Source organism: Opisthocomus hoazin, chromosome 7 (genome assembly GCF_030867145.1).
Source record: "Opisthocomus hoazin isolate bOpiHoa1 chromosome 7, bOpiHoa1.hap1, whole genome shotgun sequence".
In the NCBI taxonomy this organism is placed as follows: Eukaryota; Metazoa; Chordata; class Aves; order Opisthocomiformes; family Opisthocomidae; genus Opisthocomus; species Opisthocomus hoazin.
Window position 1 is genome coordinate 43,731,432 of NC_134420.1, and position 144,179 is coordinate 43,875,610.

Here is a 144,179-nt window from a genome sequence, read left to right on the forward strand (position 1 = left end):
TGAGCCCAGTCCCTCCATGCCCAGTGAGCTGGGGTGGAAAAGAAAGCAAAGATAAATTCTCTGAATCGAGAGGAACTTGCTGAGCTTCGTGTAAAAGTTAATCCTCAAAGGTGCTCTCCGTTAGGCTGTATTTCCTTGGTCTAAGCTTCCTATAAAGGAGAAAATAGGCAAGTTATAAACATGCCTATCTTCGGGCTCTGTGCTAGGAACATCAGCTGGCTCGATTCTGCCTATCGCAGCCTGCTTTTTGTCATTAGAGGACGTTAGCATCATTAAAAATCTGAGACACTGTGTCTCTCTTCTTTTGGGGAGTAAATCACTAATAGTAACACTTCGGCATAGGAGATTAGAAATCAGGAACTCCAGATTATATTGCTGGATCTGCCTCTGGCTCAGTGTAAAACCCTGAATAAGAGCTACTTTCCTTTACAGTTGAGGATTAACCAGAGGATTGCATTCCAAGAATCAGCTGCTCTGGCTCCACAGTGCTGGAGTGCCTCATAGTTTTACATGATAGTGCTTCAAACAGGGTGCACGGACACAAGAAGTGTTCTTGGATCATACTTATTTTCAGCTGAGATGATTGGTCCTTGCACACTGAAATGCTCTGGAGCAGGTTGGTGCTGGTATAATTGTGTAAGTGGTCTATATACGTCCAGAGTTCATCAGTGCCCTTCTGAAATATATTCCACTGCTAGTGTACTGGGAATTATAAGTATTGAGTGGTCATGGAGCAAAACTGAACTGGTTGGGAACATGAACCAGATTTTCAAAATAATTACTAAACCCCAAGCCCACTAAAAGTTGATGTCATGTCTCAATCATCCTCATTGGTCAAGTAAGATTAATTTACTATACAGAACTCATTTAGGCTCAAGGGTCTGATGTTAACAAAAATGCCTCCTGTAAAGCATATAAGCTCATTACTGAGAAAAATGAAGAGCAGAATTAAAATGATTTCAGCAACTGAAACTGTAACTGAATGCCATTATGACTCAGCCCAGTGGTGTCAAATGATTTAGTAAAGCTTTTAGAACAGTGACCATCTTTTTTATTCTGTGTTTGTACAATGTCTAATACAATAGGGCTCTTTCTGCCCTGGGACTCTTATAATTGCAATTTAGCTCCATTAGTGGGGCGGGGGGGAGGGGAAGGAAGGACAGAAGAAAGAAAAAATGCCAGCCTTCCTTCAATGTTTGTAAAATATATGGCAAAGATTAGAAATACTTTAAGAAAAACAATCCTTTGTTTTTCTCTTCAAGTACAGAAATACTGTTAATTGGAGTTTATTCCATTCATGCAAGGAATATCTATATATCAGTTCCTAAGAAAAATTATGTGACTTTGTTACTGAAGGTCATATTCAACAAAATAAATCTCTTCATTTTCTGCACCACTTGCTTAAGGCTGGAAAAATTGCTGTAATATCCACTGCATCTTCACTGTGATGTGACTGTTACTATAGTAAGCAGTATTAACCTGAAGAACTTGATGACTGACTTCAGAAGAATCTAGCAATAATTTAAATAAGGTTTTCATTTCTTCTTGACTGTGAAGGACTGCAATGATTAAAATGTCCACATGAAAGTAATATACAGACTAAATTTGGCTCAATTCTGCCAGACCTTCTTACTCATTTAGCAAAACAGAACTAAAGGAGACAACTTAATTTCTTTCTCAGTTTAAGGTATGGCAAAGAATTCACACAGGATGAAGCTACTTTTGAAAATATTAATATGCATGATCAAGAAAAATGAATAAATTATTACTGCTTCTTACATGTTTTCATTGTGCTTGTTAAGATGTTGCAGTTTCAAGTATTGCCATATAAAATGAACCAAGTTTGCTTCTTAAACAAGGTAATATCCCATATGAAAACACAGGTAAACATCATTTGTTCTGTATGGGTATTTGAAATTGGAATCTGTTAAAATCCCTTCGGCAAAATTTACTTTGCAACAAGTAGGCGTAACTGCCTGGATATCAGTGATGTCGGCCTTGGTATCTAAGCCTAGCAGGAAAAAGACCTAAGAAGAGAAATTCTAATGGACAGAAAGGCAACAGGGTGAGACATAAGGGCTCTCCTCATACACCCCTGCAGTTGTTTTCTCCTCTCATCCCTGAAATTCCCTACTTAGATGTTTCTGAGGTGTGCCTTACTGGTACGGCTGGAGCCTGTTGCCACCGAGCCCACGTGCCAAACCGATGCTGGTCTGTGCAGGACCAGATTGCGTGTCTCAGTATTAACTAAAGTAACCTGGAAGTTGCTTTAACTCACATTAGGAGCAGAGCAAGATAAAGCAAAGAACTCACACCGGTAGGCATTGTGGCTTGGTTTATTTTGCAGCCTGGTCTAGTTTGTCAGCCCCACGGGAGAATGATAGTCCGCCAAGAGCCACAAAGGCAGCTCTAGCTTGGTCTCCGAGCTGCCCAAGGGAGGAGGCGGCAGCTATCCTGAGATGGTGCATGGGCTGAGCCAAGAGAGAACACAAACAAGCCCACGGCTCAGAAATGAGGGCAGAGCAGCACGGCTCCCTGCACCAGCAGTTGTGGGGCAAGAGCGTGAGAAGTCACAGAGGATTACCATTCTTTTTCAAATTAGGTTTAGCTTTAAAAGGCTTGGGAACAACTGCTCCAGTTTAAGCTAGCATGGAAAAAAGGGAATGTGATGACCCCAGATGTCCTCCTTGCTCTCCAGCAGTCTGAGGCTCAGACAGAAGCAGAGCCTCTAACTTTTAAAAGGGAATCATAGTGAAAGTTTTCCTGGCTTCTCCAGAAGTGCCACAACTTCCACAACTCTTTTTTAGGGCACTGTATCTTATTTTAGTACATAACAATATATGGCAGATTATCTCATAATTTAATGAGTATCTGTAGTTCTTAATCATACAACATCAGCCGCACTGTCCATCACATAAACTTTCATAACTGGCCTAAAACTTAACTTGACTTCCTTTCTTCATGAAACAAGTAATTATCACTATGTGGACAAAAAGGATAAAAAGCGATATTTTAACCTTCTTTATCTTAAATGTGCCAGGGCTGTCTGACCAGCCAGAGAAAGAAACAGAGCTGGCGATGCCCATGCCACAGGCACTCGCCCTGGTATGCTGCGGTATACCTCTGCGGCCAAAGATTACGGGCCCAGTTATGAAGCCCAAACGACCCCTTGGTTTTGAAGAACATTTCTTTAATATGATTTCTTAGTTTAAATTGTGACCAAAATGGAGGGCTTATATGAGTAAGAGTTTGCAGTGTGTCCTTAATTTACTATATTATTAATAGGGTGCTATGCAGACATCCAGAAATAAGAATGAAAACACAAGGGTCCATCAGCTTTGAAAGTTTACAGTCTTGATAAAACACTCTTTTTTTAGCTGCTTACTACTTCCTGTTGCACACAAAACAACCTGACTATCTACCAAGTAATTTTTCAAATGTTAATTCATTTTTAAAATTTGGAGTGATTTGGCAACAAATCTCTCCTAGCCATACCTGGATACCTTTAATTGATTATGGGTGGAGGAAGAACACATTTAAACACAAGACAAAAATCTAGTTTCAGACAAAATCAATTACACTTTTATCTTGTCAGTGTCCAGGCTGAATAGCAATTTAAAGTCTTTGAAATGGTTTGTTATACTTACAGAAATTGTTATTAATTTGCATTAAAATTAAGTATCGTGTTTTTCATTTTGTTGAATTACTGAAAAGTCCAGAGTGGAATTTTTTGAAAGATGCAGAGATTGCCCGTAGTTCCCATAAAGATTCAAGTCTGGCAGTAAAATCTTTGTTAATTTTTGGCTGCATTTTCCTAGACTCACATTTTAGGCCCGTATGTGGACTGAATGACACATTGGGAAAACAATTTAGACCAATACTTTCAAATGTTAAAATTTAAATACGAAGCCAAAAGCAATTATGAGAAGGGTATAATCCATAAAACTGTCTTCACAATTAGTAGAGATGGTGGAATACTACTCAGTCACACTGTAATCAATGTATTCTACTATTAACAATCAAGGTATCTTGAAAATGTACAGAAGTCCATGGGACCTGATGAGATGCATCCCAGAGTCCTGAGGGAACTGGCTGATGTAGTTGCCAAGCCACTCTCCATGATATTTGAAAAGTTGTGGCAGTCAGGGGAAGTCCCCAGTGACTGGAAAAAGGGAAACATTGTGCCCCTTTTCGAAAAGGGTAGAAAGGAAGACCCTGGGAACTACCGACCTGTCAGCCTCACCTCTGTGCCTGGGAAGATCATGGAACAGATCCTCCTAGAAGATATGCTAAGGCACATGGAGGCCAGGGAGGTGATTCGAGACAGCCAGCACGGCTTCACCAAGGGCAAGTCCTGCCTCACCAACCTAGTGGCTTTCTATAATGGTGTAACAACAAGGGTGGACAAGGGAAAACCAATGGATGTCATTTATCTGGATTTTTGTAAAGCCTTTGACACGGTCCCCCACAACATCCTTCTCTCCAAATTGGAGAGCCATGGATTTGATGGGTGGACCGTTCGGTGGATAAGGAATTGGTTGGATGGTCGCAGCCAAAGGGTAGTGGTCAACGCCTCAATGTCCAGATGGAGACCAGTGACGAGTGGAGTCCCTCAGGGGTCCGTACTGGGACCGGTGCTGTTCAATATATTTATCAATGACATGGACAGCGACATCAAGTGTACCCTCAGCAAGTTTGCAGATGACACCAAGCTGAGTGGTACGGTTGATACACCAGAAGGACAGGATGCCATCCAGAGGGACCTGGACAAGCTGGAGAGGTGGGCCTGTGTGAACCTCATGAGGTTCAACACGGCCAAGTGCAAGGTCCTACACCTGGGTTGGGGTAATCCCTGGTATCAGTACAGGCTGGGGGATGAAAGGATCGAGAGCAGCCCTGCTGAGAGGGACTTGGGGGTACTGATAGACAAAAGGCTGGACATGAGCCGGCAATGTGCGCTGGCAGCCCAGAGGGCCAACCGTGTCCTGGGCTGCATCAGGAGAAGCGTGGCCAGCAGGTCGAGAGACGTGATTCTGCCCCTCTACTCTGCTCTGGTGAGACCTCACCTGGAGTACTGCGTTCAGCTCTGGAGCCCTCAGCACAAGAAGGACATGGAACTGTTGGAGCGGGTCCAAAGGAGGGCTACAAAAATGATCCGAGGGCTGGAGCACCTCTCCTATGAGGACAGGCTGAGAGAGTTGGGCTTGTTCGGCCTGGAGAAGAGAAGGCTGCGGGGAGACCTGATTGCAGCCTTTCAGTACTTAAAGGGAGCCTATAGGAAAGATGGGGACAATCTTTTTAGTAGAGACAGCAGTGACAGGACGAGGGGTAATGGTTTTAAACTAAAACAGGGTAGGTTTAGGCTAGATATAAGGAAGAAATTCTTTACAATGAGGGTGGTGAAACACTGGCACAGGTTGCCCAGAGAGGTGGTGGAGGCCCCATCCCTGGAAACATTCAAGACCAGGTTGGACAGGGCTCTGAGCAACCTGATCTAGTTAGTGGTGTCCCTGCTTGCTGGGGGGGGGGTTGGACTAGATGACCTCTAGGGGTCCCTTCCAACCCAAAACTTTCTATGATTCTATGATTCTATGTCTGCTTTAGTGCTGAGCAAATTTAATCTCTTTCTAATGGCCAAATTCTTCTTTTCATATTCACATATAAACTTACTGCCATATTAGCTCCCCTACTATTACCAAACCAGAGCTAAAAGAAATTATTAAGACTAAAAATATTGATAAGTGTTCTTTCTTAGGTGACAGTTTGAAAAACTACTTCAGCTTACTTTTCTAAAAATGTATTTTATTTTGTGCTAGATCAGCTTTACAATAAAACAAAGGCACAAAAATATTTGCCAGTGTTGCTCCAGTCCGTGTTGGAGCTACTCTCAGAACCAGAAAAGTACATGATGGAACTTCTTTGCCATTTTCTTTTCTTAGCATAGACTTTAAAGTGATGGATAGCTAAACTGTATGCCTACCAGTGATCCTGCATTACCGATTTAATTTCTGTGAGATGCATAGTATTTTGCACTTTAACACTGTCTCCAGCTGCTCAAGGTAGGAAAACCAATTATGCAAACTTCTTGCAAAGCAAAAGGTAACATGGTTTCCTGAGGCAGTGAAGAAAAGGCCCTTGAGACAGATCTATATCATAGTTTCAAAATGAAGTGGCTCATTGGTTTTTGGTATATTTTTGCATTTTGGTTTTGCAGTAGGGTAAATTATTGGGAAACTACCTGACTTCTTCAGGTGTCTTTGCTAGCTACGCAAAATATGCTCCTGTGGGTACAACAAAAATGAGAGGTTGAGGGAGAATCACTTAAAGGATAGCAGAAAATTTTATTTTTATCATTGTAATTTTCGTGTCGTAGCTGAGCACTAGAAGAAGCCTTTGAAAATGGTGGGGTTTACCAAAATGCTTGATTAGCGCTCTGAATGATACTAGTAAAAAAAAAAAACCAAACATTTAAAATAGTGGTGAAAATTCTGCTTACTGTGAAAGACAGAAAATGTTTATTATAATAATGCTTTAAACCCATGTAAAATCCTCTGATCCATTACGTATTACAACAGATACCAACAAAGGACATTATCTGCATTGTATTTTATCTGTGAAAACTAACGGCCTGCAACTGCCAAGACCTGAATTACTTCTGTAGCACCACTTAGATGAACAAGGACTATTCATTGGATTGTCAAGAGCCAGTCATGTCAAACCGACCTAATTTTCTTCCACAACGTGGCTATGAGCCTTGTAGGAGGGAGAGAAGCAGCAGATGATGTGTACCTGAAAGCTTTGAACACATCTCACATGACATACAGCACAGAAATGTGGTTTTGATGAAACCTCTCTGTGGAGCAGGTGTAAACTGGTTGGAAAACCAAAACTATAACCAGAACAATTACCAGCACTTCAACATCATTTAAAAACAGTATCACGTGGCATCTGTCCTGGCTACAGGTCTCTTTGTTCTTTTAATTAACGATCCGAATGATGAAAGGGAATGCGTTTATTACGTTTGCAGAGGACAGAAACCAGGGAAGGGCCAAGCTCTTGGCCAACCATTTTGCGGGCCAAGACGAGAATTCAACGGGCACCGGCCAGCCGACGGAGCGCCGCAGAGGACACCGCAACGAGCGTCCACGGGGACAAGGACAACTCCATCGGGAACGACCCCGAACCGATTGGCAGGGCACGCGGCCACCCGGTATTCACCCCGTGGGCCCAGTGTTCTCACAGACAGAGGCAAGAAGCCGATTTTTTGTGCTGCTGCTGCTGCTGCTTCACGGTGCCACTGCTCGGCGCTTTACCCGGGAAGGCTGGTCTGTTCCAGCGGGGTCCGGAGCCGCAGCGGGGCTCTCAGCACGATGTCCCCCGTCGCCAGCGAGCTGGCCGCTCTCCCCCAGGCCTACTGGGCCCGCCCAGCCCCGACGCCGGCGCTCCGGCCCCCGGGCCTGTGCAGGGCTTGGCGCAGGGGCGGGTCGAGGCGCGGCGCGACGGCGCCATCTCAGCGCGCCCGGGGCGGGGGCGGCGGCGGGCATGGGGGCTCCCGCCTGGCGCTGGGCGCTGCGCGCCGCCCGCTTCCCGCTCGGCGGCGGCGGGAGGCGCGACCCGGGCTGCCGGCCCGCCGCTCCGTTTGCCGACTCCGCGGTGAGTGAAGCGTGAGCCGTCCGCCGCGTCCAGCCGCGGAGGGGCGGGCTCTCTGGGTGCTCGGGGGGTGGGCGGACCCCCCCCCGGACCGCAGCCAGCGCTGTGGCGGTGACACGGGGCCGGCGGGCGGCAGGCGGGAGGCTGCCAGTGGAGGTGCAGCCCGCTGCCTGGCAGCCCCTCCGTCCCGCTGCGGGGTGCGGGAGAGCCGCCGGGTGCCGCTCCCTCTGAGGTGGCGGCGGGGGGGACGCGCTCCGGCGAGGGGGCTCCCGCGCAGCGGCCCGGGGCACGGCCCTGCGAAGGTGCCTGTGCTCCACCGGCGCCTCGGCTCCGGGCGTGGGCCGGCTGCAGCGTGAAAGGCCGCTAGGCCTAGGGCCTGTTTTCTAACGCTTCCAGCTTCTGAAGCGGTGCTGCGGTTTATTTTAACACAAGCACCCTTTCTTTTTTTTTTTTTTTTTTTTTTTTCTGGAAAGCCGTAAGATCTGTCGCGTGTAACGGTGTGTCAACACAAGACGCCCGCGGGGGTTGTTGGTGAGTGGGCCCCGCTCCCGCCCGCCTGAGGAGCCGGCTGGGCTGCCTGTGCTAGCGCCGGCGTGCGCAGCGTCGTGTGGGACCGGTGCTGAGAACTTCCCGGGCGCGGGTGGGTGCTCTCGCAGGTGTCCCTGTGACAGCTGCAGGTTGGTGCATCGGCTGGCTCTCTGATTTCGTTAGCCCTCCGGCTCCCGGGATGAGGCCCTGCGGGACAGACGCGCCCGGATCATGTCGCGCGGGCTGCCGAAGCAGAAGCCCATAGAAGGAGTTGAGCAGGTGGTGGTCGTGGCTTCTGGAAAAGGGGGAGTTGGCAAATCGACAACAGCAGGTAAGGGTGTGGGTTTTTTTCCTGTTGTTTATTTTGCACGTTTTGTAGTATGTTGTAAGGAATATTTGGGCACTTGTTGCGTCGTTACTTTGTAGTTGAGCCCCACTAACACAGCCCTTCACCTCTGTCATGTCGCACTGCCTCCGTTGAGAATCTGCATGGGTACAGAGGTCTTGGCTTTAAATGAAGAGCAAATTGAGCGGACAGCTTCAACATGGTGTCTTGGTAGTAGTGCAGCACTGTCCTGGGACAGTCAGCTTTCTTAAGAAGTGGTGTAAGATGAGGTGGAGGGGATCATATGCTGGTGCCGTGATACTGTTCCCCCTTCCCTGGCAGCATAGGTGTGCTATACAGTGCTCCTCTGTGCTATGTCGGCATAATCATGTGCTCTGTAGAGAATACTGATATTTAAGAGGTTTCAAATTTGGGTCTCTGTCTACTTTTCTCAACTACTTGCATAGGCATTTCATAAACAAAAGGTGAAACAGTAGTTATAAACCACACAAATTGATCAGAGCCTTGTGAAGCAACTTGAACTCTTCTCTCAACCTCACCATTAGGTTTTGGATTAATTTTTCTCTAACTGTGCAGTTCCTAGGTGGTAGAACAAGATAGTGCATGGGTTACCAGTACTGCAGAAATTTGCTTGAACTTAAACAAAGATGTCACTGAAAGTAAACCTCTTCGAAAAGATCTCTGTAAAGTGTTAGAAATTTGTTTGAAGATCTCTTCCTTAGCATCTGGGTTGGAAAAGAGGCCTCCTTTAGTTGAATGTTGTCTGCTGTTCGTCTCCATTTGCTGTGAATAACACATTGATGTAGCTCTTAAAGGACTGACTGTCTGATAAATACTAGAATAGATAAACATGATGTCTGTAGTAAGGCTAACTGTACTTACTTTCAAATTATTTATTTCTGTACATAGGATACACATTCCTGTACAAAGACATGCAAAAGAACCAGCACTTGCATTTCTTAATCATGTGCCTTTTGGTTGATGGTTATAATTCATAAGTTGATTGTTTCAGGTTACTGAAAATACCAAATATCTGTTTGTAAATCAACACTTTACAAAATGAACGTAATTTGAACAGTAAATTCAGATTATCCTTCTCATGTCTACAAACAAATGTGCTAATTTAAGTTCAGCTAACTGGCATCTCTATGTAATTTGCACATAAAGTGTAAGCAATCTATAATGTATAAATAATGAGTAGTGTATAAATAATACTTAGAGCTGAGAGTTCATACCCATGCATTTAAAAATAAAAAATCAGAGTTCAACAAGCATTAAATAAGAGAATTGAAATGTAAATGAACCATTCAGATGTTGCTGTGTTGGACAGCCTTTTATTAATGAATGGATTGATTTAGAATACTGAGAAGAAAAAGTAACCTAGGTTCTTGTTTATTAAAAGGAGAATAAGTTTCATGGTTCAGAGGAACAACTGAAGATCAGATAACTTGTGTGAATAAAAGTATTGCATGGCATCATTGCTGAATTGTGTACTTAATATTATGTTCTTCATAATGGATTTTTATGGGGAACATGTTTGGTGACAACTCCTCTGACTCATTTTGAGAGCAGGAGTTGAAAAGGAAGGAGGGTGGTACACACCTCTAATTCCTAAAGCACCACAGAAAACATAGTCAGTCTTATTGTCCGCTTCTCTCTGAAGGACTGTCAGGGCTCTTCATATTCTTTCCCCCAGTGTGTTTGTGTTTCAGTTGCTCCAGATCTCCATTTCCGGACAAGCGGATATGCATTCTGGTCAAGTTTGTCAGAGCCATTCCATAACCTGTTGAATAACTCTTTCTGTTTGTTGCATATAGCTTTCGTATTGTGTTCTCTGTTGCTTCTAGCACTTTTTGGTCATCTTAAATCAATGTAGTTGATGACTAAAAGAAGAAATTGTTTTCCAGGAAAAATATTTCTCAGTGCATGTTTAAATACTTGGGTTGGTTGTTGTTGCTGTTTTTATTTGCCTAGTGTAAGTGTTGGTTGGTTTGTTACTTATCTCTTTCCTGTCAAGTTTCCGCCTTTTACCAGTGTTCTGCTGTATTTACTCCATCTAGCCAAAGTGGGGTTTTTTTTGGTCTCTTCTGTCTCCTCTTTTGCATTACTTTGAAGATGAGAGAGTACTGTAGAAAATTGATCCTGGCATGAGAAGAGTTCGAAGTGTGGTCTTGAAAGAAGAGAGATATTTCTAATTTGTTGAAACTCTTACTGTTTTCGGCTGTGGAAGTGCAATGAAAACAATGGCTGGTGTTCTTGCTAACATTTTGTTAATCCTGCAGTTTGAGGAAAGTAAAACTACTGATACTACCAACTGCCTTGGCCTTCAGACATTTTTAGCAAAGACTAACGGGCTGAGATTCTTCATTATTGTTCAGGAGAGCTGACAAAGTCAACACACAGTCAAGTGCATCCCAGTCATATTAACTGTATTATTTTTTTTTCCTCTTTGCATGCTTTTATTCTGCATGTAGGATGTACTATTATTTAAACTCGCCCTTTCAATGTAGCGGCCATAATCCATCTAGTCACCTGACCAACCCAGACACAGGTCTGAGCTTTGGCAAAAAGGTGGTAATAGTGTTTGTTCATGGTTCTTTTCCAGAATCAAGGTCCTGTTTTTTGATTCTGGTCCCTCTCTTCATGTGAACATATTCTGATAAACAGTCATAACCTGGATATTCTATTTCTAAATGTCACTTACATTGAGATGTAAGTATTGAAAGTTATTTTTCAGAGAGAGTTCATCTTAGTTATCTATAGTTATTTTATTGGTGATGTAGATTAACCATGTCACAGATATAGATACCCTCAGCTGGCTCTGTACATGTCTGATTTGGGGCTAAGAAGTTTTATTTGTGTTGTTAGCTCAATGTTCTGAGAATTCAGCTGTGCTATTGCTATGGCGAATTCGGATTTGGGCCTAAACTAAGAAACCTCCCTAGACTTGTACTGATTTCAAGACGACTAACTCCAGTCACCCTGTGCATCGTTCTTGATACTGGCTGGCTGGGTTAGCAAGGCCAGAGATACCATGGTGACTTTTCTTGGAGCCTGCTGTGAAGTTTTAAAAAATAATAATAATAAAAAAAAGTTGTATTGAACTTCTGGAATGCATCTGCCCTGCACTTCTGAGTATGGGAACTTACTAGTTAGGGCCAACATGAATGTTTAGGGTCAGGTTAGGTCCTGTGCTGCATCTCTACGCCCTCTGGGATCTGATGGTAATACGAAGATAATGGAATGCAAGAGTCAGCTGGGATTCAACAGAGAGCATCAGGTGTCTGGCTAAAAAACTCAGGCTTTCCCACTGTGTTATTCCCACTGTCTCCCTTTTTTCCCTGCAGTAATCGAATATCCTTTATTGAAGAAACATTGTGAATCATAATTTAATTTCCACACATGATTATTGTATAGGAGACAGTGTGTGGAGGAACTTGCTGCTTCCTTTATGCCTCTTCAGACATGAGCTACTGTTGATTTTTTTTTTCTTTTTTACTGATCATTGATTTGCTTGTGTTTTCTCCTTATCTGTGATTTGTAGATTGGTCTCCAAGTTTCAGAGGATGAATTTTCCTCTGGTTCAGGGGATGGTTAATCAAACATCTGTTTAAATAGCAAACTGAAGAATAAAATCTCTGTGCTTTATCATCTTAGGAGTAAACAGAGGCTGTGTACTCCCTAGGGAGAGCTGTACAACTTTGCTTGTTAGCCGTCTCACTGTTTTGTTTAAAGGAACATAACTTTCTCAATACTAAATTCTTTAAGCTGGGAATCTGGCTACCCAGCTTATTCTCAGTACCTTCATACTCTTCTAGTAGAAAAAGGCTGACCACAGCTTGTCTTTCTTTAAAGGGTCTATGGACTGACATACAGCAGTGTATAAAGAAAACAAAAGATGCTACGCAAGAAAGAGTTGTGTGGTGTTGGTTTTGTTTTTTTTGAAACACATGTTACTCTTTGAATTATAACAGTTAATATTTGGTTGTACTGAAGCTTCCAGGAGGTCTTCCAACATAATTCAACCTGGTGAGCCATTAAAAAATATTATTTCTTGCATGTGCTTTTTAGTTACGGGAGTTAAGTATTGATGAAAATGTAAAAGCTGTAAACAAACTCAGCGTCTTTTTAATTGCTTCGTCCTGGTTTTTTGTTGCTTAGTTGTTACAGATGCTTTCAGGGTAGATGAGACTTTGTTTTCTGACGTAAAAATCAAGTGGAAAGCATGCATTGCACTTCCAGAATATATCCACCTTTAATATATCACAAGAAATCAGAAAAGGAGTATATTATCTTTCTCATTGCTGTACTTTAATAGTTTAGGTCAATACTTACCTGAACTCTAGTTTTTAGAAAGTTCACTAGAGACTGTAGTGAAGGTTACCTGTGGTAGGATTATTTTAGTTTTATAGTACAGTGACCGCTTTTCAAAAGTGAAGTGGGTACCTCAGATTTTTTTTTTTAATGTTATCCTTTGGCAAAATACTTAGATTGTATTTTTATTTCGCAGTTTCCTCTAGAAATGTAGAGTTTGCAAGTTTTTGCAGATTAACTTGAGTTTGTTAGCCTGTTAGCAGACATGGGCTGAAATGTGGGTGCCACTGTCACTTAAACTAGTAATGTTGTAGAGGTGTGAGAAGCTAAGAACTAAGGTGACGAATGCAATTAAGTGTGATTTATTTACATTATATTTTATTAGAATATATAACATTGTCAATATTTAGGAATTAAGTTCTCTTGCACTTAATTTTTTTTTTCTTCCTCTTTCTTGCAGTAAATCTAGCCCTCGCCCTAGCAGCAAATGATTCGGTAGGTGAACATCTAATTATCGGCCTGAATGTGAAACAAGTGTGTGTCATAAATAAAATGGATACTGCTGGGGGCAGTCATATACATTAAAGCCAAGTATTTACTCTGACAGTTAATTTCTTTGTTTGTTTTTCATGGACTTCTGAGTTTATATTAATTTGTTTATATTTTGTCAGTACCATGAATGACTTAGCTCTCATCCTTCATCTGCGTTTGGCTGCGTTCTTTCCCTTCTGTGTTTCTGAGTTCACCTGCAATTCTGTGAGGATGTGTAAATGTAGTAGAGAATGTTTGTGCAGGTTGGAGACAAGTAATAAATAATTAAATTCTATCAATTCAGAGCACTGACTTGGAAAAAATATGAGTCAGTGATGGATAGTGTCCAAAACGTTTTTTACAGCTCTAAAGATTTACTTTTTCCAGAGAAATTAATGTGCAAAAAAATACTTTCTGTATAAACAGCTGAGGATAAAAAAGGAGCTATGTGTGTTCCTTAAAGCTTGGAAATGTATTTCTTGAGTCACCAAATATCATTGTCCAGTTTGATATTGCTCAAACTGTTACTTGGGCTGTAAATAGACAGTGGGAACCATTCAAGTGTAAAACCAACAGGTCTTCCTTTTGTCCACCTGCTGCTATAAGCCTGGGAGTAGTTCCATTGGGCACATTTGTTGCTGCAGAGGTAAGCTTAGAAGCAAGCTTCGTTTCCTATGTAAAGGTGTATAATGCAGGTTTTGTACTCATAAAGCATTAATTAAAAACAAAGTATTCTCAGGTACTTTAATTTGGTAAATGTAGCATCTTTTTCTTGTAAAAGGTGAGTAAAAGAAAACAACAGGTAGGAGTGAGGTTTACATGCGATCTGCACACTACCTGTAGGAATTTTGTAAAAGATTAAAACAGTTTCCATAAACTCCGTCATACTTGATAAGAAGAGAGTGTTTAAAGCTGTTTTCTGAAATATATACTGTTTGTAATGGCATCTCATCTTGATATTTCACAGTTTTTAATTCTGTGTTTTAAATAGGCTGCTGGAGTAATTTGATTTCAGAGAAAAATCTGTCATCTTGAAAAGCAAAACTGCTTGAACAGTTCCTTCTAATTAACTTTAAAACATGGCATTTGCTGTAATAATTTACAAAATGAATGTGATCCTGCAATGTGATCTGTGTTGTGGCATGGTCATTGAGCAGCTCCATGGAAACCAAGTCAACTAATTGCACATAACTTTCTCTACCAGCTTAAGTGATTTTAGGGTTGTGCCTGATACTTTTCAAACATGCAGTTTTGTGCATTGTTTAAATTTATATTTAGATAAAGCATCTCTTGGTAATTCTGACATACACAAGTTGTGGGATTATACCCTTTTGTCAGGAGTTAGACATCTGGCTTTAAACATAATAATAACATAATAATGTGATACACCACTTCAGTAGCCCATTAAACACTTCTAAAACACACAAATAAGAGACCATAGCCTAGAATGATTGAAGTTGTCGCTGGAGTTATTTGGAAAATCGGAGACTGAGAAAAAATTTTAAATGAAATTGAGCTAAGAAAGTTAAATAAACATAGAATATGCTAGTCATTTCTGATGTTACAGTTATGTGGTGGTGTGAAACACGAGGCCAGTGTCTCGCGGATGCTCGTCAACAAAGAGCAGCTCAAACTGATGAAATAGCTGTGACTTGCATGAGCTGATGGTCACAATTTAACAAGCCGCTGCCATCATGATATTGTACATTGATGTAGTTAGAGGTTAGAAAATATGAAATTAAGGTGGATTGAATAAACTCAACTATATCTTCACACGTAAATATGTATATTTGAAAGATAATGATGGTATACATCATATTTATGTTTAACCTTTGGGCTTGAATTTGCTGGTGTGTTCATTTGTGTTTTCCCGTTAATTTCAGTGCACAAGTTTTGTGAGTTGAAGTTATGAAATTAATATCTCTGGGACCTTGATCCAGGCTGGAATCGTCCAGTGCTCTGAATTGTAGGGATCATTGCAATGTTCAGTTTTGTTACAGTGAAATAAATAAGGAGGTTGTTTTCCAGAATCCACTGGTACCTCCTGGTGAACTTTATAGTGAATTTCTTTGAGCTCAGATATGCAGCAATGGACTTCTTAATTTTACTTCTAATAACTACTGATTGTGCATCACCTTCCCATGGTTTGCGTCCCCTTCATTGCTACCATAAGGTCACCTCTTTCTGATGAAGCAGTAATGATTCTGTTAGTAGCCCAGAGCTTCAGCGGCCTCCTACAATTTCATTATAGTACTTATGTCTCTTATAAGCAAAATACAGATTTATGGAAACTGGTACTTGAACTTGATGTACTGTTTAAAGGAGGAAAGAAAGGACTTGTGAAGAAGAATAGGTCACCGTAACAATAAAGGTCTGTGTTTCCTTCATTAGATACTGATTTTCAAAGCAAGTAGTATGCTGGTGCTGAACGACTTGAGAGATCAGAAGACAACATTCTTTTTGAAGTGTTCTTTTTCTAAGATTACACAGGTCACAGACTATTGAGAACAACTGTTCTCTGGTGATGGAGATCTGTGGAAGATGCTCTCAGAGGAGTTTGGTTTACAGGCGATCCTTGCTGCTTTCAATAGCCGCTGTGACATCTTATTGTTGTTTGATAGTGCCGTAAGCTGGAAGAAGATTAACAGTCAAAGCATAAAGAAATTTTTTGTCCTCTTGATAAAAGAAAGCTTCCTTCCATCTTCTCTTAAAAGTGTCCTTTCTACAGTTAAACAAAACCAAAACCTCACTCTTTCTATAGATAGATAATTTTTTTTTTTTGTATGGAAGCTTTTTCAGTTATAGTGATGGTCTGAAGTATTCAGGTATTGACAGAGCCTTGGACGTTGTCATTGGCGCACAGTGTTGTTGGCAGAACTGGGATTAGAATTCAGGAGTTCAAGTCTTACATGCTCGTGCTCAGTCTGTTTGGCATGTTTTTACCTCATGGTTACAGAGTACATAATTCAAGACAGGGTTTCATTTAGATGCCTAGATACCATGTCCAAGACAAAGTAGGTTTTTTTTGAAGTTTTGTTTTGTTTTGGGTTTTTTTTGATGCAAAGCCAGGGGAACAAGCAGGGCAGCCTCTTACCCGTTTCAGGAATATTAGGCTTTTGGTACCCTGGGTTACCTGTTGTAGATGGATTAGTTAAGAATTGCATAAGATCTTGTGCCTGTACCAAGACCTATAAATCTATACAGTGTTCTTTTTGTGTTAAGAAATAACTTAAAGTTTTACCCTTGTGTCCTATTTTTAATTGCTTGCTTAGTTTGACATCTGATTCTTTTCATTCTTTTGATGTACCAGCAGTCGGTTGTGCTCCCCTAGGAGCACTTGGGAGGAATTTTTGGGTTTTTTGCCAGGACGATTCATATTCAGACTAGAATGACTATTTATGAAAGCTGCCTGGCCAGAGACGATTTATTATAGTAGAAACAAGTTGAATTAATAGATGGCAGCAATAATAGGATAGAGATTGCTTGTTTATGAACAGAGTATTTTAGTGAGCAAACACCAGCTGTGCATGACTAAGGATGGCACAGATCCAGTTGGGAGGCTGTATGCTTGTGCTGTCACTATGAGGCAAGCTCCCCAGTCAGATTTCCTTCGACTCCCCTTTTCTTGCCAGGAAGGATTACATTTTTCACTATAGGATGAAATGTTTTTTGTGTTGTGAAGGACAGAGGAGCAAGAAGTAAAACCATATGGAACAAATTAACATGTAAGCGTAAGCAAGTGGTTTCTGTCTGCAGTAGTGGGGGCACATGATTAAAGGCATTGGTTTTAAATGTTGTAGCCTAACTGTGTCAGGGTCAAGCAGACCAGGACCAAAATTTGAAATACATCAAGAGTAATTTTATCTTAAGGAGTGGCCGTTGTTTTCCCAAGCAAACCCACTGGTTGCTGAGCAACATGATATTTTAAATATAAGACCATCCAGGTTTCTGTACCGGGGGAGACAGCCAGGCGGCAGAGGGAGCAGAGCGCTGCTCCCTCATCCTATTGCATTTGACTTCAGGCAGTAAAACGCCAGACTCATTGGCTTGTAATGTAAATAAAGCTGGGGAAAGTTGATGATTGGCTAAATAAAAAACACTTATTTAAACAATATCACAGTCAAAATGTCACAATGCAGATTTTTTTTTTTTTTAAGAAGACAGAAAACTTGTGGATATTTGCCTGTTATACGCATACATGAGTAAGAGGTTTCTCACAAATATATAGTGAGTTGTAGCATAGAAATTGCGTAGTTATGAGCAGAGTCTTCATCTGAATTCACTACTGTGATAATAAAATTAGTTTTAATTATTTCAAAATGTGTGTTTAATCAAACAACACTGATTTTTAAAACGACTCAAAATCCACCCAGACTGCTTTCTTTACATTACAGCTTTTTTTTCAGATATTTGGCTTCTGTAATTAAAATATTTGTCTACAGGATAATATTTGATTGCTGCATTGATTGATGACTTCCCAATATATATACATTTCCTTCTGGTAAGGAAAAAATTCCATGTGGGGGAAACAAACAAATAAATCTAGAAGAATTTAGACAGTAATGGGCTCCTTCACTGAATAATTACAGTGTGAAGGCAAGTTTTGACCTGTTTTGTCCTCCTCCTATCCAGCTTTCCTAATTACTAGGGTTTGACTTCTAGACAGCTTTACCCTTGTTGCTTAGAGAATCGGAAGATTTTAATTGCTATAGATAAGGTTTTTGTGCTTGTTTCTTAATGCTAAGAAGTGTCAATAAAGTTGGAGATGCCAGTTATTATTGATTGGGGTTATCTTGCAATGACAGCTCATCTTCTAGGTCAGCTGAGAAAATGAGAGAATAAAGCTTCAAAAATCTTACTGTTTTTTAAGTAAAAAATGAGTAGCAGTAAAAATATTTTCAAATGTAGGCCACTAAAATGTTTTGTTTTAATCAAATGACTATATGCTTAATTTGAGGGAAACAAAAATTTTTACTTTTTTTGTTGTTGTTGTTTTTACAGTCCTGCAAGCACAGTTGATTACCTGCATCCTTGGTCTTCAAGTCATAGATGTCAGAGAGACTGATGTGAAAGGTGGAGCAGGTTTATTGTAATTTGACTTGCTGTGAAAGCATTGAAGCATCTTGTAGAGGTGTAGTGATGTTTGGGATTCTATTTTGGATTTTGATTATTTATTTTTAAAATGGTGTTTTATTGAAATTTATTTTTCAGTAGGATACATAATCCTATAAGAAGGCCAAACAAGGTTGAATTACTGATGTCTGACTATTTAGAAATCTGACTAGGAGCTATGGCAGGAAACAAGTGCCAGAGAAGTTTAGTAGCTGACAGAAAATTAGAAGATCTTCATATGAAGCAAAAGGACTTTTAAACCAGTAGAAGAGTGGGTGTTTAAAACAAGTCTGCATTTCAAGGATAGAGAGTGAGAAAATTGCAGTGGTACTTTTATGTGTTTAATCCAATTTACAGCCAGGCACTTAAATAGTGTGCATCTGAAAGAGTTAGAGAATTAAGGATTAAAAGATGGCTATTCAGTGTGTCAGTATATCAAACGAGGAATCCAGAGCCTATCCTGATTTTAAGATCCCTTTTGTCCTATGTGTTGCTGCTTGCAGTTTGGGATTAGCTCTAAGTCTATAATAACATTAAAAGGGTAAATTGAGAGTCCTGGTGGTGGATTAAGAGCACCAGCTTTAAAAATAACTGGCACCTTCACTTAGCAAAGCTGGAATTTCTGGCTGTGAAATGGGCTGCAGCTGCTGAATATTAGGAGCACTTCTAATGTAGGAAATCCTTCACCGTGTAGAACAACGGCAGCTCATTAACCTGTGCCTCCATCCCTCCCAGGCTGAACACCAGGGAATTCTGGTGGTGTGCAGAGTTTACTTCAAAGTAAAAAATCACCTGCTAATGTTCAGTGGGGATACATATGCCCTACCAAGCATGGAAAAAAGTCTCAGAAAAGATGAGCAAAAATGAAATTAATGCTGTCAAAGAGTCTCTGGATGTTTAGCAGTAACGTGGGCTATGTTGATTAACAGCTATTTATAGCAGCTTTTTGAGAACTGTTTGTTTTTTTTTCTTCTTCTTTCTCTCTGGTGTGAAGTCTTTTATCAGGCTTGTTCCTCAACAAAGCATTTGACAACTTGGAAGAAATCAATGAACAACACCAGATTCTCCACTGAACACGGAAGTATGTGTGGAGGAGTCCTCTGTGACATATGAATGGAACCGGTTGCATTTGATTGAAAAAATCTGTAACTGGAAAATGTAATTCATTTCATAGCTGATATTACCTAAACCTACTTAAAGAAAGTGTCTCGGACAGATTAAAGAACTCCTAAGGGTTGTCTGCTAAAATAGTTAGCAGGAGGAAAGATACGGATCATTTTGTCATTAGCGTGGACCTGTGTCATGTGTACAAGGACCATGTGTAGTAAAACTCACCTGCCTAAGAGAGCAAACATAATAGCAATTGAATAATTTTGAATCTGCATAAGGAAAGGCGAAGGAGGCAAAATTTACTGTATTCTTACAAGTCCTCTCTCTGACAGTATATAGAGAGAGTGTGTTTAATATGACCTTCAACAACTTTATTTTTTTCCCCCGAAAGGATTTATTGCAACTAGGTTCAGAGCTTGAAAATCATTAATTCAGAATACAGCTATCTTGCAGATCCGTCGCTCACAAAGTGGTGGCCAAGTTCAGAGGCTAAACCAAACTTTAATTGCATTGAGAGTCTTGCCAGAGAAGTTAAAGGAAAGGATCTTTTAAGTGGGGTTATCTATGCCTGTAATTTGTGTGCTGCACAAAAGGAAGCTGTAGGATTCTCATCTTTCAGGGGTGTATTCAAGGATATCTTCTTTATCTATTGATGTAGCATTTGGTTTTCTTGTAAATACAGAATCTGTACCTGGTGATTGTGAAAACTTGTTTTCATTTCTTAGTGTAGATGAGAGAAGTTTCTAAATTGGTGTGAAAACTTAACTTATTGGTACTGGGGTAAGAGATGCAGTGATTATATAGATGTACCTCATCCTGGGTATTTGTCAGAAATATTTAGACCGGTCTAATTGGGCAAATTAATACCTTGTTGAGAAAAATAATGGTAGTGAAGTAAAAAGGATGATGTAGTCAGTGATGTAAGAGGAAAAGATGAAGAGGAGTTATAGTTCTTTACCACAGTCCTTTATCCTGTAATTTTTTTTTTTTTGGTGGTCTTGAACTCACCAGTGATAGGATGAGACTGTGACAGCTGGCACCAGTAGTGCAGAAAGAGCAAATCTAGCAAATCCTAGCAGTAGTTAGCCTATGCTAGAGAACATTTAGCTAGACAGGGGGGAACCTTAAGAGCGTTGATAAGAAGGTAAATACAAACATCTGTGAGTGTTTAAGTATACTTTTTGCTGCATAGACCAAAAGAGTACTTTTGTGTTTTGATGTGCAGACAAAATATTTGTTTTTAATTTTGTGTTTTCTGTGCCTGATGAAATATTGATAATGGTCTTACCGAAGAGCCTGATGATTCTTCATGTGTTACTTCAGTATATTTTTTTCAAAGTAGCTTGCCCTATGTCCAGTGACACGGAAGTACATGATTAAATCATGTGGAAATGCTTACATAGTTAGTTATATCTTCAGAGTTTAAGCTCTTCAGAACTTACAGTTAGGCAAAAAAACCCCACAGGTCTCTAGTAAGTATTTTTCAAATGTAGTAAACTTGAAGATTGATTTGGACTTTCTTCCACATCTGGGCGGGTGGAAGAAAAGGAAAACTGTTAACTTGAGAACAGCTGTTTTGAACTTGGATATTGCTATGCCAGCTGGAGAGCCGGAATACTGTTTGTTAATAGCACAGGATAGAAATATTTTCATAAGGAGAAAATGCGAAGTGAAGTTACATTACCTGAGTTCTTTTCCTGCAGAGTGCCGAGGGTGGCTGTGGCAGTGGTATGTGCTGTGCTCTGAAAAACACTTAGAAGCAGGGTGACTTTGACATGCTTGGGTGTGCTTTGGCTGCTGCATTTCTGTGTGCATAACCCTAATATTACTTCAGAAAAAAAATGATTCAGCATCAGTATGAAATGTATATGCACATGAAAATAATGTCAGAGGACATTAGAGGAATCCTAGAGCTTTTTCTTTTCTCGTTCTTTTTTTTTTGTGTGTGTTCTTGGCCCTGCTTGTGATCCCGTCATCTGTTCCTTGCATCCTGCCCAGACGTTCTTCTTTGCATTCTCTGATGTTATGCATGTTTTTTAGGAATTGTTTTAACAGAGCAGTACTTTGAAAGATGTGATGATTGATATGAGGTGTGGGTTACGTGGGTGAAAACACATTTTATTAAAATTTAATTTTTTTCATTATTGTAACTCGTGCATCTGGATTAAAGTTCACTCAGCATGAGAAGTATCTGGTCTTGGTAATTCTGATTAACAGTTTCATGTGGTAGTATCCAGGTGTATACAAATTATTTCATCTCTTGGGGATTTAAAACAATGTAAATGCTGGAAAAGATGATCTGGACTGTGCTGTCTGTGCCTGCCTTAAAAGATCGCTTGGTAGCTGCCGTAATGATTTTCAAAGATAATTAAACCTTGGGTGAAGGGTTATTACTAGTATTCTAGGGATGCTTAGATAATGCAAATGCAGGGATAGTTAGGAGAAACAAAACTCAACCCCTTAGCTTATTGAGCCAGTGCTTTCTGTGTAAGCTGCTACTTTTAGGCAGTGTGAAGTCTTTTTACCTAACATGATGAATTGCTTTATGAAGGAAAGAACTACCTTAGGCTGTCTTCAGTGAGGTTCTGCCAGTGATTTAAAGATTTTTCTGAAAGACCTTTCTCCTATAGTCCTGTAGAAAGCACGACGCCTACAGAAACACTTGGGCTGTCGTTAACAAGAGTTGTAGAAACTGGAGAACCTGTTAATTATTTTTCTGTTTGAAGATGACTGTTTTATTGAACACGAATGTATCCACAAGCTAAAATGGTGCATCTCGGAAACAGGTATGCTTGAGGAAGTGTGTAAATTTTTTTGAGAAGCTGTCAGGTTTATTGTATTAGCTTGAAACAAAGATCAGCTTTGTAATTTGGGGTAGTACCTGAATTTGCAAAGCCCTCCAAGATAGTTGGGGGATATTTTTCTCCAGTGGGCATGTATTTATTCTTCACTTCAGGAAACTTCATACATTTGTAGATACTTTCCTGCTGACTCCTGGGAATAAGTGGCCTGTGGTGGTGAAAATCTTGACTATGCCCAGGAGGTCATGAAGTCAATCTCATTAATTTAGATATCCAAAATCTTCAGTCCCTTTAGGCTGAAAACAAAACTGTAGTGAATTGTAAGATCATTGTACTTAGTTAGTACATATTCATGATCCTTATTGGGGGGAGAACCCTCAGAAAGTTGAGGGAAAGGATGTCAGTCAGGTATAGGTTTTTCTGCAAATACTTACTTTCATTTGAGAAGTAATTAGGTGGCACAGCCCGTAGGTGATGTTTTGATCAGTTCGATTAGCTGCTGACACAGATAAAGGGACTGAGTCATGAATCTTTCTAATCTATTAAAATATGCGTTTAGTACAAGAACAAAGAGGCTCTAATACTGTTGTTGATGTCTTTGAAATCTAACGTAAAAATGGGTCTTTTCAATCTTTTTGAAATTGCAGCTTTCATGCAGTAGGCAAGAAGTAGAATCATTTGTCAGTGTAACTCCTGAACTTTTTTCTAATAGCTTTCACAAGACGTTATAAAGAAAGAGACATTAAAATATCTAAATTAATTAATCCATGCAATTACATATGCTTTGCTCTGTTTAATAGAAAAGTACATTGAATAGCTGAACCCAGATTTGGTTGATTTTTGTAGTAAAAACTTACTTTTCAAAGTACATAGTAGATCACCTACAGTAATGCATTTTTCACTTCTTGGTTGTTAAATTTAAGATGCATTTGGCTTATATTAGGTAAATTTGACAGTTTAAATTGCTCAGCTGTGAAGGGTGCCTTCAGGGTTTACTGTCAACAGCTTAAAAAAAGAGAAGAAAAAAAGAAAGCAACCTCCACAGAAAAACAACCCCCTAATCCTGAATTATTGTATTTGTTATAGCAACAAGGATTAGTCTTATTTCTAAGGTGTCTAGGCTTCTATGATTTAGTTTCTTGATCTTAATCAAATTTCAGATTTATTTAGAATTAGTGGCCTGAACACCTAGGTTTTTAATCCAAGTGCAATTCTGTTTTTAAAAAAATCAAACAAACTTGATTGTGATGCCACAGAATACACTTCATGTTTAGAAATCCTGTTCAAGGGTAGAGATGCTGTGTACTTCCATTAAAAGCCTTGTTATACTCTTCTTCTAACCGGAAACTTGATAGTTGTCACTGAGGTTTTGTCTTTCCAACTTTCCCATCAAAACTGTGATAACAAAATGGCTTAAGATACGATACCAAACTGTGAAAGTTTCATCCAAAAGATAAAGCACACTTTTTGAAAAACTAACAGTGAAGGTCTGATTCGACGTCGTTGGAAAAGCTCCCATTGCTGCCTTAACCTTTCAAACAAGACCTTAAACATACTTGCTTGCAATTTTGCAAAATGTTGAAGAGTTTGCTTTTTATATTATGGAAACTTGATGTTCAGCAATTTAAAGGGCTCACTCTTCTTAATTTGCAGAACTTGGTAATTGGTAGTGTATCTCGCCATCTGTAGGAAAAATAGTTTAATTTCCACAAAATATGTATGTATATCTATAAAAAAACATATAGAATCTCGTAAGTCTAGACTACATAGTTGAAATAATTTTTATTTAAAGTTTATTGCCTAATGTACCATATGTAGTTGAATAAACCCATTTTTTAGCATTCTTTTGTGTAAATGCATTTGGTTAAAATGTTATGTCTGCTTAATTGGCTTCAGAGACTTGCATTTCACTATTTTGAAGATGTCTGAAAGTTTACTCTGGCCACTTAAATGGAAGATGAAAATATGTTTTTAATGCTTTTCACATTCCTTGTAGTCAATAGTATAATTCAAATTGCATTAATTCAATTATATTTATAAACATTGTGCTTTTTTTACAATAAATTTTGATACCTTTTAAATAAAGTTAAAATATTATTTCTGCATAAATGTACATGGATTAGAGAGAACATTGCTTGTAATATTTGTTAATACAAAGTCTGTAGTCTGCATTGTAAATAAGAAAACGTGCTAGTGAGAATTCTTTGTATTGAGAATCTAGACTTTTATGAAGATGTCTGGCTCAACTTGTAGAGACATTGTTATATTTCATGCTTCAATTGCAGTTTAGTGAGAAAGGAAACAGTGATAACCTATTATTTAAAATCAAGATCACATTCTTATTCTTACGGGCAGTTTTGAAATTTTGCTCAACTAATGATTCATAAAGACAGACATTTTGACAAATACTTTTTTTTTGTTCGTTACACAGGCAAAAGAAGTTGGTCTACTTGATGCTGACATATATGGGCCTTCAATTCCAAAGATGATGAACTTAAAAGGAAACCCAGAATTAACACCAAGTAAGTAGAAGTGGTTTTTTTCTTCCTGTCTTCTTTGTACAAGGGTGACCATGGACCATTCATTGGTGCTTTCTTGGTGTGGCACAGAAGGGATGCAAACAGAAGAAGACGACTTACTATATTTTTTTAATTTTCATTGTTAGTAATGAGGTTGCTTTCAAAGCTAGCTTGTACAACTAGGAACGTATTCAGCGTTGTCTTTTTTCTTTTATGTTGGCCCACAGGCTTTGGGATTTTCATGGATTATTAATAGAGACACTGGAAAGGGTAAATAGGAAAAGAAGGTTGTTGTCAGTATTTTTAAATTTGCAGTACAGGATCCCACTATAGAAGACCTCCAGATTAAAAATCAAAAAACACTAGTCTGGGAAAAAAACCCGACTAATCTAGGAAATAAGAGAAGAATCATTACAGCAGCTTGTATGAAATATCATTGAAATGGTGTTTGATCTCTCTCTTTTTTTCAGCCAGACATGCCAGGCCTCTTGATTCATTTTTTTTTAAGTTCTGTGTTTAGGAATGCAGTGGTTGTGACTTCACTACCAGAAGGTAAAGTCAGTAGACGAAACTCCTAATTTTCCTTCTGCTAGGAAGGATCCTGGTCTGGACAAAAGTAAATTCAGGTAGAATAGTCTGAAGAGAAATAAGGAAGACCTAAAGCAGGAAGGTTGCATCAAATCTGTTAACTTTTCAGAAATTTAGCTTTCACCCTGGCCAACCAAGGGTGAAACTGAAGAATGGCTTTATCCTGATACCCTGTTCATGTGATACTTGAATATTAGGAAGTGTGCTTTTTTGGGGGTGGTGGGGACACTGAGGTGATAGAATTCATTTAATGCTTTCTTTTGCCTGTCCTGTGATAAAGTGCACGTAATTATAAAAATTAAAAACATGCAACAAAGGCAGTCCCAGACTATAATACCTGGCCTGCACATTACAAAGTACTAGGATCCTGCTAAAGAAAGTACAGACTGGCAGTACTTGTTGGCGGGGAGGGATGAAGGACGTGTACCAGTTCACATAGGACGTAAAAGGGCTTCAGTGAAATAATCAATTATAAATGCCTATTAATGTTTGCGGGCAGTAATTGCTAAGTAAAAGGGAAGCAAAATATTCCTTCCACTTCCTTTCATGCCATGATCTTTATTTATTTGCTCTGCTGTTGTAAAATGTCCGTTTGTAACAGATCTTATTGTGTGTATGGGTGGTGTTGTGTTGGTTGCTCTGTGTGTTCTCACTTGGTATAAAGCATGCAGAATGAAATGGTGCTGATATCTTTAAAGGGTGGTTGCTGTGCTTGGAACATTAGCATCTGAAAAAAGTGGCAAACTTAGGATTTCTTATGTAATTAAAATTCTGTCTCCTTAGGCTTATACGCTGTACCCTGGATAAAGCTGTGTATTTCCATAGAGACTCGCTGCATGTGCTTATACAGCCAGCTATCAAATTGAGTACTTTCTGCATTCAAGTACCTGGTGTACAAATACAGACGTCATTTAGATTATTGTTTAAGAGAGGAGAGTACTTGGTTTTATTTGTTGGATTTCTGTTTTATTGTTTTATTTTTTTAAGTCAAAGGCTTATTCTCTTGTCTAATAAGTAGATAACTGAACCCTCTCATGTATCATCAGTGGAGTTTGATTTCCTGATACAACTTGAAGTATTCTTGCATTCTCTTTGGACTTTGGTGCTTTGGACCCTGTTGAGGGTATATATCGTATAGGTTGTGTTTACCTGTAACAGATTTATTTTTTGCTCTACATTCTGCATTGGAAATGCATTATGCAGTATGAACACAAAAGGGACTCTGTGGTGCTCTCCATATCTCTTCTCTTTTCCTTTTTCTGTGATGTAGGTCATATGTCATTCACAGATGCTAGTTGACTTTTTGCTTTCCAAAGGAGATCAGGTAAAAATTTGATTCTCCATTTTTTTTTCTCATTGCCTGAAAAATTGATTAGATAATTTTGCACTTCTTACATGTTTTGCTTTGTATTTTACTAATCCATACCAAATTTAAATCCATGTCATGAACCACAGGTAAGAAACAAGTTGCCCAGTCAATTTCATATGGTCATACAAATTAAAATTCTGGGAATGGAAGAATTTAAGAGCATATTCAGTCAGATTAATTTTGTTCATATATAGATTTCAGTGACTGTAGATATTTTGGGTGTACAGCTGAGAATTCACGATAAACTTTTGTCTTAACGTGTTTTGATTGTTGTTAAAAATATGGAATTCAGTGTAATAGAACGCAATTGGAGGATTTCCCTGAATTGCAATTGCTGCTGTTGACCTGTAAGCATTAATATTTTGGTTGCTAAAATGTATTCTTCCTGCTTCTGTGTGGAATGTACAAACAAGTATTATCAGGATTTAGGAACATGCTGTATTTTTTAACTGACAGAATATGAATTTACATATTTCAAAAGCTTTGCACATTACAAAAGTCTACTGAGAAACTCATGTAGTAATTCAGTATGAGTGATAAGAGGATAAAATTTTTATTTCAGGAATTCTGTTCACTCCTCTGTGCACTTTTAATTCATGACTTGATGAAACTGTAGAGTAACAACAATGAAAGTGGTGGCAAAGTAGCTGGCATAAAGATGATTTGGTTGTGAGAATAGGAATTTGGAGGAATAGGAAGCTTTAATTGCGAACTTCAAGGATTCCTATAATGAGTGACAGATAGGATAGGCTTGCAAGGAAGTGATCCATCATAGGTGTGTATATACATGTATAGATATAAAAATATGTATGACCCTTGTGTTTTGGTAAAATGAGGTTTAGTGTTATTTTTAGATTTCATACTATGTTTTCAAGAAGAACAAACATTGTTTTCTACAGTAATTGAGCAAACCCAGGCAGTTGTGTGTTAATGATGTGCATTAACAATGTATACATAACAATCAGTAAGCCAATTAAAAACATTTTTCTTAATAGCATAGCAATCAAAATTTATATTTAAAGTCTATTATTGTCTCCAATGTGAGGCCTGGATTTGAAAATGAGGAGTAATGTCATCCTTCATTAAATCTGTAGAGTAATCCTGGGAGGTTCTGAGCACTCTTGTACTCTGTGATTTCTATTGCTTTTCTCACATTTAGCAATTGAAAAGGGATTAGGGATGCCTGGTACCATACAGAATAAATCCGTGCAGCAATTATTACTTCTGAATAGAAATTATGATAGTTATGCTATAGTTTAAGTTTTCAAAAGGAGTTAAGAGCTCTTAGTGAGGACAGAGTCTGTGTAAATGGAAGATAACCCATTACTTTTATTTTGCAAACTGCAGTACATTGGGAAGTCTGTTAACATTTAATAGAATATCACTCAAAATACTTTAACTAAATAGTCAGGGAAATATTGGTTAATAAGTTCACAACTGAATTTAATTAGCTAATGGAGGATTGTTGAACTATGGAATAAGTATTAACATCGGCTACAGTACATACACAGGACAACGCTTGTAGCACAAGTACTGAAAGCATTACTTCTACTCTTTCTCTGAATAATTTATTTAAAAGCCACTTGCTGGCTTAGTATGCTACATCATTTAGTTTTTTTCCTTTTTTTTTTTAAGTGTATCATTTAAACTAGTTGGCAGAGAGTAAAAGCTATTATAATGCCAAAAAGATATTGCCATTTTGCCAGATAAATATAACATTTCTGCACTTAATTTAAATGATTATGAAGGTTTTAGTTGGCTTTTTTCTTTATGACAGTTGAGTGCTCTTTTAATATTTCAAAGCTTTGTCACTATTTTATGATTGTCTCAGTGTCTTTTTTATTTCCTAATAAAATCGTATGTTCAGATGATCAATAGCAGGCATCCGTTTTAAAAATTTGGAATAAAGAGTAATTTCTGAGGGAAAGCTAGCAGCAGTTGTGTCCAGCCCCATTGAGGCTAATATTGCAAGAGCTATAGAAATGAAATTATGAGAAAATTCTAAAGTCAGAAATGGACACAAACATTTTTACACTGGGCCACACTTACATGTCTACTACTGTTTAGACTGGTAGCAGAATCTCGTAACAGAAAGTGATAATTTAAAATATAATCTGTTCTGACTGGTTAAAAGACGTCTGCTTGGAAACAGCTGTATCAAGGGATTGTGGTACATCCATTTGTGGATTATAAAGAGAAAATTTGAAGTAGAGTAGTTAAATAGAGAAAATGTTACATGGATAAGGTAGCTATTGAGGTAATCATGAAGAATTTTCTTGATCATACAGAAGTGTTTAATTCTAAACTTACAGCTTGTATTCTCAAACACAGTTGTCTTTATCATGCTTTACCATTGGAACTGCATCACGATTAATTTAAATAAAACCTAAAATTTATTCTTTCAAAAAAGTCATAGTTTGCTACTGCCCATTACCTCTTGATTTGTGAACAAGTGATTTTTAGATTGCTTATAGTGTAGTGATGTGCTCTACTGATTCTATTTTGAAAGAAGTCTGAACTGAAACTCTGTGTTTTACTCTTGGTGATGTCTTACCCCGTTTTATCTGGATGGCTGAAGTAAAGTAGTCTGATGTGTCTTCCATATGACAGAATAATAATTCAGAATGTTACAATTAGTTGTGGTTTATATTTTGGAGGCTCTTTCATGTGTGATGAGGTAGTTGAAAATAAGAATTGTCAAGTATTAACTATTTTATTCTGAACATTGACTATTGCCCTCAAACCTATAACAGTTAGTCTCAAACTGGATTAATTCAGCTATTTTTGAGTTCACTTGTGGAAAAATTGGTGACATTTACTTGGAGGGGAAAGGAGGTGGAGGATACCCATCTCCTCAAGGAATGCAATTGTTAGCTGCTGTTTATAAAACAGAAAACCACTAGACAATTAATTAAGATTTTATTCTTCATTATACATAAATTCATACTTAGAATTACAAAAAAAATAAGGTAAAAAGTCTAAAATCAGAATGTAGTGTAGTAATTAAAGCTTCTTACTGAGAGCAGTCTTTTTTGGATAAGTGGCAAATCAAATTTTACTAAATGCTATTGCAATATAAATTACTGAAACTGTAACCTGAAAAAATACATTTCAAGTACTTGAAAGCGGAAATGTGTTACTCTTCATGTTGTTAATCCTGCAGTGCAGTAATTATAAATGTTTTTGTATGGATTATGGCTAGCAAATATTCATTACATTACAAAGTTTACTGTTAGAGATACAAATGGTTTGTCTGGTTCAACTTTTATACAGATTGCAACTAAATTGCACCATGGTTTTATTATAGTAACATGATAGATACACATTTCGTTGTACATACATAAACGAAAGAAATTATTTGGGTTTTTGTTTGTACACTCAACACATTTACCTTTTTCCTTATTTCAGAGGAATAAATGTTTCCATCCCTCTCTGCTAGAAGTAAAATTAAAGAACTGTAACTAATTCTGAATTTTCTCAATATTTTTACCTTGCAACTTCACTTTCATTTTTTTTTCTCTGTGAGTTTCTTGCTATATTTTCACTCTTTACTTGCCCTTCTCTACAGGACAATGGAGTGGCTTTTCAGAATAAAGTAATGAAGCTGAATACATCAAAAATAGAAAAAAAAAAATTTAATCCTTTCCCTATAGTGGCCAGAGGCTAAAAGTGACAATAAGAGTTTAAAAGGTAGCGTCTCTTTCCTTTGCTTTAGTTCATGGTCAGAATCTGTAAAGTACGTAGAACTTCAGTTTACAAGTGGTGAAATCAGAATAAAATCACAGAAGGATGTATGAAGGGATTTATATGAAATACAGAAGGGAATACTTAATATACACAGAAAGACTTTTTTTGAAAGTGGAGAATCAACAAGTTTACTGTAGTTTTCAGGAGTGGAGCTTTTTTTTTTTAATTACACATAATCCTTTCAATGTTTTTGTCTTCTGTGTCTTTTCAACTACGTTTCTTTTTTTGGGTCTTGATTGCAATATTTAACCAAAAGAGGCTGAACCGACTCAAATGTATTGAGTTCCATAGCTTTACTATGAAAGTCCCTAGTTAACTAGAATGTTTTTTGAAGTGAGGTCTTGAACTGAAGGTAACGTGTCGGCCCCTTGAGTTCCTGCTTCTCCCTGTTCTGACTTACCGTTACCTGTCGCGCTGTTATGGGACTGATTTGGGCAGTCCCCCTCGCACAGAAGCAAGTCAGTGCTTCAGAGACCATGAGCCTTGCCAGAGGTTTTGTGTGTCAGGACAGAAGCCTTCAGCTGAATGTTGCAATAGTCTATTTCATTCCTTGTGGGTATAATAAACTAGAAGAACCCACCCCAATTAGTCTAATAAAGCTTATGAGCCACTATAAATACACTTCTTTGGTTCCATGGGATCTGAGGGCTTTTCCAAATGTGGGTTATTTTAGTGATTGTGAGGATTTCAGGACAGGGTTTAGCAGAAACGGTAGTGTTGGGTTGACTGTGGGGCTTAATGATCTTAGAGGGCTTTTCCGACCTTAATGATTCTATTATTCTGTTCTGTGATTCCTTGAAGATGTTTGTGTTGGAAGGTAATGGCAAGATACTTAAAACTAGTCTTGTGATTTTATTCCAAACCTTAGAAGTCAGCAATGCTTTCAAGTGTAACAAAGATATGGCTAAATCACAGTGTTGCCTAGTTGTGCCAGACTAGCTTTTGAAGTATAGTCTTCCAGCAAGCAATTAGTTCTTTTGCTTTTAGGTGGGACTGATAATGTCATATCTGCAAAACAGTCCCGTTAATGAAAAAGCTTTTACTGCAGTCTATCAGGAGGAAAAAAAAAGGAGAAAATCTGCTCAAGTAATGGGATTAGTAGACTGACTACATATGAGAAGCAAATCTTTTGGAAAAAGCCAAGTTTCTTTATGCATTTGTTTCTTAAAGTTGATCTGTGAGCATTGAATAATGCTCTTCGAGTCTTGTTGCTAGTTTGTTTTGGCTTAAGTATTTGTGGTATCTTTGTGGTTAGACAACACCGTTAGTGCAGGGTGTAATTGGAAATGCAGCCTTCCTTGTGTGGAGCTCTTCAAGCTTAAAATACAAGTTGCAGTAGTTCTGGGGCAATCTTGCAGATAAACTTACAACACGGTGTGAAATCAGTCTTGAAGTCTCAATTAGTCTGTCACTTGCCGTAGAAGATTCTGGGATTCTGGCATAAGCACTTAAAACAACAATTACAGATAAAAGAGTGATTAAAAATTTGTGGCTCTGACTAACTTTCTTTTGGTGACAGCATCTTTCATACTCTGATACAGGTTGGTGTCTCCGTGTTTTATTGTGGGGCGTTCTGGGTCCCTGTTGCTATGTGTCCCCATCCCCTCTGCTGCCTTTCTTTTCCCTTTAGTGCACTGTGGGTGGAATTCACTAGCCTTTGCTTAGGAAACTAGTACTGCTTAAACATTCTGGAGTTTGGAATATATCTGCCTGTTCAGAAGGTACGGCTCTACCCTGTGCCTTCTGTCAAATCTGCTAGCCCTGTACAAATCTCAGCTCCCTCAGGCATCCAGAGTGGCAGAAGACGTCTATATTTACACAAGTAAAGCCCGACCTTTTTGTTACTCTTCCTGTCCTATGCCCCCTTTCTTCTTTTGCCCCCTTCCTTCTTTCCCCCTGATGTTGTTGGAAATCTTTATGTTCAACTGGGTACAATCTGAAGCCTTTGTGTCCTTGACTGGAACCTGGATCCTCCCATTACAGAACATTGATCTTGGGAGATGACTTTCAAAATAAACAGCTAATAAGTTCCTTATACTTCTACATAGCGGCAGCCATATGTGAATTACTGTTTTCTGTGATTAACAGAAAGTGCTGTGTAAGCTGGAGTCCTAACTTAGACTGTGATAAAGTATCCCGTGGTCACTGCAGCGTGAAATTGTGTGCAATTAGATATCAGATGATGCAAAAGTTTTTTGAGATTTTACAAGTGACCATGCTTAAAAATTTGTTTCAGCTTGTCTGTATGTATGGCATTTAATTGAGTTTGTCTCGGATAATATTGTTTAATGTACTAGAATCCACAGACTGTTTTGCAGTGTCTCTCTCTGGCTAGCGTGGTGGCTGTGTGTTTTGTTGTGCCATAGGTCTTCTGTGTTTCAGTCAGTGAGACATCACTGAGATGCGAGGAGATGGAGATAGCAATTTGTCATGAAAACTGCAGCTGATGAAGAGCTGTGCAAACAGCAGCAGAACCTTTAGCTTTTGTGTAAACTATGAGGAAGTATCAGCTTGCTCAAATTTTGATAAAGGTATGCAGGAGAGTTACGGTATGGGGTTTATTTAAATAACATACTATGAAAGGTGAAGGAATACTGAAACTTATGAGCTATTCAGAGATACACTTTTAAAGCTGCTTTTTTAATGCTTGAATGTAAGATGCTAAAATGTTATTTGGAGACTTAGACATTATACACAATATGTAGTGTAACTTTCTACAGCTTTTTTGGTTGTACACTTGCCGCGTTTCAGCATCCATGCAGGGACAGGAATGACTCTCGCACATTGATGCAATGCACAGTCGATTCGATTTATTGCTCCGCTTGCGTGGTTATATACATTTTTCATATCTGCACACGCGATCACGCTTATTCGCGTAGGCTACAGACATAAATCTCGCGCTGTTCATGCGCCCCACATTCCCTTATGACTGGTAACTATGCACTAACGCCAATAGCAACAGGCCGCCTCCACGTCCTTGAACACATCTTGTTTTTGCTAACCCACATCATGTGCACTATCAGAACTTTCTCAATGGCTGTTCTTAGCTGTCCTTTCCAGTGACCTGTCCAGTTATGCGAACTGTTTTGCCTAAGCGGCCTAGTCATGCTAACTCTCAAGCCACATCAACCCCAACATGTTCCCCTTTCTCTTTTCAAAAAAAGCTAAGCTATCTTATCATTGCCTTAAAAACATTTGCTCAATTGGTGTTAGTTGCATCACAAAATTTTTTTTTACAGTTGTCTCTAATGCCTTTTGTGTTATGCGTATTATAATCACTGCTTGCTCTACATCTCCCCCTTTTTTATTTAATGAATTTAAAGCAAGTGCAACATTGACACACCTAAGCATCACTATTGGCTTTATGGTCCAGTAACAGCCCCGCTACAGTGCAACACTCAAACACAAGAACATAAATGCTAATAAAAAGACATATAGATGTGAAGTGCATACCATAACCTGTATTCATATTAATCACCTAGGCTAAAATCAATGTATCTAAGGGTATAACTCATTAACTATATACAATACCTGCAGAACTCACCAAACCAAAGACGCAAAGGCAGTTACTTAGTCCAGACAAATCCGTTACATCACAGAAACCAAATAAATCCATCAGAACATAGAAATACAAACACTATGACAACAAACACACAAAATCACACATTTATAATCGTGACCGCACAAGCACACCAAGTTTTCAACATAAATCCAAATGTTGCAAAGACTTATGTGTTTTGTTTTTTTTTTTTTCAATGCAAAGACTCATAAACAGACAAGGATTTACAATAACATTCAACATTTAACAAATTCCCAAGCCTCAGTTTCAGGAAGAGTACTCTCTTTTCAATTCTGTTTTAGGAAGGGCACTTTCCCTTCCCCCCAGGGATATAGCCCAATGCTGTGAAGCTTTCACTACAACTAACAGGCAGGCAACAGGAAACAATACTGGAAGAATGCCTTTGTCTTATTAATGGGCTCTGCTCAGAACTTTTTGGTCCAGGGATCAGAGGTTCTCCCTGAGAATCCCTCGGTGCCGGCTGGAGGTCCTGCGATCCCTTGGACCATTGATGTTCAAGAGCAGCGTCCTACCTGGGTACCCAAAATCTATTACCAGAAAGCAGCAAAATAATTCACTCTCCAAAACTTAACTCCGGAGCCCCAGAAAGCAGGCACTCTTGAGAACTCATTAGCATACATTAATATCATAATCAGCTAGAACAGTTTGCAGTGATAAGGATACAAGGAATTCTACTGCAGTAATTGAATTACACACATTTTTTCCAACCAAGTCCTTGAATGTCAGAAAGATGGTTCTTCCCGCGCTGCTTCTGGGCTGGCCGGGACGGGCCGGCACGCTGGGATTTGGGGGGGGGGGCGGGTCCGGGCCGTGCTGCCGGTTGCCCGGGGGTGGGGCCGTGTGCCCCACCAGGTGTAAGGTTCGCTGACCTGACCTGTCTGGTGTGGTGATTGCTGGTGCTGCGGGCTGTGCTGTGTCTGAGGGGCTGTGCGGTTTTATGCTGCAATTCACCCTGCTTTCATCTCAGGTCGGGTACGCCAATTGCTGTAGAGGGACCCTGTTGTACACTTTCGGGGTGCTGGATTTTGCACCCCACTTCCCATTTCTCTGGATTTAAAGGATAGTCAGGTTCTGGCGGATTTACCTCCCGCATTTCTCGCGTTGGGTTAGGAATTTCATCGTATGTGGGGTTAAATATTTCAAAAGACCGCAGCTCTGTCCTTGCTTTTGAGATAACGGTGGAGGAGTAGTAGCCACTTTTAAGATAGTTTCTACGAGTTTTAGAGCATTTGAAGCTGTATGCACTGATTTCCAAGTAATGATTTCCTCAGGGATTTTAAACTGCAAGACTTTGTTCTTTCAGAATTCCCTGTAAAATCTTTCAGTTGAGCTTTTGTTCCTTTCAGCTGATCATGCTTTTGACAGCTCGAAAAACAGGGGCTAATTGTCACTCCTCTTTGTTGCTGACCTGCACAGAGTCCCCGATTCTCTGCCACACATCCAAGTCAAACAACCGATCTGTCGTTGCTATCAGCTTTCGTCTGCGGTACCACAATAATAGTCCCGATATCTCTCCTTCAGTTAAACTTCACGTTGGCTCGATCCGCCAATTCCGGCAGGCTTTTCTGCGCCACCTTTTCCAACGCTGATACAGTGGAACCCATACTGCTGATGTTCACGCCCCCCCGGCATGCCGCGGATCCGCTCCTGCCTTTCTCGGGCAGCCTGGCTTACCTCGCCGGCTGACAGTCCCCTGCCTTCTTCGGCTGCGGTATCACGTCGGGGTCATCACAATGCAGAGTTTCAGCATCCATGCAGGGACAGGAATGACTCTCACACATTGATGCAATGCACAGTCGATTCGATTTATTGCTCCGCTTGCGTGGTTATATACATTTTTCATATCTGCACACGCGATCACGCTTATTCGCGTAGGCTACAGACATAAATCTCGCGCTGTTCATGCGCCCCATATTCCCTTATGACTGGTAACTATGCACTAACGCTAATAGCAACAGGCCGCCTCCACGTCCTTGAACACATCTTGTTTTTGCTAACCCACACCATGTGCACTATCAGAACTTTCTCAATTGTTATTCTTAGCTGCCCTTTCCAGTGGCCTGTCCAGTTATGCGAACTGTTTTGCCTAAGCGACCTAGTCATGATAACTCTCAAGCTACATTAACCCCAACATATGCTGTTCGTGCCTCAGTTTGCTTTTTAAGTTTTAATAATTTCAAACGTATTTGAGAGTTTCAAGGGAAAATACGTATCTTCAGGAATGCACTTAAACTGTGTAGATCTCCTAGATGTTTATCAGTTGTGCATTACACGCTTTCCAATATTGGAGATGCTGTAAGTGGAGCCATGGCTCTGGTAGGGCATCTTAACTTGGGGGAACACAGCGTCGGTCTCCAAATCCACAGGATTCGTGAATAACCTAGAGCAAGTTTCACAGTCTGGGTCTTGATTCCCTCATTTGTAACATGGAATAATAATTCCCTACTTCAGAATCATGTTGTTAGGTAAAAATGTTCATTAGGGGTGTTACGGAAACGGGGCAAAAAAATGAAGAATCAGGAAAGAGATGCATTTAGAGCATAGTCTGGAGCTTGCAGTAGTGTCTGTGCTGGCAAACGCTTCTGCATTGGTAGTGTCTTTGGACACATTTGGAAATCTGTATGTAAAGGTCAGTTGGTTGTTTTTAACTGGAAAATAGTACAACTGTTTTACTTCTTGATAGCTACAGATGTCGCATCTTTAAACAACTTATAAGCACTACCTTCCTGCTCGATGACCAAAATCCAGTTAAGACAGACAGGTGACTTTCAATATTAAGATTTTTTGAAGGCAAACAGTAAAAACAGTTATCATTCTAAGAAGTCTCTGATCTGCCATTATAGTGGCAAGTTCTGAAAACAGCTCAGTACAATAGGAAGTCTTTAACAGGGAGGAAAAATCTGAGCTTCCCGAGTTTTCATCTCATGCTTGGATTTTTTTTTTGCCTTTGAGATGGTGGAAAAACCCCAACGCACCACTTGTTTCAGACACTTGAGAATTCTGACCAGCTCCTCTGCATTAGTGCTCACTCGGTCAGTGAGCTCAAAATAGATTTGCTAGGGTGTTGCGTGATCCACTGTACTCATACCTAATAATTATAAGCTGCATTTACTTTTCTTAAACAGCATGATACCTCCTGAGGAGGTGTAGTATAACATCACAATCTTCTGCAGTAAGGATCTTTACTTACCTGATGGGGTAAGACTGAACGTAAGCCTTTGCTTTCTCTAATGTGTCAGCAGACCTCTTCTGAAAACTAAGCCAAGAATTGAAATGTCTCCTTGTGCTTTAGCCCCAGCCGGCAAGCATAATGCAGCTGCTCACTCACACACACACACCCCCCCCCCCCCCCCCCCAGCAGAATGGGAAGAGAATTGGAAGAGTAAAGTGCAAAAACTTGTGGGTTGACATTAGGACAGTTTAATAGGGAAAGTAAAAGCTGTGCACGCAAGGAAAGCAAAGCAAGAAATTCATGCACTGCTTCCCGTCGGCAGGCAGGTGTTCAGCCATCTCCAGGAAAGCAGGGCTCCATCACACATAAGGTTACTTGGGAAGACGAACACCATCACTTCAAATGTCTCCCCTCTTCCTCCTCCTTCCCCCAGCTTTATGTGCTGAGCGTGATATCGTATGGTATGCAATATCCCTTGGGTCAGATGGGGTCAGCTGTCCTGGCTATGTCCCTCTCAACTTCTCGTGCACCCCCAGCCTCCTCACTGGTGGGGTGGGGTGAGAAGCAAAAGAGGCCTTGGGTCAGTGTAAGCACTGCTCAGCAGTAACTAAAATACCTCTGTGTTATCATCACTGTTTTCGTCACAAATCCAGAAAATAGCACCATGTGAGCTACTATGAAGAAATGTAACTCTGTCCCAGCCGAAACCAGATATATAGCTCTGCCCATACTTGCTGTGCCTGCTAACATAGGTTAGTACCTATGGCCACCATTGAGCAGCTACATCAGGCTTTCTAGAGAAAAAGAATGGAGTAACTCAGTTACCTTGTCAGGATAGTCTTCAAGGCTTGTTTTTCTGGGGAAAAAGTTAGGAAAAAAACCCACACTACAAAATGCAGAAGATCTATGCTAATGACTTCATCATCATTCTTCCCAATGTAAGTAACAGTCCAGCCTTCAGACCAGTCCTAGAACAAGAGTTCTAGGACCTGCTGTAATGCTGCATGTGTCTCCCTTTTTCAGTGCCCTACTTGCATCCTACCAGAAAAGGTGTTCTATTGACATTTCATTGGTGCTCTGTTGATCTTACTGATCTGATTGTGTATGTTCAGAAAAAGCACAGTACCCTTTTATTTAGGGTCATCAAGCTTACTGAAAAGTTTAAACAAGGATATTTTATTTCTCTTGGCATAGGTGGCATAGTATTATGTGTGGTGTGATTTTTAAAAAGCATATTTTGTTGTGTGTTGGATTTTTGGAGCTGTATGGTAGGCATCTGGTAACAGGGAAGGAAGTGTTTACTCTGAAAGCAATGGGAATAGAGATGTTACTGAGATCTCATTAAGCTAAATCTTCTTTACATGTTATGTTTTGGAAAATCTTCACAAGACCCAGGGCAAAGGAGGAGGAATGCCTGTTGCTTTTGATGAGACAAGGGTGATTGCCAGAGCCCACTGAAGCACTTTGGATTTGAGACAGTCTTAAGAATGCTCTTTAGCAACAGGCAAACAGTGGGGTGCTCTGCAATGTTTTGTATTACTTAGCGAATATACAGAACATTATAGCCAGAATATACAGCAGGTTGTGAATTGTTCTTGTGCATTGTATAAATTTGATTAAATCTTGCTGCTCAGAGCATTTTATAGTGCTTATTGTTAACCAAGGAAAATAAGATCTTGTTTTCATAAAATGAAACTCTACCATTGAGAAATAAACCGTACATGTGTTTTAACAACAGAGAGGTCCCTTTGGCTACTCTGTAGGTCAGTGTTTGTGCACTCACAGCAACTCTCCTGTTCTGCCTGCTGAGGTGAAGGAGAGGGAGATCTCTGAAGCTGTGTCTGTTCTGTGAGATTAGTATGTCTACCTGGGCTCTGTGTGGAAGAAACCGTCCACGCAGGTAGTGGATGCAGAGATGTTAGTGTCTGGATGTCTGACTGACGTGCTGTAGAGCACTTGGATTGAACTGAGAAGTGGCGTAGCGTTTTGGTGAAATTTCTCAGAATAAATGCATCTTTTCCATCTTTTTTACCCTCCAGTTCCTGGTTCTCATGTGCTGAGCAGTCAAGGATTGGCCTCTCCCCTTTTTGTTCTGTTGTGCTTTTTCTTAAAACTATTCCTTATTTAATGGTAAAAATGAAGTGGACCTTGAGTCTGCAATGCCATATGCTGTTGCAGAAACTTTTTTTCCTGTTTCTTTTTTTCAAAACCCTCTCATAGGTAAATATGTAGTTATTTTTCTCAAGAGTTCTAACAGTATTGTAAGTTGTGGCGGTATATATGTTGTTTACAAGGACACCAAAGCAATGCCTGGAGATAACTCTAGGCTGAAGTTCAGTTGTCCTCAGCCTCTTCATAACAAAACTATCTTACTGCAGGGGGGAGAAGTAAGACTGTGATTCCTAGAAATGTGGTTAGACAGTGTAATGCCACCAAAATAAGCCCTGTCTAAACACTGAGCAGAGCTGCGCGAGTAGAGAAGAGTTGTATTACACTGGTGCAGTGCATCAGTCCAAGCCCATCTCTTTTCCAATAGCAGTTCCATACTCATTCCTGAATGCAGTAGTCATGCAAGTAGTTTGTTTAGCTCCCTATTTTGTTCTTTTTGATTTGTAAACCAAAGCATCCAATTTATTTTCAGCCATATTTCTACAAAACTACATGGCTTATATGCTCACTTACTTGATTGCTTAAAAGCTTTCATGTGTAGAGTTTGGCGGTTTAATTTGCGTGTTCTTAGGTGTTACTTTGTCTGAGTTTGGAGTTCAGCTTTGCACTGCACTATATTTGCGTTGTTTTTATTTTACTAGCTGTATATATTTTACTTTGTGTGCATCAGAGGTTTCTGTCAAGATATGTATTATAATATATTTTTTATTGCTTAAAGTATTCTTACTGTTTTCTGCTGGTTCCTGCCTGTGTATGCCCTTAAAATAAACTAGCTAGACCAAATAAAATTCCTTTTATTCTTTTGTGTGTGAGTGTAGCATTTTGAGATGAGGCGTGGATTTAGATGGCAGAAACTATAAAGAGGAGTTTTTGGCTTTTGCAGGGATTTGTTTTGAATGCACTTGGTTTTTGTTTACTTCCTGCTTGCTTGCCACTTTGCCAGCAGAACAATTACAGTATTTCCTGCTCCTTTTTTTTTTTCTGGACACTGGAAAGTGTAGGAATATGGAGCACGACAAGAACGTTACATCTGCAATGTTCAAATAAGCATCTTCTATTCCTACAGATATTTTAGAAGTCCTGTAGACTTCTGCCAATCTGAAGAAATCCAGGACTTCTTACCCGGAGCGGCTGGCAGCATGTAGTTTAGGGGTGGCTTTATTTGGTACTTCTCCTCTAGGGTTCCAAGACAGCCTTAATACAAGGATAAGAATTCCCCAAAACGCTGATGTGTTAATGAGAATGATCATTTGAGTTATGAGATTAATGAACAGTATAGTTGAAAAAAAAAATTGAAATCCTGTTGTGTTGTAGGACTTTGATTTTTTGTTCTGATAAAAATGACTCGGTGTTTAGCGAAAAATTGCAGAAGTAGAAGGCTGCCTAGTAGGGGGTTTATGCCTCACGGTATGGAGATTTCATACAAATAGATGAAGTCTTGGCTTCACCACCACAAAGTGACATTATAGTATGGGCAAATGCATCATTATTCTGGCAGAAGATGAATGTTATCAGTAATGTAACAACCTAAGAAAAATTGGGGCCAGGTTCTTGGGCGGAATAGATAAAGATAGGAATATGATGAAGGAATGAGGGGGAAAAATAGACAAATACTTTCAACAGAGAGGGGAAACTGCCTTTAAAAGGAAAAAAACATTGTTTAAGCTTATTTCTTTAAACAAACCTGAAACCAAAACCCAAAACCAACTCCCCCCTGAAAAAAACCCTTGTTTGCTTCTTTTTTAGGAAATCTAATGAGGCCCCTTAAGAACTATGGAATCGCATGGTGAGCATATGTTTTAATTTAAGTAAAGCTTTTATACAGATGTACTTGATATTGTGCTGGAAAGCTTGAGTTTTTGCTTTGTTGTTTCAGCATGTCTATGGGTTTCTTGATAGAAGAGACTGCCCCAATTGTGTGGAGAGGGCTCATGGTCATGTCGGCTGTTGAGAAATTGTTGAGACAGGTAAGGACTTGGGTGCATATTTGCATTTCAGACTAATCGATTAATTTAAATTGTATTTAACTGATACATGAGTGTCCTTGACATTATTTCATATATTAGTGGTGAGCATTTTTGTATCTTGGTCTTCTTAAGTTCTTAAGAATTTAATCTTAACTTCAGGTAAGAGGCAAAGGTGACACTTTTTCCGTTTACCTATGCCCTTCAAATAGAGCTGCTGTTCCATGTGTTTGATGAATCACCCCAATTTGCATTCCTTCTTACTCCATTTTATGTTTCTTTATGCAACTGTTAAAAAACAAAAAGTCCTTCTGAAGTTGCCTAAGGATTTGACTGTATAGGTCTCTATGCATACCTACAGCTGTATTCCCTTATGTTCTTGTTAATTCACCAGCACTAAGGATTCTTGGATGGCATTTGGCATATGACAGGTACATGAAGATCATTAGATACCATCTCTGTGTAATGCAGATAGATTGTTAGTTAATAAATTTCCTGGCATATGGAAGTGGGGTGGCTTTTTTATTTTTTGACAGATTTTTTTTTCCTCTTATTGTGAATAGATCTGTGAAGTGCTAATGAGACAAACAGCTCAAAAAATGCATGAAGATTGCATGTTTAGACTTTGAAATGACCCAGATTGTTTATGGCTGACATCCGTTCCAGGGATTTAATATATACAGCTCAGAGATCACTAGGTTTCTGTATGTCTTCTGTAAATGCCTTTGAATCTTATGCTCCCTTAATGACTGAAGATTTCTCCCCCCCCCTTTTCCCATTTTTACTGAATTCTCCTCTAACACAGACTTTAGAATAGTGGCAATCAGTGCCCTAGTCAGAAAAGCCATGTGTCTGCCAAAATTACAGGAAGAGTATCTTTGCCTAGATTTGGCCTTTAAAAATAAGGGGCATCCATGCCAGTAGCTGTAGAAGGCTGTTCTGACCTCTTTGTGTGGTGCATTGTGTTGGCCGGGCTCACAAAGACTAGATCCTGAAACCTCGACGGTGGAGCTGAAGTTAGCACCTGCTGTACTGGCATACTCCACCCTGGGAGACTGAAGGCTGGCAGGCACTCCAGTGCCGTTACTTCAGTCGGTGGCATCCCCAAATGGGAAGCATGTGCCAGCATCCTTGTGGAGGGTGCGAATGGTGCCGTGTAATGAGCTTGTTGCTCCCTAGCAACTGGCGAAGCAGTTACATGCTGGCCGATTATGCTGTAGGAACGAGACAAGAGTCCGTTAATGCTCGGGGCATCAGTGATTTCCCTGACAGTGGAACCTGAATTCTGAATGCGGCAGGCTTTACAGCTAAATTTCTTCTCCCCGTAAGCATTTTGCTTCTGCGTGATGACCAGGGTACTCTTAAATCTGTGCTGTAAAAGTTGTTCGCATGTCTTCCTTTGAAGAAAGCTTACAGATCACAGGGAGAACCAGTAGGTTCTATCTGATGCACAGGTGGTTTTTAGGAAATAACTAAAAATTTTCCAGACTAACACATGCTATTTTGGTGTTAAAAACTGTAATCTCCCTTCTGACGTAGTTACTAGTCAGTCTCAAGAAGGGGTTAGCTATAGAACCAATAGCGTTATAGTCTTGGACACGTAAACAAGAGAGGACCACAGTGTGCAAAGATGTTTTCCAAAGATACTATAATTCCATTTTATATCAGAAATAGTTTTGAGATCTGTTGAGGGCTTTGAAATTTTTCCTTGTTTTCTCTTTGTATGTTCTGGTTGGTCTTAGCTGTTACCTGTTGTTTGACAGGATAAAGTTGCTCGCAAGAGTAAAATATTTCTGCTTGTATTTGAGTTTCTAAAACCATGTTCTTAAGAAATAGCTGCTTTACCTCTATAGCTATATATAAAGCATTTAAATTAGCTCCCTAATCTAGATTTATAGTATAATATAAATGTAAGGAGCTTCTGTGCATTCAGGCAAGCTGATGAAATACTACATTCTTAAAATAATAAAATCAGCTAGGGAGAAAACACAGAGGTTCACAGACTTTTGCATTAAAAACACTGGTGGCATTTTGTAATGGAGTTTATTGTTACATGGCGGACGGGGTTTTGTTTGTTTTAAGAGCATCAAGACTATATGTTCACTCTGTCCAAATAACTTTGGAGGCTTGTTTGTTTTTTCCATATGAACAAATCTGTTTTCCAGAGTTTTACATGCTTCAGATACTCCAATAAAGCATTGAAGGGCCTAGTTTCCAAATTCATTAGTGGGGACTTGCTAACTCGTTAACTCATAATTGGTCTGTGCCTGTAATGAGTCTTTAAATACTTCTCTTGCAACTTGTTTAAATTTCTGGAATTCCTCCTTCGGCAAATACATTTGTTAAATGTATGTGTTATGTGCTTTCTTAGATACTTACTGCGTGTGACCTCACTCTTTGTAATGCATGAGTATTTGTCCTTCGCTGGTGTTACTTTCTTGGCTTTTCAACACAATCCAGAGTCCAGCCACACTTCTGTCTCTTTTCACTTCTACTTGCATATGGGCAGGCTATCCATCACTTTTCAGAGAAAACACCGTTTAAATCCGGACTCTTCTTTTGCCACATGTCTGGTCTGAGAAGCTACTTTTGTTTTTGTGTGTTGTGTGGTGTCAGACTGGTACATAACAGGCAGTAATACTGAAAACCAAAATCAGTGCTTGGTGTTTCTCTAGTAATCCATATCTCACAAGCATGGATGGTTTTCTGGAACACATCATATCATTTTCCTTAATCAGAGTTCGAAGGAAGTGTGCCTGATAATACAAACTAGAGTTAACAGTTTAGTATACTATATTATATACATTACATATATATGGATATATGTGTATCAAATCAGTATATAAATGAAATTATATAGCATATTGATTTTATAATATGTCCTACTTGTAATACAAGTATTGCTTAATAGAAAAGAAGGAAAGGGATGATAGGGTATTGAACGAACAGGAAACACAGAAGGAAGTGATTTTTCACCTGTACTGAAAGTGAATTGCAAAGAATAATGGAATGTATGGTTCTATATAAATGTATTAATAATTCTTTCAGTTAAATATATCTCTAGTTTACATGCGTTGAAATTACCCAGAGTTTTGTTGTGGCTGAGAAGTGACTTCTTCAGTCACATAATTAGATGTACTGTAGGTCCGTTTACACTGCAGGGTGAGCTTTTTCTTTATCTGGGTTTTAACTCTTCCCGTTTCCCTGCCACAGTAATCTTCATGTAAAAATTCTTTCACCTCTGTTAACAATTCTTTTGAATCTTGGTTGCCTGGAGGTGAGATAAAAGAGAATATTTATTTTGTTTACGTGAGTTTTTTTAAAAGGTAGTTATTTTCTCTGAAGAATGTGTTAAAGCCCAGGTAAGGAAGTTTTACTGCTCCGGTGTGGTGTGTAGCACTAGGCTTTTTCCATTCAGTTTTCACTTAACGTACACTTCAGAAGCTGCCTACTATTTTGCATAGTCCTATTCAGCACTTGTTCCTTTATTCTGTGTGTGTCTAGACTCAGTGCTATGGTATTTGGTTCAGATTAAACAAGCTACCTCAAAATGCATCATCTTGGTGTATTTGTTGTGGGGAGTGACTTCAGATTAACCTTTAGGCTGAGGACAGTAAAGATACAGATTTTTTTGAGAGTTACCTAAAGCCTATACCTGAACAGTAATGTGTCTGAAAAGCTCTGTTGAAAAAAGTATTCATTAGACAGCTAAGAACCTTAGAAATAAAAAGATTATTTAAAAAAAAAAAGGGCAAGCAAAACTTGTTTGCTGGTTTAAACTGCTTTTGCAGAAGGATTTTAATGGTCATCACCACTGTCCCATATAGCCTGTATGGTAAGTTTTCTGGCACCATTCTTATTTCTGTCTGAGGACATCTCAACAGTTCAGTGGCAAAGGAGCAATTAGAAGGGTGCAGACACAATCCTAAACTGATCCAGGAGCAGCATGACTGGCTGCTGTATGTCCTGGAGTATTTTGTGGCAATTGTTCTGCCAGAAGGTTGAAGGTGAGGAAGTGACACTGTGTCATCTGCCAATTTAATAGCTGCTATAGTCATAGCAGCAATATAAATGAGGGGGTTTCTTGTTTCGGCAGTAAGCAGTAAAACTTTTAATACGATGGATAGTAAGTGTTGGTTTCTCTGATCTTGAACTCTCTATCTTATTCTACATGTGTTATTAAGTTGAAATACCAGCAAAGAAGGAAAAAAATTCAATGTGCAGCAGACAAGTCAGCTTTCCTATTAAAAAAAAATAAATGGGACTACAGGTGAAATAGAAGTGCATACTTCAGCATGCAGTGTTGTCCTTGTTTCTTTGTCATATCCATAGATAAAGTTGTATCACTATTAGAAGCAAGTGTTACCTACACATCGTGGATTATAGATGTCAGCAATCCTGTTAAGTGCAAACAGTGCCCTTGGAACTGGTCCAAAAGTCTGCTGTCTTTTCAAGGCAGGGATCTCTGGTTGATTAACATTCTTAACAGGGTTTCGTATCCTGACATGACATTTTAACCTATGTTTTTGCAGGCTAGTCAGATCTTGCACGGCAAGACTCCTGTATTTCTTCCTTGTCATGCTCCTGTAGAGTTTCAAGAACATTTTATGCATTTGCACCATATAGCCTTCATATAGTATGGCTATGAAGAGAGCCTCAGCGCTGTTAAGTGTATTGTGAGCTCTAAAGGTTTCTTAGATGTACCTGATAAAGATGAACACGTTTTCCCGGAAAGAACATGAAACTTCTTCTGGAGTGGCTCAATTCTAGTGAGTCCCTAAAATACCCTTATTATTATCTAATTGTAATTTCTCCGTCTCTCTTGCTGCTTCTTTCAGCACCAGTTTAGTGCCTCTGTTTTATAAAAGCTATGTAGTGAAAAAAAATTAAAGTTTCACCAGGAGGGATATAATTGGAAAGGAAACAATACAGGGAAGGTAGCAGAAAGCAAATAATACAAAACTTCCAATGCAGAGCATTTGCATGTGAGCAAAAGGAAATGGGGCCTTGCACTTGGAAGCACAGACAGGCTTTATCCCCTGTAGATTCATGACGAAAACCGTAAGTTCAGCAGAAGAATGATCCAAATTATTTTATTAGCTCAACCCGAAGCTGATAAGGGTTGTAGTCTGAAGATCCAGTCTTGTCCTTTAAAAAAACTTTAACTCAGCTTATGCGATTATTGCAATTGTATGTAATTTTGAAAGTTTGGCTAAAGATGGAGATTTTCTGTGCTACTTTCATTCTAAAGCTATACTCTACTAAGACAAGAACTGCTTTGAAACCGGCACTTGCCAGAAGTAATGGTGGTAGTATTTATACCGTAGAGTGTGTATGTGTGAATATACATAGACATACTCAAACCTTTTTTGTAGCATGACACTGATGCCCAGTTATCATACATACATAGTTGTAGAATGTCACATGTTATTGGGAATAGGGAGAATGCAGACAGATGGATAAATGGTCTTTGAAATACTGAGCAGACTGTGAGTTGTGAGGTCTGGGATATTTCAAGGGCCTCTGTGAAAAAGCTGCCATAAAAGTAACAGTGGAGTGAATGGAACAGTAAAAATTTATGTTTAAAGATTTAGGATTAGATTAACTTGGAAACAGTAGTAGTGTTTGATTCTTGGAGAGCAAAGACTATGGAGGCGATATTGTTGTGGGTTTTTGATCACTGCCTGAAGTGGCGCATTTCTGTAGAGGAGATTATAGATGTTGAATACTACTTTTGTTTGACAGACATTAGTTAGTGATTTATTATGTGCAGTTGCTACTGTTTGAGAACGGTATGTGTAGTTATTGGTATTCTCTTTTCCACCATTTAAATTGGAGAGGTTGCATATGTGGGTTTGGGGGCAATTTTTCTGTAAGTGTGGTTTATTTTATGTATATGTTAATGTTGCACTTGGAAAGATAAGAAAACTAGATAAGGTGTTGAGACCAAATGTATTTATACCAAGTAAAATAGTTACCAAGCTACCAAGCTGCCATTGACTGCTTTACTGTGCATGTTCTCTGCAGCACAATGTAGTGTATATGGTGTCTGTAGACAGCAGTCTGATCTCATTTATCATGTGTGTTTATAACATGCTGTATTAAATCTCATAAATTCTTCAGCATATAAATTTTCACAGTTTTGTACCATCTTGTTTGCCTGTGTATACAAATAGGTTTCTTACAAAGAGCAGTGGAGAAACTAGGGAAAACCGTTCCAAATAAGAAGGAATGATGAGTATTTGATTTGGAAGCAATACACTACAAGAACATTGTCAGCAATGTAGTTAGGTACTACATGCTGAGCCATCTGCTGGATTGATTAGTGTGGTTTACGAAGAGTTGTCCTCCAGCTTCTGTTTGTGTCCGTGTTCTGCCTTTTTACGTTTTTTTGGGATCATGGAAATTTCATTCTGTGTTTATACAGTGTTCAGCACTGTAGTGAGTTGCCACTTCTTGAGAGGTGCACAGAAATACAAAGACTAGTATTTACAACTTCCAAGAAAATCTAAACTTCTTCCTTTGATGCTTTTTCATGTTTATGAAATAAATCTATTATACGTGTATTTTGTGTTTTGGGTTCCCAGAGTATGCGTGTGTGTCAATGATAGAAAATCTGTTAAGAATGCCTAAGATCAATGTAAAAGTATAGCTAGCATTTACAACTGATATTCATCAGAACTTAAATGTCTTTTGCAGATATATGCGCAGTTGCTTAACTTTTGATGGTACATACTACCTTGAATATATATTCTCCAGCGAAGAGTCATCAAGGTGATAAAGGAGATGAAGCGTGTAGTATGTGAAGAGACACCAATAGAACTGCGGGGTTTTTTTGTTTGATAAGGTTAAAGGGACATATGAATTACTGTCTTCAACTGTCTGACGGATCATAGAATCATTAAGGTTGGAAAAGACCTCTAGGATCATTAAGTCCAACTGTCAACCCATCACCACCATGCCTACTAAGTGCTGTATCTACGTGTTTTTTGAACACCTCCAGGGATGGTCACTCCACCACTTCCCTGGGCAGCCTGTTCCAGAGCTTCACAACTCTTTTAGTGAAGAAAGTCTTCCTAATATCCAATGTAAACCTCTCCTGACGCAACTTGGGGCCTTTAGAGGTACAGGGAAGATGAAAGTAGATGCTTCCTGGATGTGCACAGTGATACCACAAGGGGTAGTAATGCACATTGCACTATATAATAAGAAATGTGAGGGGGTGGGGGGTTGGTCGGTTTGTTTGACTTTTTGCAGTGAAAGCAATCACACATCAGAACAGATTGCCTGGAGAGATTCTAGAATCTCTCTTTTGGAAGATATTTAGAACTCAACTGAGCAAGACTGTGAGTAACCTGCTGTAAGTTGGTCCTGCTTTGAGCAGCAAGATGGACCAGACAAACAACTTCCTGAGGTCCCTTCAAACCGAAGTTGTTCTGCGAATCTGGCATTAGTTCTAAAACTGGCATTCCACTGGCTATTGGACTATCTGTATATGACTCCATTAAAGCCTATAGCTCAAAGAGGAGAAAATGGTTCTGCCTTTCACAGAGATCACTGGTTGGAGCACTCGGTCAAAACCTAAACTGAAATGCAGGTGTCTCTCTAATACAAGTGCCCTAATCGCAAAGCTAGACAATCATGCTAGCTCATCTCTCTTGTTCAAATGAATATACAATGAAGTCTTGTAATCAAATGAGCAAGTTTCAACAATGACTGAGAGCATCCCTTCCTCAGTAGCATTTCCAATCATTTGGCCAGTCTCTTTAGACTGTAGAGGAGCTGATCAGATCCCTGTAGGCAGAGACATAAAAGTCAAACCCAAATACGCCTTATCTCTTGAATCAGCATCCTTAATGTGAACTATGAAATTAAAAAAAATAGAGAAATATGTAATTTTTTCCCTGTTGCACCTCTTGTTTTGATGGAATTACCTAGGAGAGGTTTAAAAATGGGGATTCTAGGCTTGTGTGCATTGATGTGCTCTCAGGCATCTTAGACTTGAGTAGCAATACCATAAAGGAGGTTGTGCTGGAGTTTTATGGCAATTTTTGCTTTGGCTTTAGTACTTTACTGCCTAGGGTGCAGACCTTTATGAAACTCAATCTAAGGCGTCTTACCCACCACTGTAGTGCATGGAGAACCGTAGGTTGATTTCCTCCCCTCCCCCCCCTTTTAAATCTTCCAAGAACTGCTGGCCTTGAGTGTTTCACAGTCTAAATTGAAGAAAAAAATTCAAAGATGGCAACAAAAGACGTCTTAAAATAAGAAGCTACAATATGTATGGAATAACTCTTCTGTGTCTAAATTTTTTAGAAGAAAGGTTGAAGAAAAACAAGCAGGAATGAGTTCAGGAATGGACTCTGGAGACATGGATTTGAAGGCTAGCTTGTTTTTAAGTCTTTGTTAAACTGGAACACTGGTGATACTTATTTACATGAAAAATTTTAAAATATGGGCTACTAATGCCAGTTGTCTTTTATTTTCCACTGACAAAAGAGTGTTCTTTCGTTCTGGCTGCTGTAGGTTAGGTGTAAAGAGGGACATTGGTATTGCTGTGCTGATCATTGCAGTGCCTAAAATGTAGGTGCTGTGCCTGCAGGAATGGAAAATCCAACTAAAGTGTAGGCTGGAGCCACTGCATACCCAGGATGGTGGGAATACATCGCTTGTCATTGCCAGTGGTACTATCTGATGGGTTACTTTCCCTTCCTCATACTCTTTGGCAATGTCTTAGGAGAGTAGGTGCAAGCGTTGGATTTTAAGGGTAGCAAAAACTAATTATCCTTCAGATCCATGGCTTGAGCAAATTGGCGTAAAGTTGCAGTTTTGCTGTGTTTCATCACTTACATGGTAAATGTCATTGGGAGCTTGCTCAAAGATAAAATTACTGTTAGTGTGCAGCAAAAAACTGTCTCTCATCAGTATAAAATTAGTGAGAGAGTGTATTAGTGGATGAGAGGGAGCAGTGAAATCGGATTTAGCTGAGAATCATAGAATGATTAAGGTTGGAAAAGACCTCTAAGATCATCAAGTCCAACCATCAACCCATCACCACCATGCCTGTTAAACCATATCCTGAAGTGCCACATCTACACGTTTTTTTGAACACCTCCAGGGATGCTGACTCCCACTTCCCTGAGCAGCCTGTGCCAATGTCTGACCACTCTTTCAGTAAAGAAATTGTTCCTAACATCCAATCTAAACCTTCTCTGACGCAACTTGAGGCCATTGCCTGTCGTCGTATCGCTAGTTACCTGGGAGAAGAGACCAACACCTGCCTCACTACAACCTCCTTGCAGGGAGTTGTAGAGAGCAAGAAGGTCTCCCCTCAGCCTCTTCTTCTCCAGACTAAACGGTCCCTGTTCCCTCAGTCACTCCTCATTAGGCTTGTTCTCTAGACCCTTCACTGGCCTCATTGCTCTTCTTTGGACACCCTTCAGCAACTCAATGCCCTTCTTGTAAGGAAGGGCCCAAAACTAACACAGTACTCGAGGTGCAGCCTTACCAGTGCCGAGTACAGGGGCATGATCACCTCCCTGCTCCTGCTGGCCACACTATTGCTGACACAAGCCAGGATGCCGTTGGCCCACTTGGCCACCTGGGCACACTGCTGGCTCATGTTCAGCTGGCTGTCAGCCACCACTCCCAGGTCCTTTTCCTCCATGCAGCTTTCCAGCCACTCTTCCCCAAGCCTGTAGCATTGCATGGGGTTGTTGTGACCCAAGTGCAGGACCCGGCATTTGGCCTTGTTGAACCTCATACAGTTGGTCTTGGCCCGTTGATCCAGTTTGTCCAAATTGCTCTGCAGAGCCTTCCTACCCTCGAGCAGATCGGCACTCCCGCCCAGCTTGGTGTCATCTGCAAACTTACTGAGGGAGCACTCAGTCCTCTCATCCAGAATGACACGTATTGGGCAGAAGGAAGATGACAATAACAAGTTGATGGCTCTGATTTTTTTGCAGCTATATTTTGAATGAACTGAAAGGATCCCCAGAATAGTAATAGTGAGTCAATGATGAAAATTATTCTTATTGTAAATTGTAAAGAGCAAGTGAAGAAAAAGCACTGCAGTGAAGCCAGAAGATTTTATTTTTAACACGTTTTGGTTTAGGAAGGACACTCTATCAAGAGATTTCTGTTGAAGGCATTTAACTTGCATTATGGCATTAAAGTTTCAAGACGGGATAAGAGTGTGATGCTGCAATGGAAAATTGTAGCAAAGGTGGTCAGAAACATGAATAGCTGTTAGTATTTTTTTTTTTCTTCAAACTTACCATCTTTTTGCCTTTTAATACGCATGTAAGAGTCTATGCACACTCATCTGTTCATCAGCAGAGTACATGTACCTAAAGTGCATATGCTAAATGCGGATTAGTATTGTTTTCTTTTTTCTGTATTTCGTGTTTTGGCAACATCTTCCATTTGAGAATTCTTACTAATTTCAAAATTGACTTGTGTTTCACATTATTCATGTATTTATCCGGTCTGCAAGTAATTGAGGAATTGAGGCAGGTAGTCTGTAGCAGGATATTTATAGTTTACATTTCACAGAGCTAAACAAAGCTGTGCTTATATTATAAACTACAGATACATGTTTATGCTTTGCAGCGCACAATTCTAAAATACAGTAGTCTCACCAGGTGTCACTACAGTGAAAAATTTACCAGCATTTCAGCAATTAAAAAAAAAATATCTTCTGTTTTATTTTTCTATTTTGAGTTATCTTAGTCTGAGGTGTGCATAGAGATTGCTAGTTCAGGCTAAAGTCTGCTACTTTACAGTTTGGGGAAAAGAAAAAGTGGAGACATCACTGTTCTTCAGAAAAGTTGCATCTTTAGGGAGTTGGGATGCTTTTCTTTTTTTATGTTTGTGATCCGAAGTACAAAAATGAAAAGATCCAGACATTTCATCCCTGCACATAAGATCATTGATATTATGTATTTGTTCTATTTAGAAAGGCCGAGATCTGCTGTTGAGATCGTTTAAAAAGGGGAGCAACACTCTAAGAAATAGTGGCCAAATTTGCACTTTGCAAAGACTGCACTTTGGTATGCTACTAAGACTGCATCTACAGCTGGCAGACAGTAAACAGTAACTCCGAATGCTTGTGAGATTTTTTCATAAATCTTTAGTAAGCTTTCATGTAAAGCGAGGAAGGTCAATTGGCATCCCTCATTTTATCGCTGAAACTAAGGAAACTGTTTCAAGGGCAAGATAAGCAGATGACCCACTCATACCTTATAAAAGAATTTGTTTTAAAAAATGCTTGTACTGATTTTTGGTTACATTTATTTTGCTAAGACTAAAGGATGAATGGACTAATGTGCTCTCATCCAGAGCCCACGGAAATCAGTTGAAATCTTGACATTGGTTTCTACACCATGCTTCAGTTTGTGGTGGTGATATCTAGAAAAGCCTGTTATAGGTACTTGTATATCATCAGTAATTTGCTCAAATGCTAATGATCACCTTAAAGGTCCTATCTGTTCAGAGAGAGCTGCCTTTACCAGTCCCAGTCAGTATGTCCATATTTAAGGGAAAAGATTGTGCTTCCTGGACATTAGAAGCTAGATTCAGGGACATGCTGCAGCCGAAAGCACAGAAGACTCCTCCTTTCCACCCCTCTCTCTGCCCCCCAGGTTAGCTCCCTGCGGAGTGAGAGTATTCTGACCGTCACCCAAGTGCAGTATATCCTTTTGACTCGAGTGCTCCTGTAGGTTTTGGGATGGGTATGACTGAACGCATATGGGCTTGATTCTGTCTTTTTGTTTCCAGCTGAAGCTACAAAACCTGTTCTGTTGCCTTTCTTCTCTTAATGAAGGAAGCAGGATCTATATGGATCCCTGTAGCTTTATTGGCTTGCGTTAGCAGCTGATATGAAAAGGGATTATAGTGTCTGAAAGGAATTGACAATCATAGAAAGAAGTGTTAGGAAAGCCAGAAGAAAACAAAAGCAGTAGCCAACAACTTACTGCTGAACTGGAAGCATTTGCAGTAAATGTATTTTAACTTTCTTTGAGGATTTAAAAAAAAAAAAGAAGAAAAAAGCCTAACAACACAGTGAGAATGTATTTACAGCAAACATTTCTTGGCGTGGTTCCTCAGCTGTCATGGTTATGACTGTGCAGCTACTGCTGCGGAGGGAACAGGCTGTGAGAGTATTTTCTTTGCTCTGCTTCCAGTAGTCTCATCTCTCGCACAGATTACACAGGTATGCGTGTGTCTGCCCTCCTTTGCATAAAACAAACTAAATGCAAAACATGCAACTGTTTTGCTGGGTTTGTTGACTAGACAGGAAGAAATGGTAGGGATCTCGTGATGTCTCAAAATGGCTGTGCTGGAGCTGGAATGGATTTTTTTTTTTCTTTTTCTTTCTTTTTTCCCCTTGAACTTTTAAAGGAAACTGTTTTGAGGTTTAAGGTTTCTCTGCAACAAATTTCAGAACTTTGTGCCTGTATGACAGCTTCATTAGTGGAAAGAGGTGGTGATTTAAGCATGTTCTTAAGTGTTTGCTAAACAGGAATACTGGTGGTAGAGGAACTAGGAAAAGAGAAGGCACTGTTTGTTTTCTTTTCTAAATTAAGCTTCCAATATTTACGTAAGACTTTTCAAAAAATAGCAGAAACCTGATGTTACTCTTCTACTCTCTCTATTCTTCTGCACTAATAAAGCAGTCTGTTCTTTTTTTCTGGCTGCTATAGGTTAGGTGAAAAAAGGGACGTGACTATTGCAGTGCCTAAGACATAGATGCCCTGCCTGCAGGAACAGAAGTTTAAACCAAAGGCTAGACTGGAGCCACTGCATACCTGGGATGGTGGGAATACATCGTTTGTCATTCCTGGTGGTACTGAGAGGTTGCTTTGCCCGCCTGGAGGTACCTTCAGCCTCTTTGGCAGTGACTTAGCAGAAGAGGTGCAGTATCTTAGAGTGCTGAAGTTTAGAGCCAAAACCAGGACAGTGTGGAATAAGTGGAAATCAATGGTTGAAGTCAAAGTTGGTAGATTCACCAGCTGGAAATGAACAATACTGAAGATGTTGAGCAAGAGGGCTGCTAGGAGAAGCCCATGGGATGTGTCTCACTTTCTGTCTCTGTCCTGGATTTCAGCACCTTGCTGTAGCCTGTATCAGACAGCTCTGTGGAGCTCAGATTTAGAGCCAAAATCTGGTATCGTCTGTTAGGTGCCAAGACTTTTCTTTTGGTTTGACAGGCTTATTGTCTGTTCGTAGTAACAGGCTGGGAAGTTTCCATAACCATTCAGCCGGGACATGGGACCTGTTACTTTCTCAGTTTAGCATTTAAGCCTGTATTTCCCACTGCCCAGGAGAGTGCCCTGAAATCGAGTACAGCAGTCAAAACCTGCTCCCCTACAGGCAGGGATGGAAGATTGCCGGGGCCAGGATGAGATGTGTGAAGGGGAACCGTGACCAGTGCTGTGCAGGAAATTCAGTTAATCTGAAGTTTCAGCTTTCCAGGTTAATACCTCACCTGCTGGCCTCAGGTGGTGGTCTGGGTACTTCTGTGGCTTCTCATTCCTGATTATACAGTGGCCCAGCTAAATGCCACCTGCCTGAGAAATTGAAACTCATGTCTTCCTGCCTGAGAAATTGAAACTCATGTCTTCCTGTTCATGGATAGTTTCTCTCCTATGTCTAATTATGATACAAAACAGCTGCAATTATAACAGCAGAACCACAGGCTTTGTTTGGTTTTGATTTGCTTTTAGTGGCCAGGAGGGCTCAGCCTTGTGTTGGTTTTGGTGTTAACACTGGCAGGTGCATTTAGAGCCTGCCTGCTAGATTGCGCCTGTAAGGCATGCTCCTTTCTCACAAATGCGTGGGTAATTACTGGATCCCAGATGGGCTTCTGGTTGAAACTTGGTGCTCAATGGAGATTTTGGTATTTCCCTTCCTGAGTAGTCAAGCTCTTTAGGAGAATTTTTAGGGTTGCTTCTGAATGTGTAGGTGGAGCTCATCAAAGATGCTTTTTTAGGCGTTTTTTCCCCCCTGCGTTTTTCAGCATTTCTTTTTTGTCTTTTGGATCACAACAAAAGTGGAACCTCCCCACTCCTAAACATTGATACATTGTTTAGCATTACACACTAATTTTACTTAGTAAATAAACTATGACTACAACTATATAAACAGCTTATTAAAATTAATACTGAATTAATATGTTAAACTGATTGCACAGAGGGGTTTTTTTTTGAACTTGGATTCTGACTGTTGGAAGTTGGCAGACTGATCCTTCACTCACACCATCCTCCCATATCTCTTTTGCTCCCAGAAAATAACTGCAGATATCCAAGAATAGCAGCAGTTTTTGTACCACTGTTCTTTGTAGAAAGTGATTATTTCTCACATACCAAGTGATTGACACAAATGTAAAGTAATTATGCTTAAGGTACCAGAGATTAGTGTCTGGGGGTTTTTTCCCCCTCTGACAAAGAAAACCCCCCACTTCTATTGCAGCTTCATAAATCGTACAGAGATGTTTCTCCTCTTACAGTGTTTTGCACTATCAACAGTATCTTTTAAAAGAAGGAATATGTTCTCCCAGCAGAATGATGCCTTGGGAATACAGCTCTTTTATTAAGCAACTAAAGTGGGTGTCCATTTTAAGTACTTTTTGTGCTAGATGTAAACGATTTTTTCTGTATAAAAAACGTGAAGCAGGAGTTGAAGTTGAATAAAAATCTAGGAAGCAAGTGAAAATATGAAGACTATCACTTGCTTGGCAGTGATCACTGAATGTCTCTGTAATTCATGGTATCAGCACCTTCAGCAAATTATTTTAATAATTAGGTTTAGAATACAAGTAGCAGTTTTAACTTATTGTTGCAGATTTATAACTGAGGGCACTGGTGAATGCAAAAGCACGGTTCTGTGGACACAGGAATTATTCTGGCAGTCTATATGTGATGCTTTCACAGATTATCTATTGTCTAAGTTATAGTAAATGGTCTTACTGCTTTATGAATAAGCATGTATTTGAATTATGGGAATGTTATGTGTGCAACTGTAAAATGTGTACTTCTTGTTTTTGTGTTTTTATTTTTACATCTTGTCTGTGTCTGTTATGCACTTTCTGTGTTCCACTCTTTGTAAGGACAACCTATATGCAGTTGTTGTTGCTCCTTTCTGACCTGAAGGCAGTTCTGTTAACAGAGAACATACACTGACTTTACCAGTCACATGGTCAAGAATCCCAGCAAGTCAGAGATCTGCTCTGCTTGCTCTCACACGTGTTCTTACTTACACTGTTTTTTTCATGCTCTCTAATCATCTTGCATCTTCATGTATGATTGAAAGGTTCTATATTTTGTGCAACCTTTTTGTGACTTCTTGTTTCTTGCTGGGCGTACTGATTGTTGTGCTCCGAGGTAATTCAAGCAGACTCCAATGCTGGTTTCATTAGTAAAGGTAGACTGTTTTGAATTCAGTGACTGGGGAGGATATGCTTCGAATTTTAAGCACAGAAAGTTTGGAGGATGGAGTTCTGTCCATATTTGTGAAAAATAGGTTATTTAAAAAAAAAACAAACCACCCAGCATTTCATTATTGAAAATTAATCTTTCACCTCAAGGCTACTTACTCTGAGATCTGCCAACATCTCACCAGACAAAAGCCCAAGTCCTATACTGAGATTTACTGTCATTTGGCCTCAGTTCAGCTGTGTACATCTAATTGATTCTATTCCAGATTTTGTGTTGCACAGCTTATGTTAATATTGGAGGGTTTTCTTCAGCAACATCTGAAGTGACTTGAGTAACATCTGTCATGCTATTTTATTCTGTAATCCTTTTTTTCTGAAGGCCTTTGACTGTCCTTTTGTAGGAGTTCCATCTTCTGTACAAAAAAGCATTATATATTGTACTTAAGAAACAGTTTTCTGACCTTTTTAATATAATGATTAAGTACTAATTTAAAATCAGTGTCTCAGTGATAGGCATGAAGTGATGCCTATATTAGTCTGTTGGTACCTCAATGAGGAATTTATTGATTTTCTCATGGTACCAGAACATGAACTGATGTTTAAGGAAGTTAAATGACTTGTGAAGAGAATTAGGGTCAGTGCTTTCTATTGCATGGTTAAGCATTCGGTCTTAAGCTATATGTCAGCTTTTAACATCATTACAGAAATACTGGCTAAAATATGTATGGGGAGTGAGCTTAATAAGCTTCTCCCTTTTGGTATTTGCTGCCAACACTTGTAATATTTCCTTCTGTTGTTATTGTAGGGAAAATCTGAATCGGACAGCGTATAAAAATTGTATGAGCTTAAATTGGGTCCTAATAGTACTGCCTTAAGAATGTGTTGTTGACTTTGGATTTGATAGCTAAACAATGGTGAGAATTTATAATTTAGATGATGTGCTTATCGTGGCTGCATCAACCCAGCGATTAGTTTAATTAAATGATGTGATGCCAGCCCACTTTCTTCTGATATGTTTACATTTATATTACTTTACTTCTGTGCTGAATTTAATTGCTAAAAGACATAAGAGTAGTAACTTGCCTAGTTCCATATTTCTTTTCCAGTCATCATTATTCAGCAACTGAACCACAGACAGTTCTAGAACAGGAAAAAAAAAGATGGTGTATTTTTGAAGAAAAGTTTCTGCAAATTATGTAGTGCAGGCTGTTTGTGGGTCAAGGTTAGAGAGCAGCAGATCAACGATCAATCTCAAGACTGACTACGTAATAAATGTTTACTTCTCAAAAGGTTGTCTTTTAGAGAACAAGTACTTTGAGTCCCTGAGAAGTGGGAATCTCAGCTCACAAAGGCTGTTTGTAGGAGCAACTCAAACCTAGTGGAAGAGTCTTTTATATGCAGTAGCACTGACACAGTCTCCATCAGACGTGCTGGGCATGCACAGACGTTTTCCTTTTCAGTTATCCCCACAGACTGTGCCCGGGCTCTTGCGGACAGGCCCAGCTGCCCCGCAGCTCTGTGCCATCTTCCCTTTGGCTGACATGGTGTCCACTGGCCTCTCTGAAGTCGGGCAGGAACCCGGTGTTGAGTGCCTTCCTTTGGTCTCCTGGAACGCCACATAGGAAATAACCTGCATTGTCATCTTCTGGGAGCTGTTTAGTTTTGTAGGTTATATAGATGAAGGTGACAGAAACTTCAGGCTACTGCATTTGCCTTCTGTTCTTAACATTATTAAAAGCCATCAGGGAGGAAGAGGAGGAGGTCAGTTTGTCTTTTGGTGGTTGAATTGAACAGGGCTCTGGCTTCCTTTCTAGGCACTTATTTCTGAAAGTTACTCTATACCGAGAAAGAATAGGAGAATTTTCTTCTCTTTATGGAAGTCTTTGGAGCAAACTGTTCTTAGGCTTCACCTCAGTTTCTCTCTGAACTTGGCAGAACGGACTCATCAGAAATACTTTAGAGGGAATCTGAACCTTTGCAGCACGTCTGTTTTTCGTGGTGTTAGATTGCACAGCTTCAAGATTGGTTAAGCATCAGAGGACATCAAAGGGAGAGTTGTCTTTGTGCAGGAAGTATTGAGTTGTATTAAGCACTATGGAATATCCTGCGGTGGTATAAGTAGTTGTTTCACTAGCAGAAAGTTTCTGTAGGGACTAAAAATCTTCTGCTTTGTGTCTGGGGAATACCTCCGTTCTTTATCAAATATTTGTGACAATAAATAAAAATTACTTTTTATTAAAATGCAAAGTTTCATTATACTATTCCTAAATTGTCTGTTTTCTTACATCATGAAACTATGTTGGAGAAGGGCAACAAGGCTGATGAGGGGTCTAGAGAACAAGTCTGATGAGGAGCAGCTGAGGGAGCTGGGGCTGTTTAGTCTGGAGAAGAGGAGGCTGAGGGGAGACCTCCTTGCTCTCTACAACTCCCTGCAAGGAGTTTGTAGTGAGGCAGGTGTTGGTCTCTTCTCCCAAGTAACTAGCGATAGGATGAGAGGTAATGGCCTCAAGTTGCATCAGGGAAGGTTTAGATTAGACATTAGGAACAATTTCTTTACTGAAAGAGTGGTCAAACATTGGAAGAGGCTGTCCAGGGAAGTGGTGGAGTCCCCGTCCCTGGAGGTGTTCAAAAAACGTGCGGAAGTGGCACTTTAGGACATGGTTTGGTAGGCATGGTGGTGATGGGTTGACGGTTGGACTTGATGATCTTAGAGGTCTTTTCCAACCTTAATCATTCTATGATACGTTTAAGCAGAATCTTTAAGTAATTTTTCAGGAAATCTTTTTAAATATTTGTTTTATCTTGCACTAACAGATGTAAATGTATGTGAACAGTTATGTACATATTCAGTTAACAACAGAATTTCTTACCTTTATTTTCTTCAGCTGTTTGCCTGTATTAAATCATTTGTATATACAACAAAGTAGTTAGGAGGAGGGGGGATCAGGCAGGAATAGACCTTAAGCTGCCTGCAGTGTAGCTCTTGGTACTTCCCTGATACTGGTGTTCTGAGCTTGGCTGGCTGCTGCCAAGTCTGCACCTGCAGTGCTGCTTGATTGAAACTCTGCGTGTATTCCTCTTATTAAGAACAAATAAATAATATCTTCTGTTATTTACCAAACACCAGGATTACTTCAAAACCACAAGTAGCAATCCCTGTTCTATGCTAACATTCTGTCATTTCTGCTTCATGCACAGAGAGGATGCTCAGGCTTCATTCCTCAGCAGAAATGCCATCTATATCTCTATGCTCTACATCGGGTTTAAATCACTATTTGGAACCCTTATTCAAAATGCCTATCTGGTATTTTGAATACAAATTGTCACATGAAGAGAGTGATTGATTAAAGTGATTTACATAGAAGCATTCATGGCGTTTCTGAGCAAGGGAAAATACACAGAAGCACATGGCACTTAATTACATTGCTTAACAATAAATGTCAAGTTAAACCTTTTTAAAAAAAGACAAATTCTATACTTAAGGAAAGTGCAATTACATTTGCTATGGTTTGAAATGTTTTACACACTGTGTGTATTAGAGGGGCGAAGATATTAACACTTCTGTACATGCAAAGGTGCTGATAGGTTTCAGAGGTTACAGGGAAGGCTTTTGTAACCACTGTCCGTTTATTGCTTGCAAAGGGAACTCGTTTACTGTAATGTGCTGTTAATCTGAGCTCATTTACTTGTATGCAACTGTATTTGCATACAGACACACTTCTCAGAACTGATTGAGAACATGAGGACTGCTGGTCCTCATTTGGTAAATTGTTGCATATAAGTAAGATTTGCATTTGGATTAGTGTTTTATATCACAGCCTGATTATATGTGCCATTTTAATAATGTTGAATGAATAGCAATAGTAGATTGCAGAAAGCCACTCCTCTGATTATATCTTCCAATTCTAAATTTAATTTAAAATGTCTCCTCCTTTTTTTTCTCCTTTGCTGAAATTTAGTAACAGACTGGAATTTCTTCTCCTGTGAAGTAGCATGTGCATTTCTATAACAAATCGTTATACCTTCCAAATTACATTCAATAATTTGTTTAATAAAAGACTGTCATACTGCTTGTGTGTTCCTGTGGAAGGGTAATGGAGGAGCAACTGAACTCCACAGTGTTCATCATCTACTTCTTGCAGAATAGAAGAGAAAAAGAGAAAGTCTGCAGAGAGAAATGGGGTGAGGTGCAGAGTTCCCTAACGTAAGTCTGAGCAAATCTGTATGTCTAGAGGACACTGTTCACTACTAGGCAAAAACACTAGCTCAGTTCTTTTCAGCAATTACAGCTATGTCGTTGTGACACAGCTTCCCGTTCTCACCCTGAATTAAAAATGAAAAAGAAGATAATAAAATTGTGAGAATAACTATCTGACTACATTCAAAATCCAAAATAAAAACCAAGGTTAGTTTTAGTGAGGAGTGGTTTTCCAGTCTAGTTTGCCTTGTTACTTCCACTGGTTCATTGCCACAGCAGTGGCATAGCTCAGAGAGGTGTGTGGAGTGTAGTTCTCACATACATTCAACTCTTGCGCACCTAGACTTCTTCACTGTTGCCTTTTCTGAACTGATGTGACAAAAGCCTGTCTTCTGTCCTGCTCTGCACAGTAGCGATGCATCCTCTCCACTGCTGCTGCGATGGTGCAGCTTCGCCATTCTTCAGTGCTCAGATTTAAAAGTATTGTAATGGAGCACAATTAATTTGGTAACGTTATCTCATTTCTGTTTTCCAATCCATGAATTTGAAGAAAATATATGAAATAAGATAGTTTCAGTGCCATAAATTAAGTAAAGCATTATAATCTAATTGCACTATGTGTTAACAGAGTATTTTCCCTGTTGCCTAGCAATGAGATTTACCATGAGATTCACCGTGTGCTTAAGATTCCATTATTAACTTCTGTTTTCAGAAGTTTATAACTTTGGTAAAAATTATTACTCAGAAGACAATCCAGAAAGTGCACGTTGAAAGGTCTTTTTGTTGTTGTGGGGTCACTTGCTAAGGAAGCTTGAGGCAGAAAGCTCTGGTGCCCTCTTGATTTCTGTACCCCTTCTCCCATTCTACTAGACGTGATAAATTTTGAAAGTAACTTCTTGAGCAACAATTGTTTTGTGTGTTTTCTGAAGCAGTAAGCTATTTAGAAAAGTGTTTTTTTTACTGTAAAGGTTCCACATGGAGATGTTTTTACCAAAGCAGCTTCCTCTACTTAGAAAAGCAGTGACTGGTTTGTGCTTCCCCGCAAAACTGAATGCCGAGGAAAGGGTTTGAGCATTGGCCTTTGAGGTCTTCTCCGTTAGTGTTCCACGTAGTAGTAGAGTAGGTCTAGATATTTTTTGGGGGGAACTGTATGCTTGCCAAGTAGGAGTGCTCTGAAATCTTCCATCTTCATCAGTCTGCCTTGAAAAAAATCCATTTCTCATTGGAGTGCTGCATTGGGTTAGGGGTCTGGATTCCACATCACTTGTGCTTCCCCAGAAGATTGTCATCTGTAGAAGAACTGAAAGAAAATGCAGGAGTGTTCCTCTGACAGGGTCTAACGCTCCAGGATAATAACTGAGGGACTGGTAAAATGTCAGTTGTTTTTGCTGTTAAAATGACTCTGAGGGAATGTGTAAAATAAAAGAGAAAGTAAAATCCTGCTCTTGTTTGGCATTTTCCTGTATTAAAGCAGCTCGTAGACTGTTGTAACTTATATGTGTTGTATGAATCAGAAACATACCATATAATTATATTATGTCAGTGTGGAGAGAAAAATGAGGGAGAGACATTTGTGGGTCTTCATTTTTAACGTGGTTATGATTTCTAAAACTTCTGTACTGCAGGGACAGAAGACCTTATATCATTGCTATGGGCTAGTAAGAGTGCTGTGGTACTAACATGCACCATGTCAGAGTTGAATCAAGGACCTGCCTAAGCTTAGTTAAACCATTAGGAAATGTTTAGGCGAAGTATAGCTTGGCTTTACGTAATATAAAGTAGCCCTAGGATCATTTCTGTTCTCATGAAGAGAACGTGCGTTGCAGTATGCAGCGCTCTGGAGAGAGTTACTTGACTCTCTTGGAAATCTGTCCTGGTAAGGAACGTGAATAATCACAGTGTTCTCACACTTCAGCCTAATAGATATTAATGGTCACTCTCATTTGATGCCTAGCAACCAGTAAATTTTTTTTTTTTGTATGTGATGCGTTATGTGTGTTGTAAGTTTGTATAACTATAGCTGGTGATGTTCATTTAACAACTCTTGTTTTGTTTTTTTTTTTTCCCCTCCCAACAGCACTTATTCCTAGAAAAAATTCGGTACCAGTAGCTCTCCATGTATCACAGAATCACACAGAATCACAGAATGGTAGGGGTTGGAAGGGACCTCTGTGGGTCATCTAGTCCAACCCTCCTGCTGAAGCAGAGTCGCCTACTGCAGGCTGCACAGGACCTTGTCCAGGCGGGTCTTGAATATCTCCAGAGAAGGAGACTCCACAACCTCCCTGGGCAGCCTGTTCCAGTGCTCCGTCACCCTCAGAGGGAAGAAGTTCTTCCTCATGTTCAGACAGAGCTTCCTGTGCTTCAGTTTGTGCCCATTGCCCCTTGTCCTGTCGCTGGGCACTACTGAAAAGAGTCTGGCCCCATCCTCCTGACACCCACCCTGAAGATATTTATAAACATTTATAAGGTCCCCTCTCAGCCTTCTCTTCTTCAGGCTGAACAAGCCCAGCTCCCTCAGCCTCTCCTCATAGGAGAGATTCTCCAGTCCCCTCACCATCCTCGTAGCCCTCTGCTGAACTCTCTCCAGTAGCTCTTCATCTTTCTTGAACTGGTGAGCCCAGAACTGGACACAGTACTCCAGATGGGGCTTCACTAGGGCTGAGTAGAGGGGAAGGAGAACCTCCCCCGACCTGCTGGCCACACTCTTCCTAATGCACCCCAGGATCCCATTGGCTTTCTTGGCAGCCAGGGCACACTGCTGGCTCATGGTTAAGCTGTCGTCCACCAGGACACCCAGGTCCCTCTCCACAGAGCTGCTCTCCAGCAGGTCCGCCCCAAGCCTGTACTGGTGCATGGGGTTGTTCCTCCCCAGGTGCAGGACTCTGCACTTGCCCTTGTTGAACCTCATCAGGTTCCTCTCTGCCCAATTTTCCAGCCTGTCGAGGTCACGCTGAATGGCAGCACAGCCTTCTGGTGTATCCGCCACTCCTCCCAGTTTGGTGTCATCAGCAAACTGGCTGAGGGTACATTCATCCAGGTCGTTGATGAAGTTAAACAAGACTGGGCCCAGTACTGACCCCTGGGGGACACCACTAGTTACCAACCTCCAACTAGACTCAGAGCCACTGATGACAACCCTCTGAGTTCGGCCATTCAGCCAGTTCTCAATCCACCTCACCGACCACTCATCCAGCCCACACTTCCTGAGCTTCCCCAGGAGGATATCATGGGAGACTGTGTCAAAAGCCTTGCTGAAGTCGAGGTAGACAACATCCACGGCTCTCCCCTCATCTACCCAGCTGGTCATGCCATCGTAGAAAGCTATCAGATTGGTCAGGCATGATTTCCCCTTGATGAGTCCATGCTGACTACTCCTGATAACCTTCTTTTCCTTCACTTGCTTGATGATGGCCTCCAGGATAAGCTGCTCCATCACCTTTCCCGGGATGGAGGTGAGGCTGACCGGCCTGTAGTTCCCTGGGTCCTCCTTCTTGCCCTTTTTGAAGATTGGAGTGACATTGGCCTTTCTCCATTCCTCGGGCACCTCTCCTGTCCTCCAGGACCTCTCAAAGATGATGGAGAGTGGCTCAGCAATGACATCCGCCAGCTCCCTCAGCACTCGTGGGTGCATTCCATCGGGGCCCATGGATTTGTGGGCATAACATTCCATTGGGGCCCATGGATTTGTATGAATAACTTTGCAGTAACAAACCAGAAAAAAATTACTAAAGATTTGTATGTAGTTTTGAGAAGTGATAAGAAGCACACAGTATTGATTTTAAATTAATGGAAACAATTCCTAAGCCGTATTTCTTGCGCAAACCCCAGAATTTTACCCAACATTTGCTTCTAAGCTGTGATTAAGCAGATACAAAGTAAAAGTTTTAAATTAAGTTGTTGCTGCTTTTTTTGGGGGGAAAGAATTCAATAGTGATTGTGCTCGTGAAGTTATGCTCATAGATTTGTGTGATCAGCAAAGACTGTATGTCTCTCAGAAATAATGTCTTGCTCCTATACTGAAAGTGTTACTAAAAGGGCATCTCAGTATAATTCTTTTGGGGTGTCCTTGGTTCACTTGTTTTACATTGTGTTTTATTGCAGGCCTGGTTTTCTATAAAGTGCCTTAGATAAAAACACTTCAAACCTCCAACATATATTTTTATTGTCGTCTTCTAGGTTGACTGGGGTCAACTGGACTATTTAGTGATTGACATGCCACCTGGGACTGGAGATGTACAGCTGTCAGTCTCACAGAATATTCCAATTGCAGGTATGTGTATTGCTTGACTGTTTCAGAGGTTTGAAATTGGTTAAGTGTGGTAACTTCAGCAGCATTTTAAAATGGTGGTCAAAAATTCTTTTGAACACAGTAAGAAAATGTTGTCAGTAGTGTGGTGATGAAAAATACCATCCATGATTTTTAACATGTTAGCATTATGATTGTGTTACTTTCTTTTAAGCTAAGTTTTGATAAGATTGGTAAGTCCAGTGTGGCAGTACTCTGGAAGGAAAGGCAGTTATGCCAAAAAATGGTGTGGTTAGCAGTAGAAAATATTTTCTTTGTCTGTACCTACTGCATAGTAAAGCTATACTCTAAGATAGTTTGTCTTTGTGACGCTTTTTAATTAGAAGCTGACAATACTGTTAATACACAACACTTACTGAGATAAACTATGCAGTACTGTAATACACTAATGCATTTTTTTTCCTCTCGTCTTGTGAATTTCACTTTCTGTGGGGGATTTAAGCTTTGACAAATCGATCTTGAGATATGCAGGCTGCCCTCTAATCTTGTTGATTTCAGGAGGAGTTACAAATGCTGCTTCTGAAAGGATGCTGAGCATCTCACGAGATCTGATAGACTGTCATGTTTTTGTACCTGTCTGACATACAGCAGAAGCAGTTGTCAATAGCCAACATGATGACTGTTAGGAGCTCAGTGGTAAAAGAGACAAAACAGTCCTTATGGCTCCAAGAATAGTTTAATAATTGCTGCAGCTCTTCACTGGGAGGGCCCTGCAGTGCTGGAACTTGTTACCCAGAGTCTGTGGGATCTCCATCCTTGGCAGATGTCCATATTGTACTAGGAAAAGCCCTAGCTGGCCGTGCCTAGTGTTGCCAGTAGATCACCTCCAGAGACCTTTTCCAACCAGAAGTTCTGTGATTCTGAGTTATGAAGTGATCAGTGGGACTGCTTGCTCCACTTTGTGATACCAGATAAATATGTTGATATGAGAACAAAATGGTGCCATCTTTTACTGCTCTCATTCTTCTCTGAGTGTGGGCTGTGTGCACGTGCACAGGCAGGCCCTGGTTCCCTTCAGCACTCCTTTCTTTCTGCGCTTTGGTGGCCGTTATGCACTGAAGTGAAGCCAGTAAATAGTAAATTTGCAGAACTGTTTCACTTGCATATAGAACTCTTACCAGGCTGCCTGATAAGTTTAACAAATAAAGAATTTTAAATCTCTAAAAGTTCAGAGGATAGGACAGGATAAAAGAGTTAGCTACAGGTATAGCTAGAAAGACTGGTGTGTGTTATAGACATGCCCACATAGAAAACCACTAGAGCTAGTGGGTTTTGGGGCGTGCACCCTGGTTTCACAGCAAAACCATCACCACTGCCACAGCACAGTGAAGTCAACAGCAATTAGAGGAGCACTTCAACCATCAAGCAGCACCTTGTATCATTTCCTTTAACACAGTCATGTCTTAGCTGCAATAGTACATGATAGCCACGGTTACCTATATATCTACAAGCCAAAATTTTTGACAGATAGTTAAATTTAGTGTGAAGGCTGCATGGTGGTATCTCATCATCTTCCATGCTGTCCACTTTAGAAAATCTTTTGGCGTATAAAACTCAAATGTTAGAGAATGTGCTAACTCAGCCATAATGCTAGCGCCGCAAAATCGTTAATAACCGTTCTCTCTGCTGTCTGTGGTTGTGTTGAGTGGTGGAAGGGAGCAAATCAGCAGAGTTGTGAAGAAGGATTTAATGGATTTTTCTCATAAGAAGTACAAGAGGGGGCTTCTAGTGCCTTAGTTTATGTGTGACCTGGAACATACGATGAAAAACAAACCATGATTCATACTAATTTTCTTAAATACAGTGCTTAGTAGGTTGCATGCGTGAGTAGCAAAGCAGGAGGGCTTTTTACTCCCAGGGTTTTAAGCAGTGAAGTATGGCAGTGCTACGGAAGTTTTTGGTAAGATAGAATTTCATATTAAATCTTGTGCATAAGGGTTGTAAAATTATGAAATTAAAGAGGTATGGCTTCATGGATTATGTTTTTTTTTTTTAAGTATGGTAGGTATAAATAATTGCTATTCATTACATTGCACCTATATATCCAAATTTAACACAGAAAAGGTCATTGGACTTTTGATCTTCAAGAGATTTTTGTGCCCTTTTTCCACAGAATTCTGCACTGTCTTCAGAAGTGTGAGTGGTTGTGGTGGTGGTGCACTGGGTCTTCTGGGACAGAGAGGTTATGGAAGAAAGTACTTTAATCCTGTATTTCTTCTAAGTTTTGCTGAGGTTTGTTTGTGGAAGGTCATAGGATCTTTCTAACTGATATAGCACATCAGTAAATGGAAACCTTAATTTAGTTTTTTTCATAATACTTACATCTTCTTAGAATGTAATAGATGTTAATAAAAGCAAAACAAGTTCAAAAAAAAGCTGAATTTTCTTGCTAAGGACAGCAATGTCCTCATTCTTGTGTGGGTGTAACAAAGTGAAGAATTAAGAGTAAATAATTTTTATTCAGTGTTTTAATTAGTTTTCCATATGACTGTCAGAAACCTGTGGTTCGCATTCCTGTTGAATCAGGTTTTGAGGCAAGTCAAAGTAGACAAGTCGCTGATTTAAAAAAAAGCAAAGGAAAACAGGTTTAAAACAAAACAAGCAATGCAGATTTTCTTGATATGCCATAAACGGGCATAAATTGTTACCCATGTCTCTCTTTAAACTCTTCACTAGGGCTTTCTGGTGCCTTTTTTTTTTTTTTTTTGTACAAGTGTGGGCTTTCACAAATTCGTAACTGAAGACAGCATTTTTGATTTGAATTCTGAAACGGCTTCACAGTGTTCCCGCAGTTGCTCAGTTCTGCTTATTATTCTTCAGTCCTAACTTCATACAATTAGGAGTGATATCATCACTCTACATTTGTCTTTCCCATTAGTTGGCTTTGTTGAGCAAGTTCAGGTCAACTCTTGCAGTTTAAAAAAATAAGTGTATTGTGCTTTTGATGAAGACAAGTGCAGCAGACAAGGAGTGATAATATTTGTAATTCCCTGTATTCTTACTGGGTCAATGAATTTTAGTGTTTTACAAAGAATTTCCTCTGTTGTGTGTTGCGAGTATTTTTCATCGTCATTGGAATGGCTTCTTTTTGCATATAACAGCTTGAACTGCACTTTGTTCTTTTCCTCCTCTTCCTTGGTGTCTGTCTGTTTGACAGTTCATAGCCTTGTTTAGCATGCTTTTATTTCCTTTAGCCTTTTTCCTTTCAAGGATACAGAAGATAATGTTACAAATCTCGATGATGTGGTCTTTGGAGCAGTCTACAGAACTCTGCTGGTTTTGTGGGATCCATCTTCATTTGCAATTCAGGTTTCTAAGCTGTGTGTTGTCTTTTATTTTTTTACAGAAAGTATTTGGTGTTATGCCGTCCTGTTCCCTCTCCAGTTTTCTTGTTCTTTCTTTATCCTTTGAGGATGGCTTGGACAGTCATGGTATTAGTGGCATAATTTCTCTCTTTTTCCTCCAAGACAGCATATATATATGTATCTTAGTTAAGTACATTTAGAAGTGCATTATCTAGTTTGCATGAAAGTTGTGCTTTGATTTGCATGCATGCATATATGAGATACAGTATTTGCATTACGGTTTCTTCATTATTTATCTGTGGCTTCCTGGGGTAGACAGTGAAGATAATTTTTATTCTGTCTGTAAATGATTTTACAGAATCTGCATACGTATTTTTACCAGCTAATTACAGATTTTTCTATGACTGGGACATGAAAAACTGTGGCATTGCAACATCTGACAATAAGAGAGGGACTGAGGATGTGTGAAACGGTATCGGGGTTTAGTTTTAGAAGACTTTTTTTTTTTAATGCTGCATCACAGGACGTAATTTTCTTCAGTTAAAAACTGATTAGAGCAATACCTAATGGGTAAATGCAAAACAACAAAATATGTCTTACAGTTCTGGTTGTGATTAAAAAAAGTATCAGCCTCACGCAACTTCAGCTGGAGTGACAGTTTAGTGTGGGTACTTCTCCTTCTTTAAAAGAGGATGAAAAAGGAAACTACCACAACTTTCGTTTTTTATTTTATTGTTCTTACTCGCCTTACAAGATATGTCTTAACCAATAATAGTTCTTTAGTCATCTGTAACTTTTCTCGTGTTGCAGTCATTCCTCACAAACTACTAGATGAGAAATTATATGGTAGCTTGAAAATGTGATATATATTTGTGTTCAGCCACCACTTCTTTCTTCAGATGCAAGTCTGCTTTCCAAATAGAAATCCTGGGTCAGTCTGGAGAAAAATGTCGTTATTTTATCATGTATTGAACATGCATGCTTGGGAAAGTTCAGTGTCCTTGCATGTTTTCCAGCTTTTAAAACATAGGAGGTTTTAGATGACATTGTGATGTTTGATGTCAAGATATAGTGTAAAAAATGGTATTATGAAGAATAAGGCTTGTGATTCCTTTGCATTACCTAGTTGTTAAATTGAGAAATCTAAGTGTTTATCTTTAGATAAAGGAGCCATTAATCAAATTAATAAATAGTATCGGAGATGGAGGATTAGCTTCTCTGAAGACTGCGAGAGAAGTTTATCATTCTCTGCCCATAGGGTGTGAAGGCTGCACGGGCAGCAGCAAGGGCCTCTCTGTTCGAGAGGCAGCCCCAGAGCCCTGCACAAGTGCTTCTTCCTCGCAGAGAAGCTGCATGGTGGCGGCTGACCGTTAAATAAGCTAGGGTGTCTACTGCCCTTTCTATATTAAGGTTAAAGTGAAGTCTGCATTACTGAAGTGTGACAGCTTGACAGCTCTATGGACTGACATTCTGCCTCAACTGACAGAAGCGACTCCAGGTTAAATACGGGAATTGTTTCATTTGCTAAACTTCGTCATATCACTCTTTTCTTTGGATATCGAGATGCCATGGAAGTGAAAACCATTAGAAATTTACACCCGTCCAGTGGGAAGCAGACTAAGGCAACCAAATAATTTCACATCTTGCTGAACACTCTTTTAATAATTACAGTAGTGAGCATTAGACTGAACTGTATTTATACAGGAGACCTAAAGGTGAAAGGCTTCATGTTCTGTTTCAGTGCTCTTAATTTTCCCACCTTGTGGAAGTAACATATTTTTGTTTTCACACAAAGCATATATTATTATATATTATTATAATCTTACAGTTTCTTACTTCTTCTTACAACTTCAGAACGGCTGTTAATAAGAATCAGAAAAGACAGTCAAGATAAGCAAAGTGAAAGCAATGTGAAAGCTATTTTATGTTTTTTACAAGTTCTGTAAAAGCAGAAGCATTGCCATTGCTAGTCATACAGGGAATGACTGACTTTCGTCACCTTTTAGATTCAAAATTGCCATAGTACAGAGTTCCTGCTATCTTCTTATTGTACAAATGGTGTAATTTTTCCTAACAATTACGTCTTTCAGCACTATGTAGATCTTTGAATGCCTTTGGCAGATAAAGCTGAAATATTTACCAAAGGAGTTTTTCTTACTTAAAATATGAATATTCAAAGAATTATAATTGATAGGGTTTCTTTTGCAGACAGTATTTTGATACATTCATTTAAATAAAAATAAAAAGCATATTTCTGTCATTACTGATTAAGCGTTAAAAGTCTTATTTCTATTCAAATATGTACATTGAAGAGGAAAGAGTAGAGGGATGTCACAACTTGAAGACACTTGCATTTTTAAATTCTCAATGAAATGTGACATACCAAGCTGATGAACCAAACTATTTACTCATATTTATGCCAGTGTCACACAGACCAGGGTGTAGCCTTGTACACAACTGTTTTATGGCAGTGTGTGGGACTTAAGAGAACCAAATCCTGCCTCAGTGTACAATAATGTACAAGAACAGGAAGTTCCAGGGGATGAGTAGGCTGGCTGTTCAGAAATGAGCATTAAAAACGGCGAAAAGAGAATTTCAAATCAGATTTTGAATAAGAAAATACTGTTGAAGTTTCATCAAACTATACATGAGTTAGAAAAAGAGTTGTGACTTGTGAGACAAAGGTGTCTTTTTAAATTCATGAAAATTGCAAGCTGAGTAGGTATGGTGCTGTTCTCGTGTCTTTTCTGAGCAGAAATGATCAAAAAAACCCCAATGCTGCAGTACAAGTTGCATGTAGCATACAGTTTAAGATTAGAGGTGTATCTGTATTCTATCGTTGCTCTTTGTGTAAGTGTCTGTTTGCCCCTTGTTGAATATCTCTTACTTTGATGCAAATCACAGTTGCAAGGCATCTGATCTTCTTTCCTTTTAGTTTAACAATAACATACAATGTTTTTCTCCATTTCTGAGCTTGCTTTCTTCTTTTATGGAGGAGGTAGATCATTAGCTTCTACAGTAAATTTTTGAAGATACTTTATGGAAGCCATCTGGGTAATAGTAAATTTTACTTGATCTATTTTTGAATGGCAAATATTTTTAATATCAGATTTTTATGTAGATGTAATCTTTCTTTCATGCTGTATTTTGATATTTTAAAGAACTGCGGGAAAGGAAAGGCACATAGGTTTAGGATAGATTGAAAACAAAAAAAAACCTTAGGCACACCAATGGGAATTTTAAAACAGTTCTTTGTGTTCATCCAAATATAATTGGTATGCTGAAATAGTTTGCTTCTGTTGTCAGAAAAAATGTAGTTGACAAATGCAAATTATCATCAGGGTTATCTTAGCTTTGGACACTCCTGGTACTTTATTATGAAGTGTCAGACTCAGTAGACTCTGTAAACCTAATGTAGAGACCAAAATACAGTAAAAGTTTACACATTAATGCCTCACACTCTTTCAATATAAATTTAAATTTAACTCTTGGCTCATGGAGATTGATTTAACACACATTGCCTGTCCAACCTGAAGTGATAGTACATTCAGTGCAAGTTCTTTAAATGTTATCATTCCTGAAAAATGGTTTCCAGGTATTGGGGAAAAAAAGCTGTGAAGTATAGAGGCTTTGAAAACTGAGGTTCTCTGAGGTCTGGCAACAGTGGCTAAATGTATGTTAAGTACTAGATTAGCTGCAATTGCCTCATTTTTTTTAGACCAGTTATTCTGAATAGAAAGAATAAACGAGCATGGTGTTCAGCTGACAATTGCTAAAGATGAGAGAAATCCATATGAATAATGGTACTGCATTCTTTCCTCTAGCTATTTCTTATGAAAAAATAAATGTTTAAATCTGCCCCTTACCACCCCCACCTCTGGGGGAAAAAAAATGAAAAACGGAATGGTTTTTCACAGAATCACAGAATCACAGAATAGTAGGGGTTGGAAGGGACCTCTGTGGGTCATCTAGTCCAACCCCCCTGCCGAAGCAGGGTCACCTACAGTAGGCTGCACAGGATCTTGTCCAGGCGGGTCTTGAATATCTCCAGAGAAGGAGACTCCACAACCTCCCTGGGCAGCCTGTTCCAGTGCTCCGTCACCCTCAGAGGGAAGAAGTTCCTCCTCACGTTCAGACGGAACTTCCTGTGCCTCAGTTTGTGCCCATTGCCCCTTGTCTTGTCACTGGGCACCACTGAAAAGAGCTTGGCCCCATCCTCCTGACACTCACCCTTCAGATATTTGTAGGCATTTATAAGGTCCCCTCGCAGCCTTCTCTTCTTCAGGCTGAACAAGCCCAGTTCCCTCAACCTCTCCTCGTAGGAGAGATGCTCCAGTCCCCTCACCATCCTTGTAGCCCTCCGCTGGACTCTCTCCAGTAGCTCTTCATCCTTCTTGAACTGGGGAGCCCAGAACTGGACACAGTACTCCAGATGAGGCCTCACCAGGGCAGTGTAGAGGTGAAGGAGAACCTCCCTCGACCTGCTGGCCACACTCTTCTTGATGCACCCCAGGATCCCATTGGCTTTCTTGGCAGCCAGGGCACACTGCTGGCTCATGGTTAACCTGTCGTCCACCAGGACACCCAGGTCCCTCTCCGCAGAGCTGCTCTCCAGCAGGTCCACCCCAAGCCTGTACTGGTGCATGAGGTTGTTCCTCCCCAGGTGCAGGACCCTGCACTTGCCCTTGTTGAACCTCATCAGGTTCCTCTCTGCCCGGCTTTCCAGCCTATCCAGGTCACGCTGAATGGCAGCACAGCCTTCTGGTGTATCTACCACACCTCCCAGCTTGGTGTCATCAGCAAACTTGCTGAGGGTACATTCTAACTCTTCATCCAGGTCGTTGATGAAGAAGTTAAACAAGACTGGGCCCAGTACTGACCCCTGAGGGACACCACTTGTCACCAGCCTCCAACTAGACTCAGCGCCGCTGATGACAACCCTCTGAGTTCTGCCATTCAGCCAGTTCTCTATCCACTTCACCGACCACTCATCCAGCCCACACTTCCTCAGCTTCCCCAGGAGGATATCATGGGAGACTGTGTCGAAAGCCTTGCTGAAGTCAAGGTAGATAACATCCACGGCTCTCCCTTCGTCTACCCAGCCAGTCATGTCATCGTAGAAAGCTATCAGATTGGTCAGGCATGATTTCCCCTTGGTGAATCCATGCTGACTACTCCTGATAACCTTCTTTTCTTCCACTTGCTTGATGATGGCCTCCAGGATAAGCTGCTCCATCACCTTTCCCGGGATGGAGGTGAGGCTGACCGGCCTGTAGTTCCCTGGGTCCTCCTTCTTGCCCTTTTTGAAGATTGGAGTGACATTGGCCTTTCTCCAGTCCTCGGGCACCTCTCCTGTCCTCCAGGACCTCTCAAAGATGATGGAGAGTGGCTCAGCAATGACATCCGCCAGCTCCCTCAGCACTCGTGGGTGCATTCCATCGGGGCCCATGGATTTGTGGACGTCCAGATCGCTTAAGCGATCCCTCACACAGTCCTCCTCGACCAAGGGAAAGTCGTTCTCTTTGTAGGCTTCATCTCTTACCTCCGGGGCCTGGGATTCCTGAGGGCCAGTCTTAGCACTGAAGACTGAAGCAAAGAAGGCATTCATTAGCTCTGCCTTCTCCGCATCCTCCGTCACCAGGACACCCTCCTCATTCAGCAGCGGCCCCACGTTGTCCCTAGCCTTCCTTTTGCTGCTGATGTAGTTGAAGAAGCCCTTCTTGTTGTTTTTTTGGAGGTGATTGAAGTAGTCTCAGTGCTGTATTTTTTCTATAGTAGAATCAGTCCTTTACCCAGTCCTCCTCTTTGGATTAGGACCTCTCATTTAAAAAAAAAATCATAGTAATTTGTCAAAAGAGACTATTTGGACTTTGATCTTGCCTAGTACAATGCTCATTATAATCTGGACATGATTGGCAAATGCACTGGACAGCAGGAGGTGGGATGGAGTAGAGCAGAAAAATGCTAATTCAGATAGCTAAGGAAAAGTGAAAGTGGCAGAGTGTCTGTGAGGGAGTGGCTTTTTATTTTATGCCTATACTTTGCAAATAATGCTTGTTCACGGATGCTATTACAGATGTTTTCAGTGTTTTCACTTTGTTAAATAAATAATGGATTGTAAATTGCATTGGTGTGACATATGTATTCAGTTTGCCACAACCAAACCCAAATGTTTTAACACAGCAAGAGTTATCTTTCCACATCTTTCTCCATGGTATCTGGAGTGAAATGGATGTTATACTACTTGCTGATCAGTTAGATGAGGGCAGTTTAACTTCAGGGTGACAGCTTTATCCGCCTTGTGATACTCTTCTGCTCAGTGGTTTCACTGACAGTTGCTCTTGCCAGGAGGAAGAAGCTTGCTCTAAGATTTATTTCCTCTTTTCATGTGGACAAGGTGGTAGTGTCCCAGTCTTTAATTACCCACTAGTTGGTGGGCAGAAGATGATGTTTGGCTGTTGGAAACATACACTGTCTGAGGAGTTGTTCAGACTCCTCTAAGAAGAAGGTAACGAGCAGGCTAGAGGTGTGTCACAGCCAGGATCCAGCCTTTGGGTCAGTGCTGAGCTGTATTACGAGTCTCAAGTGAGGATTCCTCAAGGGAAAATCACACTAGTGATATTCAACAAATAAGCTTTTAAGTTGCTAGTTGTAGTGAGAGGTCACACACAGAAGGAACTTCTTTACGAGGTGTATCCAAGTTGGAGTCTTTTTGATGTTATACTTAATGTTAATGTCTATCCAAGGCAACTTTTTAATGTTAATGTATCTGTAATCATCACCAGCTGAAATTCTGGGAAAGACAGAAGCCTTTGTTCTTGCAAGATCTTGTTCTTCATCTTCAAGTTGAAACTGTATCTGTAATTGCAGGCACTTCTTACTTGTGAAGTAACAAGTAATTTAACAGAAGGTGAGAGGGACTCTGAAGAGATCCACAGTAGACAAGATTCAGATTCACCAGGCTTAGAAGTTTGAAATTGGTGCAGTGGAAAAGGTAGCAAAAGCTACAAAAAGTGCATGAGTGGTGTGGTCAGATCAGGCCATCCACTGTTGCACTGAGGCCTGAATGTGGTTCCTTGCAAGAGTGTTGAAGGCCTGTCGGTCAGCAGATACAGCTGTCAGAAAAATGTGTCTGTGTCTTCATGCTCCAGGACTGTGTTTGTCAGTCTTTCTGGTTAGTTACACTTCACAGGTTTTGGAGTGGCATTATTTGCTAAGTTAATAAGAATCAGGGTGATACAAGACACAGTCTAATACTTCTGTGTGGTAGGGGTCCTTAATCAGCTGTCTGAATGAGATGCACGTAGCCTGGGTGTGAAGTCTGCCTCTGAAGACCCTGGAGGGAAAAAGGAATATGTTAGAGAGATCCTTTTCATCCGAAGGTAGACCTTCTAAACTGCTGCTTGTCAGCTGCTTTTTAGTCTTCCCTGTTCGCTTTGGTACAAACTGACTGTCACTAAAGCTGGGAGAGATTCCACCCTATGCCTTGTAACCCGGAGCAGCTAATACAAACCTTAAGGATGTAGTGCATATAGGCAATACTTTCTGTACACAGGAATTATAGGCTGTTTCAGTGCTTGTAATTTCCTGAACACCAGTCCACCAGAAGGGTGAGTACCAATGTGCTGTGTAGGCACACCTTTCTTTTACTGAGGATGAGTACCTGAGGTTAAAAAAGAAAGGCAAACATCAGCATTACAGGTGACTCTTAATTCTGTCTCTATATATTATGCATGCTAAGGATTAAAAATTAGTTAGTATAGCTTTTAGTAATGCAACGTGCATCAGCTTTTTGTCAACTGAAATACGGTGAAGTTACAAAAATTAATGGAATGCATGAATAAGTAGATATGTCAGTTAAACCTAAATGTGCTCAACTTGGATATCCTTAGTATGCTCAAGGCACAGAAATTATGCTCCTGCATACAACTGCGAACGCAGAATTTGTAGTGTGTTTTAATGTGCAGTGTGATAGCATTATAGTGTCTGCAACTTCTCTGTTCAATTTGTCAGCCTTAGTTTGCATCATTCAGACAGAGGCTTGTGTAAACATTGCTTCAAGAGCCATGCTGTGTGAATGAATTCAGTCATATTTCATTACTTTATTGATCAAAATAACTCTTTACTGTTTGATATTCCTGTTAACTATGTAGAGCCAAGATAGAAAAGAAAGTGTGGGCTGTGTTTGTTCGTGTTCTTTATTTGAATCACTTTCTGAATTAAACATATGCAAACTTACTTGGGGAGGGGAGCACTACTGAAAGTCTCATTTGCCATAATTGGTTGCTAGTGAAGGAAATAATGCTGCTAATAATTTGAATTCTTGAACTTCAGGTTGGGTTTGCTGGACTAGCAGTTGTACCAAAGAAAGAGAAAAGATACTTATTTTAAATTGTGTTGATAGAAGTCAGCACAAGCTGGCTGTGAATAAATTTTGTCTGTAATCCAGCTCAGAGTGAAAAGGAAAATAGGAGAGACACATCTGTGACACCCTCAGCAGCAGCTTCTTGAGCATGTTGGTTTTCATTCTGTGGAAGAAGCCATGCAGATTTTCCATAAGCATAATTTTAACTCATGTATTTCAGAAGCCAGAGTTTCTTGTACAGAGAGTTGGTGTTTGTGGCAGGCTAAACTCTGCGATGCGTCATTGGGTCTTTTTGGTATTTTGGCTTTTTCCTTTTGGATGAGGTTCTCTAGCAACAAGATTTGTTAGTCAAAAATATCTCTTGGATAAGCTGCTTGTGGTTCTGCTGGGTGTGTTTTCATTGTGCACAGCCTCTGTCCTTCATGCCATGCCAATTATTGGATTCTTAAAAAAAATTAATAATAGACAAGAAAATGTATACTTCAGTTTTGTTGACTGCATATTAGCGTCTACCTGAAGATCCAGGGAATGCTTAGCCGACATCTTTAGAGAAGAGTGTGAGCAAAAGTGTGAAACAACTAACAGGAGTGTATATATGTAACACACATATTTCCCATTTTGTTGTAAAAGAAAGCAGTAATAAGCATTTTATCCAAGTATTGGAAGATGTTTGTTTTACAAATATGCAGAAAACTCGAGGACATTGAGTCTAAATGACTTTTTGTGGACAGTGCTTTTAGGGAATGGTGCATTCATTTTGTGAAATTAGCCCTGCATTTCAATGTCAGCTGTGAAGCGTAACCCTGCGCTTGGTGAAATGGGGAGCCGAGGTGACTTGGATGTAACTGAAAGGCTTCCTCGATACTCTTTGCAATGCCGTTGGAAGCAGGTTGGCTCAGAAACAACAGCAAATTAGGTGCCAGATTTCTAGCAAACAATGGGGAAATTGCGTTTGCTTAGTACGTTACATACGCTGTTCAGTTTTTGGACTTGTGTCTAATATTATGTAAGGCAGAGATTGGCAGCTTTTCAGGAGCGAGGTGCCAGATTGTATTTTTCTTCCACAAATTAGGGGTTAAGAACGCTGGTTGAAAACATGCAAGCGTGCTGTCAGGCAGTGTTTGGAAACGGCTGGCTGTCAGTCAGACAAGATGCCACCCGGCAGCCAGCCTCGACGTGGGGCCGGTGTGGGGGCGAGAGCTCCCCATCCCAGCGCTGCCAGAGCCGGGAGGGCTCTTGGCACCCCAGGCTCCCGGTGCTCCGGCTCGTGCCAGTGGTGCTGGTGTGGTGTGCCTCTGGAAATCCACTCACCTCTGCCTTTGCCATATACGCGAGGAGTTGGGAACTGCAGGCCCAGGAGGAGACTCTGTCCCATGCGTCTAAAATTGTCTGCTGTAATTGCTGCCAGCGGGAAGTTTGGCAAAAATGTCTTGTGCGAGGTTGGCTTAACGTGGCTCTGCAGAGATGTTTTTGTAGCGGGTACTTTGGAGACTGGATGGTCCGTGTGAAACCAGATGTAATCAATTGACCAGTAGTGTCCTCTTTTACATTGCATTTTTCTAAAACAGGAATGAGCACGAGCAGATTCTTGATGCAAGTTTTGAAGAAATAGTATTTGAAACCCCTGAGCATATGCAAAAAGATGCTCTTTGTGATGTGGCATATTATAATGCCTATATTGGTTTTGCAGGCTGTGTTAATCAAGAAGTAATATAGGATAATAACTTGTCAGCCTGCTTTAGAATCTAACCTTTGACAAAGAGCTCTAGCTGTTTTATATGTTTAATAACTCTTGGGAGTACTAATTATCAGATAACCTGGAGTCATGTCTGAACAGTGAGCTGTTGAAGTGAACTACACTTTTTTCAAACCTAGCGGAAGTGTGCGTGAGTTGGTCTCTTATTTTGCAGTATCATTCGTACAGACGCACTGGTGTTACGTCTGGTGTAACAGGTTTCAAGATTGTGCCTGTCAACGCTTGTATCAAAGTGTAGCAGGTTCAAGAAGCAACAGTCGGATTATAGGCAGCTGCCTCTTGATTTTAGGACAAGGCTTATTGTTAAATCAAAAGCTTTCAGATGTAATTATGGCATGGGACAGTGACTCTGTAGATATTCCCAGAGTACCACTTCTGCAACCTTTCAGCATGGAGACCATGTTGTCTTCTGTCCATGGTCATATGACAGCTAGATCAGTTTTCTCACGTAGAGAATAGAAATGGTTTCTACGTAGAAAAAACTTATGGTGAAAATATCTAAATTATTTGTATCAATCCATATCATATCTCAGTGATTTTGGTCATTCCTTACTAAAAAAACTAGCATAATTTTCTTCCTTAAATTAAAACAAAAAGCAAGCGTATAAATGTATGACTAGTTTTGAATTTAGTAGCATGTACTAAGTACTCGCAATATTTAACATATAATTGCTAGTATACATTTTAATGGTATTTCATGTTTTCTTTTCCCAGGAGCTGTGATCATCTCTACCCCACAAGACATGGCTTTATTGGATGCACGCAAAGGAGCTGAAATGTTTAGAAAAGTCCATGTACCTGTAAGCCTCTACATTAAAAATACCAATAGACTGTTTTCCCAGAATGTAAATAAAATCTCCATAGACTACAATATGTGAACAAACCATTCGGGAATCACTTGAATTTCATAAATTCTTCTTCAAAAAAAAGGATTAGAATCCGTCTTACATCAGTATCAGGAGCTTGCTTTAACAGAAAGGAGAGAATTTTCTCAGGCCGAGGTCAAAATAGTGCTTGATTTCTTTTAAATCGATTTGTTTAATCTCCTGGAATGGATCAGACTGCTAACCGGGCTGTCTTACAAAGTAACGTGCGCTTTCCAATTATACTGTCTTACTGTATCCTCATTATGTGTCCTCTTCAGCACTGTGTTGGAGCTTAAAATCAAAAATTTCTTGAAATGTGGAAAAATCATGTATTAGTACATTTTAGGAAGGAAATCTGCGTTTTTGGGGAGATACGCATGTACCTAATTGCCACTTTGCCATTTCAAGGGCTCCATGACTGTCATGCTAAGTAGAAGACTGGGTGTATCACTTTGTTTTTCATGAGGTTTATACCTTATATGGTAGCTTGCTTGTTTGGGAAATGCAAAATTTAAAAATATCCACAATATTCATATGGAATGGGAGAAAATATTAAACAGGGTGACATTCTTGACTCGGTATTTTCTGTGTGTGCTACAAGTTGCTAAGTAACTGCATGTTATACTCTAGAGTTTGCGCAGAGATTCATTTTTCATTTGAAATGTGCGGTTTATGAGAAAATATAAACTGAAATGCTTCCCTATCTTAAACAGTAAAGAGAAAAAGCCATTTGCTATGCTTTAGAAAAGGTGTTTTCTTGCTTACCTGTGTGAAGGTCATTTCAACACTTTATTAAGGAAGGAAATTTCTTTCACAGCTAGTGCTTTGTTAATTTTAAAAATGCAACAGAAACCTTGAAGTGACTACTTTCCCTTTTTGTTTTGATTTACAGAATAGCTTAACAAAAGAAATTCGTTGATAAATTCCTTATTGTTAACTATTCCTTAAGCAGATTTGCACCAAAATGAAAGTATAGTAGCATTTATCACTTGCTACTAGAAGGAGAAAAAAATATATGTAACAGAAGAACATATGGAATGTTTTGTTTGATTTTATGTTTGGGTTTGCTAAAATTGCGCAACATTATTTTCTTCAAATAAAATTGTGTTCAGGTTAGTACTGTGCTGAATTTTCCTTTTGATTTGATGAGAAATTACCAAGATTTCTTTCTAAATCTGTTTTGCTCAGTGTTCTTTGAAGAGAGTGGCCTCTAAGAAAATCGTACTTTCTAGAATAGGCTTGGCTGCTATTAATGTGACTAGTAGTAAGATATTAAATATGATCTATTTTGATTCGTTGGTATTTTCAGATCATGAAAAGTCACAGCGAAGCTGTTGCACCAGGTGTTGAGTTTTAATGCACTTGAACCAGTCATCAGGTCTTACCTTTTTCATGATTCTGCTTTATTTTATTCTAACCATGTGTGCGCCTCAGTACAGATGTGTCATTTACTTCAGTGTTAAATCAGCTCCTGCCTCTGTGTTACATTTCTAAGTGTCAACTAAATTTGAGGATCCAAATAAAGTCTAGTTATGTAATTTTTGATGGACAGCTTCAAACCTGAGGCTTACATCAAAGAGGTGGAGTCTGTGGAACTGTACTAAAATTGTGTGTCCGGATTATATAATGGACTGATCTTTAAAAATCTAATCTTTAATCTAATCCTTAAAAAAGCACTTGCAATGAGTCTATTTTCAAAGAAGCAGGGAATCTGTAGGTTGCTGAGCTCTGAGTTCTTTGAGTGTGCTTGCTGATATTTAATGGACTGGAGTTGCTCCCTTGTACACATAGGCATATGTACACACCACGTTCCCCTCACCTCACCAGTCATCAGTTACCAAAGCCTCAAATGACATATGTAGTATTAGCACAGTGAAATAAGAACTGTTAACATTGTTTGTTTGTCCATTACTGCATTGAGATTACAGTAGAATGACTGAAGGAACTGAAGAAAAGCTGGCAATGAGAGTCAGCGTTAGAACCAGGATTACAATGCGAAAGTCTTATTTTCAGTCTTAGGACGTAGTCATTAGAAGAGGAGTGCCATCTCTTCTGCAGTGGAGCTCACCTGGTAAGGAGGGAATTTGCAAAGTGATGCTGACTCGTATCACAAGAGATTTAAAGATTCTCACCCATTATGTGAGTTTGGTTTGGCCATCATTTCCATACATCCCAGAGGCTTGCTCTGAGCAGGTAACAACAAAAAAAAAGTTATTAACTGTAAGTATTTAGGAAAAAATTGTCTATTTTCACCTGCTGAAATTGAGTTCAGTTCAGTATGGTTTATCTTATCAATCATACCCCTGAAAGAGACAGGGTTTTACTTAAATCTGCAACTTCTCTGGTAGCTTCCTTACCTGTGGATTTCATAGGTTTCAGAAAACTGCTATTTAAACTCAGCGATGTATTTCCTTCTAAGATGTACTGAAATTGTTTATTTGGCTATGTACTTACTGGTATTTCTATAGTGTCCAGAGTAGCCAGCCAAGATTATGGCTTCATAATGGGAGTGGAAGTTACAGCTCGTTATAAGACAGAAATATTACTGTGCGTGTTTACGTGAAGCACTAAAATGTCAGGTGACTGACTGATGATTACGTAGGAAGTCAATGGCAGACTGCAGAACTGTAACAGATTACAGAATGTTGGAAGGGACTTCTGTGGGTCATCTAGTCCGACCCCCCTGCCAAAGCAGGGTCACCTACAGCAGGCTGCACAGGACCTTGTCCAGGCAGATCTTGAATATCTCCAGAGCAGGAGACTCCACAACCTCCCTGGGCAGCCTGTTCCAGTGCTCCGTCACCCTCAGAGGGAAGAAGTTCTTCCTCATGTTCAGACGGAACTTCCTGTGCTTCAGTTTGTGCCCATTGCCCCTTGTCCTGTCGCTGGGCACCACTGAAAAGAGTCTGGCCCCATCCTTCTGACACCCACCCTTCAGATTTTTATAAACATTTATTAGGTCCCCTCGCAGCCTTCTCTTCTTCAGGCTGAACAAGCCCAGCTCCCTCAGCCTTTCCTCATAGGAGAGATGTTCCAGTCCCCTCATCATCCTTGTAGCCCTCCGCTGGACTCTCTCCAGTAGCTCCTCATCTTTCTTGAACTGGGGAGCCCAGAACTGGACAGAGTACTCCAGATGAGGCCTCACTAGGGCAGAGTAGAGGAGGAGGAGAACCTCCCTCAACCTGCTGGTCACACTCTTCTTGATCACTTGATCTCCACCAGACTGGAGTTGGACCTCAGCGCCATCCATGAGTGCAGTGAACAACTTAAGTGGGTTTCTCAGGAATTGTCTCCTTTTATAAAGACAGAGGGCTTTCATTCTCTCAGTGTATTTTCTTTAGCTTAGAAGGTAGTATATTTGGATTATTTGGATATATTTGGTATGATTTGCTGTATAACCAGAAGATTAATTGGGCATAAGAAATAAGTAAACATTCAGCAACAGGGTGTGTGCAGATAATTCATAATGAAAGGTTTCTGCATTTCCGGTTATTTCTTGATAGATTTCTCTTTACCCTTTAAAATAACAATTTGACTAAATGAAATTCGATTCTGTGCATTATGACTGTCCTCTCCTCCACTGCCGTGGGTTATCTCCTGTATTGCGGTGCGTCTCATCATACAAGTTTTCATGTCATTCCTGAGCTGAGTTTGCTGAGAACTGTACAGGGAAAGGAGCTTTAGTGAGCTTGAGTGACTAGAGTAGGATCCATGCATACATACAGGAGTTTGTGTAGACAATAACAGCTGCTTTGAAGCTTTTCCAGATCTAGTATTCGAACAGGGAAATGAGAGTTACTGCTGACTTCATTAGCAAGACCTATTACTTTGTCTGTAGATTTAGAAGCTCTGAAGGTCATAGTGAACTCTCTTCCTTTTGTAAATGTATCTGCAGAAATACACGTTAAAAATACACTTCAGCACTAAAGTTGCGTATTTCTGCACAGATTCTGTGTTAAACTGGGTGTTTATAATTGGCAACTCACTATTCCAAAATATCTCTTCATATTCCAGAAGAATAATTTGTATATGAATAAATATGCACTACTCATTGACTGATAGGAGCAATGCTGAAAAAATAAAAATAATTGTGGAATGCTGAAATGTCATTTGCTTTTAGTAAGATTTGGTGAAATGAAAACAAAAAAGGACAGTGAATAACACCTGTAAAACTGATTTAGTATTGGGGATACAGCTGTATCTCGGCATCTGCATCAACTGTGGCAGAAGAATTAGGTATTAGGTTATCAAAGAATTAACAGAACAGCTGTAATAATCCTTAACTATTCACAAAACAATGGTAGACTACATAACTTTTTCTTTGATTGTGATTTTGCTGAATCGTAAATGTTGTATGACTACTTTGAGGAGAATAGAAGGTTCAAACCCCAAGGCACCTGAAGATGAATTAATTAATTTAAAGTATAAATGTCAAGTTCTCTTTTTTCCCTGCGCTGCAGAAAATGGCTTCCCTGTATCCTAGTAAAAATACTAGTTTACTCCTCCTAGCGTTCTCCAGTTTACCATTACAGTGAAAATTCCATTACTTTAAGGAGAGCGGGATGAATGCCTGCTCAGACGTCATCAGTAGAAGACTGTGGCTGCAGAGGGCCCTTTTTACCATTCCTGCACCTTGTACCCTTGGACACGTAGTGTTTCATGTTTCTCCTAGATTAAGAACTGGATGAGAAAATTACCTGTAATAATATGCCAGTAAATAGAAACTTGTTGCTCTTGCTTCTCTGGCAGTCCCCAGGAGAGAGCAGAAAATGGGGAAAGTTTGTGGTGTTCAGTTGAAAGTAGGTAATCTTTATTTTTTCTTTTTGTTTTCGTTGTTAGTGTTTCTTAAAATGTTCCTTACTTTAAACCTTCTGAAAGTTTTACAGAAGTAAAGGAAGACTTCTTAGAAAATAGTGTGGAACACATTACGGTGGTATAGAAAAAACAAGTGATCATCTTTTGATAATTTTTAGCTTAAATGTAAGGAAATTTTTATTATGATATTATAAATAACATGCTTTTTTATTTTCAGTTTTGGTGCCAAAACTTGTACGTTCACTCTTATTTAAAGAACTTAATACTTGTCGGTTGCATTGAGCACTAGTATGTCTGTTTAGATATGCTTTGTTAGCATAGTGGATACATTACTCCTCTAATAACTAGGACAGCTTGTTTAAGCACTGAACTAGAATGCTCTGGGAAGCTGAAAAAACACAAAATGCTACAAAGTAAATAACAGCTTTGTGTACTTGAAAATATATATTCGTATTTTCAAAACTTGGCTGTAGCGTGTGTCATACCCAGATAACGTGTGAATCTTAAAGTGAAATGTTGTAATGTGGAACCTCTTTAAGCAGGTCTACTGTTGGTTAGCAGATGCATAGAAGCTTTTGCCCTGTGGTGTTTGAAGGCTGTTTTCACCACTTTTGAGAAATTCTTCTCTGCCTTGATGAACAGTTTTGTTCACTAGGTGAATAAAATGAGGTCAATGTTATCATTAGCATTATTGTCCATTGTGAAAGAAGATTTTTTTTTGCATGATTTGGCAAATTTTCAGGACATAGTTTGCAGGCATGATGTTGGAACATCTGGCATCAGCAGAAAGGTACCTAATATGTCTGTATTAGATTTTTATGCTGTGGTTTTTGCCACTTAGTTTCACATAATTATTTTTGTTGTTTGATCTTTAGAATGTGTTTCTGCTCTTCAGAAGAATAACTAATCAAATTCTTTTAGAAAACATTTCCCTACAAGATAACTTACAAAAATATCTTAAAAGCATGTCTGATTGTGTCGCTTCTTGTAATGATATGTTTTTATTTTGTGTTTCCTGAAACTGCAAATTACCAAGCTATAAAACACAACATGGAAATTCTACCAGTATTCAGAGTCCAAAAATGAAATACTGGCAGAGGGAGTTCTTGGAAAGATAGGCATGAACAAAAGGTACTTTCTGTAACAAAGAAATTTGCTAATCTTTGAGAGGTATAAGTGTGAAAAACTTGAAATAATGCACAAATGATAGTGCAACTGAGACGACTAATAAAAGTTGATAATGATGTTAATGAGTCTGATAATACTGCTACTTCTCATTATAACTGAGTACTCTTTGTCCATTCTTTGTTGATAATCTCTTCTTTATTGAATTGACATGAATAATGGAAATACTGATGCTTGAATCCCACGTTTGAATGTGCCTTTCTTTTAATTTAACAGGTTTTAGGACTGATTCAAAATATGAGTGTTTTCCAGTGTCCCAAGTGTAAGCATGAGACACACATTTTTGGAGCTGATGGTGTAAGAGATCTAGCAAAAACACTTGGATTGGATATTCTAGGTAAGGATATAGAAATGGTTTGAAGAAAAATTTAATGATGTGCGTGAGGGAAGCATTAACTGAAGTATGGAGCTGCATAATCCTAGATTACTCTATATTCAGACAGTGTTCAGATATAATAGAACTAATAGCTTGAGTAGTTGAATGTCACAATTTTTGTATGCTCTGTTTGTTATCAGGATCATTCTTGTAAATGGGATGTGGACTGGATGTGAAAATTCTTGAATTGCATCTTAAGTCTCTCTTGATTTAGAAACAATCCAGAACATGAATTGTTTTGATATTAATGTGCTGTATTATCTGAAATTCATTATGTTATTGATCATACAACAGTTTTTACAAATAACTGAGAATTCTCTTTGGTCTTGTGAAACAGACCTAAACTCTGTCCGTTAATGTCAGTAGAAGTTTTCTTATTTATTCCATTCATGATATGAGTTGTTCCATATTGAAATAAATATGGTAATTTGAAATGGAATCCCTTAAAGCTGTTGTTTTTATGACCATATGAAGATGCCTTGACTCTTGTATGGAAGCAAGCAGACTGTAATGATTGTATTTAAGTGTTGAGATTAAAAGAATATGCTGAATTGCAAAATGTTGTTTCAAAAGAAAATTTATCTTTATTGAAAACAAAAATTAGCCATGATTAAATGATCTGGCATGCCTATAAGCTAAAATATACATTGATCTTTAAAATATACATTGCTATTTTTAAAAGGCATATTTCAACCTGTGCTGTCAGTAAAAAAAATTACAGAATATAACAGCATAATTAAATTGGTAAATGGGATAATTGCATGTGCTAATGATGTGTTTCGATGTATTACTATAATTACCTCAATGATTTTCCATAGCTAATTCATTAAAAGGAACCAGGAAGCTCACTTAGAAAGATCAACACAGAAACATCAAGGTCTGACATAAACTTAAGACAGGAAGGCAACACATAATTAAAGACATGCTTTTGGGCTGTCTTTCAGTTTTCTGAATATATAATGAGTTGTATCGGAGCCCAGGGGGACTCCTACAGCCCTGGGTTATGTGGATAGATGCAAATCCTCTGCAAGCAGTTGAATCAAACAGACATTTAGATACACAAGCACAAATGATGTGCCATGCCGTTGGTCCCATAGATGGTTTTTGTTATTCCTTAAGAGAGCAGAACTGATTGTGATTGTATTTAATTAGGAGCGATGCGAGAGATTTACAGGTTTAGCAAGGGATGGATGACATGTATGAAGAAAAACAGAGTGAAGTTTACCTTCAAACTGTTGGTGAAAGACCAGACTAAGGTTAAGAATAATGCCCCAAGTGTTAAATTTGGAATTACAGTACTTGATCTGATTAGTATGCTCCTCCTTGCAGAGATGACCATTACATAATAATACCATATGGTATTATAAGAAATACTGCTTACAGATTTTACATTAATCTATTCCAGATGGAAGTTTTATCCCAATGTTACTTGAATTCTGCCCAGAAGCCTTGAGAACTTTTTTTTTAATATGTATATAAAAATAAAACATATATATTTAAAACTAGTATTTCTAAATTTATTTTGCCTATATTTTGCAACACCTGTGGCAGTTCTGTTTGTTCAGCTAAGGACTAGTCCTCCCATAAAACCTGACAAGGTTTTAGTTTCCATGATAACATCTGACAAATTCTGCGAGCTAGCAGTGTGCAGGATAGAAAAGTATTTTCCTTTTATTTGCTCAGAATCATATGCCTTTAATATTACTGAATACTTCCTTTATTCTTCTTTATGACAGAAGACAATTAGCAGTTGTCAGTATACACCTTTGAGTGTAGTTCATTATTTCATATACTTTTGTCTCATCTTTTTATTGTTCGCTAAAGGAGTGTTGCAAAGTTTGTGAGGACTTTGTGCTGCTGATCGTGTCTCTCCCTGTCTATGAAATTCCCCTATTCTGCTTTCTTTTTTTTTGTTTGGTGCCCATAACTTTGACCAGAAAGCTATACCGTTGGTATACATGATACTAAGATAATAATTTCTGTACACTGCTTCCTCACCTTTACACTTCCTAATGTTTTGAACCATATCTGCTGATAGAACCAGCAACAATGACTCTCAGATTTTTAAAATGCTTTTTTGGTTTTACTTCCTAAAATAAATGAAAATTACTCTCAGCACTTATGCTTTCAAGGACCCCCTAAATTTTTTTTTAATGAATCAGTGAACAGACACAGCTAAAGAAATTTTTTCATGACTGAAACAAATAAGAAACAATTAAATTTGAAGGAAATGGAGTGTGGTCATCATAAATAACAAACTGAAGTTCTTCAAAGATTCAGTTTGCTAATCACGGAGCCACAGCCTCTGTGCTTGGGATTTGTTTGATTTTTTTATTTGTATTCCTACTTGCTTTCAGTTCTGGGTTTTTATCTCTTAGATGCGTCAATTTTCATACATTTTTTAAATGTTTCTTTTTATGACTACATTGAACTTCAGTAGTTTACACTGGCCTTGGTTTGGGTTAAATAAATGTTGCTAAAGTGTATGAATTAAACTGATACAGTTTCTGAGACCAGTCAAGATTGAACTAAGGTAGACTGTTCTGTCTACATCCATCCAAGATGTAAAACCTAGCTGTACCTTCCATTTAAAAGAAAGTCAGGCTTCAATTCACTTCATAATTATCTGTGTAGCAATGAACTAAACATGGGAACTTCAAGTTTTCGTTAGTGCTGAAAAACAGTATTTCAGAAAGCACGTTTCAGAATGGAATAGGGCTGCTAATTGATTCTCCCTTAGAGAGTTCCTTTCCTCTCTGACAGTTCCCTGTTTGTTATAAAAGCAGACTATAAAGAAGTTTTCTATTGGAAAGAAGAATGAACGTAGTTGTCTACCTTTTAATTGGATCCAAGGCCCAATAAGGACAATAACAAATGCTATTATTTGGAAATTAAGTATTCAAAGAAGTCTTTGAACAGTGATTAAAATCTTGAAACAGCACTGAAAGGAAAATGCAATGAGATAGGCTGAACAGTAAGTTGCATGATGAGCGTTTGCCTAATACTCAAGCATTTTTTTTTATGTACACAAAATAATTTGTATCTCAGCCTGTGTTTTTTCTGTGTATTCAGGAGGCAAAAAAGCAAACTGCCTTCTGTAATAAATGACTGCAAAGCATAGTCCTTCCTATTCAGAGAATGAAAAATCCAGAATAAGTTTGGCATTAATCATTATGGATGTACAGAAACTGTACTGCAGCCAATTTTTGTTTTAAACGCTAATTTTTTGAGATTAAGTAATTCAAAGAATATACTGAAATGGCATTTGATTGCAAGTCGCTTTAGGGCTGTTAATGAAACATTCAAGAAACATTCGGTCTTCACATATATGTATCTTGGTATTGTTGATACAGGAGACATTCCGCTGCATGTTAATATACGGGAGACGTGTGATTCAGGACAACCTGTTGTGATCTCGCAGCCTCAAAGTGATGCCGTAAGTTTGGTGCACTGCGCTTTAAACAGTAAAAAGCTTTCCCTAAGAAGTGACTGGATAGTGCTTCTCGTTATTGCTGTTTGAAAAGAAATGAGTATCTGCATGTAACTTAGGGAAATAAAGTAAAAGAGGGTAGTATCATCAAGTAACTCAGACCCTTCATTTTGGAATGCTGGTCATCCGTTCTGTGGGTTTGGTTTTATTTAATTAGTCTGAATCATTCAGAACAGCGAAGATTTGATCCAGGCTCTGGCATGCCAAGAAGAGGAAGGTCAATGTCAAGGCTCATGAGACCTTGCAGCTGAAGTAGATCCTCTAAAACTGTCAGTTGAGCCTTTGGTAGTGAAGCCTGGAAACCGTCAAAGGGTCCTATCGAAAGATGTTTGGAACAAAACCCGTGTATTGTCAGCACCTGGGTTGTTTTCAGCAGGAAGTAGAGCAATTTACACACAAGAGGAAACGGATTTTTCTGTGCCTTTACCATAACATTTTATTGCCAAAGGAAAATATGAGTTGTTGAGGTGATGGGAGTCAAATATGCAAGTCTGTAAAGAAAAGCAGTTGCACGTATAAAACTTTGTCAACACTGATGTAGTAAGATTTTCCTGGCTAGTGTTTTCTCGTGCGTCTTTGCTGGAGTTTGTCTGCCAGGCTCTGTAGGGCAGGGTGTTGTCTGCCACGTTGTCTGTGCGCAGTACATGGCGTGATACAGCCTCACTCTTGACTGCTGCTTAGATGTTACCATAAAGAAAGTGCTTAATGCTGATAATAGATGGTAGAATTAATTAGAGATAAGGTAGAATGTACAAATAAGGTAACCTTTCTAACATTGTGATTGCTAGGCATTTACTGAAAAATTTTTTCCTTCCCACTCTTTTAAAAGGAAAAAAAAAAGGATAATCCAGTATTACTAATGTACTGATTGGGATTCCGGAGGAACGGGGACAGTCTTAAAAATTGTCATATATCATTTTGTTTTGAGAGAGAAGCAGCAGCACGATGGCATGTTGATTTCCCATTGAATGCAGTATTTTTGCTAGGTTTGGGGAAGGCCCGTGCTGACCTTCTGTGGAATAATGTAGTGATCTTGAGTCTAGATCCTTGTGAAAAGGAATCTTTATAATCAATACTGAAGTTTCCATCTGGGAAGTTTGATCAGCAGCGCAAAGGTTTGAATAGATGTGTGGCTTAGGTCAAAGTTGAAGCAAAACAGCTGAGGAAACCAAGATGGAAGGCTCACAGTTCCCTGTATCTGAAATCTATAATAACCAAGAGTCTGTAGCCTGCAGGATTATCAATCTAAAAATTCAGACATGTAGGATAGCATTCTGAAAATTCAAAAAGACAAGAAAGGCTGTTGTGTTGCCATCTGTTGCTCCTTCGACTGTGTTCTTGGTAATGAAAGGAGGGGTTATAAGCACCATTTCTGGCAATTAAGTTAAATATGAAGAGGAATAAAGATTGACAAATATGTGTGACTCTGGGGAAAACTTTTAATATTCTTCTCTGCCGTTGTGTCTGTGAGATAATCATTCTCTTCAGACAATGAGGTTTTTTTAGATGTCACTAATCTCTACAGAATGAAAAAGAATTTACATTTATCCCTGGATAGCTTCTCATTTTAAAGACAGATAAAATGATTGTTGTTCTCTTATATTTTAAAACAAAAATTAAAATCTTAGCACATAACTGATGGTGGGAGAGGTCATATAAGGTCAGATTCTAATCTTGAATAAATGACACCCATCGCCATGTTTCTTAAACTACAATTGTGGCTATTCATGCATGAACAATCACAATTTTTCAGATAGAGAACAATGTGTGCAGAGCTGCTGAAATGGTCTATGCTCTTGTCCTTTAAATTTACAGGTGTTTCTTGTAATGCAAAATTCTGTGCTGTTTTTGTTAGAACACACTTACAAATCAAATACAGAATCACAAAACGGAAGCAATACTTAGCCGATTCAAACAGTGGGGAGTAAGGATGGTGATAGACTTCTTAGAAACCTAGCATGCTGCCACACTTCCTAAGCTCTGTCAAGACTAGAATAAAGGGTGTTTCTAAGATATGTTGGCTAATACTTCTTTTGGTTACACACTTGCTGCGGAGTTCAACTTGCCTTGCTGATACATAAAAGTATAGCTCTCACTGTACATTAGAATTTTAAAATGTGTAAGCAAACTTGTCTAAATTTGTTATTTTAAAGCTTAGATGTAGTTGGTGGAAAAGGGAAGCTTACTTTTCACAACTAGCAGGGAAATTATAAACAACGAAAACAACCCTTCCAGAAAAAAAAAAGATTACTTGTAGAATTGTGCATGTGTGAACTTAGAAAGTTCTTCCTTAGGGAATGCACAGAATACATAAGACTCATGTACTTATGGAAAGGGCTGACTATATAGCTAAAGGATGTGAAGGTTTAAAGGCCAGAGTTCTTCTGGTGAAGCCTAAGACAGTCCCCAAGGAGAAATAAACAGTGCTGGTAAAGTGATTTTGCTCTTGGTATAGTGTTGTCTACATTAATGTTTCTGTCAGCTTAGGTATTTAAATTGTGGCACTTTTTTAACACTCTTTGTTGACAAAACTTTGTAATGTGCTGTACAAATGGAGTATTGCTGTACTCGCATGTTGGTGTCAAGTGACAGGGGCTTGTCTAACAGAAAGAGAGCAGGCAGACCACAGCAACTGGGAGTAATCTAACATCCTCTACAAGAAGCTAGTAATTTCTTAGTTTAATCAACAGTGAAAACTTACCAGACCCTTCTGGAGATAAGTGAGAGTCTTGGGAGCATTTTTGTCTGCGATCAACCTGTGGAGGTAGATTGGCTGACTGGAGCTTCGTTTTTTTGCTCACCCAAATTTATGAGACAGCAAAGGCTAGTAAAGGAGAATAAGGACCAGGGAAAACAGTAGGGGAAAAGGTTGAATAGGGGAAACAAATGAGGAATCACTGAAACCAGGTGGAATTGATCATGCTCAGATGTAGAGGATGTAGAGATGTAGAGGTTTAAATGCCCAGTGAACTCTCCATCAACACTGAGGGAAAAGGTAAGTAGAGGTTCCTAAGAGCTCTTCCATCTGTGAGCACAGAACCCGGAGATGTATGGGACAATTGGTGGTTATCTTGTGAGGACTTCCTGCTAGAAACTTACGGGTGTATCACAGCCTTGATGGCACTGGATCTGCTAATACCTTGCAAGAAGAGACAGGCTAACTAACGGTGACCACTGAGCACCAAAATCCCATCTATCTCACAGTCTAAATGTGACCGCTGAGCACCAAGCTCCCATCTATCTCAAGGTCAAAGAAGCAGCTTAAGCAAGTACAAAACACATTTGCTGTACCAGTGTGTCCATTTACTCACTAAAAGCTAGGGAGTCTTGTTGGGATAGACATTTCAGGGAGGAGACATGCTGGAGGTGGAGGCAAGCAGTAGACATTGTCTCTCATCTTGTCTTGGGAATAAGGTGATTTAAAAAAAAAGAGAGTTGTGGAGGAGAGATGAAGGTTCAGCAGGGATAATGTGTTCAAGACGCTAGAGAAGTTGTGAAAGAATGAGGTTTAGATTTCACCTTCTTCCCCTTCTCCATTATTAAAGAGATAGTGAGCTCTTATGACAGAAAGTATAAAAAAACTCCAAATTCCAGGAAACACATAATGGTCAGATAGTTCCTTAGTGTTTTCTTGCCCCGTATTGTTATGGAAAACATTTGGAATCTATTAACGAAAAATACTTGGGAGTTCACCCTCTTGTTAGGTGAAAATCAAGTGGAGTATATTGGAACTTAAGGGAAGATGAAAAAGAGCAAACCCAGTGAATTATCTATAGCTTAGTGTTGGATCCTCAGATTGCACAGCCTTGTGCAGGTATGCACAAACTTAGATGCAGTGCAGCGAGAAATTTATGATTGGATAGGAGGAGAACCAAACTTTTCCTGGAGCAAGGAAGCCAGGACCTGTGGCTGGAAAACACGCTTAATGTCATCCTATCCAGCTTGCGACAAAGACCAGTGTATGATACAAACCCCACATACTTCTTGGGGGAGGTTCTGGTACTGTCTAGTTCACATTCAACAATGTGAAATGTATTCAGCCATCTTGCAGATTTCATATATGAATATATATCAGTGAAGGAATTTGCAGCCAGTAAATTGCATGTAGATCTGTAAGGGGAGAGAAAAAAGCCCAGTCAGATGGAAAGCAGGCACACAAGGCATCAGCAATCTGACATAACAGGGGAAAGTAAGTCTGGTTAAAAATCCCTTTTCAGTTAAATTAGAAATGTTACAGACTTTACTGTGGTATTATCCAAAGAGACAGGTGGAATTTGTATTCAGAAAGACTTTTTTTGTAGCCTTCTACGAATGAGTTATGTATGAGTAGGGTAAAAATGTACAACCTTTTAAAGCTTGCAAGAAATAGTTGGAGAAAAATTGAAGCAGTGGTAGCAAATAATGTTTGCTGTTGTTTAGCTGTCATCAATAATTCCATTTAAAGAGTGGTCTCTCCAGGGTGTGGTATCTTTAAAAGAAAAGCAAACCCTGAAGAAGGCTGCATGATGTTATTTATGATATGCCTTATCATCAAGGCTTGCTTTTGAATGATCACAGTAACATTTGGTATGTGTAGGTTCGCATCTTCATGCAGGGTGTAGATAGTACAATGCATCATCAGACCCGTATTTATGCTTTGCTCTGCTGAAGAAAACGCTGAGTGGTAGGATAGTCTTTTTGAAGGATGTTACTATATTGCATTTGAATTGCACTGTTCTGCTTAACCATGTTTTCTGGGCTGGATGTTTTTTTGATGTACATCATGGCACCTGAGTGATGTATGTGCATAATGGCACCTTGGGGCTAGCGGTATTTCCCAGCTGAGGCTGTCTCAGGAGGCGGCTTGGCTCTTGCAACTGCTGGTAATAGGACTAACAGGAAATTTCCCATGAGCTCTGAGGAATTTTTTTGAGGTATTAGATTCAGGAAATGTCCAGTTTACTTACCATTCTCCTCCATTTCATCTTGTAATGGATTGACTGTCCCCTTTCTGGGCTGAGACTTTATTGCAGCTTGACAGGAGCTGCCAATATATGCAAAGAAGAATTTTACGGTAGAACTGCCCAGAGGAAGACAAAGTGGGAAAGGCTCTGGTCCTCTTGCAGCAATCTAGAATTTCTCTGGGTGACATGAAACTTTTATCTGAAGTGGAAGCTCATTTAAACCTGTGTTTATCATCATGCTTTTAGTGCCTTCTGAGTTGACCACAGCAAAGTACAGACATTAGAGGGCAGCTCCAGGCATGCACTGAAGGTTGGAGCTGTGTCAAAGTAACAAGCAATTTCCATAAAAATTAAAGCTATTTAAAAATCTGATTGAACTGGAAAATGGACTGTGGTTGAGCAAAGAGAATTCTGATAAGAACAAAAGCTATCACCTATCATTATTTCCTTGCAGATGGTAGCCAAGTCCAGTATTTATCCTTGTGATTGTCACTATTGGATTAGTTGCTCATTGCACGTAGTTGCTGGTTTCCTTTAGCAATGAATAAAGTATAAGCCCCTAACAGGTCAGTTGAGCAGATTTAAATACTTTATCCTTCTTTACAGGTATAGTAGCGTCCTCAGCATTCGATGTTCCAGACAGTCAGGACTTGTGTAGATTCTCCCTTGGATTGCTGGGCTGGATAAAGCATCTTAATAGTCTTGGAGTCTTTTAACAGTTTTGACTTTGTTGATGGGTAAACTGTATCGTGTATTTGTGTGGCTATTGCACTAGGCACTGGAAGGCACCCTAGTGAGCTGTTTGCAGGCTAAGATTGGCACTTCAGTGAAAGGCAAATGAGCAGGTCAAGCCAATCCAGTCCATGAGAACAGAGCTCAATCGGCTATGGCCTGTACGGTCAGTTTGCAGTGATCTTAGCAGTGATGCGTACTTCCCTCATGGAGAAGATTTTTGAGGAGAGTGAAATGCCATAAGGAAAGGCTCACAGTTTTCTAGGATTACAGTAGGGCTTTAATTAGATAAGCTAATAAAAAGACTTGCAGCTTAAATCTACCCCACGTCTGTTGTCCCATGCTAGGGTAATGAATCAGGATGTTCTGATTATTTAGGCTAAGTAGGACTTTTCAGTCCTTTTCCTGATGAACTTCATTACAAGTTCTCAGTTTCCTACTCCAAGATCTATGCTGACATTAGTCACTTCATCATTTACCATGCCCTCTCAGTCCTAAGGAGGTTTGTGGTTTGAAGAATGCTGCATTCATTTCCAGCAGTGTTTGTACTGGTGTTTGAGAGGTGAACCGTCTCCCACGTGGCCATTATCTAGCTCTTTCGACTCTCTGAACGTCACCTTCCGCCTCTATCTCTGCCCTCCCCAGTGCTGCTCTCAGAGCCCGTCTAGGCAGTGTTCATAATGAACAAGTCTGGTGTGGTTTTAGGGCATTCTGTCTTCCTGTGTGCTTCTCCTTCATCCTCTCAAAGCAGGGGGAGTGATTGGCTTCCAGCTAATTGATATGTTACTGTTAAATATGGAATTGTCCATCTGCAAAAAAATGCTTTCAGAAAGACAGTCTATAAACCACTCCTTTAGAGCTTCCAAACCATAAAGGGAAAAACTGATCTGTAAAGTTCACTTTTATCCTATTAAAATGAAAATGGTTGTGAGTGATGAATAAGAACTCATCCTTTAAAATTTCTCCTCTGACTTTCCACCTAAAAAGGAAACAAAAAACCCTCTCCTTTTTCAGTTGCAATCTATCTTCTTTTACTTACTAATGGAGGAGTAAGCAGCTGAACTGAGCTGTGCTTATTGTCTACAGATGCTACATTGAAAAGATCATGAGTGGGGGAAAACATTCAATACAAGTAAGGGTTTTTTTATGTAATGAAAGGTGTATTGACAGTTGCTGAGATTCCATTTAGACTTTTCACATATGTTGATGTATGTTACTGCTGATAGACAGGTCCTCACTCATAACTGAATGCTTTGTTCAGAGATGGGAAACTAAGGGTTAAAATAGTTGATTTTGTCAAGGACAGGTTACTGGTAGAGTTCTCGTATGAGATACTGTTCTGTTCAACATAGAAAGTAGTGGTCTAGGAAAACAGAAAAAGAATGCTTAGCAGGCAAGACTGCTGATAACTCAAGGGCTAGATAATACTAGCATGCTGGCTACAAAGAGTTGCACCAGGAACCTCCCATTATGAAGCTATTTGGCACATGAGAGTCAGTGTACATTGCGAAATTGTTGTCCATATACTCATTAACAGTGTTTTGGGGGAAAACAGTTCATTGGGATCTTGACATAGGATAACACACAAGCAGTGAAGTCTCCCAAGCAGGGTATCTGGTTGCTATCTGGATAGTTACGGAAGTATGTGTTCCAAGGACCCTTGCCAATGATGTCCCTGGCTGGATCAAATGAGACTCCTTGAACTGTTGTTTAGGTCAGTTTTAACAAGGTAGTCTGTAGTCCTGTATAACTACTGCAACATATGTACAATCTGTTACTGCTGATTATCTTGATTTATGTACAGAACATGTCCTGTCTTAACTATGTACAATACCACTGTCCTATTTTACTATTTCTGCATCTACAGGAACAATTTCTGCAGTGTATTTATAATTCTGTGTACAATTTGTTTAACTCTGGAGCAGGAACAGCCTGGGCGGTCTGTAGAAGGGGACAGATTTTCCATGCAGGTTGTTAATTGACTCATTAAAACACATGAATTGATCTGTGCCGAGTGGGAGTTGCCTGTGATACTCTTCAGGATAGTCCAAAATTTGCACCTGGAGCACTCCTACACCGATTAGTCAAATACTTCGCTGCAAAGGCAGCTCGACTTCAGTCAAGGTGGTCCCTTATCTCGTCTGTGCAGGGGGCTAGCTGGGGAGTAGCTGGACCACCCTGGGAATTAACAGCTAGGTGTACTGCGTATCGCACACAGGCACAGCCGTGCTGCCCAGCTGCACTGCAGCTACACCTGTAGCAGAAGTTTGAATTTCGTGCTTGTGACTTATGTTCTGTAGTTCTTGCCACAAAGTCAGCCATATGGAAGAAAACAATTCTAGTTTGGTGTCTGCATTCCTTACAAACTCAGAGAATTATGTGGCTTTAGGTTTAAGGTGATGTGAGCACTGAGACTGTGAGGCACTAAGCCTGGGAGTGCCAGAAAAGAAAATCCTACAAACCAGGAGCAAACGTAGAAGAGAGGAGACGAGTTAGGGGTGTCTGGCCCTGCAAAAGGCTGCCACCTGGTTCAGACCAGCAGCACTTGGTCCTAGTCGCCCTGTTGAGAGACTGGCCACCTCTTCCTGCCCCTCAAGCTCTGGCCTCAGGCATTTGTCAACTTGTTTACTGTTTTAAAGGCTCATCAGGGATACACGGTCTAACTCGAAGTTAGAGCCATCTGAGAGTGCTACAGGAGGCAGGAGGGATTGGTGTGATAGGGAATGTGCTGGTGATTTCTAGTAAAACAGGGAAGATTGTTAATGTGGGCTCCATATGCAGACTTAAATGAGACAGTGAAGAAGTACCTTGGTCACAGGGTAACAGAGTAGAAGCAAACTGAATAGTAGGGGAGTTTTCTGTTGTACTGGACACACACAGAGCGTGACGCACCAGCTGCAAATTGAAGCATGACAAATTCAAGTTATAGATAAGGTGTACATTTTTAGCAATGGAAGTAATCTTTGGAATAATGTACAAGATATGTATACACATGCACAAAGATACTCTTTTAGTTGAAAATCTTTATATCAAGATTGGAGACCTTTCTAAAAAGCATGTTCCATTTCAGCCACAAGTTGTTGAGCTTGATGCAGGACTTACTTGGTTTTGTTTTGTGATTTGTTCTGTGTTGGACCATAGGCAGTGTTTTTATACATGTCTCTAAACATTAGATTTATGAATACTTGATGTTAGACTGATGGTGGTCCTAGCTGTGTCATTTTTTTAAAAAGATGTTATAAGAAGTGTGCCTGTTTGGGTCACTCCTGATAGTCTTACAGTTCTGTGGTCTTCCGCCCTCCAGCGCAGAGAGTCTGACCAAATGCCACAGGTAGTGTGAGAGGGAGAATTTGCTCTATGGATTCTGGTGTTGCCGAGTTAGTTCCTTCTGATACCCACTTTAGTCTCTTGGAAAGATGTATTTTTTTAAAAATACTTCAATTTTTAATGTCTCTGTAGGAAATTCTGTAGTGTAGTCAATTCTGTAGTGTAGTCTAGTCAATAATGAATTAATGATCTTTTTTTTGAATGTCATTGCTTTCTCTGATTTTCTGTCCTAATCCTGTGCATGTGCATCTTGATCTTCAGGGTGAGGGAAGTTTATAACTAATAGTACCTGTGGTACTAGAGAGTCTCCTTCCTTCTCAACACCTCTCCTCCAGAAGAATATTGATTCTGTTTGCTGTTTAAGACAGATAGCTCAGTCAAGTCCCATTCTTCGAATAATGCTAAAGTTAAATTTTATCTCCCCCCCAATATTTTAGATAATGCTTGTACTTATTTTATGTATTAATGCATCATTTTTCCTGAACACAAAACTGGCTAAATCAAGCGCATTTATTGTAACATTTTTCTTTTTCTTTGAATGTGTGAAAGACCATATACCTAACAAGATGTAAAATATTCCATTTTTTAGAAAATGAAAGGTGCTAAATATATGTTTCTCTTCTTACAGGCTAAAGCCTATCTAAAGATAGCTAAGGAAATAGTAAGGCGCCTGCCAGTACCTCCTGCGTGAAGTGTTTATCACTGAAACTGACAAAAAAAGTCATCTTTTGGTGTGGCCAGTGCAGAAGAGTCCTGCTACCTAAGTATGTGGATGCCATATTTTAGTTCTAAGGATTTTTTTAGGCGTTAATTTACCAGAATTTAAATTGTGATTGTGATATTTACTGTTTTTCAAATTATTATTTGGCCATGTCCAAATGGATTGAAGGATGCAAAAGATGATAGACAATATTTAACTGCTGGATTGTAACATCATCAAGCAAGAAGGGATGAAGTACATTTTTCACGTGTCCTGTTTTAAGGTCAAGAATGAAAAACAGCAGCTCCAGCCAAGCAGAACAATGAGAGGGATGTCAAGGCAGAAGTCCTGCTTAAAAAATGACATTTGCAATGCTCTAATTTCTGTCAATTTTCATTCAGCTTTTTCTGCAAAATTTTAAGAAGCAAATTCCGTTATGTAACTGCAATACTTTTGTGTGTTCATCTTAAAAGAAAATTAAAAAACCCTCCACATAAACTCGGAGGAGTTGTTGTGGTGGATCATGAACAAATTCATTCGTTATTGGATAATGTTCAATCATGAGGCAATTCACCGTTTTGTGGAGAATGGATTACATGATCCTGAGGCTTATTTCTTCACAGCTCTGCATTATAATGGACCCAGACTGAAAACGAGGTAACCTGGGTCTTCACTGAAAACCAGATGTTGTGCCTGAGCTCAGTTTGCCATGGGATGCAAATGATCAAGATAAATTAAATTTATGATTGCCTATTCCTGTTACAGTGCGGCAGCTTGGCATTTGAATGTAAAGGTATATTTCTGAAGTAAAGAAAAAATTTGGTCTTCAAACTACGTGGCCTTCTGGTTTGTTTTTTTACTGCCTTATATTTCTGCGATCTTTATTTTTGTGCTGTGTGGAAGTGCAAGAATACGCCTTCAGGGAATGAGTTTCCATTTACAATTAGATGTTTGAGTTGACATTTAGGCTTTTTCATTTACACAGTCGAGTATGGGTATCTTAAACATACGTCTTAACCATGCCATACTGGGAATTTAACCATACTAGGGAGTTCTGCTGTTCACCTCTGTGGGACCAAGATTTTCCCCGTACTCCAAATTATTACTCGTAATTTTGGATGTGTTTTTTTTTTTTCTTATTGAAGTGGTACAATGTAAGAAGTTGGTATACATTTACTTTAAGAATATCTAAGTAATGTGTACCCAGAATTTACACGGAAAGCTAGACACGAATTATGGGTTGACTTTCAAGCTTAGGTGATTTTGTAAATGTGTAAATTTTATAATCCAAGACTGATGATTTTGTGCTTCAAGTCAATCTCTGAACCTCCTCACCCACACCCTCCCTCATGAGATCTCGTATCAGTGTTAAAATTTTTCAGTAGCATATTATTCCAGGCCTGTAGAATTGACACAAATACTCTCTTCCTTTCAGTTGTCTAATGTATTTTACAAAAATTAAAAGCTGGCTTGGTGTTCTGCCCTTTCATGTTTTATTTTCTAATTGAGTTTTATCTCTACACATATTATTTATTCACTTCTGCTTTACATATTGTAGTCACTGATGTGTATGTCTACAAGTAATCCTGTGGTGGTTTTCACATAGTATAATCATAAATTTCAGTGGAAAAAATGGGATTTCTGACTGCTTTTTAGCAAAAGTCAGTGATACTTTCTGAACTTTGGTATTTATTATTTTCGTTCTGTTAAAAAGAAAGTCTCTGACACCCAGTTCATGTCAGTATACAGATATAAGGTTGTTTGTTTTCCCTTTCTTTTCTTTTCTCTCTCATTATTTCTTGGGTTAGTTGAGGGATGAAATTTGCTTTCAAATGCCCTTTTTTATTACTCCTTTTTACATGTTTTTTTCCTTTTAATTAAGTACTGTGGTTTTGCTCTATTGAATCTTTCACCTGCAGAGATATGCTGCATGCCTTTATCAAGAAACTGGTTATAATGATTAAATATAATTTCTTAAGCCAATCTGAAAATTCATATTTTTAACATTTTTGTGGAAGGATTGCACATTGTAGGTGAAACCTGATTTATTGATTACAAATTGTCAGTCATTTAAAATATATATATTTGTATGGAGTAGGTAGGACATTTGTACATTTAAGGATAGCAATGGTCAAATCAAATTTAAAATGAGAACATATTTCCTTTACTGTTACCTGGACAGGCTGGAAAGTTGGGCAGAGAGGAACCTGATGAGGTTCAACAAGGGCAAGTGCAGGGTTCTGCACCTGGGCAGGAACAACTCCATGCACCAGTACAGGCTTGGGGTGGACCTGCTGGAGAGCAGCTCTGTGGAGAGGGACCTGGGAGTGCTGGTGGACAACAGGTTGACCATGAGCCAGCAGTGTGCCCTGGCTGCCAAGAAAGTTAATGGGATCCTGGGATGCATTAGGAAGAGTGTGGCCAGCAGGTTGAGGGAGGTTCTCCTTCCCCTCTACACTGCCCTAGTGAAGCCCCACCTGGAGTACTGTGTCCAGTTCTGGGCTCCCCAGTTCAAGAAAGATGAGGAGCTACTGGAGAGAGTCCAGCGGAGGGCTACAAGGATGATGAGGGGACTGGAACATCTCCCCTGCGAGGAAAGGCTGAGGGAGCTGGGCTTGTTCAGCCTGAAGAAGAGAAGGCTGCGAGGGGACCTTATAAATGTTTACAAATGTCTTCAGGGTGGATGTCAGGAGGATGGGGCCAGACTCTTTTCAGTGGTGCCCAGCGACAGGGCAAGAGGCAATGGGCACAAACTGAAGCATAGGAAGTTCTGTCTGAACATGAGGAAGAACTTCTTCCCTCTGAGGGTGACGGAGCACTGGAACAGGCTGCCCAGGGAGGTTGTGGAGTCTCCTTCTCTGGAGATATTCAAGACCCGCCTGGACAAGGTCCTGTGCAGCCTGCTGTAGGTGACCCTGCTTTGGCAGGAGGGTTGGACTAGATGACCCACAGAGGTCCCTTCCAACCCTTACCATTCTGTGATTCTGTGATTATCATGAGTGAAAAAGTAGGTTTTCCAGCCCTTCTCCTGCAAAAGAAATGAAGGGCGTTGATGACACAGTGTTATTGCTACTTAATATTAGAGAAACACATACTCATATTTTTTTTATTATACAGTACACTGTTTAATACATATTTGTGAATTCTAGTCAACATGGTAGATTTGAAATTGCAGTTCATAAAATCACTCATAGAAGTTATTGGATTGGGCGGGGGTGGTGGTTGGATCAGTCGGAGGTTGAGCAGGAGACACTGGCATTTAACCATAGTTTATAAATACAGATTATAGATTTGACACACAGTGGTGTTTGCTCTTTTCAACTCCAGTATTTTACTTTCATCTCTGTGATATTTCCTAGTGTACTGGTACCTTTTTTCTAAAAAGGCTAATCCTACCGACAGGACCTGGCTTTCCTAAGCTGTATGGGTAGATGCTCTTTGCTCAGGAGCAATGGAGACTTTCTGCAAAATTGCTGTGATCGTGGGTTCCTGGCACAGAATTATTAAAGTCAGTAGGGCTGTAAGCTGCAGCTCCACTCTGCAAAATCTCACAGAGGAAGAAGAAGAAGGAGGAAGGCTGGGGAGGCACCGGGCCAGGCAAGCAGGAGCAGGGACAGGGGCGAGTGGCAGTCCCGGGTTACCTCCCATGTCTGTCCAGAGCACAATCTGCCGGCTCACCCTGCATCACTGCCAGAGCGTTTCTTTACCATCGCTACACAGCCCTTTTTGTAGCGGCCACACTTGTTGTGTTTGCAGATAATTCCTGTCGTCGTTTCTTGGATGAGGAGCATGTGGGCTATGTCTTTTCCTGGCTTCCACAAGCTCCGGTTTTAATGGAACCCAAAGAGCGTAAAACTGTTTGTCTCAGTGAATCATTTTGCTGTGAAATTTCTGCTGCGATGTTCAGGTCGATGTGAGTTGTTGAGCCAGTGAGACTATTGGGTTGTGCGTTCCTTCGAATGTTAAATTTCTCACAATAACCACAACAAAGTTTTTAATTGAAACAATGAGAGGAAATTAGTTTGCAAATCACTTTTTGTCTACTAATTCAATCTGAGTTTAAACTACAACCCATTTTAGTTGCTCTGATTGGGGGTAATGGTGATGAAATAACACTAACACAGATTAAAAATGGCAGAGGCAGCTCATCTTCAGGGTATTAACAGAACCCCCCGGTAATTCTGACCTTGCTTCAAAGTAGTTACTCGCTTGGATCCTGTGCAGCAGGTGACTCCCCTCCCTATCTTTCCCTTAGTAAGTATATGGTTTTCACCTGGACCTACTCAGACTCCCTGTTGGGTTGTCCCTGCTCATGATGCTGTTAGTGCTGAGGAGAGCAGGCTCTGGTCCGAGGCAGGTGCTGCCCGCTGGTTTGTTGGTAAACTTTGGTCAGGCTATTACTGGGCCCCCTAATGCAAACCAGAGGCTGCAGTCAAGGGGGGGAAAAGAGAGTGAATAAGGGGTGAATCTCATGCCAGTGGGAATATCTCCAGGTTCCCAGAGACCATGCTGTAATAATATTGGGCTTGCAGGTGCAAGAATGTATGTGGGAGAATAACAGCAGGAGAGCAACAAGAAGAGAAAACGTTTCTGTTGCTTAGGTGAAAGATTAAAGAGCTGCGAGAGGCTCTGCGGGCTACAGAACTGATTTGCAAAGGCTGAGGCAGCGAAGGTGCTGCGCGACGAGACAATGGGGATTTCGGTGCTTACTCCCAGCTTTATTGAAGTTTTTTACCTAACGAGTCTGTGAATAAAACAATCAATTCTCAGGATAATGTCTGGCATTGTAGCTGCTTACAGACCTGAGAAAAGCCTGGGAGGTTCTGCTTTTGGATTTTGATACCCGCGTGTTGTTTTAGTTTCTCATGGTCCCATCTGGGCCTATATTGTCGTTTTTGTTTAACAGGAATTGCTTCCTAGCGGAGGCGGTTAGGGGACAGACTCCTGCTTAAGGATGCTTGACAATAAGATGAACCTAAACTGCTGATTTAATTTCAGAATTGACTTATAATGGCAGGAGTTATAATGATGATTATGTTTTATTTTGGCAACATATCAGACAAGGCACTGCTATGTCAGCCACATATCACAAAAGCACTGCAAAAGAAAAAATTCATTCCAAAAGTAGTTTTCAGCCTAAATTTAAGACTTATCTTTTTTTTTTTGGCGGGTTCTATTCTATATTATAAAGATATTAAGTCTGAAGAAAAGGTGCATTCAAAGGTCTGTATTTTTCCATTATCTTCACATATTTAGGGACGTGCTTTTCTTTCAGCAAGAGGACAACAGGCACAGCTTGTCATCCTTGTGCACCTATTCCTCTCAGTTTCTCTGCTTGCATGGCTCTGGATCTGAATACCTCCTTGAATCAATGCAAATGAATGACTTCTCCGAGGGAGTACGTGAGTCTTCTAACAAGCTAGTGATGGGGAAGAACATCTGTTGTCCTTTAACGTCGTTTTGAGGGCTTACAGATTTATTTGAAGTGTTTTCACTCATACCACTTGGATTTTCTGCAGCTTGCGAGGCTTTGTCTTTTCTGTGAGGGAAAGACAGGAGACTCCTCACACTTGCCTCCCCCACGTATGCTTCCTGTTACTATACAAGGTCTGTTTTAAGAATACAAACTTCTGGTTACTTTTTCTGAAAAGTGTTAGCTTATGTGTAATGGCTTTCTAATGGTAGTTAGGAATACTTTTCCCTTTTTACTTTCAGTGATTTTTTTTTTCAAGTAATATTGAAGAAATACTATAATGTATTTTTAAAGCACAATTTGGCTGCATATTTGAGAGAAATAAACAAGGTGAGAAACTCATTAATCTTACTAAGCCAAGCCCATTAAGCCAAGCATTTGACACTGTCCTGCACGATATCCTTGTCTCTCAATTGAAGAGATGTGGATTTGATGGATGGACCACTCAGTGGGTAAGGAATTGGCTGGATGGTCACACTTGAAGAGTTGCAGTCAATGGCTCGATATCAAAGTGGAGACCAGCGACAAGCCATGTTCCTCAGAGATCAATATTGGGACTGGCACTACAGTATCTTTGTTGACGATGTGGATAGTGGGATTGAGCGCACCCTCAGCAAGTTTGCCAATGACATACCAATGACACCAAGCTGAGTGGTGCGATTGACACCCTGGAGGGAAGGGATGCCATCCAGAGGGTCCTGGACAGGCTTGAGTGGTGGGCCTATGATAACCTCATGAAGTTCAACAAGGCCAATGTGTGCTCGCAGCCCAGGCGGCCAACCACCTCCTGGGCTGCATCAAAAGCAGCATGGCCAGCAGATCAAGGGAGGGGATTCTGGCCCTTTACTCCACTCTGGTGAGACCCCACCTGGAGCCCTGCGTCCAGCTCTGGAGCCCTCAGCACAGGAAGGACTTGGAGCGGGTCCGGAGGAGGGCCACAAAAACGATCAGAGGAATGGAACACCTGTGATAAAAGGCTGAGAGAGTTGGGGCTGTTCAGCCTGGAGAAGAGGCGGCTGCGGGGAGACCTTCTATCAGCCTTCCAGCAAGTGAAGGGGGCCTACAAGAAAGCTGGAGAGGAACTTTTTACAAGGATGTGTAGTGATATGACAAGGGGTAATGGCTTTAAAATAACAAGATGGTAGACCTAGATACAAGAAAGAAGTTCTTTACCATGAGGGTTGTGAGGCACTGGAAGAGGTTGCCCAGAGAAGCTGTGGATGGCCCTCCCTGGCAGCATTCAAGGCCAGGCTGGATGGAGCTCTGAGCAACCTGGTCTAATGGAAGGTGTCCCTGCCCATGGCAGGGGGGGTTGGAATGAGATGATCTTAAAGGTCGCTTCCAACCCTTACCATTCTATGATTCTGTGATATTCTGTAGATTTAACTTTAGAGTGTTTGTCCAGTGTCCAAATGTTGCAAATACGTTTACATCTCATTAAGGGAAACTGTTCAAATGAACAGAAGTTCAGGAGCCGGAGCACTTTCCTGCTTTGCAGTAAGCATGTTCACGGTGGCATGAGGTCTCTCTCTAGGCTGGTCAGACAGGCCAGGATGAGTTTACATGTTGTTTTATCTGCTGAATCGGGAAGTTTCTATGTGTCTGTCTTTGGAGGAGGAATTTCCATATAAACAGGCTTTTGTCTGTGATACTTTGAGGCCTCTAATTAATTACATTTCAGCTGGAGTCGGGAGGGTTTGGATTCACACTCCGCACTTCCTCCTGCAGGATAATAGGACCCAATGGCTATTTTGGAGAGTTACTTTCTAAAACAAGTGTTAAAAGGCTGGGAAAATGCGCCTCGTAAGCATCCAGGCTTTAAAAACGTAGTCTAATAAACCCACAGTTATTTGTGAGTGCCAGCACTACTGGCATCTCTTTTGTAATGCCTTAATATCCTAAGCTTTTAGAAAGCCTGCGAATTTGTTGCTTGTTTGCACTTTTTTATAAATGCGTGTTTTACAAATGCATTTCTTAACACAGACACTGCTATTCACTTTTGGCTTAATTTCTCTACAGTGTAAATAACACTTTTTTGTAAAGCAGTTTTCCTTGACTATTGGTAATGCATCTAGAAAGTTATTCCTCTAGAGAAAGAAAGGACGGTTTGCTGCAGAATGCCTTCTTCCCTCTTGGGTTAATATAGGAAATTGTAATCACTGTCTCGGTGAACGTTGTTGGTTTTGTTACCCTGATGGGAAATATATCTTCACTAACACAGAATGAAACTGCTGATAAAATGCCTTTTAATTATTAAGTGCTTGTAGCTCATGAACACTGAAAACAGTACACGCTACAGTGATTTAGTTAAACTATTCCTATTTTTATACTTTCTAAGTATGGTGTTTAAGAAAGTAGTAGTAATAAAGACATTTGGACAAACTCTCTGCTGTTGAAATGGATTGCTTTCCACTGGCTGAATAGGTCTGCTGTTTTCATGAAAAAATATGACTCAGAGAAGTATTACTATTCCGCATAGTGCCTGTGTACAGAATCCCCTATAGGACTCTGCAGTGGCAGGTGACGGGAGGGAAGAGGGATGATGTACCGGTGTTCGCCTGGAATGACCTCATGCCAGGAAGCAAGACGAATTTCTTTGGCACAGCAAAAAACAAGCAGAATTACATTTTTAGTGAAGGGAGATGGGTCAGGGCAAAGCAGGGGATATCTTATTAGTTTGTAAATGTGACTGGCATATGAAAGGAAAGCAAACATTCATACTGTCAAAATTGGGAATGTATCTGTCCCACTTCTGCCAGAAATGTGCAGTCAGGGCATATGTGATATAGGGAGCCCGGCACCCCGGGGACGTGGGTATGCTGGTGCTGCAGAAAGGTGGTGGGACAGAGTCATCAGATCTCTGCAGATCGTCAGGAGTCATTTATGGCACAACTTCTGCAGGTTAGGGGAGCTATTGAAAAATAGATTTATGAGGTGATAGCTGAAAACAGTTGCCACAGAACACTACTTGAGAAGCGGGCTGTCGTGGTTCCTACTCAGCCTGTTTTACATCAGCGAACATGCTGTCCCCGGGTGGTGGTTTATCAAAGTTAGCTTTTTTGCTGTCTTTGCCACAGGAGCTGAAGTTGAACACAATAGCAAGATACACAGTCACTGCAAAGTACTTTTCCTGACACTTGGGTGACACCAACATCCAAGGAGTCATTTTGAATACCTTACTGAATTACTGTTCCAGAGCTTAACATACAGTAACCTGAAGTTTTATCCTATTCCAGTCATTTTTTTCTGTACAAAGTGTTTCATGTTTCCTTTTCCAGCCCTTTACTACTGTCGGTTGGTCAGATAAAAAGATTTATGTACAGGAGCTCCAAGAGGGAATTTCGTGCTTTGAAGTGAGATTATGTAAGTTTCTTCAAAACAAAGTGATGAATGATGGGGTTGTTCATTATTTTCTGTTTAGTTTTCAGGAGCTAGTCGCCAGAAGAGAAGAATACAGACACACAAGCAACATGAAGCTCGGGTTTTTTTTGTATGAATGTCTTTATTTATCCTTATCTTCATTGGCATGGGAATGATAATGAACTGTGGCAGATAAAATGCCAAGGACATCTGAGAAGCACAGGAGTTAATTGTCACAGTGAAGGATCGTGAAAACATACCTGTTGAGCCCAGATTTCCGATGCAGTGAGTACGTGCGCTGACACTGGAGGAGCCAGCAGCATTCAAATAGTGCCACAGAAGCTGCCACTTCCCAGGTGAACTCCAAACTCATTCTGTGGTTTGCTGTTGAGAAATGTCACAGCCTAAACGGTGACGGTGCTGGACCTTTAGACTGTACGCTTGCCTATTCCTAACAGGGGAAGTGACTCACCAAAATGTTTACTCTTCACCTTGTGATCTGCTCTCCCCAGGAAAAAAGGGATCTGTTTGCTCCGCAATGCATCAGTGCTCCTTATCAGGCTGTATGATATCGCTGCCAGTGCTGGCACTGGTCAGTATTTGTTAGTAGCTGGTATTCTGTTTGTAGAAGGACAGTTGCTGTGTGTAATACTTGGGAGCCATGTTCTTAAACTGCACCTGGTTGCACCTGGCAGTTGTTGTGGGCTGTGATCATTGCTTTGATTTACTTTCTGTTTGAGTAACGCCGCGTTACTTGTAGGCAATGCGTGGCCCCGCAATTCTAAAGTGTTACCACTCACAGGGTAACATCCTGCGCCAAGAATGACCCTCCAGCAGTGACACCTTAGCCCTGTAACTCCGTCGCTTTGGGGAGAGCTCTGCATGGGCAATGGGAGAGTGCTGCAGAGCCGCCCACTCCTCTCTGCCACGAAGGGCTTATGGGGCCAGTTGGGACGCAGGGATAACCGAGGGTCGAGCAGACGGTGTGGGGAAATAGCCTTCCATGTTATGTTTGGACATGAAACTAGTAAGGAGGGAGAGCTGGAGGAAAACTGGAACCTCTGCTGCTTCTCTGGCCTTTTCACAAGGAAGACCCCTCCTTTGCAATATTGTAAATCAGCAGTTTTAAGTCATATGGCTTTGATAAATTTTATTTTTGCTATTTGTGTTACTGTAATCATAAAAGGATAAGTGGATTCTCTGTGCACGTCATTCATACCTATGTTGCATTTTATTCTTCAGTTAGGTTGAACATGTCCAAATGTTTTTGCATCGTTATATTCTGGTTGCCTGTTAACAGACTGATCGCTGATTATTTTAGTAATATTATTTACTGCAGCACTTTGTAAAATAGAGAATTATTTCCCCCTGTATGTATTAAGAAAATGCCCTGTTGTGCTTTCATGCATGCAGTGCCTCTCTTGCTTCCCATTGGGGCTCAACTGCAAATACAGGAGAAGAAAGACACATTTGGTTTCTTTTTAACCAATTATTGTATGTTTTGAAAAATCTTTTACTTATTCTGACATGTGCTTGTCAAGCAATACTTATAGCAAAACGCGAAGATATTTCTAACTAATATGCCTTTATTGTTCTGCGGGTGCTTCTGAGAGTATGTTATTCATAATCTTGAAAAAGAACTGTTTTCAAGAAGTGGCAGTGTTTAATATGTTCAACTAAGAAACAAAACTCAAAAAAACCTTTCATGATGCAACTTTGTAGTTTCTGATGGGGCATGTGAAATGCAGATTTTCTATAACCTGTGCTCTCTAGCTCAGTGCTGCTAAAATAAAAGATAATAGATCCTGGCATTCGCGGAGAAGAAGTGACCACATAAAACGCAGAGAGGATCATTTGTTGTTTGCACTGTAGCAGAGAGAAGGTATGAAGTTGCCAGCACCTCAAAGCCAAGCTTCACCAGTACTGATCTCTCTGCAAATTAGAAATATTATGACTTCTAATCCCTAGTTGTAGATAAGAATTAATCTCACTCCTGTGATGTGTTGTGGAGAACCGATCACTGTCTCTCTGCAGGAGGCCAGTTACTCCTTGACAAGACTGGCAGCAGTGAAGTTTCCTCGCAATGAATGGCTTACTGTTCAAGAAGATTATTGCATTTTGATTAAGATTATTAGCATTGCTGTACACAAACAATTGGATTCAACCCTTGAAATTGCTGAATATTGAGCTCCAGGGACTTTATCCCAGAAGAGATCGGAGACTTTGGTTTGACAGGTGGTCCAAAAATCACGGGCTGACCTCCAGTCTGGGGCGCGCTGCTCTGCTCGCGCACGCGGGAGGCACGCATCGCAGAAGTTGCACCGATACATCACCTCTCCCAGGAAACCTCTGCCGGGCTCACTTCAAGCTGTGCTTCCCCCGAGGGAGTTCTGAGCATTCGTGCTCATTTAATGAGCTGCACTGGAAGCTACTCTTGTGAAGCAGTGATTCCAGAAGAGCAGAAACACTGTCAAAGCTAATTCATCCCGGAGCTTGTATTAACTGTTCATTACCAGTGTTCGTCATTCTGTTTTCCTCAGCTGTTGTTTTGGTGTAAGCAATGTCAAGTGAGCTGACAACAGCAGAAAATCACACTGCTTTCAGAGGGTTAGATGCAGTTTAAGCAGTTAGCAGTCGTCTGCAGACTAGCATCTCTTTCTGGGGGACACCCGTTCTGCGAACCAACCCAGATCATGGGTGGTGGTGCCAGCGCCGTCATGCCAGTCGCGCGGTGCTGTTGGCTGGCCCAGCTTCGCGCCAAGCAAACGCGGCGTAGCGCTGCTCTGCTTTGGGCCCCCGGCAGCGTGCTGCCTCGTCGCAGTCCGGAGCTGTCACTCTGATAGGCCTGCTGAGGAGATGCTCCTATGGACTGGAAAGCGTCATGCAGACGTTGGTGTTTGTAGTATACGCCCCGGACCAACCCCCTTCCTTGCGTCACAGGGGCTGAAAACACTCGCTCCCCCTGGAAAGGGGGAAATTGGCCCCTTAATTCACTGTGAGGGCTGTGAAAGGGAGGTACCTTTCCTGGCATTTCTCAGTATGGGAAATTTTCCCAACCAAGTGACTCCTGGGGAGACAGAGTAGGCTGTGGGAGCGGGCTGCCAGCCCTGGGGCTCAGCGACAGGCTGAGTAAGGCTCATCTCCTGCAGCCCGCCGTGAGGGCACGGCCCGTCCCTCCTGTAATTCTCCCTGTAATTCTCCCTAGGCTGCAGATCAAATCCAGGCATTACAGATCCCTTTTCCAGCCTGCCCAGCACTGCCTGCCTGTGCCCTGGGGGCGGTGGGAGGGGTGTGTGGCGGGTGCGAGCTGCTCGGGTGCCGCACCGATGGAAGGGGCAGGCGGTGACGGTTCTCTGCAAGGGACGGAGCTCTGCATGCAAAGGCGAGTACTGGGACTGCACGGGAATACAGGTAACAGAGATGCACACGAGTCTGTGCGTGTTTGCAAACTAACTGCAGGTTTTATTTAAAAAAAAAATGTCCTGTAGAAGTGTGGTTTTCACTAGAAGGCAAGGAAGAGGGAGACCAGAAGGGGTAAAGAGTTGTGGTTGCGTAGGGAAGCTCTCACCTGTGTAACTGAGGCAATGATTCTCCAATTTAGAAATTCAACCGAAGACCTCTTTTCCAAAGAGAAACATCACGGTTTTTTCTCACGACTGTAAGAATCACCCTTCTTGCCGTAACTTCCCCAAACAAGGGGATGTTTCTCCTCATAACTTTAATCTCGCTGTTCTGTTTGGGGATGAAACAACAGCTTTTACTAATCTGAAAGAAAGCAAGCAGCTTGGGGGCAGGTTTGTTACCTGTGAGGTTCATTCTGCATTGCAAAGAGCTTACAGATCACAAGCAATGTTTAGCTGATGTGTCATGCAGAGCCACCTTTTTAATGTCAGAGTAAAGTCACGGCACTAAACACTGCAGCAGCTCTGCACAACCAATTTTGCGGTAGGATGAGTGCCATTGCCTAGTCCTGGTGCTCCATCAACAAGGTTGTTTCTTTAGGCAGTAAAAGAAGGAAACAACACAGAGCTGTTCGTCTCGTGATGGTCTAATTATGTTTGATAGGAAAAGGCTTAAAAAGTCAGATTATATTTGTCAAAAATTTGCTGAACTGTTTCCTTGCAACTAACCACACAAAACACGTAAACTGCATCCACAGAGACAGATACAAGAAAAATGAACACTTATTTTCATAAATTTTTTCCCCTCCAAAAGCTAGTGACTTTCTTTTCATTGCCTTTTCTCTTGTCTTTCGTTACCAAAAAAAAACCAACCAAAAATGCGCCTCCCCGGTTCTTACTTTTTTCTGCTTTCTTTACAGAACTCAGTTATTCAACAGAGAACATTGAGCTAAGTCTGAGGTAGAAGTTCTAAATAGCAGCAGGTTTTGGAGCCAGCAGCACCACAGAAGACTTTCTGAATGCACCAATCCAAGCAGTATTGTCATTTGAGGTAGATTTCATTAATTTAGTTCTTTACCAGAAAATACCCTTCTTTCTTGGCTTTATCTTCATGACAGATACCAAGAAACTTACATTCCTTGATAATTTCATATTGAATGCCTACCCATACAATATGTTAAAAGAAGGTTTTTTCAAGACATTTATTTATTCTTCTAAAATACGTATACATTTTTCTTTACCTTTTCAAAACAGGATTGGTAATATTAAGGCTTTTATTTTTCAAATTGGAATGAATCGCAGCTTATTTTGTAAGGATATTTATTCCAAATTTTAGCATGTTGTATAGCGGGTCATTGTTAAAATTATTTCTGCAGTCCTATTATGTGTGTGAATTTGAAAGGCTTTGCCAAAAACAAATAGGTGTGCAATTGCTTCAGATCTTTTGCTAAATGTATAATGATAGGATATATATACCACGTATAATTGCTTCTAAATCCAACTAATTGTGACTATGTGTTTGTAATGTTCTCTTCTAAAAGCATACAATTTATATTTCAGCATATGCTGCAATTTACATTTATAACAACGTTATTTTGACCCAACTTATGCTAATACCGAAATTTCAAAAAAGAAAAGGGAGCACTTCTCCACCCTCATTTTAAAGCACAGTTGGTGTGGCTCAGTGAAGTACCACAGTGTGTACTGAAGGAGAGATTTGCCTTGCAGCCTCTGGGTTTCTTTGTCTAGTTTTGAGATGGCTTGATCGGGTGCCCCTAGAGTCTTCCCCCGTGATCTACAAAACAAATAGATTTGTCACAGATGTTAACAGCAGAGGCAAGGAAGGAACCTTGGCAGAAGTGTCATCTGAGAGATCCGCTCTGCTACATTGCTAAAATAAAACACAAGGAGATGGCACAGATCGCAGCTTGGATTAGGTAGCTGTCACCAGGAGGAGGAAAATTGGGCTTTAGCCCAATTTTGTAATGTTAAAAAATACACGGAAGGAATGGAATTATCTCAGTCTCTGATACAACTACCTTAAATACAGTTTGTACAAAGATATCATTTTCAATTGCATCCTGAATACTTGATGCCTGCATACCTAGAAGGTATAATATTTCTACAGAAAATACCCACATACCCAGATTTGGCATACAAAAGAATTCACACTCCAGGGAGCAAACAGGTCTGAACTAACCGAACGCCTGGGAAGAGAAGTGAACCTGTCTCTAGGAAGGGATGCAAACCATGCTACCAAAACTATTTGGAGGCTTTTCCAGTCCAGATTCCTCTGTGCCTATAATTTCAGCATACACACAAGAAGGCATTTGTGTAGCTACTTTTATACAAGGACACAATACTTGGTACATTTATTTATGTATTGTGCCTAATAATACTCCACCTAAAACCTGTGTGCTTTCATATTTACTTTGCAGATAGAGCTGATTGGAAACCCCCGTGAGTAATGCCTGCACTCAGGCATTGCTGGTGTCCCTGCCCGCGCCCGTGTGCAGTGGACGTTCCTACCGTCCCTCACGCTCCTCTTCGGTAACCCCGAGTTTGTTTTGGGGAACAAAACGTACTTCCAAAAGAGCTGTAATAGAAGAGATACCTTCCTCAGCTCTTGTGCTAAGATAACCAAATGAAGCCCATACCACCACATTTTTGAAGAATTCGATTTTCTGATTCCTTTAGACGGGAGCCCTTTCCTTTCTCCTCACCACCATAACTCTTGCTGTTATGCCAGAGATAGTAAAAGAAGAAAAAAGTTTGTGATTTAATACTACTTACACAGGACAATTAAATTACTTTTTCTATTAAAATGGTATTATTTATATCGATTCAGCTGTCTAGATGTGACTCGTGTAAGGATGGAAATGCATTTTTATAGAATGGGGGGCTGCCAAGCAATTGGTTTGCAAAGTGGTGAGTGGAAGTCATTTCTAAAGAGGAGAGGTCATCTTGAGTGTGTATGAACAAATGCTGCCAGATCTTTAAGAACGGCAGGTAACTATTCATCACTTCTATTTCAAAAGTGCTTGGGGCGGCCTTATTCTAATATTTTCCCTATGCAAACAAACATCTAAAAATGCTTCTGCTTGTGCTCATTAGCATAAACACCTTCAACGACACATTGAAAGTGACTTCTACATCTGGTTGCCTTGTAATTTATTAATAAGCACATGCTGTTTAATAAATTATTAGTTTTTGTAAAAAGCATTAAGAATTTATGTTCGAGATTTTTTTTTGCTCTTTAGAGAAGTGAGAAGATAGTTTTACTTTTTTTCTCTTTGTATCTGCTGAAGATATCTGTGTTTTCTATCAGGATACCAGGTAGCGCACAAAAGGCGAAACTGCAAAGGTCAAGGAAAACATCTTTTCAATACAATGCAACAGTGAAATGCTGAACAGGGAACGCAACCCTGGAAGGTCAGCCGTTGACTGAATAATTTAAAGAAGCAAACTCAGTACTCAGTTTTGCGTTATGATTTTGCATTAAAATGATGGCCTTAACCTGTAACAGTCCAGTCATCCAGATTTTTTCTGATGGCTGTTACTGATTTTGATTCGTTTTCCATACTGAGATGTGGTTAGTTAGAGCTTGCGATTGTACGGCTTGCATTTGTGTTTGAAGGTTACTTCCTTGTGGCTTGCAGCTTTGATGAGCTAGTTATAACCTCTCTGTGTACAATATGCTTTTATGCATGATATACCTCTTGTATGCATACCTACTGAAGAAATCATAACTATCAATCTGGCACAGTCTGTATATGGCCTGTCAGGGCATCTGGACTTTTGCTGAGTCTTGATTTTTCTGCGCAATGTGAATTAATGGAAAGTTTCAAGTCCTGAAGTCTCTTCTCTGACGGCATTCTCTCAAACAGTGTTGCAGAAGGAGCATTATCAAAATAGGGATCTGAGTGCTTGACGAAGGAGCCAGCCATGCAGGTGCTGGGTGTATTTACACAGGTTGGGACAATTAAGCAAGAAATGAGAAATGTCAGGAAAGTGCAAAACACTGTTTTATCCAACTTGAAACCCGATGACCTCAGACACCAAAAGGTTCCTCTACTGTGGGAGCTTTCAAACAGCCCTCACAGACTTCACCTGGCACCAGCTGATGCTGTAGAGAATTCAGTCATCACTACCCTTTTCTGGCTTTATTTCCAGGGGAAAAAGAGGTCAGAGTGGCTAAAATAAAGTCAGTATAAGGTCTAAAAAAGTTAATATTTTAAAACACATGTTTTATACTTCTTGATGTGACCTCCAGTTCTAGGCAAACAAAAATGAAGGTGAGAACAGAAAGTCAAGAGCTAATATTGACTCGGAGTGATCACAAGTTCAGTCCTGCTGAAACTGAATTTGCAAACCATCAGGCTGCATAAAATTCATTATCTGCTTAGAGAGAACTAAAAAAACAGCCAGCCAAGCAACCAAAAAATCCTCTTTATTTGCCTATGTTTTCTGAGAATCTCTTTGAGACTGTATTCACAGGTTTCTACAACTGTGGACACTAGAACCTTACTATTTTGTGTTAACGGAAGTCAACATAATAAATTCTGAGAGCCCAGTATAAGGGGAAGAAAATTCGGGGTATTTTAAAGAAATTGTGAAAGTTGGCAAAATTGCAGGTTGTGGAGATACAGGGAAAAACCCCATTGCTGTGAAGTTATTGCTTGGATACTGGCAGAAAGGGTTAGCTTTCTGTAGCCCTGTTCTAGTGCAGCTGCTGTGGCCACTGGATGAGTAAGGTCGTAAATGGGGCTAATCAATGAAAGAGGAAATCCCGTGGCAGCAAACAGACAGTGGCTGCAACGTGGCGAACTAGAAATATCAAGTGAATGACGATTTCGGATGGAATGACGCTTCAAAGCTCACCTGTCTCCTGAGTTAGATGGACCAGAGCAAAAAAACGAGGGACTTTGCTGGATGCAAACGTCCTCATCCCCTCCGACAGCAGATAGAGACGGAAAGTCGCCCTCCTGGAATGCCACCCCTTACGCAAGCTGTGCGTTGACTTTTGCAGGAGGCCTGCAGCTGCGCTGGTGGGCAGCAGTGCTGGAGGGGCAGGGTGCCAGGAGGGTGGGTGAGGGGTCTCAGTGCTACCTCGAACCTCCTGCTGACACTCAAGTAAAATGGCTGGTGAGGGCTCTGAGCAATAACCTCATTGCTCTCATTTCTGCTCGTTTGTACCAATTCGGATCACTGTGTGTAACATGGAGACTGAAGTAAGCCGTAACCCTGATGCTGAAGACACTGGGTCAGCTGGTTGGGAACCTTCTAGAAAACCAGTGTTTCATCAGTCAGCGGTGACTGAGTAAAACCAAATCTTCACATGTTAATTTCCATTTCTCTTCCTTCCCTCTCTCTAGCTCCTGTGTCCCCTCCTTCCTACCTTCTTAGCCCTTTTGTTCCTCCAGTTGCCAGAGCTGCAGTCTTCCCGTGCCTGTAGCATCTCTTAGTCCAAGTTCTGCTTCTGGCTAGCCTGGCATCGGGTGTTCAGAGATCCAGGCAGTAAAACCTACCCTGAGACCTAGGAGTTACTTTTCATGGCGTACACACAACCTCTATCTCTACCTTTTTTTTCTATTTTGACTGTGTAATTAAACTTTTTTTTGATTGAAAATATTTACGAACAGACTCTCTGCCTTTGTTTCCCTAGTCCTAGGCCGTGCTTCTGCTGGGCTTGTAAATATTTAAAATTTTTTTTAAAAATATTTGATTATATATTAATAAATTCTGCTGAGCTTTTTACCTTCTCTTAGAATCCCTTATCTTGTCAGTGCTTCCAATGTCCTCTGATTCAGGCATTGTCTCAAATGTGCATAAGCAACCTGAGAGGTGAAGGGGTGACTGGTCCATATGAATTTACTTTTTTGACTTTTTGTTCAGGGTTTTTCTTCATACGTAATGCTTTCCTAGTTGGACTTCCTCTCACTTTCTTCTTCCTTGGTCTGATGAAAGAGTGCTAGCACAAAGAGCTGCTCAGTAACAGCAGCCTCTGTGTGTGCTGAAGGACAAAAAGGTGAGATATTCCCATCCAGGATGGAGGGAGAGATGAAAAGATGGACGCACAAGGAAGCATATTCACAGCGTGAGCGTTAATAACTGGCATCTACTAAACATGTACAGGTTGGCGTTTCTGGCTAAGCAAGACGTCTTGATCACAGTTGCCAAGTCAGTCAGTGTGTTTTCTATATAAATTTAGAGGTATGGCCCAAAATTACTGCTTGTGGCAGGTGACAGTTCTTAAAGCTCACCGTCCAATTCCTGTGCTGTTCATACGTATGTCAGATGTCCCTGCCACCCCGAGAGCCCAGGCTGCCTGACTGTTCATACAGACTAGGAAAGCACCAAGTTACTCTTCAAACCCCCAGCCGGTTTCCATTGCCATGAGGCTTCGGTGCATCTTGCTTTGACCATACTTGTTACATATCACCAACCCTTGGGTGCTCCCCAGTCATGGTATCCCCAGGGTTGCTGGAGATTTTGTAACTATTTAACAAATTGTGAGATAATGGGTATTTGAAATACTGATTCTGAGTGAGTAAAAGTTGTTCTGGGAGCTCAGAGAACCACTTGCTCCGTGCCTGCGAGGAGCAGTGCTGCTCCCCTCCCAACAGGTTGCACTGGGGACAACTGGCATGCCATGCTTTCAGGCCAGCAGCAGTGACCCAGAGCTGCACAGGGCCAGGAGAGAGAAGGCACTGCTCTAATGACTTCGGGGTTGAAGTGGGTGTTGTGAGACTGGGTCGTGGTGCTCCCAATGGTGGTGGAAAGAGAAGCAGTGAGGGAGAGAATCATCTCTTCACTCCAGTGTCCTTTAATAAACCATAATCTGCTTTGGAAGCTTATTTCTGTATGCTAATAAAATGGAATTGCATTTCTGAAAAGTGTCAGTATCAGCACAGTATGCAGACTTATATAGTGAAAAAAAAAAAGAGAAGTTCATAGCCTCTTTTACTCTAGTAATCACTGCCGTTAATTAATAAGTCTTTGATATCTCTAGATTTAAGTAATACTGTGAGCTACTCATGCTTGCTGTTTAGCTTTCCTTGCTTGTCCAGTCGTTTGACTCAGCACTGCCTGACCTAGATGCCAAGTCTGTGTGCCAACACGTTCCCCTGCTCTTAGGGGACCATTAGTTAGCAAGCTGCCCGTGTAGTGCCAAACACGTGGGAACTGCTGTGTAGTGTGCGTATGCTGGCCCAGCAGACTTGTTTCGGCGCCAAAATGCTTCACAATCAGACATAATTTTTCAGTGTCACATTCCCTTTCAGGGAACTCTCCTGACACGTACAGTCCTTTCTTTTCTTCTCTCTGAACCACATTAGGTGCTCAAGATCCAGGAAGTAAAACCTGCCCTGAGACTTGGGAGTGCTTCACAGGGCTTGCACACCACCTCCCTTCCCTTCCACTGCCGAGGTAGAAATGGCCATGAGAGGATTTAGTTGCCATTTCCCCCCCCCTTCCCTTCAGCTTCAAAATGGCCTCTGAACATGTATTTCAGAGGAGTATACTGGGAGCTTACAGGAGTGAAATACAGGTAAAGATGGAAAAGAAATGAAGAAAACCCCCAGTTCTTTAGTTAGAGCAGATGGTATAATTTGGCACGCTAACAGCGCGACGCTGTGCGTATGACACCCTAACACAACACACACCGCCCTACCTCTGTGACCTGTGATTCGCAGTGGGGTGTGACCAAGGAGTTTCATCCAGCCTGGTCAGGAACCGGCCTGTGCATAGAGCTGTCTCCAGCTGTACCTGCAGTGCGCTGTGAGGCTGCCTCTGCCTGAGGTAGGACTTCCTTGCAGTTGTGATAGACCGACAGCCTAGGCAATGTGAAGTCTGCAGGTGGAGACAGTACCTTTTAGGAGATCAGCTGGGAGAGATGGAAAAAAAAGATCAAGCCCTCCAGATTGCCTTTGGGTTGGAAACAGAAGCTTCACTATAAACTCAACGTACTGATGTTGCAGTACTGCTGTAGAACTGAAGAAACTCAGAAACTTGTCCAGCCTTTCCAACTCAACCAGTTGGTCTAACAAAAAGATGTTACGTCTACCTTTAAACTTTACGGGCATTGCATTATCCCTGCTAGGAGCTACACCATTAAAAGCTGTGGGGCAACTCTGCCGAAAGGAATGGTACTTCCTAGCATCACTGGTTCACTGGCACAATGGACTGGATCCAGTCTGTCACATTCCTTTGAAGCCCCTCAGGTGGGAGGGCAGAAGCAGCTGTATCTCCCACCAAGGTGTCCAAGAAGCTCAGCGTACTAGAAAGACCAAATTAATGTATTTTCTAGGCACTTTTCTGGGCTCTTTTTGCTCTCAGCACAGCTCACTATTCAAGCTGCAGTGAGCAGTTCAAGGGTAACAGCAGACTCCCCAGGGTCTTTGGTTATTGTTGGGTAAATTCAGCTCTAGATAGCAAAGAATGAACAAATATGAAATAATAAAGTGAAAGGTGAGAACAGGGCATTGGCTGTATTGAATCTTACCATCGATCATCATCTTTGCTCTCTTTATTCTGTTTTTATGGACAATATTATTAGCTCTCTCTCTGTATATAGATGTTCCTATAGCATTGCACTGACGCGTAGCTTCACTTACTTTTTGTGGGGCTCTACCGTGGTGAAGCTTGCAGGAGCTTTCCTTCTCGTCAATATTCGTACCCATCTTTATTTTGTTCCTCACTGGCTGAAGATGGAGCAGCACCCACTGTTGGTGCTGTGCTCTGGTCAGGCAGAATGAGGCGTCTGGAAAAAAAAATAAAATAAGGGACATTTCCTTCCTGGGAGACTTGGCAACATTTTGAGGCTTGGGCTTCATTAGGGCAGAGAACGGGAGTTGGTGTTTTAAAATTAAGCATAGTGCATAGTCCTTTCCCAGGCCATGGTACCATGGATGATTGCACATTGTGCTCTTAGCAGTGTATTAGTCTGACGTTTCACTTGCTTTCACTTTTTTGAATGTAGATTTCTGCATCCCCAACAGGCTAGGGAAGCCCCAGAAGCAGGCTTAGTATTACGTATGGTCGGAAGCTTTTGGACAGACCTTTTGCTTTTAAAAAAATGCTTATTCATTGAAACTAGGTTGTGCAGTAGACATGGATTTTGATTTTTTTTTCTTTTGCGCTTGCTTTTTGCTGTAGATTATAGTATTATATAACCCTAATTTTAGTTGGTACAAAATGAAATGCAGAATTAAAAAAAAAAAAGATTAAAACAAGAATGAAATGTTTTGATTTACTGGGTTTTTCATGCTTTTTGTTGGAAATTCTGATTTTTTGGCCCATTCTGAAATGAAACAATTTTTGCAACATCAGCAGGTCATGTGAGAGACATTTGGAAATTTGACCAGCACCACATGCTGATCTGCGTTGCTCGTCCTCCTCTTTCCAGCTGCCTGTGATGCGCAGTTTTTGCTCTGGTCAGTGGTGTGACCTATTAGGAATCATCAGAAAGGTTGCCTAAGTGTCAGCCTGGAGAAAAGCCTGTGGCAGCAGCGAGCAGATTCTGCCAGGGACAGGCAGAAAGGGTGCCTGGCTAAGGGAAGGAACATGGAGGAGCCTTGCTGGCTGCAGTCCTGGGTTTTGATAGTCTGAGGGGAGAGTTTCAGTAACTTTATTTATTATTTGAATGGCAGTGACCACTGCAGAAAGGAGAGGAGGCAAAGAGGGTGGCTAGGGAATGAAAGCAGAAGAGAGGAAATGAGAAAATAAAGAATGAAAAGAGTTGTGCAAGTTTTGACAAGAAAAAAGTAATAAAATTACTGAAAACTTTGCAAGAGGAAGGAATGAGAAAAAATAAAATCTGAGCAAGTAAAGACGAAGGAGCAACAGGTGATTCAGTGCTGCCTTAAACAGACTGACAGAACAGACGGGATGGCTGGGATTGAGAGGCCACAGAAACTGAAATTACAGAGAAAAGTGGGAAAAAATAAGAAAGAGGAAAATCAAGTGAAGACAAAACCAAATAACATAGTGAGATTCCCTTCCTAGTAATTTTGTGGAAATGAACAGTGGTTCTGGGCATGAGGTGCTATTTTCTGTGTATCGAGAAAGCGGTAAGCGCCCTGACTTTTGGTACATTTTCCTGTCTACTTCAGTGTCTTGAGAGGCTTGGTATTGCCCGAAAGTCTGATAACAGGAACAGGCTGTGCCGTGAAACTCCATCAGTTTGAATTTATCTGGCCACCATGGATGTCACAGGGCAGGAGTATCATGCAATTACTCTTTAATTATATGATTAGTTAATAGGGTTTCCTGTTAAACACCGTGTAACTATGTGGAGATTAGCATGTAATTACCTTTAGTAGATCCAAAACTAATTAGCATATAACCTGTATTCTTGCCTTGTGGTTCAGAAGGCTATAATCTTGTAATGATATGGTACTCACTGTGTTGTTCACCTGCCACTACACGCTAATATCCATGTAGTTACAATGCACAGTAGTTTTCATACAAATAATATTTGCGCCCTGTTACCAGTTGTCCTATGAAGTTGTGCCCCTGTTGGCTTTGACAATGACTTAATCCAATTACTTTTTCAAATTGCCTTTGTGAAATGCTTTTGTTACACCCCTTGCTTGCTGCTACGCTGTAAACTCAGCTGGATGTGAACTGTAAAAGCAATCATGAGATAGGCGACTCGATGAGCTCTGTTCATTTGCCTCATGGCACCAAATCCACTGCAAAATGTATGCGTCCATGTTACTGATGTTTACTGCTCACTTGTGGAGAGCAATGACTTCTGGGTAGTAAATGCTGCAGGTAATGCACCAGTTCAATAATCATAGTAAAATTATGTGTACTTTAAAGATAAGTATCCCTCTGCAAGTTTTAGTGGAGGTAAATTCTTTCTGTGTGTTGTTTCTCTTTTACAATTCAGCTGAGATATTGGTGAGCGAAGCTAGCTTGCTTGATAAACGGAGACAAAGTTATATCTTTTAGTAGATGAATAAAAATATTTTTAAAATATTGGCTCTGTTTTTGCATATATGAAAACAAATTAACTGTGTTTATTATGCACTGTATTCTTTGCTATTCAGTTTCTAATAAAGGGCTGCATCACACCTCTCAGCTGGGATAGGACAGAAAAAAATGACCACTCTAAATATAGTTGCGTTGTTTTTTCTGGGTTGTTTTTTTCCCTTCTTTTTCCTTTGTTTTACCCACTCCCATTGCCTTTGCAGTGGTTTTCCTGGCAGAATAGAAATATAAACAATTTTTCCTTGGCCAAAAGCTGAGCAAACCTAAATTGTACATAGCAGCACTAGGTCTAAGACACAAAATTTCACATCCTATGGACTATAAATCTGTGTTACTTTATAGAGGCACGGTGTGAGCTACAACTGTTCCTCCTTCAGCTTTGAGACTTAATCAGTAATTTGCCATTAAAATGAATAGTGTTTTTCAGGGATTGCCTCTTAGCTACAATAATAATTCCTGTGCTGATAATTTTTACTGTGCCTAGTATGTGATTTCAGAAGGTAATGCCAGTTATTAGGATGTCAGTATGTGCCTTGTCAGTGGCTTTTTGCAATGGCTTTCCGCCCCATCAGTCTTCCTGGCCGGCGCCTCGGAAGACTGTTTGGTCAATCAGACAACAACAACGTTTTCTTTGGATCATTTAAAATGTTAAAAAGAGGAGGAAAAGATTCAAAGTAGTAATGTGGGGGGCTGTCCTTGCTATTTTTACTGTGTAATTTGCGAGCAGCAGAAGGAGCTGTTGGCCGTGAGCGGCCCGGCCGTGTGTGGTCAGCCCTGCGGGGAAGCGGTGTTGAGCCGCGTTGTCTGTACACAGGTGACCGGCTCACATTGGAGGTGTGTGGGTCTTGTGGCCTGTCACCCTCTCGTTACACCCACGCACATACTCTCCTAGGTGACAGAATTTGAAGCTGCGATTCATTACAAGTAGAGTGATTTGCTGCCTGCACCTGTGCCTGGGCTCTTGCCACGCTGCTGCGCCTTCTGCCCCTCTTCGCCTCCTGGCCTAGTCCCTCTCCAGCTGAACTCAGGCTTTCAGATGGTTCATCTCTATCTTTCCCAAGTCCAGCTACCCAACATCTACCCTCCTGCAATGCTCCCCATACAGTTTACAGTTTTTTTGAACCTAAACTGTAAATCCAGTGTAAAAAATGGCTCTGTTGTTCCCCCCTTTGCCCAGAGGGTCTGCTAAGCCCAAGGACGGGGGACCTTGAAGACAGTGGGATTTCAGAGTGGTCGGTAAGCAGTGTTAGCAAGGTGGGCTGGTTGTGGTTTGGATCCGTTGAATCCTCCTGCTGCCCAAATGGCTTCTGCCCTGTTGGCGTTTGGTCACCTGCGGGTGCAGTCAATGAACTTCACATTCCCCAATTCAGGCTGCCCGGGGAGGCACTCAACAGGAGCAGAGCCGGACAGAGACTCACAGGTCGCTGCGGATCCCACTGCCCACTGTCTGTGTCTTTCATTTTGACAGTGACATTCTGCTGGGTTTGAGTGTGCAGGTTTTTTTCCCAGCCAGTTCTGCACCTGTCTTCGAATAGTTTCATCTAGACTATATTTCCTTAGCCTGTTTGTGCTAGGGAATGGCATGCGAGACAGTGTCAAAAGCCTTAATAAGTCAAGATATATGACATGCACTTATTCTTTTCCATCTGCCATGTCTCCTTCTTTATCAGAGAAGGAAATTACAGTAGTTTGACATGACTTGTTCTTGGCAAATCCATTACTGGCTTTTATTCGTCTCTCCCTCTCTATCTCTTTTTTTCTTCGAGGTTCTTTGAAGTAGTTTGTTTATTTGCTCCAATATTTTTCCTGACTACTGTAAAAGGGTTTTCACTCCTGAAGCCTTTTCTGATTTTTTTTAATAGTTACATCAGTTAGCTTAATAAAACGCATTACCTCTCCCTATTAACCCTTTCTAGTGTACATCTCTGCACTATCTGAGCTACAAAACTGCTGCTGCTACAGCATTTACACAGATTGGTCTGAATTTTTCTAGCCCCTCCATTCATCTCTTTTAAATAAGAGCACGGTATTGTTTTGGTTTTTTTTCTTTTTCCTGAACCTCACCATTTGCTACCTCTGAGCTCCGACAGGTAACTGCTAATGCTCCTGACACTATTTCACCTACTTCTTAAAATATCCTATGATTAAATCAGCCTGACCAGGTGAACTGAAAACATCCAGGTACTCTCTAAGGCTTTTTTCCTTCTTCTAGGCAGAGATATTAACCCATGTGTTGTTGGTACTGCTAGTGTTAGCAAACTGACTACAGTGAAAGGAATTTGATGCTTTGATCTCTTTCAGATCTTCTACTGACAGCTTTCTTCCTCTGAGAGTGGCAAACCAACTCTCTTCTTGGTCTTCTTTTTACTAATAACCTATTTATAGAAATGTACTCTTGTTGCCATGGATGTTTCTTCATAACTGTATCTCATTCAGTCCTTTCCTGATTTTTCCCCTGCCTTTATTTTATGTCCATTCTTCTGTGACCTAGCTTACACTTTCAAGTAAGTTTCTTTCTTGTGTTGAGGGCAATGAAGAGCTTATGATACAAACAGATGAGGAGACGAGCACAACCTTGTACTTCAGTATTCTGAATATTTAATAAACACATGAGATTTTTATATTTAAACCACGTAGGAATTCAGATGTGGAAGTGGACACAGGTTTGGTAGAAACCTGTTAGAGAAAATCTTCCCAAGCTACGTGTGATCATTACAGAGAAGTGGTTGGTTGCTGCAGCAGTTAATGTCCAGCTTTGCTGAATATTGTTACTTGGGACTGATGATGTGATTTATCATTTCAAAGGAGCCCTAGGAACTGAGATGAGGCAGCAACAGTGGAGAACAGAAAATTGTCTTTCCTTACAGGAAAGCTGCGGGGTAAACTTTGAGGCGTATTTTATCTTTCAGCTTGCTTGTATCAGCCTTCATTTTTCTGTGTCATTTTTCTCTGTCATCTCCCATTTCCACTTTTCTCTCCTCATCTATCTTAGGGTGTCAGAAAGCTGTGGAAGTCCACATGGAAGCTGGGAAAGCCCAGCATGTCACAGGCAGAGGCAGCAAACGGCAGGGACTTAGCAGAGGCTCTTGGCTGCATTGCCTGTTAGGGGGCTGGGAACGAGCCAGTACCTGTGAGGTTATTGTGGAGGAACTAGGATCACTGGTGGCACTGGGATTCTTATCACCAGAGAACTGGCAGCTGTGTTAGTGATAAGGCCTGCCTGTGAGGTCCTCCCTGACAGCTGGAGTGAAACCAGGAGCGCAGCAGGACTGCATGTAATGGCTAAATCTGGGATGCCTGTACTAGGCTTAGGGAGAGGAGCTTTGGCAATTCGGTCCTGACCTTGTTGCTTCTGTTTATTTGAAATCTCTAAAGGTGACAAGCCCGTGGAACCTTTACCACCACTGAAAAAGAATCAGAGTTCCTTTACAGAATCACACAGAATCACAGAATAGTGGGGGTTGGAAGGGACCTCTGTGGGTCGTCTAGTCCAACCCTCCTGCCGAAGCAGGGTCACCTACAGCAGGCTGCACAGGACCTTGTCCAGGCGGGTCTTGAATATCTCCAGAGAAGGAGACTCCACAACCTCCCTGGGCAGCCTGTTCCAGGGCTCCATCACCCTCAGAGGGAAGAAGTTCTTCCTCATGTTCAGACGGAACTTCCTGTGCTTCAGTTTGTGCCCATTGCCCCTTGTCCTGTCGCTGGGCACTACTGAAAAGAGTCTGGCCCCATCCTCCTGACACCCACCCTTTATTAGGTCCCCTCGCAGCCTTCTCTTCTCCACGCTGAACAAGCCCAGCTCCCTCAGCCTCTCCTCATAGGAGAGATGTTCCAGTCCCCTCATCGTCCTCGTAGCCTTCCGCTGGACTCTCTCCAGTAGCTCCTCATCTTTCTTGAAGTGGGGAACCCAGAACTGGACACAGTACTCCAGATGGGGCCTCACTAGGGCTGAGTAGAGGGGAAGGAGAACCTCCCTCGACCTGCTGGCTCCTGGTCAACCTGTCATGAACCAGGACACCCAGGTCCCTCTTCACAGAGCTGCTCTCCAGCAGGTCTGCCCCAAGCCTATACTGGTGCATGGGGTTGTTCCTCCCCAGGTGCAGGACCCTGCACTTGCCCTTGTTGAACCTCATCAGGTTCCTCTCTGCCCAACTTTCCAGCCTGTCCAGGTCACGCTGAATAGCAGCACAGCCTTCTGGTGTATCTACCACTCCTCCCAGTTTTGCTCTGATATCTACTTTGAAATAAATGATCTCTAACGAAGCTGCTTTCATCTGGGCTGCCTGACTGAAACACAGTGTCTGATGAGCAGGTGAATACACCATTGCCCAGCTTTGTTTCCTCTCTGGTCTGTGATTCACTGAATAACTTCAGGGACACATTGTGCAGGTTGTGCTGGCACTGAACCAGGAGAAGTGTTGTGTGTTCACTAATGAGACCAGTGCTGTTGGGGGCAGACTCGGTGCTAACTGTCAAGTTTAGTTCATGACTGTTTGTGCTGTCTGCTTTTCTCCTGTGTGCCAGTAATAGGTTTCTGCAGTACACAGAATCTGGCTGCCTGCAACCTCTTTTTCTTTTCTTCTCCTAATGTTAACTTCCCTCCTTCTTTGGAGAAATCCTTGTGATTTGACTTAAGGTGGTACTGGTGATTCCATCAGGGGGCAGTGAGTATAGACGTGGTTATCTAGACTCTTAAATGCAAGAGAGGGACAAATCTGTGGGATATATTAAGTTCAAACCTGGGAACAGGCACAGACGCTTTCTGGGGTAGTAATGAGGATATTAAAAGAGCAATGTCCTAAAAACGACAGAAGTTTCATAACAGTGACAGTAAGAAGGGGTGGCGTTCACTTTTCAGGAGAATATGAAGCTGTCAGTGGCATTAAAAGTTTGATTTCTTTAAGCTTCCTGTTCGTAGAAAAGCTCTGGTACTATTCCCTGTTCTGAATGGAGATGGTGAGACATCCTGGAAGAGTGATAGCACTCACATGTTACTCATGTCTTCACTAGAGCTGTGAAGTGACCTGTTAGCTGTGTACTGGTGATGAAGCTGGAGGAATATCCTGGGTCTCAGTTCTCCTTCCCTGTGTAAGAGCAGAGTCATTTGGCAGTGTCACTCTCGGACAGGTTCATGTGATGATAGATATGCTGAGGGCAGAATCACTACTTTCATCTTTGATTAGTTCTGCTCCCAGATCTCAGCCTTTGATATGGGACCAGATATCTTGGCTTAACTCCTTCTGGATGGGGTGCTGTGATCTGGATAACACAGCAATGGTGGGTTTTGAATATTGTGTTTGAACTGTCCCAAAGGAAAAAAGAAAAGCTGTTTAATAAATATTTTATTTCAGTTTGGAATTATTTGTTCATCTATACTAACCTGTTTCTCTTCTCTTTTTTTAAAATGAAACTGAATCTCAGTTGTGAGCAAAATATGGCTATCTATCAGCAGCTGTGCATGAAGAACTTTGCTGAGGAGCCAATCTGCCATTTTCCAAACATTTTCTTATTTTCTTTCTTTTGCAGTGACTCAGTGGACACAAAAACACCCTGAGCACTATGCTCTATTTCAACTATATGGTTATTTTGCCACACTTGGAATAAACAAGCGTGAATTATTTAGAAACTTCTATTAGCCATGCTTTTAAACAATTCTCTCCAATAACTTACTTGAAATATTCACCCTGCAGATGTTAAAAATGTAGGTGTCAAAAACATATCTGCCTGTGCTGCTCCCTCCAGCCCTTCTATGGAAGTGTTACTAAATTGTGTCATACTTATTTACAAAGCTACATAATCTAAGTGAATGTAAATCTCAACTTTTGATAACCCTTTCAGCTATAAATCTTTTACTTCTCAAATAACTATAGAAATAATTTGTGGGGGTAAAAAAAAGAGATGAGTTCTAAAAAACAACAACAAAGGCCACATAAATACTAAATATATAAGATGGTACTTCTACTTTTCAAATTAAAATTGACACAAGACTGTTGTGAAATGTACCCTGACGAATGTGTAGATATTCATGGATGATGTAAGAGTTCTGCAACAGAAAAAGTGCACTACTTGTGTATTATTCATGTTTTATATTCATATGGCATCAGAATTTACCTCAATCTGCTATCATACAAAGCTGTTACTGAAACAAATAATCACTAGAACCACTATTACATTTGTGCATAGCTGGCATAGCATTTGAAGATGTACAGATATAATATAATGCATTTTTCTAATCTGTAATGGGATGAACATATGTCTTAACAACCTTTGTCACAGACGTTTCACAGCCTGGGTACCCCAAAACCTCTACAGTGTCTCAAACAAATCCCAAGACAATTATTTCTCTCATTTGATCAAAATAAATTTAAATTTTCATTCAGTTTGCTAGTTACATGAAACTAGTTAAGTACCATCATTTCTGCCACTGGGTTCTTGCTTATAAATCTTCCATGGGTGGTGTCCTTAGACTAAGCTCACAGTCATAAATGACATCTTAAAGTTCCTCAATATATTTGATTTAATTTCTAAGTCTTTGCTGTTTCTGTAACATGCACTTGGTAGACACTAAGATAGTGCCCTCCTGACCACATTAGAGCTTCAATTTCAGGAGGAGACTTGGACCGCTTCCACTTGTGACTCTGCTACATTGTTGAGCAAGACGGGACAAATGTGCTTGGTGTTGATGACATCCCTTACACAACAAAGCTAAGAAGACTGGCCAGTTTTGTGTTCATGCTATCCCAAATATCATTAAATAGAAATCATATTTACATGTGAGCACAGACAAAGGGGGAAAATGTGGCAAAATAACAGATCAGAGGAAATACTTTTTCACAAAGGTATGATGTGATTTTGGGGCCCTTAAATAATTTTCAAGTGCAGAGTTTAGCAAAGATTCAAGGAAGGGATTAAACATACAAATGAATTTTAAGCAGAAAGCATTGCTTGAATACAATGATGAGCAACAGAGCATTATGACAACAAAGCATTATATTAACAACAGACCATTATGATGAACAGACCACTATATATAAAAGCAAATATTTGTGCTTCTGTATTTGGACCAGGCTCTTAACAGCTTGGATGAAAATCATATCCTTTTTCTTTACCTCTCATAAAGCTGGGTGTTTAATCTAAGCTAATCTTCTGAACATTCTCTGCAGTGTCAGGGGAAAAGGAGAGACAAGGAACTATTTCCTTGGCATTTTAAAGCTCTGGTTCAGCAACGAGCTCTCTGTTTATCTGCGCCAGACCAACACTTCATCAGGTCCAGACAGCAGGAGCTGCACTGCTCGTGCAGAACTTGGGTACCCGACACCGTGAGCGAGGACGGCTGCGTTCAGGACTGCGCGCCAGGGCGGGTACAGAATCAAGCCACACAAAGCTCCTTCAGGACTGGGACATGAACATGATCTATGGTGATTACTTTTCTAATATCATCTGTGTCTAGACAGATGAGTATGTTCTTGTTAGCTGATGAGTTGTGTTAATGGCATTGGTAGAAATGTGTCTTCAGACAACCATTTGCTTCCTCTGAGAACTGCATTTACGATGTTCCACGAAGACTGTACACAATTCGATAGATGCTGAAAAGCCTCTGAATGTTTTTCGTAGTCTTGATGTTTTATTTTAAATAGCATGTCATTTACAAGACTCCTGAAGACAGATAGCTTTCTCTGCTAGCTTGCAGTCACTCTGCAATTACATGGAACAGACGTTGAAATGATGATGGTGGCGTCTCACTGCTACATTTTGCTGCTGCTATGATCTAATGTATTTCAGCAACAAGCAATTCCCCCTGCATTTTGTATTCATCAGATGTCGACATTAACACACTGTCACTTCTATCAGCTACATTCCATTTTTTTCAAACTTGAAAAATGGGTTTTAATCTAGAAAAAGTGCCACTGTATCGATGTAACTGTAAAGGTGGAAGTTACCCAATGCAAATGTAGAATGATGCCTTACCATTTAAAACCTTACCCTGAGTGTTAAGATAGGTATGTCGGCCTTTCTGGAGCGGAGTGTGCTGGGCCAGATTTTGCATGCTGCATGCTTAGCCTGTGTCATTCTCTGTACTCAGCTGCTTTTCACAAAACCACCACCCATCTGATGTGTGCATGCTGATATATGTAGCTATAGTTTTCGTTAAGTTTTTTGATGATGGCCTAAAAACATCTGTTGAGATTCTGTCCATCCTTGATTGGATTAAATCCATCCTTGATTGGATTAAAAAAGTGATGGAAAAAAAATGTATATACACCAGATTTGGCTCACAGATAGCACTGCTCATTATAATGCTACTGAAAAATTCTCTGTGAGGTTCCAGCCTTTCCTAAATATGCTGCACCTTCTTCGGGGACATGTGCTTGTTTATTTTGCAGCGATATCACTTATCCTCAGCGAAGTTCACTGTTCGCAACACATTCTGTGTCTCCTTTTTTGTGTCTGTGATTTAAAGTTTGTCAGGTTGGTTTTTATAATGGAACGAAGCATGGAGTTCTAGAAAACAAAGGAAAGGTATATGTTTGGTTTTCATCCCTGTGGCTGTAAATCAAGGGATCAAAGAAATACTGAAAATGCATCATACTGAAATGGTGAGTAAAAAGAATATTCTAGGGATGATTTGGATATTAATACATGTGGAGGAATCTGAAAAAATATGAACATTTTGCTCTACCTGTCTATTTATTTCTCTCTCTATATATGTGGTTTACAATCACTGATGGCTTCCTGTTGCAAAGAATGTTCTTTTCACACTTCCTGCTGGTTTAAAATTTCATTTCTTGTACATCTCTAAAAATACACAGAAGGATAAAAAAAAATCTGCGTGGAGCAATTTACCACCATGCTGGGACTTCCTCTGCATATGCTCAGAGTTTTAAAACTGCATCAGCACTGGAAATCTGCGCATGCAGCATTTATTACTGACCTGCACTAACTCTTCCGTCACCAGGCAAAACTCGCCACCGGAATTTTTTCCCTGTGCTAGGCTGCACCAAGGCGGCACCTCTGCGCACTGTACACAGCTGAAGAATCTTCAAGATCAAAGCCTCATGCCTGAGCACAATCTTGTTCCTGGCATGTCACGCCAGGCCCTTTTCTGTGTGAGTGCTTTGATGCAGCAGCAGCAGTCAGGAAAAATAACAAACCAAGAACAAACCGAGAGAGGAAGGAGGCAATGCGATGTGTTCTCATGTCTCTAGGCTTCTGCACTAAAGCCAGTATGTGCATACCCCCTGGCTTGGGTAAGTTTCTCTTCATTATCATTGTTTTCCTTAGTTACTGTTTCCATCGGTCATGCCTGGAGACCTCATTCTCACATTCTTTAAATACACCAGTGAAAACATAAAGGGTTCAGGCTGAGAGCAAGGGAATATTTCCAGCCATTCCCAGTGTAGGAAGAACAGCACAGACTTTGATTTCACCCAAACTTGCACCTGGCCATCAGCAAATGGAAATGTTCTGCACGATATTATGCAATAGCATCAGCCTGGGAGGTCTGCAAGAACTGTGAAAGCACTTGTTTCCCTTCTCGGAAGCTCTTCTTTGCTCAGGAGTGGCTGCTCTCAGTGACAAACGCTCAGCTCTGGGTCCCCTAAGGGACCCTCATCTTACTCTGTTCTGCCAGAAGAGGCCATAGCACAGGACTGAGAGCGGGCGTCACAGACGAGGCAACTCAGAAGAACCTCTAGGACTTTCAAAAAGATAGGCATGGTTTCCAAAGAGAAAACTATTGCTTGCACAGAGGAAAATACAACCTCTTATGTGAATACCACAAAAATTCAGTAATGCTAGGAAACATGGGGGAAAAATAGGGCTACCTTTGAAGTAAGTGAGAGGCAATACAGGAAAGTACAATGCAGATCGTTTCTATTTCAGGCACAGCTTCTGGAGGGAGCCAGACAAAAGCTTTCTCCATTTTTCCCCCGTGTAGAATAGGACTGCTAACACCCTGGACAGTGGTTACACTGAAATACCACGTTCCCACCAACACTGTCTTTTCATCCGAAGAAGGTGGCAGGTCTGTGGAGGAAGTGTCCTTGGTTTCCTGTCTGTAGAGAGGACAGAGATGATAGAATCATAGAATGGTTTGGGTTGGAAGGGACCTTATAGATCATCTCATTCCAACTCCCCTGCCATGGGCAGGAACACCATGGAACAACTGGACCAGGTTGCTCAAAGCCCCATCGACCTGGCACGATGAACGATTGCAAAGAGAGGAAGGCTTTCCACTAGAGTCAGGGGATGATCCTTCTGGTCAGTTCTGGGAAACTATTTGTGCAGCTGCAGCCAAGCAGCTGAGAAGGTAGCACAGTACAGCAGAAGACACAACTGCCCATTTTCACGGTGGTACTGCAACTTCTGCTCCCCAGCCCAGCTGCGACGCGGGGTGTTGCGAGGTGTGGGTTGGCAGGCCTCCAGCTGCAGCCACCGGAACCCCAGGTAACACTACAGAGGTTTCATGCCTTCGGCCTGTCGAGCACATTTTTCTATCCAGCTTCTGCAGGTGAATAGGCATTCATATAAAACCAGCAGAATAATGGCTTAATATTAAGCAGACTTATGATCTCTTTGTGCCTTCAGCTTTTACTTAGGGGAAAGTCCTATTAAATTCAGTCAAAATTTGCATAAGCTGAGATTTTAGGAATGAATAAGAACGTGGATTAAAACTGCTTTTCTGTGTTTATTTGTGACAGCTCTCTTTGTATACTAGGCAAGTTACAAACACTAAGAGATGATAGTGAGGAGTTCCCTCTACGAAAACAAACACTGTCTTGCATTTAGAGACATACAACAGGCTAAACAACTAAAACTACTACTCCACTTCCAAGTTGTCTTCTGTACTTGTTTGTACTGGCCTGTCTGTACATATCTGCCAGCTGGTGACAGTAGGTTGACAGCCAATAGGAAATACTGAGATTTTCTTGCTCACTTGAATTGATGCTTTCTTTACCTTATTGTGAATTACTGCTGATCACTGATTTTACTGATTTTGCCTAGGCTCACATCTGTCCTACTGTAAAAGCATGTTCTTGTCATTTCCTTCATATCTCTTATTTCTTTCGGTTGCTTACTATGATTATTTAAGCTATCTGCTTTTAATTAGCTGTCTATGAGCAGATGTTATAAGGTGCCTATGAGCAGATTTCACTTTTTCTTGGTTTTTGCAAAATCTGGAAACCAGTATGTGGCTGGGGGTGTTTCCTAGCACAGTTGTTTATTTCTATTTTACTATCATCTTTAATTTTATCAGTAAAAATCCTTTTGATTAGCAGAAAAATTCCCTTCTGAGCCACGGATCATGTTACTGCGTGTGGGCAATGCCAAGCTTCTACTTTTGCTTTCATTATGTTAATAAGCTTTTTCCATTGTCATATAGATCACAGGAGTAAGTGCTGATAACAGATAAATAGAGGATGGGTTAAATTCCACAAGTGACTTTAATGTTTGTACTTTTACACATGTTGGCTGTAGCAACTGCACTTAAACTCCCTATCTGCTTTCCAGCTTCAATTATTAGTGGATGTCACCTGTGTTGTAAGGCTGGAATTCACTAAAATGGTATGAAATGGATCCAAGTACCCTGCAACTATTATTCTCTCAACTGAAATGCTTCTCCACTTTGACATACCATTTCTTAAAAACCTGACCCAATAGCAGGACTTAGTACCTGCACCAGCATTTAGAAAACAAACAAAAAACCTGAAGCAAACAAAACCCCTTAATGTGTTGCCATTATGATCATGGAATGCTTTGGGTTGGAAGGGACCTTTAGGGGTCATCTAACCCAGCCCCCCTCCAGCGAGCAAGGACATCTTCAACTAGACCACGTTGCTCAGAGCCCCCATCCAACGTGGCCTTTAATGTTAGAAGATCTAAACCAGAAAGCTGCTACATACACTATATTCTCCATGAGCTGTCTGCAACATTAGATCTTGAAAGTATTATATTTGCAATGTTAACCATTAGCAGGTCTTTGGAAAAAGTTGGCACCTTCAAGAGAGCACATTAACCTAGAAGGCTATATGCTTCTGACTGGAAACCATGCTAATGAATCAATTCAAGCCAATCAAATCAGTCCCATTTCAAACTTTCGGAGACTACTGAAAAAAGATCTGTCTAACACCCACTCAATATGGATCATCCTTAAAAGTGTTCATCCTGTGCCATGAAATTCAGGGGAGTTTTCTCTACTGTCTTTCATGGAAACAGGCTCAAACATGTTATCCTGCCCACAGTGAAGTCAGCATCAAAACTGGCAGACTCAACGTTCCTTGCAAGAATGTAATTGTCAACGATTTAACATCTGAGAAAGCTGAATAAAGAAACACCATGTTCTCCATTATTATAAATGATGAAAAGCAATAAAATTATTTTTTTGCTTAGGATATCAATAAAATAAAAAAATTTTAAAATTATTTTACTTCAGGAGAAACTATCACGAATAATTTTTGGCTAAATATTAGAAATATGTAGTATAAACACTTTTTTAAAGGGCTACACATCTGCCCAATATGTATTCTCATTATTGTTTTACCAACTTGAATCGTATGTAACTTGTTGTGTAAATGCGAAGTGGTTTGTGAAACGAAAACAAGACTATTTGCCTACAGACAATGATCTTAGATGCCACTGAATAGGCAAGACCTGCATGGCTTTTCCTGTTAAACATCATCCTGTTTATACAAATATTTACATTCTGATTTAAACTCTTGATATTTTAAAATAACAATGAATACGTATTTAATGAAAGAACAGTATATAATAATGTAGTAGTCACAGAGCCAACAGAGACTTCTCTCAGTCTTCAAAACCACCTCCTAGATAAAAGCTTGTCTTTTAGTTAGGGGCAAAGAGAAGGAAGGTAAAGCCAAACCTCCAATCCAGATTGTCTCTCAGCACAATGCTTTACATCCCCTTTTTTCTTTTTCCATTCTCTTTCTGTTTATAGCAGGCAAGAGAAAGAACAATGTAAAATATTACAGCCTTTGACTAGTAAATATGTGCACGTGGTCTGTGTCCGGTCATGTTTCAGTTACAGCAGGAATGCAACAGTCTTGGAGCCAAAGTGCTGAATGTAAACATCAGAGCAAGGTTATGTTAACTTCATAGATCTGAATTGATGAGCTGCATTAATAGTGCAAATTTCTCTACCTCATTTGCATTAGATGTGATGGAGAGAGCAAGAAGTAATGATAAGAAACATTTTTCCCTGTAAGGGAATGAGCATGGCGCCATATAACTCAGTCGGGTCACTGGAAACTCTGCCTTTCTGGAATTTGAGAATTTTGACCATCTACTTCAGAAATTATCACAATTAAATAAATAACAAAAGTGACGAGCACCAAAGGCAACGTGCGAAAAATGTCCCTTTCCTTAATTAATTGTTTCAGCCTCACTATCAGCCTAGAATGTGTTAACTGCACAAGCTGTAACAGAAACAAGAGAAACTTCTTTTTTTAGTGGTGTGCACAGCTGCCAAACTTATTATCACATCACAGACATTCCCCAGGAGTTGTGTATATCCTGCGTGCTTGTGCTTCCTTATCACTGAACATTACAGCCTATATTGCACTACGTATTGCTCAGCTGCTTCCTTTTCATGGAGGCTCATTTATCATCTGTTTTGGCTTGTGCAGGGATGAGGTTAATGGTCTTCTAGTTGCTGCCTGATTCAATCCTGCTTTTCATAACTTCTCAGTATAGTCAGCTGTATTTGTTCTTAATGAGTGTACTAATTATACTTAATCACCCTGTTTAGCTGGGAGAAACACAAAACACAGGATCCCCCTGACCATACATTTTTGATCACTATTCTCCATGAAAGCCAAATACTACCAGAAAAGGGTCCCCACTCCCCTTCTTCAATGATACTATCCCATTTCTTCCATCCCATCCCTTCCCAAAGCTGTATATTCTTACATTTTCCTGAATGTATTTTCCATATGCATGTGGGCTTTGGTCACTCTGCTTCCTCAGGCACTGTCCTCTCTCTCTTAGCTTCACCTTCTGTCCTTCCCTTGTTTTTCTGATGCACCCTAAGTAATTCAACGTATAGTTCATTAGACCCACTGCTGCAAGAAACATGAACACATAGGATATATTCACTCTCTGAACATTTTAAATCCAGGTAGGCAAAATGTAGAACACTGTTCGTCCCTCTTACATGTTGATGAGGAACTGTGAGCTGGGCCAATGGGGGTGAAACTTCTCTGGAAATGTTACTGAGACTTTGTCCTGAGGTTTTCCTTTTCCCAATGGATTTAAATACTGCACCGCAGTTATGTTGTCATCAAACGTAATACGTTGCACCAAAGCTGAAGGACAAATATTCCAAGGGAGAACCTAAATTTCTCCTTCCTGTGTATGCATGTTTTTTTATCTGTTGATATTTCTCCAAGAGAGCAACTAGGGGATAAAATGAAGAGCGTCTTCCTTCAGTGGTGCAAAAAGCCTGTATTTCAGCAACAGAGGTCCATCTCTTTGCATTCGCTGCCTAGAGCTTTACTTTCCTGGTGCACTTTGTTTTGCTTTCTGTTCTTAAAATCTGTCAGGCTCTTTCCTGGAACTAGTGCCTCAAGACCTTTCACTTCTGGACACTGGCTCTACCCTCCCCCACACTAACTGCATGTCAAACTCTGCCAGCTCCTGTTTTAAGAATGTTCTGGGAGCTGAGAAAGATATAATTTGCAGTGGCATTTCATTGATGTACCCGGCCTCCCAAGGGTCAGGGTAACAGCCTGCAACAGTGTGGCCTGCAAAAAAAAGTAAGTTGTTTTTCAAAATCAGTAATGCACAAATAGCAAGTCACGCTCCTCCGCCTTGCTTCTGCTCTGTCTCCAAAACTTTGAGTTCTCATCTGTCAGTATTTTCTCTGGGACATCTTGTGCCTCAGTGTAATCTTCCCTGCCATTTTCTCTGGCAACATTCACCAGAAGTTTCTTAGGCCATTAAGGCAACTTCAGGAGGACAAGGTCCCCTCTATCTTATTCACACTCTGTGTTCTTTGAAGAAGTCTCCGGATGCCTCTTTTCGTAAGGGAAAACCACAGGTAGCCGTAAGCCTGCTGCAGTCATGTCCATGTTTTGCCTGGGGGTCAGACAAGGAGCTCAGTACAACCTGAGATGGGATGTTCAGTATGGTTGGAATGCCTAAACCCATTGGGTTTCTTGTAAAAACCTAACCTTCATTTGTGATATATTTTAACCTTGTAGGCTAGTTAATCACTTTAAAAGACATTAATCTGGAAAACCTAAAGAGATCATTCTGTCCATAGGTCTGGGGTTAGGGCCGTGGCATAGCGAGCCTTTTAACCCCCTCATCCATCCCCAGCATCCTTCGGAACACACTGCCTGAGCAACACAGAGATGTGGGACAATCCAAGCCTGGAGCTGTGCTTCTGTTTCAAAATCTTCAGGGCTTACCATAACGACTGCAGCTACAACGGAGTGATCTCATCTCCTTGAGCCCTCAGCTCCTGGTTCCCGGCTTCAAGCTGAGGAGCAGTTCAGGTTGACTCGGTTACTGCTCCTGAGCCCCCTCAGTGCCAAGTCAGACAGATTAGGTTAAACCATATTGGTAATAGTTTAACTTTGGAGTCAAATACATTAAAAAGTTTTCATGGATTCATCTTCTGCTTCTCATCACATGGAAACAGCAGGAATTCACTGTCTAGAGCAGCTGTGACATATTTACTTCTTAAACTGCTACAGCTGTTTCCCAAGCAAACTGAGAAGCTTGGCACTGACGCCCCTGTACTTTTCCATGCATAGAGCCTTTGAAGAGGAAGGTCAGGCTCTCTTAATGAGCCTCTAGCCCTCTGAGGGCTGAAGGCCTTCATTGCCCGTCGGAGGAAAAGCATCCTGGCCTAATCAAATGGGTTTGCTGTGCGGCTGAACGACAGGTGTGGTGCGAGGCTCTGGTCTCAGTCCCAGGTCTTAAATACTGATGTGCAGTCCAGAATGGCTGAAGTCACTTGACATTAACTCTTCTTGCCCTATCACTATGACAAAGATCAAGTAGCTTCTTTGGTAAAACCAGCTCTGGGAAATGGGCACAGGCTGTGCAAGTACCAGGAAAATTATGGAGCTGGCCTCTAAAACAACTGCAGCCATTGCTGTATCTGATTGACTGCTGTCATAGCCTTGCGGAGGTCTGCTCATAAACCAACGCAGCAGTCACCAGTGGCTTTACATCGCTAGGATCTGAGTCTTATTCCCAAGATATGGACTCAGAGTAGCTTGCACAGGAGGTTTTGCTGCACTGGCACGCCAGCAGCTCCCTGAGAACTCCACAGCAAAGCACTGGAGGTGAGTGGGACATGGGGCAGGGCGATGGCAGCCAGACTGGGCATTGGTAACATTGGCACAGCGGCTCTGTATGCGCTACAGAGAAATACTCTGAGGCTGCCACTGCCTTTTCACGTGAATGATTGATTCTCTCTGTCACCCCTACTATCCCAGGAGAGGCAAAACAAGCCAGAGGAGACTGAATTACTGAGCATTTGTTGAAAATAACAGACTGATGCTAATAATTACCTCAAGGTCAGCTTAGTAGTAAAATAGCAGTAATCAAATGAGCTGGGGATAGAATCGAGCCCTGTGCCTATAAAGGGACAATATGAAAAGAGTAACAGGGGGTTTATACCGTCATCATAATCAAGCTGAATGAGTGCACATTAGCCATCACTTTGATGTTAATAAGAAGTGAAATATTTTTTTCGGGATGTAGATTAACTAACAAGTGAATCCTATGCATTACTAGTAGTGGAAATACTTTGCTTAAGCCAAAGAAAATCAGAAACTCTAGCTGTCTATCACCCATTCTCACAAAGAAACTCAGCTGCAAAGATTTTTCAGCCAGCACGGTGCAAGGCTGTGTGCAGGGCAGATCCCAACATCATCCAGCCCTCCAGCAGCCTGCGCAGACTGACACAGCAGCCAGCTGCCCATCCAGCTCTCTCAAGGCTTGGCAAGACTTCCAGGGTCAACGCAATGCAAAAAATCCAGCAAGCTGTTCTGCGCAGTCGCTTGGGAAATGGGGGTTACGGTAGCAGGGGATGGCAGAGCTTTGCAAGAGAAGCTGCAAGTGTTTCAGCCCATGGGGGTGTAAATCTCTCTCTAGTCAGCGGCTGCTCTAACTGCTTTGGGCCAGCAGCCAGCTGGATATTGCATAGCTGCGCTCCTGTCAGGGCCTGGGTGTTAGGCCTCTTTCCAAAGCCTGGCAATTAAACCAGGAAAACATTTGGTTGGGGGATAATTTAAAACCTTAACTGTAGTTCTAACCAGAACAGGAAATTCCATCATTTAACAAGGTTGGTAATGGTTGTTTGCCCCACAATGAAGGGAGAAGCGTGGAACAAAATCTAATGCTGTGAATTAATCTCTGTCCCCTTGGGTGAATCAAGATTCACCTTTGTAGATATTTTACTGGGTAATTTCAACCTAATCGTAAAGAAAGAGGAAAAAAAGGGCTCTTCCCTGCTCCCCCACGCCAGTGGTTACTCATCTGGTGAGCGCCTGTGAGCCTCACCGAGCTCTGCTGCAGGACGCTGCCAGCCATGACTGTCCCCTGCTAGTTATCTGAGCAACGAAGTGTGCTGCTTAGGGCAAGGACAGCGGAAGAGCGAGGCTATATTTGGAAGAGAATTTCAGTCACGACTTGTCAGCCTGCAGGTGCGGTCGGGATGGGCTGCATCTGCTGAAATGAAAAGCTCCAAAGAAACCGCCAATGGCTAAACTGACAGGGTTTCAGCATGATGTTTCAGCACATCAGTAAACTTCAAGGTGTCAGTGGATCTGTCCATCAAATTTTTGGTGGTTTCTTTTGAGATGTGAAGAAGCATAGAGTGATTGTAAAGTGTTTATATGTCTGTAGTCCAAGAAAGACCTGTTGAACTTTTCTTTGAATCTTGCTTTGCTACATATCAGTACTGGTATCCCTATTGGAGGAGAGATTGAAGCCCAGGTCTTCCCAGGTTGTGTCCTTACTAAGGATATTAGATTGTTCTTTGAAACTCTTTGTCCTAATTAATATTTAAGCGTTTTATCCAGATTGTTTCACTCTATCTCCTCTAGCAGCAGGAAGTGCTGGTGCTAAATGGCCAGGGAAGGCTTTGAGAAGGAAGGAAGTAGCATAGATAGCAGCAATGTGAACATGTAACTGGAGCTACTTTCTTAGAATAATTGTTTTTTTCCCATCTGCTTTTTGTTCCTGCCTCAATCTACTGGTTGGGCAGAGCTTGATAGGAAGAGTGTGTGGTGAAGGGAAGTGGGAAACGCAAGGGAGAGCCCTTGCCCTTGCCTTGGCTTCTCCCCCTGAACTGCTGGGTGATCACCTCAGCTCAGCCAGGCTGTGAAGTGCCAGAGGGCCTGCCATGCTCTGAATGGTTTTATGCTCTGTTTTGCAAGACAGGAGTGATGCGACATGGGCACTGATGTCTATAAGAGAATGTAACTCAATCTTTATGGCAGTCTAGAAAGAGGCAGCAAAGTCCATGAGCACTCAAGCTCCAGCCTGTGTGCTAGCGTTTCTTGCTAGAAGGCTCAGGTTATTGCCTGGTCTGTCAACCAATGTCTACAAACCCCATTCTTAAGCACCTATTTCTCTCTATAAAACATGAAACTGGGCTCAGGACCAGGACTCACTAGGCAGCGGGATGCTTAAAAGTTATGCTTTAAAATGTTGAACCTAATTCACATTTAGGAATTAAACCCCTATTCATTTCCTCTATACAGTACTGTTTGCAATCCAGCAAGTGCAATTAACTCATGTCTCGGTCTCTATAGATAAACAACGCTTTTCATTTGCTTAAATCCCTCTACAAGGGCTTGCCTGTTTGAGAACTCCTCAATAAGGCTGGCAGGGTGATTGCTGTATGTTTCCAATCCTTTCACCATTTGTTTACAAACAACAGTTGGGTGTCTATGCTGTGCAAATTAGTCAATGAGAAAAATTTAACAAAAGACAAATGAAAGCGGATTCAATTTCAACAGTTTATTTTTCAATTTCTAAGCAAATTATCAGAAATTCCTGTTTTTCAGGAATTTACATTCCTTAGTATTTGCTGCCAATTCCTTGGCATTCCTTTTTGAGACACTTGCTCTGGGTAGCTGTCAGAGTCCGAGTCAGAGAGACAGGGTGAGACGAAAATATCTGTTCCATACTTGGGTACACCTTGAGTGAAAACAACTCACAAACTTAATTTAACATCTAATATGCTTTTAATTCTAAAGCACTCAATTTACATGTATGGTTTTCATTTGTACACTCCCATTCTTGTACCTCAGTGAGCACACCTAGTTAAACCTAACACCTCTTTGCAAGCGAAATTGAAGCACTGATCTGAGTGCCTCCTGTTGTACAGCACACATCTGCAAATCTATAGAAAGCCAGGACCCCTGCCATCTAGCACAGATACTGAACTACACTGTTTGATATCAGTAGTGTATATATATTTTTTAAACTGAAATTCAGTTAAACCATCATCCATATATGAGCTCTTCTGTAATATCTTAGAGGTAACTATACATTTATTATTAAAATTAGGTTAAATACACATGTGTATAAAAATAATCTTATCCTGGAGGAAAATAATACTAGAAGCCATTGATTTTCACAAATGGCTTGATTTTGGTTGATATCAGTCTGGGGTACCAAGTTTTAACAGATACGAGCATTGACCCTGTGGGAACATGCCTTGACATGCTTCAAAAGGTGTTTAAAGGTGGGGTTTAAAAAAACCAAACAGTAGTAACCTGAAAGTAATAGCCTGTAATATTCTGTAGTGGGACTCTGTAAATGCAGTAAGTGTTGCTACATGCTTTTGGCTTATTTTTTCTAGAACGCTGTAGTGTTTCTATGAGATTGTTTAGACAGATGTTCTTCCTTCTTTTTTATAAGAACTATTTACTCTTCTGAGGCTCAGAGATATTCCTTCTGATGTTGAACTGACATCTGGCCTCTCTGTGGCAGGATGTCTGCAGGTAGAATTGCTGTGGAAATACATCTGTTAGATAATTTAAGTACACAAACGTTTCAGAGTTGCGGCAGACAACAAATTTATAAGCATACAAATCCTGATGTGTCTTAAATGTACGTCCCAGTGAGTGTGACAATTTAGGGACTTCTCAGATCAGATTTTTCTCTTAGATGTTTCTGCTGAATCTTCAAAGTATAAGTACAGATTAATCTGATCATTAATATGACACTTATTTTTTGAGAATCTGAACTGTTATACAGCAATTTTTCTATGAGAGACTCAAGTCACAGACAACTTGGAGAACTCCTGAACTAGAGGGTGCAGTATTAGAGATACAGAGACTCACAGTTGCCTGACCGTGACACCGCTCGCTCCATTGTTGGTCAGTCAGTTTGTAGGGATGGATGAGCATGGGAGAGCTCACAGCAGTGCTTATCCTCACTGCCCTGTCCCACTAGGATGACGTAGTGGGATAATGGGACAGACTTTCGGTTCAAAGAACACTTGTATTCGAATCAGTCAGTATCAAAAAATACTGAGTTGGTTATCTTTGGTATCTACTGACCATCGAACTGTTTTCACTTTTTCTTCTGCGGATATCCAAAGTTTTACACTATTGAACTTGTCTCTTTCCAAAATGCAGAGCTCCTCTACTTCTGTCAAGGATTTCCACATGGAAAACTTTTGGTGCATGCACTATGCCATTCATGTGCCACAAATCCAACTTCTGGATGTGTCAGGCTTGCTGTGCATACATTTAGAGTCAGCCTGAGCACGTTTAGTTCTTACCTGCTCCAACCAGGATACCAGACATCCAGAAAAATACCCAAAGTTCTCCTCCTATATACAGACACGTCCAGAGTAGCTCAGAAACACAGCAGCCAGACAAAGAATTAGATTGTGGCTCATTCTGTGAAAGAAGCAATGTGGTTTCCTCATGCTTTTTGAACCTGTTTGCAAGGACTGCCTGCAGTTGGAGATGAGAAATAACGCTATGTTTTTCTGTACAGACTGATGCTACTACCCTTCCACAGCAAACAGGACTACTGCTTCTCCTGTATCCTACATTCCAGCCAAAGAAGTGTGAAACTGGCTCGTCCTCTTATTTATTTGGACAAAGCATGAAGTCTGTTGCAATCATTCATCCTTCCCTTTGGCAGCTAGGAGTTTTTGTTCAAGTTTGTCATTTTGGGAGCAAGATGGGAATGCAACTTGGCTGCTAGTAGGGCAGGAGAAAGGCAATAGAGCTTTGAATTGTCCAATGCACAATGGCAAATGCTGTCAGAAGAATAAGGTGTGTGTGTCTCATAACCTAAGAACCTGCCTAGGTCTGGTGCAAGAACAGGATGCTGGATAAGCAGCTCTCTGTTTACAATTTTACTGTCACAGCCAAATTAAAATTTTTACCTCTGTGTGCTGCTGGGACTACCTTCGACAGGATAGCTCCCTGTGGAATTCCTGTGCTTACTGGGTTTACTGGTGTTTGTAATTCTAAATTTGATTGTATAACTGGGTAGCAGACTGTCTTCCTATTTCAAAAGACTGCATGCTAATTAAAGATGAAAATACTCACTAATGAGTTCTGTATTCACTGGAAAGTTTTCACTGTGGTACCTCATTATTTCAAGTCATATAATTGTCCTCTAATAGGAATTCTCATACT

The 144,179-nt window shown here is 40.5% G+C and overlaps 1 protein-coding gene across 6 annotated transcripts; it reads left to right on the forward strand.

Annotated features, from left to right (window-relative positions):
- Window positions 1–7,535: 7,535 nt before the first annotated feature.
- Window positions 7,536–100,137, forward strand: NUBPL (NUBP iron-sulfur cluster assembly factor, mitochondrial). Of its 6 annotated transcripts, none has more exons than XM_075426677.1 (12): window positions 7,536–7,653; window positions 8,362–8,509; window positions 12,521–12,553; window positions 13,299–13,333; window positions 24,824–24,914; window positions 41,283–41,322; window positions 41,413–41,503; window positions 65,314–65,407; window positions 79,584–79,669; window positions 85,952–86,072; window positions 89,465–89,547; window positions 99,232–100,137. In XM_075426677.1, exons 1-12 carry the CDS (start codon window positions 7,543–7,545, stop codon window positions 99,292–99,294), a joined length of 996 nt encoding a protein of 331 aa, XP_075282792.1. In that variant the 5' UTR covers window positions 7,536–7,542; the 3' UTR covers window positions 99,295–100,137. The 6 variants fall into 6 exon arrangements, with proteins under 6 accessions (XP_075282792.1, XP_075282793.1, XP_075282794.1 ...); XM_075426679.1 differs by lacking the exon at window positions 7,536–7,653 and adding an exon at window positions 11,130–11,236 and having other exon boundaries at window positions 8,419–8,509; XM_075426678.1 differs by lacking the exon at window positions 12,521–12,553.
- The last annotated feature ends 44,042 nt before the right edge of the window (window positions 100,138–144,179 follow it).

Excerpts from the sequence above, each read along its gene's own strand:
- NUBPL (XM_075426677.1), top strand. The coding sequence starts at position 7,543 with ATGGGGGCTCCCGCCTGGCGCTGGGCGCTGCGCGCCGCCCGCTTCCCG. Across the intron at positions 7,654-8,361 it reads CTCCGTTTGCCGACTCCGCG|CCCTCCGGCTCCCGGGATGA; the intron begins GTGAGTGAAGCG and ends TGATTTCGTTAG. Across the intron at positions 86,073-89,464 it reads ACTTGGATTGGATATTCTAG|GAGACATTCCGCTGCATGTT; the intron begins GTAAGGATATAG and ends TTGTTGATACAG.